We start from the raw sequence: 144179 nt of genomic DNA on the forward strand, positions 1-144179 counted from the left end.
GATACTCTGAACTAAAATGTTTTCTATTTGTATTTGTCCACATAATTCTTATTAAAGTACCATCTTCCCTCAATATTCATTTTATTCATCAATTTCTGCATTAGTGCAGAAATTTCATTAATTTCTGCATTATTACAGAAATACCTTGTGAAAGGCAGTATTCTAAGCACATGAAATTTCTCAGTCTCCTAACCTGCCTTTTCGCTTCACTTCAAAGTTTTGTCGATAGTGTCACTGCTTCCTCTAAATACCTGTTTTTACTTGTTTGTGCTTGGACCACTCACTGCTCTGCATCACTTTCAAACTCCTCTGACTTGTATAGTTAAGATATAGGATTGATTTAGTCCTCAAGAAACAAGCTTAATTTTACAGATTAGCTTGGAATTTTAGAAATAATTCCTTAACTGCACATTACATAAGGTACATAAATATTGGCTACTACTAGTCAGAATCCCTAAAACCACACAGGACTAAACAAGGTCCCTGAAGTTTTATTCAAATGATATTTCTTCCATTAAAAACCTTCCCTAAGCACAAGGTATGTACATGCACGCACGCACGCACACACACACATATAGAGTTAGCTTTGTTTTAAACTTTTCCTTTAGTCTTTTCAATCCAAATCAAAGAGATACATAATCTTGTTCTGCTAGTCCATTTCATCGTTACACCAGTTACAGCATATGAATCCTGCCTCAAGCTAGTGTTGACTTCATATGACTATTCAGTGTTTCTTGGTAGTACAATGGTCCCTGTCAGGTTTTTGTCACAGAAAAAATAAATCACTCCCTTATCATATTAGATTTTCAACTTGAGGTAAGCTGATACAATTAAACACATTAGAGGTTCTTTAAGCAGAAAAGTTCTTACTGAAATGCAGTAACCAAACAAGAAATATTTTATAGTCTTCACACTACATTACACTATAACTAAGTATGAGAAATAAGATTAATCTCATAATTAAAATAAAAAATTATAAAACTTCTGAAATAGAAATGAGTGGGATTATGTGATACTTCTTTCAGATATACCCCAGCAGGATGTCAATGCCAAGACCCTGAATTTTCTTGTTATTGGGAAAGGGAAGAAGGGCATGCTTCCCGTCCTCCCTACTTTGCTGACAATAGGTTTTCCCTTATTCACCCTATGCTTCTTGATATCACAAAAGTTAAAAATGCATTGATTATTTATTCACCCAATGCTTATAAATTCCCTGGAATTTTCATGTTTATCCAAAAAAGATATTGAGACATTTTTGTTCCTCTTTTATATTCAATCAGCCGACATAATGGCCAGGGTTTGCTTAATAATTTTTCAATATGTTGAGTGTATATTTACTTGTAAATCAGCTTAAAACACACACTCAAACAAGCAGTTAAACTCATTTGAGAACTGTCCAGTTAAAAAGTGTTTCATACAATTCCAATCACCTAAATAGAGAACAAAGTGAACCTAGAAAGAATTACGATATGAAACTTTGGTGCTTTCTATTTAATCTCTGTCTCCCGTTTGTATATACTTTCACAATCTCTACATGCTAAACTTTAGGATTTTTGACACTAAGTCTTACTTGTTATACCAATGAACTCATTTGTGATTATTTTTTTGGAAGGTACTTTATAAATTATCCAGATAACTGGTAAACTTGGGTCATTTTCCTTTAGAATGAACCATTCACATCATTCTATTTTCTACAATCTGATGGTATTTAATTACACATGCATGCACTGACAATACTATCATTGCTATTTTACTGATGAACTATCTGATTCTCAGATAAATTATGTATCATTTCAGAAGCCACATAGATAACTCTGGATTCAATAAAGGACTACATTTCTGACATAAACTCAATTTATTATAATCTTAACTCATATTCTTTTATTTGTTTAAATGTGTCTAGCCACAAAACTTATGGAAATTAATACCATATTAATAACTATAATTATTATTGAGATTTTATCACATTAAGACATTGCATGAAGTGATTTATATCTAATATCTGCAATTTATATATTTACCCCAGAATTATATTTTCCCAGATAAAAGAAACAATGCTGGGCATTCTTCAGAACAGCAACAATTGGTAAGAAGGAGAATTGATTGAATTCCAGTATCTGTAGTCTTTGTTCTATTTCACATTAATTTTCATTTCCTAGTGATTATCTTTTTATTTGCTGTAGAAAAGGGAAACATTTTTCAGTTCTACTGAAATAATCAAATTGAATTTCTATTAATGTGGTTCTTCTTTATGTTGCTATTTATAATTCAGTTCACATTTTCCCTATATAAATTTGATATCTTGCACAGAAGACAATTTTCTTGTAGGTTTGTGCATTTCCAGTTTTCTTGCCTTTTCCAATTGCTTTGTCTTTCCAATTTACTTTCTGCTCTTTCTATATTTCTCAGTCTAACTTTCACTGTGTTTGTTCTGTCCTTGCTCTCACCTCTGGTGTCCCCTTAATTCTCTCTGTTTTGCTTACATTTATAGGTTAAACATTTACACTTTTACATGAGTATTTCCTTTTTCAATGCGGACAACTTAATTTACTAAAATACATTACACCAAGCATACATGATATATAGGAACATAGTATGATCTAGATAGTGTGATCATATGTCTTAGGTTTCACATCAAAAACATACATCCAGCAAAGAGTGTTATTATAATTAGTAGTAACAGCAGTATCATAGGTACTGTCATTCTCAAATCCAAGATCCAGACTACTTTCTAGATATATAAGGGCTGAATGTGAACTAAAATGCAAAGATGACAAAATTGGGAGTGGGGTGAGGAGGTAGAGGACTGGCAAGGAAGGAAAAGAGACCTTAACCTGCAAGAAATCTGGGTACTAGTGTATTAATGAAGACTGCAAAAAAAATTGTTGTGAGGCAGCTAATGTCTGAATCACTTCTATTCAGTAGGCAAATTCCTCAAGGTTTCCAAATACATTACAGCTTATTCTGAATGCTGGACAAACTATTTATAACCATTGATCAAAGCTGACTTTGAGGGCGTCCTTCAAGTGCCCCTGAGAGCAATTTGACACAGGTGTGACTTCCTGCTTCCCTTGTATTTCTTACGGCTGCTAGAGAGCATCAATAATATGAATTCCATTTTAATTTTTCTGTAAGGGATCTTATTTATAGGGCAATTTCCAGTGCAGGGTCTTGTCTCTATGAAATGATTGCCAACTCAGGCAGCCATTAAAGTTTACTGCTTAGGCCTTCCTTCAAGGTACAATATGGATATTACATTCAAAAATAATTTGGACGATGGAGCAAGAGGAGTAAGTTAACTCTTTGCCAACATCCTGATGTAGACAAGGAAATTCTTGCCTTCTTGAATTGATGTGGTGCTTTTCTAAGGTAACATAAAATGCAGCACTAAAATGTACTTTTTTACAGCCTTTTCTTATAAATTAATGGCTTTCCAGTGAGCATTACCTCACAGACTTTTAGTTATTAATTGAAGGAAATGATCATTTTATTGCATTTCAGCATTCATGCCAGCACTGTAACCCTCCTCACACACTGCGATAAACCACAGAAGCTGTCACATCTTTATGTGTGTCTTCATGGGCAGGGGCATATTTCCACTCAGCATCCTGTCTCCACACTCCTACCCACAATTAAATAATGTCATTCTGGAGCTCTAGTCTATTTAGTAAAATATACAGTTCAGAATGAAACCTGCTCTTTGAAAGTTCAAATCTGCTCATCTAAAGCTTCAGGGAATATATTGCTATATTGAAATATTTCCTAAACATGATTTTACACTAAAAATCGCATGACTGCCTATGCATTCCTCATTTTCTCTCTCTCTCTGTTGCAAACATGTCATGCATGGAAATAAACTTAGAGTGGCCTAGGAATTCTAGTTTGCCTCGTTTCTAGATGCAGAAAGGACTTCTTAGACCACTCGGACTAGGAAGGGAAGAAACCTCATCGGAAAGTCAGTTTCATTGTTGAATAATAAGATGTTCCAATTCTTGTTTTATTAAACTGAATCCTTCCTTCCTGCCAACCTTGCATTCTGTGGAACTTGTTCTGACCTCTTGAGTTGCAGAGACTATATGAAATTTTCATTTTATATCAGAGTTCTAAAAAAAATATGCCTAGAATATGACGCCATCACCTCTTATTTATTCTGGTCCAGGTGTGTCATTTGTTCAAACGTCCCTCAAATGCATTCAGATTTCCCCCAGTATGTTTGTGCTCTTCTAGATATTTTATTTGGTCAAACATTTATTTTCAAATGCACTGTCCTTATTTTGGAAAGGTATAATCGATATTGTCAGGCCACACTTATTTCTGAAAATGTTATTGTCAGTTAACTTGCAGAAAATATTGTATTTATATAAAGACTCCATTTTACCTTTAAAATATTTTTTCTTCAACAGTGTATATTGAAGTTTAGCTTGAGATATCTCTAACCTTCAAATTTCTTGTGTTTGAACTCACCCTGTTAAATTAAATCTTGCCAGAGTTAAGATCTTTGTTCCACTTTGATGTCTATTTGACTATTCTTTAAACATAAAAAAGTTGGCCCTGGCCGGTTGGCTCAGTGGTAGAGCGTTGGCCTGGTGTGCGGAAGTCCTGGGTTCGATTCCGGCCAGGGCACACAGGAGAAGTGCCCATTTGCTTCTCCACCCCTCCCCCTCTCCTTCCTCTCTGTCTCTCTCTTCCCCTCCCGTAGCCAAGGCTCCATTGGAGCAAAGTTGGCCCGGGCGCTGGGGATGGCTCTGTGGCCTCTGCCCCAGGTGCTAGAGTGGCTCTGGTCGCGACAGAGACGTCCCGGATGGGCAGAGCATTGCCCCCTGGTGGGCGTGCCGGGTGGATACTGTTCGGGTGCATACGGGAGTCTGTCTGACTGCCTCTCCATTTCCAGCTTCAGAAAAATACAAAAAAATAATAATAAAATAAAAAAATAAACATAAAAAAGTTATCTTTACAAACCAGCTCAGAGTCACTCAAGATGCTAAAAATATGAGTACCCAAATAGTTCCTTTGTTTTTCAGTTTTCATGTGTCCATCTAAAATACAAGGTTGGTGTAGTACATTTAATTATGCCTATTAATAGAGCATGTGGAAGAAATACAAAGGACCTGAGAAACCAAAAGAGTAGTAGTGTGGGAAGCACAGAGTTGGTAGTAAATCAGGCAGAGAACAAGGCAGGGAGTAGGAATTTGTAGGCATGCTAGGAAGTTAGAAAGGTTTTCTTTTTGCAATGGAGAGTTTTAAATAAGTCAACAACTTGATGTTTTTTGAGCCTATGAAAGATCAGTCTGGCTACTGTGTAGTAGTTAATTTACAAGGTAGCAAGAAGGGAGGCATAGAGACCTGACAAAGGACTATTATCTGCAGTTCAGATATTGGTGGCTTGAAGGTTTGTAGTGGTATACCTAATAAGCTCTATATATTTGAAATAGATTTAGAGGACTCTCTAGTGAACTGGACATACAGCATAAGGGCAAGATGCATCACATGTAAGTCTAATATTTTGGGTCTAAGTGACTATATTATGATTTGTTTATTGATAATTATTTTTTAGGAAAGGTGGTATGTTAATAATCATATGATATAGATGATATTGTCATTGTTTTGGCTAAATGGCATTAACAACCATTCCATGTTTGGGTCTTAAGCAATGCAATGCATATTTGCCATCATAATATACACAAATGACAAATAATCAATTTCCCTGGCTAACTTACACCAATAGTATGGGCACACAACCAATGCTTTTTCAATAAGAATCAGGGACATATACCCACAATTTTAATTGAAGAGATTACCATCAAAAGACTTTGCAGTGATGGTAGATTATACCCTCTGGCATTGAGTTTGAGTTTCTTAAACAACAGAAGTAGCCTTTGCAGCAGCTGTCAGAATAATGGGCTGTTAACAGCACAGACAGTGGTATAAGCTGTAATACCTAGTATTCTGACAAGGTGGCCACAGTTTCCCTACTAACCCAGTTTTGTGCAGGGATCTGGGGCATAATCTCAGGTCATATATCTGTCTTCTAAGAATGATTCTCTAAGTATCACAACAATTTTGTGAGTCAACCAGTATCTTTTCTTATTATGCATCAATTTACTAGACACAATGTTAGTGCTTACAATTAAGAATGCTTACTAATACAAAAATTGGAATCAGAAGTAAAAGATCCTAAGACAACTGAAAGGAAACTGCAATTTATTATCTGCTTGTGTTGTCACTGAGGGCAAGGATAATCAGCTAGTACAGTAAAGGATAGCTCTGAGAAGAACACTAATGATTTCAACAGACACTTAGTGAACCTATAGATTGAACTGATGCTGCAATTAATAAATTTGCCAAATAAACACTTTTTAGGTTCTTCTAACCCTGTGGCTGCAACACATAGTAGAGATTTTAGTGAAGTCATGGGAAGTTCCCTATATATGTATGCAGGTAATACATATACACATGTGTATTATATATAGTTTACATATACATGTTCAGAATATAATTTCCCAACATTTTTTACATGAAAGGAGGTGAGATAGAGATACAGACTCCTGCATGTGCCCCAACCAGGATCCACCTAGCAACCTCACTCTGGGTTGATGCTAGGATCAAACGAGCTATCCTCAGCTCCCGGGCTGACACTCAAACCAGTCAAGCCCCTGGCTGTGAGAGGGGAAGAGAAAGAGAAGGGGTAGAAGGAGAGGAAGAGAAGCAAAAGGTCACTTCTCATGTGTACCCTGACCGGGGATTGAACCCAAGATGTTCTTAGGCTGGACCAATGCTCTATCCACTGAGCAAACCAGCCAGGGCTTCCCAACATATTTTGATATTTTAATTACTTTTTGAACTTTACTATTTAAGTAGCAATCTCTTCCCCAAATTATGCTTTACTAGGAATTTCAACATTTGAATTTTGTAGGAACACAATTCAGCTTATAATGTTATCCTAAAATTGCTATAGCCATTGAGTGGAGATGCTGTGTATTAAGAAATATTGCCATTTATGACAACATGAATGGATCTTGAGAACATTATACTGAATAAAATAAGTAAATCAGAAAAAGCTAAGAACTGTATGATTTCACACATAGGTGGGATATAAAACTGGGACTCTTGGAAATAGATAAAAATGAAATAGTTACCTGGGGGAGGGTGTTTGGGGGAGGGAAGTAATGAGGGACAAATATATGGTGATGAAAAATGATTGACATTGAGTGATGGGCACACAATGCAATGAAGAGTTCAAATGCTATAGGGATGTTCACCTGAAACCTATGTACTCTTATTGAACAATGTCATCCTATTAAATTTAATTTTAAAATAAAAAAGTAGATGAAATAAAAATCATTGAGAAAGAATGAAATTCTATTGGAACACAACTATATTTGGTTTATTGTCTGTGGTTGTTTCAGACTACCATGGAAGAGTTGAGTAATTGTGATAGATTCTCTATGGTTTGCAAAGCCTAAAATATTTACTGTCTGGCCCTATAGAGAAAAAAGTTTGCCAACCTTTGTCTAAGATTAATAAAATGATGACTCTAATATCTGAGATATGGATTAACAATTCTTATAAGCAACAATTAATGGGTTGATAGGGTAATCAGGACTTGCTGAAAATAATTTTAGGGACTATAAGACAAAAAGATTTGGGAAGGTGTTATGGCAATTATCCCCTAGAGTGGGTGTAAAGTATGAGTCTCATGAGATATCATAAGCTCACCAAAAGTCTTAACTGTGAAACAGGTTCCCAGTAATCAAGTAGACAAGATGAGTTGCCTTGTGGTTATCAGGCAGGCTCATTTTTAGTTGTCTAGCTCTTGTTCCGGAGTTGTTTCTTTGAATAGAAATTTATTCTTCTTATCAAAATTGACATAAAGTAAGTGTGATATAACCTTCCAGAACCAGCCTTCTTTTTGTATTCCTCGAGAAAAAAAAAAAAAAACAAACAAACCACAAAAACCTCTAACAACCCTGTAATAGCTATTATAAGTATTAGATTACATTGCATTTTTAGTATAGTTTGACAATACAAATTCATTTACAGTTTGCATTTGTTTTTTTGTAGCCAATGCTTCTTTCAGAACATTCTTTCTTTGAATTTAAAATTATTCAATCACTAATATTTTATAAAACCCAATATTGTATCAGACCAAAGAATTCACATCACAACAAAAGCAGAAGGCAGTGAGCTAATCATCATAGAATGTACTTGCATTACATAACTCAGAGGCAACTAGCATTCTAGAAAGCTGATCCTACTTGAGGCAAGAGAAAAGACCTTTTGAGTTTGGAGTTCCATCCATATCAATCTCTTTTATCAAGACATAACACATGGTATGACATTACTGTACAAGGCAACGTGGGAGATAACAAAAATAAAGAAATAGATTAGGTGTGTTGAAGAGATAGAACATTTAGAAAAATTGTGACTTTGTGTGTTTTTAAAATGTGAACTTTTCAAATGAGTATTTTTGAATAAGAGCAGCACAGGACAAAAGAGGCTGTGAATGGTTTTGGACTTCTTGAATGCTATATTTTCTTCACCCTTTCTCACTGCACATTTTTTGTCTTTCACGTTTCAATAAATTTTCATTATCATCATTACAATAACTAGTTATGAAATAAAAAACTTAATGGGGTTTATGTGATTAGCTCTTAACTTTAAATAATAATAAATATACTGACTGTTATGGTAAATTAGTACCTCTCTTTCTGAATAAATAGTATAATTATGTCACCTCCTAAAAGATATATACTATATTTAGATATTTTTATAAAATTTATCTTTCCCCTAGTTATAGCACAGAAATAAAAGTATGCAAAACATTTCTGTTGAGTGTTTTGGTTTAATGAATTAACTGTACTCTGGAAGAAATATATTATGTGTAGCAATTTTTAACTAGTTAGTCTATGTCAGAGAACGCTTATCTTTACTCTCCTAATGGTAATATAAAAAGGAAGAGAGTCATTTTGTTATACCAACACATAAAAATTGTATTATATAGCTGCTGGAAGTTGTTGACTGGGTAAGGTAAAGCACTTTTACTTTTTTCAAAACTCATGCTGCACCCTCTTTGAGAAATGAAATAGTATAAAATTGAATAGCATAATCACAACCTACAATGGAGGAAGCACTTAGCTCTTCAGAAGATCTTGTCATCTGCAAATTATTTCTAATGGTTCTCTACAGACTTTCTTTCAAAGTATGTGTACAACAAATTTGGATAATTTCTACTGCAAATACATACAATTTCTCAGAATCAGAATATGAAAATGTAGACCTGACTAGTGGAGGAGCAGTGGCTAGAATCTCAACTTGAGATGCTGAGGATCCAGGTTGGAAACCCCAAGTTCACAAGTTGAGCACAGGCTCATCCAGCTTGAATACAGGCTCACTAGCTTACATGTAGAGTCACCAGCTTAAGCACAGGATCGTCACTGACATGCTTCAAGGGTTGCTGGCTTGAACAAGTGGTCACTGGCTCAGCTGGAGCTCCTCAGTCAAGGCACATATGAGAAGCAATAAACGAATCACTAAAGTGTTGCAACTACATGCTTCTCATCTTTCTCCTTTCCTGTCTGCCTGTCTGTCTATCTCTCTCTCTCTGGCTAAACATATATGAAAAATTATAAGAGCAAACGCAAATTGCAGAAGAATCTTGGTCTTGAGGCACTACAAAATTTATTTGTTACATTTAGTTTGATTAAAAACTGAGCAAGATGTGGTAACATATACTAAAAATTATGAAGCAAAACTAAATCCTCACTTATGCAATTCCAGAGGACCCAGGGTGTACTCAAAGTCTGCATAATAATGCAAATACATTTTGGAAAAAGAAAAAGTGGTAAATGCAATGACTTTGGGATTGGGGTAAACAAAATATTTTTATGAATACAAAATTTTTAATCTCCTTAAAAGAACCAATATGGCTGGCTGGGTAAGACTGACAAGTATTAAAACCAGTGAATATGGAACATGGTTGGGGGAGGTAGAAGACAGTAAAGCAAGGATAAATGGTGATTGAAGGAAACATGTCTTGAGATGATGAACACACAATACAATATGCAGATGAGATATTATATAATTGTACATCTGCAACCTATAAAATTTTATTAACCAATGCATTGCCACCCCAGTAAATTCAATTAAAAAGAAACAATGGACGACCCCAATTTAATCAGCTTTTACACCTAAGTTTATGCCTATATGACAATAATATCTTTTAAGTATTAGGTGAGAATAAAGTTAAATAATAAATTTTATTTATATATTATTTGATATATGTAAATATATATTTTACATATGAGTATCTGTTTTGGCCATATAGTTCCTGAAAATAAACACTTTCATATATTTTTATTGAAAAAAATTTATGTATGTGCATATATAAATATAATTTTTAATTCAGTATTGTATTTAAATAAATATTTAAGCTCTTATTAAATTTCTTCAAAATTAAACACGTGTCAAGCATTCTTAAGTTAATCTGTTGGCAATCTCTGACATAGTTTTAAATTTCGGAATTAAAAAAATTCTTAATGCATCTCAATGATTTGTTACTCCTTCCAATCACAAGCAAGCATTGTTTTTTTGTTTATTGTTGTTTTTGTATTTTTCTGAAGTTAGAAGCAAGGAGGCAATCAGACAGACTCCTGCACTCACCTGACTGGGATCCACCTGGCATGCCCACTAGGGGGCGATGCTCTGCCCACCTGGGGCATTGCTCTGTTGCCACTGGAGCTATTCTAGCACCTGAAGTGGAGGCCATGGAGCCATCCTCAGCACTCAGGCCAACTTTGCTCCAATGGAGCGTTGGCTGCAGGCAGGGAAGAGTGAGACAGAGAGGAATGAGAGGGGTAAGGGTGGAGAAGCAGATGGGTGCTTCTGTGTGCCTGGACCTGGAATCAAACCTGAGACTTCCAGACGCCAGGCTGACACTCTACTGCTGAGCCTACCAGCAAGGGCCACACACATTGTTTTATCTCAAAACCTAAAAAAGTAAAAATAATCACAATAAGCAGGTTTCAACCCACTTTTTTTCCCCTGTCTTATCCCACTCTTTGACTTCCTCTTAAATCTAGAAAAAATTGTTTATATGTATATTTGCCATTTTCAAATCACTCCTTTCTTTTTTTAAGGCCTTTTGAACTTCAACATTCATCAATTACTACATCAGTGTCATTATCTGTGATGACCATGGCTTCCAATACTTTTTGCCTTTCCTCTTGAAACTCTTGTTTCCCAGAGAGTTCAATTATCTGCTACCTGAAATGGCTATTTTATGTTGTTTTTTTAAACTTTTACCCTACATCACTCCAACTCTCAGCTGATAATGTATCTTCTTGCACATATTTAAATGTATATATAAATACTTATTGGTGAATTTTGCAATCTACTTAAATAGTATCATGTTAATAGTTTCATATCTTAGCTTTTGCTCAATACTTTAGAATTTATATATATATTCATATAGACATTAAATCAACTTAATACTTTAAAAAATTTAATAATATGCATATGTCAGAATACTAAGAACTCATATTTCCTTAAATATTGTTTGGGCAAAAAAAAATCTATAAACTCACCACTGATGTTATCGAAGAACTGGCATAACATTACATCCTTGAGCTTCTCTATTTTTCATTTAGTCAATATGTAATATATTTTATCATTTTTCCTAAATTGTTATTAAGCTAGGTTATATAGTTTACTTTTTACATGATATAATTATAGTTTTGAAGGATTTGTCTGTTTTATTTTACTTTTAGTTTGTAATAATATGTACAATGCTGAAGATCCTTTTGAAGTGGAAGAGGATGATTGTAACTTGGAGAGCAGCCCATGTTACCTACCCCAAAGATCATTTCCAAAGTGTTGACTTCCTCTTATTTGCCATGGTCCCTTTTTCCCATTTCAGCAAAAGTTTAGACAGTATCTCATAGGTCTTCCAATCAGGAAGACCTGAGCCGGTAATTCAGCAGGTTAGAGTGTCCTCCTAATAGGCCAAGGTTGCGGGTTCAACCCCCTGTCAGGGCACATACAAGAATCAACCAATGAATACCTAAGTGGGACAAAAAATCAGTTGATCTTTCTTCTCTTTCTCCTCTTTTCTAACATCAATAAATAATTTTAAAAATAATATGTACAATAGATAAATTTTCTCTACAACACTCAAGTGCAAGAAGATTCACATTGGTATATTTTCAGAATTACATTGAATTAAATATATCTTTAGCAGCCTCTCAGAGATAGCACACCATCAAACTTAAGTAATTCTTTTCCTCAGGCTCTAAAATAAACCTGGTGCCAGTAATTAAGGATGAACATGTTAATAGATCATCTTTATTGTGATTTTACCTGTTCAAAACAAAGCAAAGCAAAACATGCAACTGCAATAACAAAACTACTTTTCAGTCTTTAAAAATATATCTAAAACATCTTTTATTTATAGCCTCAAGTGATCCATTCCAGTGTCTTAAGCCGTAGTCATACCAACCAAAATGGTCCTGGCCTCCACGCTCTGAAATCTCCAGGCTCAGGGCAGCTATTTTTAGACCTGCTAAATTAGTTAAGATTCCAAGCAAGACCCTGAAATGAGTCAAACATCCCGCATTAACTCCCTCAGGTAATCAATTCCAAGTTACTCTCTTTTGATTAATAGACTAATATGTGTGTCATAAAAATGGTAGTGTATGTGCATCATAAAAAGCTTAGCTGCATCTGTTCAAATCTCTTGTCTTGGGTTGCTTTTTAAATTTTTATTTCTTTGCTTTTTTGTTTGTGGCACTTCCTAATAGCTAGGAAGCTATTATGCTTTGATAAACCCAAACTAAATGCAGAAGTTAAAATTAGATTCTCTGCTAAATATCTCAACTGAGGTCCCAAACAATAGTCAGCTCCTGCCAGCCATGCAACTTAATTCTTATGGTTCAGGGGAGTTAGGGTCACTATATTTCAGCTACCATCTGACCAACCACATGAAAAACCTCAGTCAAGAACAATTTAGCTGAATTTGGTCAAGAAATTACACTCCTCTGTTTCTATTGTATGGCTTCTTTGTGAACTGTTACAAATATATGCCATGATTTATGGCTCCATTTATTCTGCCCTGTGTAAATGATCTTTTATTAAAATTTGTATAGCATAAATATTAATATAATCATTACAAGATTCAGAATACAGATAACAACTTTTAAGAATAAGACATATATTTTTAAAAATAACACGATGTAATGTGAATATAAATGGTCATATAAAACAAATGCTGAAATGAACATTTCTGTGTATTTTCAGCAGGACATTATTAGTACAGATGACAGCATAAGAGATGCATTTATTATTCTTTTGTTGTATTCAACTCAATGTATTTTAAAAATACTTTTGGCTTCAATTAAAATGCTTTGTATATATTTTCTACAGAGTGAAATATAAAATTGAATATATTAGTACATGATTCTAAATAATGCCTTTAAGATTATCAAGGTGAACCAAATATAAATTAATAAATAAAGAAGCAACATAATAATTAACTGTGAAAGAATGTAGTTATAACAATTTAAGCTGAAATAGATAAATTATAACATGTTAATTTCATTAATTTTAATTTGAAGAAAATATATTTGGGTTCTAAGTTCATTTACTTCTTTGTTTTTACTCAGAAGGAACTTATCTGATAATTTAAGACTTTGAATATTTCTACTATTTATCCTGGGTTCATGTACCTATTTAAAGATTGTCTGTAACCAGTTCACAAACACACAGTATCACTATCATAATTTACTGAAAAAGGTACTCTAAATAATTACAATTTTTAAGTACTAAGAGGAAGTAGCAGAAATAATGTTCTAGAATCTTCCAATGTTTGCTAATAGGCTTTACTGATCTTTCAGAAGTTCTTCCCACAGTAATGTATTGATTTTATTTAAGGCATTTGTCTTTAGTTTATTTAAATCTGTAGCTCATTGTAATTTAATTAAAGACACTGTCTTTAAAATTTTTGATCTTCTAGAAAGGATATATAAGAGGTAGATTTGATGCATAATATAAAAACTAGCTTTTTTGTGATTATGAATAATGTTTCAGTGAGGAATTTCATTTAACATTTTCATTTAAAAATAAGTGTTCCCTATTAACTTTGAAAAGTGGATTAAATTAAAATTAAATATTTCTTAATCATTATACATTTTATTACAACATTAATTAGATAGGCTCTCATAGTTCAAAACCAATAGATTTTAGAAATAAACCTAGAATATTCAGCTTAGTTTTTTTGTGACTTGTGTATAAATTCATCAAATTTTGCTTCCAAAGCACTGAAGTAGGCATGCCAGTTTCTGAGACTAAGCATACATTTTTTTTATTTGTTTATAATTAAAATCTAAAGTTTTTGTGAAAAAAAATTGCAATGTCACACTAAAAAGCAAACCAAGAGGGTATGATAACATGTTAAAAAATATGAGATGTTTATATAAAAAGAGGAATGCTGACCAGCTTATTTATTAATCAGGACAGTGTGTCCACCTATAAGAATAGGCAGTAGATATAAACAAAAGCAGTATCTTTTCTTGTCCAAACAGCTAAAGAGTAGCATTTGAAAGGGCTGGTTACTGCATTACAACATTAGTAAGGTAAGGTGTGGGGGAGAGAAAAGATACTGAGAGCCAAACTGTTTCTACTGATTTGACCAAAATTATCATTTTATTGTATGCTTCAACATCAGCACTGTTTAGGTTTCTCACATTAGCTATTTATAAAACTCAAGTTAGAAGTTTTAAAAATCTGATAATAGAGCTGGAGATCATTATACTTTGAAAAAGAAATTTTAATTGGTTAAAAATATATACATAATTAGAAGAAATTAATTTTTTTAAAAAGTTGAGATGGAAAAGTAATACCCATAATATATTCAACAGAATATCAGTATGTAGAACACATAAGAGTAACACCAACTATAAAGAAAAGTGTGCTTTTTAATTTGGTTAATATATACCTAGATATATTTTAGATATAAAAATATATTGAAAAAACAAAAAGAAAGCAAATACGTACATATTTGACTTAGTATTACAAAGCCTTTTCTCTGGTGAATATTCATTAAGACCTCTATATTATGTTCTAAAAATACATATATTTTTAATAACTTATTACCAGTATGCATATATAAATGATTTTTTTTTTTCAGGAGGAAGACTATTGTGTTTGATAATACATCAGGTGCTCTCTGAGCTACAAAAGGTAAAAGGAAATCCTCTTATTTCAAACTGGCAAAGGTAAGCAGTAAAACATTTTTTACAACAGCATTAACCACATACTCAGAAATAGATATGAGTTTAATACAAATGACATAGTCCCTAGTCATCTACGGCTACTTTTAGAACTTCACAAAGATAATTAATTTGTCTAAAATGCACTATTCTATGTGGTAGACTTCAGAACCTGTATGTACCCTTAGTACATCACAAAATACATTTTGATATTCCAAAGAAGCAGGACTACCAAGTATGCATTAAAACATCAATAATCTACAGCTATAAAGTTCAACTCTTGATAGCATTTACCTTTTTGGGGAGTCTCTCAGTCTCCAAAAGCTAAAAGCAGAGAATAGAAACAGTGTAACATACATACAGAAGTTCATGTTGTAAAAGCTATAAAGATTTTCAGCACAGCGAAAAGATGCCTCCTGCTCCTTCACAGGGCATATAAATTATGCTGGAATTATGTCAAGTATCTCTTGGTCTACTGTCTGGCTATCTTGTCATGTTCTGCTCTGTTGGTCAAATACTGAGTGGCTATGCTTCCAAACAGGATCTGCAGGGTTGCAGTCTTGTCAAAAGAGAATAAATCGACAGCAAACCTTGGAAATAGTCAAAGTAGGACTCTAGTTGTCTTTAAAGCTGTCCAGACCGATGACTCCCTCTTGACGTTTCAGTGGTTGATTCTGGTGTGGAAAGTAAACTTTGGTGGCTTAAATAGATAATCAGATGAAAATGTGATAATCCAGCAAAAACAAATCACCTTCACATACAGAACCTGATCATCCATACACTGTTGCTAGTAGAAGGATCAAGGGTTATTTCAGCTAGCTCCTCCTGAATTCTTTTAGCACTGCTGGGTGATTTAGCAGTGGTTTTGCTAGAGTTTGGTATTTTCCTTCCGCTGGTGGCAGGCTTTCTTTCTTCTTGTTCCTCAGACTCTGGAGTAGCTGGGTCTCTCTGGCCTGCATCTGAACTACCACTGCTGGTGCTGGGGTTTTCATCATTGTACCTTTGTCTATCATTGGCATCTTTTTTTTTAAAGACTTTATTCAATTTTTAGAGAGGGGAGAGAGAAAGAGATAGAGAAGGGGAGAGAAGCAGGAAGCATCAACTTCCATATGTGCCATGACCAGGCAAGCCCAGGGTTTCCAACGGCGACCTCAGTGTTCCAGGTCGATGCTTAATCCCATTGCACCACCACAGGTCAGGCTATTATTGGGCATCTTGATGAAGTTATTACTTTGAAAACTCAGCTGCTTGAATGTCCAGCTTGCGTACTGCTAGGGTGTGGACAATGATTTCTTAAGGACAGTACTCTTCTGTGTCAAACTTTCATGTGTCTACTACAAAATAAGTATTTAAGTATGCTCTTATTGTCTGTTTGATAAGACACATGGCATGCTGTTAGCTATGTGATATAGGTATAAGTTTCAAAATATGAATATTATAATAAAAATATTCATAGTATGTAACTTATTATAGCAAGGCCTACATAATCGTGATACACATAGAGACTAAGAAATTATATAAAATTTAATATTATTTAAAATTTTTGATATTTTAAAGATTATGAAAGGCTTACTAGGAATATACAAAATAGTATCAGGCACAAACTATCCAGTACCACTTTGAGATATATTTTAAAGGATAGAAATAGAAAGCCTATATATTAATACTTTATCCATATCCAGCTTTAGTCAGTTACTTTATAAGATATAGTTCATATGGTCACACTGCCAACCATCTAGGAATGAGATAAAAAAAAATGATCCAACTTAGTTATTATTGTGAAAGTTGAAAGAAATTTGATTTGGTGATAAAATTGGAATAAAATGCCATGCAATGGTAAGAACCAAAATTAGTTTCTAAGAATCAAGCATATTTAGGAAAACATGTGAAGAGAGAGTTTAACCTTGTTAAAACAAAAAAACATTTAAAACATGAGATGTAATGTAGAAAGATATTGGTAATTTCTATTTCAAAATGGTCTTGAGTCAATTTAGAAAGTTTACGTCTGGATTCTCATCTTTTACTAGCCAAACTAGAAATTGTTTATTTTTGACCTGTGCTATATTAGTGCCTATTTCATAAATTTAATCTATATTGCTGATAATTCATAGTTTTTCCATAAGCAATTGTTTAAAATTAACACTTTATTATACTCAAAATCAAAGAATAAATTGAGGATTAATTGAATAAATATAAATCATTATTTTCTAATATTATTGAATTTCTAATTATTTACTTGTTCAGTTTTAACCATATGAAATTTTTAAAAAAAGTTTTGAAACTATTTCAATTATTGTAATTTTCTAATTACATGATTTTAACATATTTTCACAAAATTTTAACAATATATATTATAAAATATTTGAGTTATGTAAACATTTATCATCACCAAGCTTCAAGAGATTTCTTATACTCATGACATAATGTTTAGTACTTAGTTGGATTTTTCCATTAGGTAAATATATTAAGAACTTAATCTTTTAGAATCATTTCTACTCCTTCCTAACATATGCAAATGTTAATTAAGGAGAAATCATTTATTGTTTTTTAGTTTCAATATTGCACTTTGTTTTGCACAATCTATAATACCATATAATTAAAGTAATGTTTGTGTGGCAGAAAATATAAATATATTAAAAAAAAAAATTTTTTTAGATTTTTTTAATTCATTTTAGAGGAGTGAGAGAGAGAAGGGGGGAGGAGCAGGAAGCATCAACTCCCATATGTGCCTTGACCAGGCAAGCCTAGGCTTTCAAACTGGCAATATCAGCATTCCAGGTCAACATTTTATCCACTGCACCACCACAGGTCAGGCAAGAAAATGTAAATATTAATAATATATTTTTACAGTCTTTAAAATTTCAATCATAAGTAGCATGGGGTGAAAAACATCTCAGTATGAGAGGATGAATTATTTTTGCTGGGTTGTGATTTGCTGAATCATTCTTGGTTGGCTTTTAAGAAGTTGTTAATGCGTTTGAAATATTATAATTCATAGATCCAATGATTGTTTTTAAAGGATTGTACTTTTGGGTTTCTATAGATATTTGACATTTTGCTCATGCATAAGCACTTTGGAAAATAAAATTATGTAGTTATATAAATTTACCCACAAACGTTACCACAGTTACTTTTAACATGGATTTCAACTTAAAATAATGAGATAATATATTTATATTACCATTAAGTTAAGTATTGAACTCAAGGTTAATTCCCTAAACTGATTTTTTAAAATCCAACATCTATGTTAAGTTTTGAGCCAAAACACAATTTATGGGAAATTTTAACATGAACATGAATAGAATTCATTTTTTGTTTTACTTAGTGTGAATATTTACATATTTCTCTAATGAAATTGTTTTGTAATTGTGTGTGCTTCTACAGATTCCTAGTAAATATTACTTATTATTAAAAATATTTGCAATCTTCCAAAATTTGAACAGTTCTGAAACCCAAAGCATATTTGTCTGTAAAGCTCACATAAAATATTTTGTCTCTATATTAAAATAAAAGAGCAGTTATACAGCAAATAGACTTTATATATTGCATTAGTTAATGCAATGCTTGAAATACTATAATTCATAGATCCAATGATTGTTTTTAAAGGATTATACTTTTGGGTTTCTATAGATATTTGACATTTTGCTCATGCATAAGCACTTTGGAAAATAAAATTATGTAGTTATATAAATTTATTTGTACAAATAACTTCTTAAATTTGATAATTTAAAGACAAGGACTTGATCTCTGTCGTCATAACTTAAGCAAAAACCCTAATGTTACAGCGTGCTACTGGAGTCTAGGATGGTTGCTATGGATTGGTCAACCCCCAGGTCTCATTATTATCAGCCGTTGCAATGGAATAGACTGTGTGAAGGAGAAAGGATTTCCAAAAGCTTTTTCCTATAAATAATATTGATCAATTTTATGTCTTTTATAGTTGAAAACTAACTTCATGGCCACTGTATATGTTAGAGGAAATAGGAATATAGTCTGTGATTGGACAGTCCCTTTTGAGAGATGAAAGGTTGAACAGAGACTAGACAAATACACAGAGAGAGAAATTAAGTTAGTGTTTGTCAGGGTCTTGAAGGGACGTGGGAGAGTGACATAAAATGGGTATGACCTTGTAATTGACTATATTAATATTTTTGTGGTCAGGAAAATATCCTGGAATTAGACAATGGTGATGGTTGTATAACCTGGCAAATACACTAAAAATCACTAACTACTAAGTTGTTTACTTTAAAAAGATGGACTTTATGATATGTGAATTATGTTGCAATAAACTGATATTCTTTTTAAAAGTGCTCTTAGAAAGTTTCTTGAAGAAAATTTATTATCTTATTTATTTCTTATTTTGCCAGTTAGTACATGAAATTTTATTAGGCATATAACAAACTATAAACATTTAAAAATTAGTGATTAAAATACCTCTAGAAAAGGGAATTTGTTGACCTTTTATATGACCTTTATATAGTGTTCAGTGTAGGTAGAATTTTTATGCCTGTGTACATCCTTATACAGTATATTTGTTTTTTATTCCTTCTGTATCATCAAGTTCATCGCTGTGATGATCTCAATTCCAAAGTTTTGAGCCATTGCAAGGTTTCATAAAAGTTTGCTACTCTCCATATGAATTATGTAATTTATTCCTGAGAAGCTCTATTTGACATAGATTGACTTATTATACGAGCATTTTAGATCAGCAAACTGTAGATTTGGGTTTTTAAGCAAGTTACCAAAGGTCAGCCAGAGAGTTTATAGGGGAGCCAGTACTTAACGGTGAATTTGATACCACAACATAAGTCCTGAAAATTCTTCCTATATTGCCTACAAAATAAGTTAAATAATACAGAACATGTGAGACATAATGGCACACAGAGACATCTCTGTAGACTACAAATTTTGCAATATTTAATTTTAAAGTTTTTCTTTTAATTTAAATGCATTCTTATTCTTCAGAAACATAATATTAGCTATCTTGCTAAGTTATCTTTTGCTCACTTATTAAATATATTTTCAGAAACAGTTATCAGCAAAAAAATTGTTCTTTTTATAAATACTGAACTGCTTAAACAGCATGTCTCCAAAATTTCAACCAATTTAAAATTACCAGTCCAATATAAGTTAAAGTTATAGACAAGTGTCTCTGAGTTACTGAAATAAATAATGGTTATTTCGTCTGGTTTTAATCAGCAGTGTCGGTGACAGTGTTAAAAATGCAACTTCTAATTCAGTCAAAAGTTATCATTAAAAACCTTGCAGGCAGCAAAAAGGAGAAAATGCAATTAAAGATTGCTAAAAATAGTTTTCAGAGGATATCTTTCTAATTCATTTCAATAAGACAAGGAAGGCACTGTACATTGGTTTTTGTCTTATTTTAGAAACAATTTATTGTAGAGAGCATAGTTTTAAGAAAAAAAGTCAAGAAATATGTGATCTCCTATGAATAACAAGTCAATTTCTCCTAAGTTCTTTTGGAATGTGGAATAATTTTCTTCTCCAATTTAATATTCAGCAAAGAGTTCTTTCTGAAATATGTAATACATACATATAATTCCCAGAAATACTAAAGTTTGGTGATTTTCTTGGCAACCAATGAAGGAAAGCAGTATTAGCTCCTCAACTCAAAAGAATTTTGCTCAAATATAGTCAAATTACCACAAACTGGGTGACTTGGAAAGATGCCATGACTCAGATTTAAGACATAAAGTAGTAAATTTGCTACACATGGGACTCAATTGCAATATCACCTGTGTATGACTAAGCATTTTTGCCTTCATTTTATTTTGTCAATCTTATTTTCATATTATTGCAATGTGGTTATTGACATGTCTGCATAAACCTGTTTAGATACCTTTCTGATTATTCCATAAATCAAACTCCTCAAACAGAAAGTTAGAATTTTAGGAGCAAATAACATAAAAGATTTTAAAGCTTTTAACAAAAACTGTGAAGTTGTTCTAAAACTTCCATACTGATTTGCATTCTGTTCTTCAGTGTATGTGAATTTCTGTTTCATCACAATACTGCTAAAATTTGGTGTGAATGTTAGCCACTTTGATAAATTCCTAACATCCTTTCTTATTCTTTTCATAGTTATACCTTTGAATTCTACAAGACTACGACTTTTGTTTGTATTTATTGTACAACTTCATTAATAGATTGGTACGAATTGTTTCTTTTCCTGTTTGTTTGGCTACTGACTATAATAGAAGGATATATGTGTTGGTATTAGAGAGTTATCAGTTCAAATCCCAACTCAATTATTAATAAATGTCCTTGAACATAATAACTCATGCCACTGGAGCTTTAATACCACATCAGATAATAGGATTGGTAAGGGCAAAAAAAAAAAAAAAAAAAAAAAGATACTAAACTCAATAAGAGGTACAAACTTAGATTTATAAAATAAATATGTCACCAGGATATAACGTGTGCATAGACAAAAAGTCAATAATATTGTAATAACTTTGTGTGGTGACAGATGGGTACTAGGCTTATGGTGGTGATCAACATCATAGAGTATATCAATGTTGAATCAATATATAGTAGACCAGAATCTAATATAATATAGTATGCAAAATATACTCTACTTAAAAAATTTTTAAATCACTAGAATATATCCAGGTAGTTATGGATGCTTCTTATAGTATAAAATAAAACAGTTTAAAGATGCAAATATGTTTGCCTTAATAAACAAGGGCTATTATTTACTTCTATAAATACTTAGCATTGGGAGATGAGAAGTGTTTTGCAAAAGAACTGGATAAAAAAAAACAAGAATGAGGGTTTAAAATGACTCTCCTACTCACAAATTCCCTTAAACTGATCTAAAGAGACAAATGAGAATCAGTTATGACAGAACAGTTCCAGAGACTCCTTATGTAACTGGGCATAAGTAGCATTGCTCTAGGAGGTTAGTGATGTGTGGGGAAGAGTGTAAGGCAAAATCTTTTCCATGACTTTGCATGGAACACAGCACGGCTCTAGGCTCAAACGATATTTGGGATCAATCAAAAATTCTAACCATTGCATAAATATTTGACTTTCATAATGGGTTGTAGCAATAAAAAAAATTATTCAATGTGTGGTAGGAAGAGACAGGGATGAATAGCTATGAAATGATGACCGTGGCTTACAGGGTACAGCTTTGACCTATGGAAATTCTCGAAAATAATCACAGAAGGGGGCAGAGACCTGCTCTTATGCTGTAGGAACTATTGAGCTAGCAGAAATTCAAGTTACAAAGATTTTTTTAAAAGAAATTATGTATTAAAAATTATTTATCCTTTCCTTTGTATGCTATTATACTTTCCACCTTCAAAGCTAAGAGAAATATTCAGTTATATTTTCTTTCAATGTATCTGTAGCTTTATTCATGTACATTCAATGTGTGACTTATCTAGAATTTAATTCATTAAAAGGAGGAAAGCAGTAAACTACAGTTGAAAAATCAGGAGGAATATGACTTCAAAAAGAACTCTCCAAGAATGATCTTTACTTTACTTGGACAGGACATCTCATGTCATCAGGAGGTGAATCAACATAAAATGACAGAATGATTAACAATGGGACCAAGCAGATATGTCAATGTCCTGGATTGGTGATATCTTGGAGAGACAGGTAAGCATCATATCTAAAAGATTATCCACAGTAGCTTCCTGTTTCTGATCCCGCCTATGTCCATTTTATTTATTTTTTTTTTTAATTTTTTTTTTTTAGTTTTTTTATTTATTCATTTTTTTTAGAGAGGAGAGGGAGAGACAGGGAGAGAGAGAGAGGGAGAGAGAGGAGAGACAGAGAGAGAGAGAAAGGGGGAGGAGCTGGAAGCATCAACTCCCATATGTGCCTTGACCAGGCAAGCCCAGGGTTTCGAACCAGCGACCTCAGCATTTCCATGTCGACGCTTTATCCACTGCGCCACCACAGGTCAGGCCCTATGTCCATTTTAGTCAAGACAACATGCTCTGCTCACCCAGCCAGTGAAACTACATCTGTAATTAATGTATCAAACAAAAGTTATTAATGAAACAGTTAGTATAAGCTGATATTTCTCTGTCAAGCCTTTTCCTCTCATAGTGTTTTTTATCTCACTTAATGACTATCTATGATTCCTTTTCTTCCTCTACGTTCTACATTCAATCACATCAGCAAATACTGTAGGTTCCATCTTCAAAGTATAACAGAATTTGAACATTCCTCACCACTTTGACCCCACCTTGTCCAGGCTACTATAATAACCTTTAATTCTGTCTCTTTCCTAGACCTTTACATAATTCCATTCTACTCAACAAAATTAGAGTGGTCCTTCCATAATGCAAGCCACATCAGTGTACTCCCCTGCTCTAACCCTCTAATGACTCCCTGTCTCACAGAGGATAAAATCTAAATTCTTTAAACCACCTAGGCATCCATCCAGGATCTGACCTGGGTCTTCATCTTTGATTCTTATACCAAGATGCTGGCCAAATTTTATCTTCTCAGTGAACCAACCCATCTTTTTCTATGTCATTCAAAACTGAATGCCCTTCTTTGGCCACAGACCCCCCACTCCTCCTGCTTGCTTCATTTTATTTCATACTGACTCTATTTAAGCCATTTCTCTCTGAATCATCTATCTGATTCTAACTGAACAAAATTGTATGGGCAAGAATTCTTTGTTCTGTGCTGCACTTCTGGTGTGTAGAACAATGTTTTGACATTAAATTAGATTCAATAAGTAGTTGTTAAATGAAAAATAATAATAACTCATACTTTCATAGCTGTTAATATAATCTAGGCCTTGTAAATTTTACAGGTGTTAACTCAAGTAAAATTAATGAATATTTTGAATCAGTGAATTAATGAATAAATATTTTTGTGCATTTTAAGATTTAATCAAATTGTAAGACCTCAGTATATGAAATTATATATCATCCTTCATGTTATAAATATGAATGAGACCTTGTTTCATTAATGTATAAACATATTATTTTAATTATTAGTCCAGATACAAGTACCTTGTTAGAACTATTCACTAGAGGAATGTTTTATTTCAATGTAAGTATATATTTCAAAGTAAATGAATGTGTAATATTATTATAACACATTTCCTTCTGACTCTATTACAAAAACAAACATTACAGTTACATGTTCATCATGACCCTTACTAGAGACACATAAAATTGAAGCAGTCACTGTCTGAACCACTAATGATCACCATGGCAGAGAGAAGGGGAAATTGGAGAAAGATATACTCTATCTTAAAGTTTAAGTCAGAACATGTCATAGATCATTGGATTCACATGCCATCATCAGAGCAAGTAATGTGGTCTCACCTGACCTCAGGCTGGTGAAGAAGTACCATCCTATCATGTTCCCAGAGGTAGAAGGGGCAGACTACTGTGCTCAATGCTAATAATTACAACAAAGGATATTTTCTAATCAAATAAAAAACTTTAACTTATTTATAATATTTTAAAAGATGAATTCATACCATCTCATTTTTACATAAACTTCACTTATTGAGTAATAATAATTATTGCAAAATAAGTTCCTATCACTTATTTTACTCAATCTATTAAATGTATTAGTTGTTTTAAATGAGTGTGGGAACCAAAAAAACTATCACATCAATAGTATATTATGTTTAAAGCATATGCCTCATTATTTTTAAGGGAAATAAGTAGTAAGTTCAAGAGCTGGAAGGATTTGTTCAGCTGTTATATATAAGGTTGATGATAGGTATGAAATATTATATATTATATATTAAAATGTGCACTCAAAATATCCAATTGTGTCATATTTACTGATTTTAGTATCATACTTCACAATTTTAGTTGACAGAGTTTATGGACTAACCACTCATTAATAACTAGTTTTGCTTGAACATTTAAAATATAATGCTTGGTTTTAAGTTTTATATAATATCCAAAATAATAATGATGTTTCTTTTGGAGATGAATTTTCTGAGTTATAATTCTGTCATTATGAGAAAGGCAAGAGAAGCTATTAGTGTCTTTTTTTAAACAGAAAACTTACTGTTATTTACAGTTGAAATTGTATTTAAAAATTTAATTTTTGACATATTGAGATTTACTATGTGTTGGTCAAATAAGTTTGTAAATATGAGATATATGTTTACTCATTAATAGTTTGCATTGGGTGTGGGGGACAGGCTGTAAGCAGGCAGGGTTGTTATAGCCTAAGGCTTAGTTTTAAGACTAAGCTTTTCCCCACACCCTTGACTATTGCATGATAAGGGGTGGTGCACTATTATGAGGAATCTCATTTATGCCTCAGATAAGTAACTTTGTATCAGAGACTTTTTTGTTTGTATATTAGATTAAAGGTTTTGATTTCTACACTATAAAATGGGGCAGAGGAGCCCATACAGGAGGAGAGCAGAGAAAGGCCATGTGGAGGAGAAGAGAAGCAGCCAAGATGGCGGAGTGCTGAAGGAGAAGCCAGTTTGTGCAGGGAGAAGGAGATGGGGAACAGAGGTGAATAAGGCTGGTGAGGTAGATACCTTTGATTCTAGGAAACTCGGATAAGTCAGTGGCTTTGGGAGCCCTGAATGGAAAGAGAAGTCTTTTCCCACTAAGTATTTCTTGCCCACTGGGTGCAAGCTAGGATAAAGATGATGGCCCACCAGTTCTTGGCACCGTTGTTTCATTTCTGTCTGTCCAAATCAAATGCAAACCTGCATGGGCCAGGTGGCTGTGATGATGGCCGCACCTTCTAGCTTTACAGTATATTAAAGTGTGTGATATTTTCTCTCTGATTCTTCATTTATTTACAAATGTCACCATGTTGATTAATTCTAAGAAGAAAATATATGGCATCTGATGAGACCCTATTTAAACAAATGATTATTCTAAAACATATAGTCATACACAGGGATATTTTATTAATCACACTTTCATTTTTAAATGGATGGAAAAATGTATAGAAATTATTTTCAAATTAACCTCTCATTCATCAAAACTAATCTAGGAAGTCACAATATACATTTATATGTATTTACCATAATTATTTCAGCTTCTTTTAGATAAATTCTTTTTTACTTTGTTTTGATTTTAAAAAGTATATTATATTATGTATTGGTGAATTTCTTATCCAACAACACTTATTGGTGTGTAAAAATATTACTTAATAAATGTTTCTTCAGTAACCTTTTTAACATTTATTCCAGCAGGCTTTTGATGCAATATGTAGAAAATAAAACAATTTATTCATTTGAAGTACCAAGGGCAATGAATGAAGAAATAAATGGTCAATGATTTACAATATAAATTGTATGTCGTGTTAAAAAGAGAAATACAAAATAGGAATAGTGTGAATGTGAGCTATTAGGACAGAGTCAGTACCCGACTTAGACCAGTGGGGATCAGGTAATGACAAGGAAGCAACAGATAAAATAATGTTTAAAGAATTGTAGGAAAACATTTTTGGAAAAGAAAAAAGTATGTGCAAATTAGTGAAGTTATGAGCAAGCATTGTTATTTTAATTTCTAATTTAAAAAGCTGAACCAGTTTAGAGGGAGCAGTGTGGAGAATCTATCCTTGGGAAATCCCTTTTGTTACCTAACCTTGATGGTATCTGTTCAACTCAAGAAGATTCCCCCTGGCTGGTTGGCTCAGTGGTAGAGCGGCGGCCTGGCGTGCGGAAGTCCCGGGTTTGATTCCCGGCCAGGGCACACAGGAGAGGCGCCTATCTGCTTCTTCACCCTCCCCTCCTTCCTCTCTGTCTTTCTCTTCCCCTCCCGCAGCCGAGGCTCCATTGGAGCAAAAGATGGCCTGGGCGCTGGGGATGGCTCCTTGGCCTCTGCCCCAGGTGCTAGAGTGGCTCTGGTCGCGACAGAGCGATGCCCCAGATGGGCAGAGCATCGCCCCCTGGTAGGCGTGCCAGGTGGATCCCGGTCGGGTGCATGCGGGAGTCTGTCTGACTGCCTCCCCGTTTCCAGCTTCAGAAAAATACAAAAAAAAAAAAAAAAAAAAAAAGAAGATTCCAAGGGCTGTATCTCTGGAGTACACAATAACTGGGAGAGTTCTGTGTGTAACAGGTTCCTGACTCACTTGAGGAAACCAGAGCTGTTTAGTATACCTAAGCTAAAATATTCAAATTCTCTTTTTACTGGAATTTATTTTTTATTTTTTATTTTTTATTTTTTTACGGAGACAGAGAAAGTCAGAGAGAGAGGGATAGACAGGGACTGACAGACAGGAATGGAGAGATGAGAAGCATCAATCACTAGTTTTTCATTGTGCATTGCGACACCTTAGTTGTTCATTGATTGTTTTCTCATACGTGCCCTGACTCATATGTGGCCTTCAGCAAACCGAGTAACTCCTTGCTCAAACCAGTGACCTTGGATCCAAGCTGGTGAGTTTTGCTCAAACCAGATGAGCCCACGCTCAAGCTGGAGACTTCAGGGTCTTGAACCTGGGTCCTCGGCATCCCAGTCCAACGCTCTATCCACTGCACCACCACCTGGTCAGGCTTTAATGGGAATTTGAAATTGGAAAATGCGAGTCAATCTCAGATCTTTCTTCTCATTCACATGAATTCAAAAAGAAAACAAAGTCTCATTATGAAAGAGCACATAATAGGAAACAAAGAAAGAAAAATAAGAAATATTCTAAGATCTAGAGATTTTTGGGTACCTAGTCACTATCTTTTCCTGAGACCCTGTGCAGGCTGGACCACTTTACTTATGATAGTTCATTTAAATGTAACCTAAAAGTTGTAACAAAGCACATGAAACAGAGAAATTAAAAAAGAAAAAAAAAAAAAAGAAAGCAAAGAAAAAGAAAAGAAATGAAAGGAAGAAAAAAAAATAGACCAGGGGAAATTTTAAGACATGTATTTAAACTAAGAAAAAAATCTTACTTTCTCTCAAAGTGTATATTGAGGTCTGGAAAAAGCATTATTCATTATTTTCAATTACGTCTACAAATTAATACAGTTAAGCACTCTGTATTCAGCCACCATGAAAGATTTATGATTTTTCCCAAGAGTTAATTTTATTTAATTCAAAGAGCTGACCTCCCTTAATTTATTTCCTGCATTTCATATCTTGAAATGTTAATTTAAAAAGTTAAACCACATTTAAACTATTGAGAGATAAAATAAATTACATGTGTAAGACAGAGTATAGGAAAAAAATAAAATGTAACAACCAAAAATTGTGAGTTTTCAACAATGGCCAATATCAGGATTTAAAAAAGAATGAACTGGTTTTAAATAGGATGTATTGAAGACATGGTGTAACACACTCTGCATACATATGTCTTCAATATTTTTAAAGTTTAATACAACAGGTAATTATAATATAAATAACTATACCTAATGATGTCTATATTAAATATCTTTAAATAAAATACAACTAGATATAAACCAAAGGAAACAAAAAACAAAATTCAAAACAGTAAAGTAAAGAAATGAAAGTCTCTTCAAAAATGCTATGCCACAATTTTAACATATTTCAATATCTGACTTAGTCCATTTTCCCAGCGGATTTCTTTATGTCATTCTTTTGCAGAATAAAGCAAAAGTATTTCAGTTTTCTCTAATTGGCATTGATGGATAGCAATTTCTCAGTATAATATTTTTTTCTACAAAATAACTCATTAACCCAACATGTTCAGGCTATTGATTTCTCTGAAGTTAGAAATATAAGTCATTTGAATTTTATTTTTAATTGTAGATCTAAAATTTATATTACAAGATGTTATGAGACTACATTAAATTTTATAAAAACTATTTAGGTATATTTCTAAAATGAATTCTCTGAAAACATTGTGTGTGTGTGTGTGTCAGATAGAGAGAGACAGAGAGAGTGACAGATAGGAACAGACAGATGAGAAGGGAGACAGATGAGAAACATCAATTCTTTGTTGCAGCACCTTAGTTATTCATTAATTGCTTTCTCACATGTGCCTTGACCAAGGGGCCCCGCTGAGCCAGTGACCCCTTGCTCAAGCCAGCGACCTTGGGCTTCAAGCCTGTGACCTTTAGGCTCAAACCAGTGACTATGGGGTCATGTCTATGATCCCACACTCAAACCAGCAACACCACGCTCAAGCTGGTGAGCTCGCACTCAAGATGGATAAGCCCGCAATTAAGCTGGCGACCTTAGGATTTTGAACCTTGGTTCTTTGTGTCCCAGTCTGACACTCTACCATTGTGCCACAGCCTGGTCAGGCTCTGTAAACATTGATCTGCTTTAAAATAGATAAAAGATTTACAACTCAGTTCTTTATTTTAATCTTATTTTGGCTTAAGTGTTCTCTATATCTTTTCATGGTGGATAGCTGATTTCTTTTTGTGCTATTAATATTGTATTGTCTCAATGTCTAAGAGTTTATTTATCTATTCACTTACCAAAGGACATCTTGGTTGCTTCAAAACTTTAACAATTATTAAAAAAAAAACTTCTGTAGTTATCCATTTGCAGATTTCTGCATAAACTTGAGTTTTAAATTTCTTTGGGTGAATACCAAATAACACTATTGCTGGATTGTATGGCACAGATATATTTAGTTTTGTAAGAAACTGCCAAACTGTCTTCCAAAATGTAGTATGAACTCTATCTATATAGACCTTGTTGAGAATTGAAAAGAATTGAATACTTTCTATATTATTGTATGAGGCCAACATTATCCTGATTCTACCACCTCCACAGTGTTATAATTAAACAAAACAATACATTAATACATATTATAAAAATAAAGGCAAAAACTATGAGTGCAAATTTATCAAGTCTAATCCAACAATAAAACATAAAACTTTATTATGACCAAGTATGGTTTTTCATGGAAATGCAAATAAAAAATTCTAAAAATATTTAAAAACTTTATGATTATTTCAATACACAGAAAACAGATTTGACAAATGTAATCATCCAGCAGTAATAAAATTTTAGCAAAATAGAAATAAAAGAAAATTGCAAGCCATATGCAACATCTACAAAAAATGTACACTTACAGACTACTCTTGATAAGACTGTAAATTGGTAAGAGCATATTGAAAAATAAGTTGGCAGTTTCTTAAAAATTTAAGTGGATCTCTATCATATGTTCCAAATATTTTACTCCTAGATATGATTTACTCAAAAGAAATAGAGATATATGTCTATAAAAAGATTTGTATGTAGGTGTTCAGAGCAGCTGTATTTCTCATAGGCAAAACTGAAAATAAACCAAATGGACAGTATGAGATAAATGGATAAATAAACTTTAAGTACCCATACAACAGACTACTATTAAGAATACAAAGAAATAGACTATTGATATGCTATAATATGGATCAAGTTCAGAATAACTTTGTTAAATAACACTGGGAAACACATTTTTTTTTCCATTTTCTGTTGCATGAGGTTTTAGAACTGTATCTATATATTTCTGCATTGCTGATTCCAAATCTGAAACCCTTTTTTGGGTGCATGCTGAAGTTTTTATGCAATTTTAATTTCTTTTTGTTACAGTTAATGGCATGCATTGGTTTTTAAATTGGAGTTCAAGGGCAACGACTCTTGGAATGAACATAACCACAAGGCAACTAATGTTTTACAAATATCACTTTTACATAATTGTAATTGTTTTTAAGTGTAAAAAATTATCTGATAAAAACACCCTCTTATCTTAAGATTGAATCATGGTTTCTTCTAGTAGGCGTAAATGTAAGAATAGTCCTGACATCTTCTGTTATATATGTGGCTGTTACATACTTCAACGTCAAAGGCACAATATTTCATCATTTGTGACACATGTATATATTGCCTATTTTCAAGTTCCCCTTGACGATCAAGACAAGAATTGGGCTCCTCATATTGTGTTTCATGATTGTGAGGAAATGCTTCGTGACTGGACAAAAGGAAAACGCAAAGGAATGCGTTTTGGTATTCCCATGGTTTGGTGTGAACCTAAGGACCACAGCAGTGACTGTTATTTCTGTCTGATCAATACAAAGGGCATCAGCAAGAAAAAATGGCATATGATCACATATTCTAATATTCCTTCAGCAATACAACCTATCCCACACTCTGAGACACTCCCGGTTCCAGTTTTCAATGGTTTTATTTATTCTAATGACAAAGAATGTGAACATGGTGATCAAGTGTATTTTGATAAGATGCATGAGGAAATGGTTGTAGAATCTGAAAGCTCTTCTTCTGATGCTAAGCAGTCATTAACCCTTCAGCAGTTTGCCAACCCGAATTGAATGACTTAGTAAGAGATTTGGGCCTATCAAAGAAAGCAGCTGTGTTATTAACCTCCAGGCTTCAAGAAAAGAATGTACTTCACTGGTCAGCTAAAGTATCCCATTTCTGGAAGCATGAACAATTTTTTGTTGGACTTTTTTTCTGAAGACAAACACTTTGTTTACTGTCATGATATCAGTCGTCCTCTCAGCCAGCTAGGTGTTACCACTTACGGTGCAACAGAATGGCAGCTATTTCTTGATAGCTCTAAATCGAGTCTGAAATGTGTTCTCCTACACAACGGTAATGTTAATGCAGCGGTTCCAATTGCTTATTCAACTCATCTGCGAGAAGTCTATACTGACATAAAAATTGTCCTCGACTTTCTGAAGTATGTGGAGAATAACTGGATTGTTTGTGTGGATCTTAAAATGGTAAATTTCATGCTAGGACAACAGAGAGGTTTCACGAAGTATCCTTGTTTTCTGTGTCTGTGGGACAGCCATGCTTGGGAGAAACACTGGATACAGAAGGAGTGGCTGAAACGTGAAACTCTGAAAGTAGGGATGCAAAATATTGTGAATGAAACTATAGTTAATCGAGACAGTATCATTTTCCCCCCATTCACATCAAACTTGGCTTAATGAAGCAGTTTGTTCAGGCTTTGAATAGAGAAAGTGAAGCTTTCAAGATATTATTTCTGCTTTTCCTGCCTTGTCTTCTGAGAAGATAAAAGCAAGTGTATTCGATGGACCTCAAATTCGAATCCTCATGTGTGAACAAGAATTTGCCAGGAAGATGAATAAGGAGGAGAAAGCAGCATGCCAGTCTTTTGTGGCAGTTGCAAAGAACTTCCTTGGCAACAAAAAAGCGAAAAACTATGAACTTCTGGTTCAAAGGATGCTGTTGGCTTTCTGCGACATTGGATGTAACATGAACATTAAGATTCTCTTACTGGCCCTGGCCGGTTGGCTCAGTGGTAGAACATTGGCCTGGCGTGCAGAAGCCCAGGGTTCAATTCCCGGCCAGGGCACACAGGAGAAGCACCCATTTGCTTCTCCACCCCTCCCCCTCTCCTTCTTCTCTGTCTCTCTCTTCCCCTCCCGCAGCCGAGGCTCCATTGGAGCAAAGATGGCCCGGGCGCTGGGGATGGCTCCTTGGCCTCTGCCCCAGGCACTGGAGTGGCTCTGGTCGCAACAGAGTGACGCCCCAGAGGGGCAGAGCATTGACCCCTGGTGGGCAGAGCGTCGCCCCCTGGTGGGCGTGCCAGGTGGATCCCGGTCGGGTGCATGCGGGAGTCTGACTGTCTCTCCTCGTTTCCAGCTTCAGAAAAATACAAAAAAAAAAGATTCACTTACTGAACAGTCACCTTGATAAGTTTCCCGAAAATCTTGGAGCTGTTAGTGATGAGCAGACTACTGCTGGAGCATCAAATGAGATTTTCCTCAACAAATACACACACGCAAGACCTACAAATGCAAATTTCTGCCTGAATAGAATTTAAATAAGTTTTGTGCAAATTTTATGATTAAAATAAGTGTTTTAATATGTTCTATTTTGAAATTGTAGACCAATTCTGGTGTAATTATGTCTTTTAGTGTATTAGTGTACTTACTGCATTATATAAATTATTACTTTTTCATAAAGATGATGTCCAAGAAGACATTCCACTTCATTATGTTAAACTAAATGTTGAAAATTTTACAATAAGATAAAAACCTAAAAACTTAAATTTCAAAAAAACTGTAGCTTACAGAGAAAAACTAATGTCAGATTTGAGATCAGCACACTCGAATTAGGTATGAACAAGTGTTTTTGTGGATGCAACAAAAATTTTGTTCCCCAGTGATAGAACTGGGGGGAAAAAAATCTATACATGCTATCAATATCTAATCATATGAAATTTAAGAAATTCTAAATGTAAGGCTGGGAAAGATGACAAAACTGCAATAAAAAATTATTTGGGCATGGTAGTTATGCTTACTTTCTTGACCATGGTTAGTTTCATAGGTATACACCTCTATCTGAAGTTATCAAACTGCACACAAAATATATGCACTTTTTTGTATGATGTTTATATTTACATAAGTATGTAAGCAATAAAAAAGTGTACTGTTGGTGGATAATATTAAACTTTCAAATGATAATTTTAGAAATAGTCTGATCTGAAAAATCTAGATGTTTTATGACAGAATGTTATTTGTAAGAAATATTTATCTCACCATTTTATAGTTTGTATTTTCTACTGAAGACCAGAGAACCTTCAAAGAAAGTACAAAGTTATATTTATAAAATGCAAATATATTTCAGACAGATATATAAAACCTATGGCTCACTTATTCTTTAATAATAGAATCAACAAATATCTCTTTTTTACCAAGCTAAGAAAAAAATAAAGACTTATTTCGATTGAATACTGTGGTCAATTATGTGGAAAAAAATATGGTTTAGAAAACTATTAAAGTAGAATGAACGATAGTTTAAAAGACTAGCAGAAAGAGTTATGATTATAATAGTAAAAATGGGTGGAAAGTAAAAGCTAAACTCAAAATGCATAAGCAAACACAATAATAAATAGCCTCATAATGAAAAAAAGTACACAAAATCAGATAGACACACAATGCCTCACCAATATATGCAAATAAAAACTAATAGAAAAATGTTTGTGTCCTCATTTGGTGTTCATTAGGATTCTAGAACTAAACACTTTTAATGCCAGATTTTGTTATCACAGCTGCAGGCATATGGATTATAACTGTAATTTTTTCCCTGTGAGCCACAAATATTTTCCTTTCCTGATGTCTAAACTGTTTGGCAAACAGCAAGTTTGCATTTAACTGAAATTTCAGGAGATCTAACATCTAATCACTGGACAGAAAAAAAAGATTATGTTTTAAACTATTAAAATCTCCTGATTTTTCTCTATGTAGCACTGCTTATATATTTCCTTTTAGTTTAGACAGAAATAATTTTAAAAATCAGTGCTAAAGCAAGAAAATACTTAAAGTTTAATTTATTCAACTAGAATATCAAAGTATATTGGTGTGTTTCTGTTATACTGAAGTATAATATAATTGGGACTATATCTCAGATCTAGGAACCATAACTCTCTTCTGTATCTATAGACTTTCTTGAATTCATTCCATCTCTCTCTCAGAAAAACCATACAGAATTTTTTTTATTTTATGTTCATGCTACCTCAGATTAGAAATTGTTTTTCACTTTACATATTTACCAGTCTGCATTTTAAATAACGTTTTAAACAGTGATGGGCAATTTTTACAGATGATTTAGTCGGGACACTTCTTAAAATATTATTTTAAAGTTTTTCTATGGACACAAGAACTTGCAAAACTGTTTCTTATCTTGGAAGACCTCTCCCGATCTATTGATATAAAAAATGTTGCAGTTTTAAACTTAAATACAGTGGCATTTTCTCTATGCATTATTTTTGCATTAAGCCCAGATTTTAAAAAAGATACTATTTCTTTGTGTTTTAATCCTATCCTAATTATCCTCATATTACAAAGACATGTATCTCTGACTCATTATGTCAGAAGCTCCTCCAGAGCAGGGTTTCCCAACATGGTGCGTAGGTTATATGATCAAGGAGAAAATTTTGATGAAAGAATCTGTGAATATATAAATGAATGGGTGAAGGAAGTTTCCTCAGGTCTTTTAGACTCCAGTATTTTTTTTCTAAAGGATATACCAATGTTGTTCTTAAGCGTTGCATTTACTTGGAACAGTTATTGTGAAAAATTGCATATCAAATATTTGGCTTTCAGTTTTACAAAATTAACACCAGAAAGAAAACTAATGCTTTGCTTAACAATTTTTTCCTCAGGTAAGATTGAGAGGAAATAATATAAGTTGCTTTAGATAAGTCAATGCTCTTAAGTTTATTGAAATGTATTAGTTTATTAAATTAAGATTCAAAGAACTGTATTATGAATATACCCAATGGACCAAAGGATAGAGTTTATTTTCTCCCCAATCCCAATTTAAAAATTTATATGTGTATACATGAATGCATGTGTGTATGCATATGTGTATGTGTCTATATATTATAAAATTATATGGTATACCATACATCATATTACATTACAGTGGTGACAGTGGGAACTCTTGTTTTGTTCCTAATCTTAGAGGAGAAATTGTTAAACTTTCACAATTGAGTATGATGTTAACTGCGGACTTTTCATATATTAACCATGTTGAGGTATATTCCTTCTATACCAAATTTGTTGAGACTGTTTATCATAAAATGATTTGAATTTGTCAAATGTTTTTCTGCACCTATTGAGGAAATGATCATATGATTTTTGCTTTTCAGTCTATTAAGGTACTGTATCACATTTATTGATTTGTATATTTAAACAGTCCTTAGATGCCAAGAATAAATCCCACTTGATCATTGTGTATAATTCTTTTAATGTTCTGTTGAATTTGGTTTTCTGATATTTCACTGAGAAATTTTTGCATCTATAATCAGAATATTAGAAATATTGGTCTTTAATTTTCTCTTCTTGTAATATTCTTATTTGATTTTTGTATCAGATTAATGCAGGTCTCATAAAATAAGTTTAAAAGTGTCACTCCCTCTTCAAGTTTGTAGAAGAGTCTGAGAAGGATCCGTGTTAATTCTTTTATAAATGTTTGGTAGAATTCACCATGGAAACCATATAATCTTGGGCCTTTCTTTCTTTTCTTTCTTTTTTTCTTTTCCTTCCTTCCTTCCTTCCTTCCTTCCTTCCTTCCTTCCTTCCTTCCTTCCTTCCTTCCTTCCTTCCTTCCTTCCTTCTTTCCTTCCTTCTTTCCTCCTTCCTTCCTTCTTCCTTTCTTTCTTTTTCTTTTTTGTTAGGAGAGTTTTAACAACTGATTCAGTCTGCTTACTTGTTATTGGAATATTCAGATATTTCATTTCTTTATGATACCTTAGCATCTTAAAAAATATGTAGTTAATAATTCTGCTATATTTTTCTGGTCTGGGCTTGGGAAATATCAGTGTATTGACTCAAATATCTGCGAACATTTGAAAGTTTTACTGGTGAATGGCTTCTTCTAGATCAGGGGTAGTCAACTCTTTTATACCTACTGCCCACTTTTGTATCTCTGTTAGTAGTAAAATTTTTTAATTGCCTACCGGTTCCATAGTAATGGTGATTTATAAAGTAGGGAAGTAACTTTACTTTATAAAATTTATAAAGCAGAGTTACAGCAAGTTAAAGCATATAATAACAATTACTTACTAAGTACTTTATGTCGGAGTTTTGCTAAATTTGGCAGAATAAATCTTTATAAAACAACTTACTATAGTTAAATCTATCTTTTTATTTATACTTTGGTTGCTTCGATACCGCCCACCATAAAAGCTGGAATGCCCACTAGTGGGCAGTAGGGACCAGGTTGACTACCACTGTTCTAGATGGACACTTTAACATGTTGGCAATGGCAGGCTTTCTACTGAAGTGATGGAGGTGACTGCAATGTATCACAGACCAATTTGGGGCTGTGTCACATGGCAATAAAACTGTAAGGCTTGAAAGCATAATGTGTAAGACCACTTGAATTGTATGCTCTGAACTGACATATTGACATTCATGCTATATTTTGTTGATCAAATCAACTAACAAGCCTGCCATGATGCAAATGGTGGGAAAATAGAAACCACAGTCGTCCCTCGCCATATCGTTGTTCACTTTTCATGGTCTTACTGTATCACGGATTTTTAAATTGTATATATCTAATTTTGTATTGTGGATTTTTTGCTATATTGCAGGATTTTGTAGTATATAGATATTTTTATTTATTTATTATTTTAATCATTTTTTGTGGTAAAATAAGTATTTTCTAGCCTAAATATTGAAAAGGTTTATAAGAGTGTGGAGAGAGATTATAAAACCTTAAAATAGATATGAATAATAAAATAAATATAAGGTCGCTACTTTGCAGATTTTTGCCTAGCGCAGGTGGTTCTGGCACCTAACCTCAGCGATAAACGAGGGACCACTTGTACTTCTTGATGGGAGGAGATGGAAAGTCTTCCTTTTAAAAATCTAATACATCGTACTTTTCTATTTTTATATTTCCTAATTCTCTTTATCAACTTTAATATTTGTTTTTGAACACTTTATTGTGACAAAACATTAAACAACCCTGTAACCTATTGAGACTCTAAATCATCTTTAAGCTCAACTCAGGACTCTGTTACAATTCCTGCCTTTGTTGTTAGTGAGAATCTCCTGCTGTCAGCACTGTGGTCCCAAGGAGCCCCATTAAGTTAAGCCAGTCATTATATGAAAGAGGAATATTTGACTTTATATGTGATTTTTTCAGACCTCTTTACTTTCAGTATCATGAAGGGGGTGTACTATGTTTATATCCTTTTGGAATAATATGAAAACAAGGAAGTTTCATAAGTTCAATTGTGTTTATTGTCTCTTATGTAAGTGCAAAAATGAAACAGACACTTTCTCCTGCTTCTAGGAATACCAGATGTTAAAATATAAGAACTAAAGCTTATAGTCTTATTTAACTCACTGGGGAAAGTACCTTTCTAACAAACATTTGTAATTTTTCTACATATACCAAGTATGAAATTGGCACCGCTCTCTGTCAAATAAATTTTATGTCACGTTGTTGTTGTTGGGTTTTGTTGTTGTCATTGTTGTGATTTGTTAGTGTCATTAATGTACATGTGTATTCAGAAGTTAAGGTCAAACTGTGTTTATCTAAGTCAACTCTTAACTATTAGGTCATTTCCCAAAGAGCTGTCTTCCCAGTTATATTTTTTAATAAATGCAAATTAAGTAATTATATAGTTAAATTTTGACTAAGCATTATTCATCTGAGAAATAGTGGCTTTATAATGCAAAGGAAGCAATTTTTCCACCTTTGGCACTTTGAAATAAACTCATTCTGATCTAAATTGATTGCTGTGGGATTATCCTGGAGTCATTAAAATATTGCTGTATTGACATTCACTAATGTCTTTAATTAGCAATTTCAAATTCCAGTGTTTGGCATTAAATATAAACAAGTATAATTTATTATATCCTTATACCTGTTTATTCAGTCATATTTCTTTATTCATTGAATATATTAAGCATTTATTTCATATGTTATGTGTTATATTTAAGTAGTCGTTTATAGTATATTCAGTTTAGCCTGTCTGCCCTTTTAAATAAAGACAATAGTTGATGCTGAACCTTTTTGAACCAGGATTAAAGTAAAAGATATATATTTGTTATGTTTATTACTTTCAAATAATTCAACAAAATATTGAATTTTTATAAATTTAAAAGATCCATTTGCATATAAAGCAAAGGTATCTCACTCTTCAGAAACTGGTATTTTTCAAAAGCCATATAGTTTTGTTGGGAGAGTTGAAAATATTTGAATTTGGAATCCATGTACACCTTGTAAGTGCACTCTCAACTAGCTTGGCACTTTCTATTTTTGGTAAATGCCATATTTATAGTGTTGCTTCTAAATTCCTTTAAAGAAAAATATTAGAGAAGAAGAAACTAGTCACAGAAGTAGTAGAGAAAACAGTGAATTGTTAGGAACAGACAGGAGAATATCACTGGGGAATAGGATAAGCATGACTTCTTCCACCACCTCCTCTTTGGAATTAGTCAGTAAATTAGAGACCACCTGCTTTGGAGTGTGTTGACTGTTTATCTCCCCATGATTGTCCTTCATAGTTGTTAACTTGGTCACATTCCCTCTATAAACTAGCTTCCTTGATATAAAACAGGCAAAGCAATATTAATCACATAGTTGTTGTAAGAAATAGACAAAATAGGGCCTGTATGGTGATATAGATAGGCACATGCTGTGTTCACATATTCTTTCCTTCCTCACATTCCATAGATGCTTTCCAGCAAGACTTGCAGAATGTTCTGAACCTCTGTAAAATATCAGAGTTTATCGATTCTTCCAAAATATGCTCATTACATAAATTCTTGAGTATTTTAGTATATGATTATAGGGAGCTTTCACAGTCTATCATATTATATATCATTCAACTATAAGTAAGTTGGTTGTGAATATTTTTAAATTTATTTCTTTATGAATGAATATAACCTGGAAACCATTACATTTTAAAAATAAAATGGGAGAAGTGAACAGTGCTGAAGTTGAGGTCTTCATAATCCTCAGGACTTCAGGTCCATTTTGCACAGGGGCCCTTCCTGTTCTGCTCCTTCTGCTTAGAGCATTCTTATTTAAGATATTGTCACCGCTGCCTCCTTCTTGTCGTCTATGGCTTCACTTTCCTGACAACACTATAGCTAAAGGCAAAATCTCTCAGCAGTCTCCTTTCATCCTATCATCTCCCATTCTAATTCTTAGCATTCATAAGAACAAGAAACTACTCTTTATGTCTATGTATGGATGATTAATAGCAGCCTCTCTTTAAAATATATAAATTCTAGGAGGCCAAAATTTTAATTTTATTTTCACCCCTATATCTTTTGTGCACAAAATAAAATTTGATATACAAGTTTGATAAATTAAAATGTATAATATATGTTAACCAATGAACAGGTGGGAGTTTTCTAGTCTTTCAACTTTTTACTTTTTTTGCATTCTCTCTGAGGTTTTATAGCCTATGAGCCATTCATGGTTTTATAGCCTATGAGTGTTAGATGGATCTGTGTACAATTCATTTTGAAACCTGAGTAGGCAATTGACTATAACTTATCTGTGCCCAATGAATAAAATACTCCTTTTCATTTGCAGTTCTTTCAGTGTTCCTCCATGATATATAAAGAGTTCAGTTCTAAACGAGGGCTAACAAGGAACAGCATCAGATATCGACCACTTCAACTGCAGTGAGGGCGGGGGAGAATATATGGTACTTTAAATTAAATTTTAATATATAAAAGAGAAATAACTTATTTATTTATGTATTTTTACTGATTTGAGAGAGGAAGAGGGAAGAGAGTGTGAGAGAGAGACATTTGTGGTTATACATATTTATTTGTGCATTCATCAGTTGCTTCTTGTATGTGCACTGACCAGGTGTGAAACCCACACCTTGGTGTATCAGGATGATACTCTAATCAACTGAGCTACCCAGCCAGGGAGGAAGAATATTTTAAAGTTCAGGAACTGAGGATCATACTTTTTAGAAAGTCAACTTCAATGTGCATGATAAAGCATCTATATTCAAACTTCATTTTTATGCCTGTAGCTTTGGATATTAAATGGATTGATACTTTTGAAAAGAAACTCCTATAGCTATTTTAGTTCTCTGTTCCATTACACTTCATCTTCTTTCTGCTTAGTTTTGAGCTCAAAATTTGATACAGGCTTTTCCTGTATGAATATTAGAGTATCTAATAATTATAGTTTAATAAAATGAAACTCAGGAGTGAGATTCATCAACTAGAAAAATGTAGGGTTTTTCATACAATTTAATAATATCAAATGGCTTCTATAATCATTTCCATATAAAGCATCAAAAATGGCTTAGCTGGGTTCATGCAGGTAGTTAAAAATGTGCTCAGACAGATTATATGGAAGTATGGTAATTTTACTTAAATTATATTTTATTATTCTTTTTGTATATACTAAAAATTAGATGAGCTATTTGACACTCAGCATTTAACTTTTTAGGGTGGGACATAGACACATTGAAACTGAGACCTAAAGGGGACATTTATGCAACATATACACACTAGACTTAAGAATGAATGGCAATACCTAATCTTGTGAAAAATAGTTGTTAATATTACAATTAGAGATCCTCTAGATAAACATATTAACAATATTCCATAAAATTTCACTAAGATAATTGTTATACTTGCACATATAAAGTATTATCAAGGTAAGTAGTGCTGAGCATATACAAAGTTTGAGATGTGAAAAATCAAAAGTGACTACTCTAATTGTAGCCTATAGTAGGGAAAATTGATTTTCTATTAACTTTATTATGCAGGGGATCTCAAATCAATGTTTTAAGAATATATACTAAGAACATGAGGAAAAAAAAAGATAGGTCCAGTTGAATTTAAATTATTTGATGTGATACAAGTAGAAAATGGAAACACACCAGAATTCCAGTTAATTAACTGAGTTTCCAGTGTTAGTTTTCCCATACACAATTTGACTTTGAGAAAGTAAAAGCAATTCCTGAGCCTCATTTTCTGACCCGTTAAGTGGCTAGTGTACTACTACTTTCATCTAAGCAGTAGAATAAGGATTGATACTCATGATTATAGATAAATGTTCTAAAGTGTAATTCAATATGTAGTTTTCATAAATTTACTGGAGGTCTTATTTATTGAAATTAGGTATCAAAAAGTAAATAAAAATTATAAATATTGGAAGTAAAATTAAAACTCATTGTTTGCCTACAACAGTTATGTAAATATAAAATTCACCAATCTATTAGCAATAATGAAAAAATATGTGAATTAAGGCTGATAAAAATAGAAAGTTAATAGACCAAAGTCTATTTCCCAGTCTTTCTAAACACTAGAAAAGAAGTGGAAGTGATTTTACATGCAATATAGAAGAAGAAAAAAGTATCAGTAAAATATTTAATGATGGATATAAAAAACAACTCTAGTAAAATATTAAAAAATATTTTAAATGTCAATAAATTTAGTTATATGACATTAATTGACTATAGCACTCAGTATTACAAAGATATCATTGCATTCCAAATTAAATTATAGATTAAATGGAATACCTCTCAAACTAAGAGCAAACTTTTTTGTGCAAAATGACAAGCTGATTCCATAATTTATATCAAACAACAAAATACTAAAAATAGCCAGGACAGTTTCAAATGACAAAGTTTGAGGATTCATACAATCAAAAAATGAATTCTTACTAGAATTTATAAGTAAAGTGGCAGAGAGTTATTATTCCAGTAGAGTATATATTATGTTAATGGAAGAGGTGTAAGACTACAAAATCTGCTGACCTTATGACATTTCCTGAAATCATACTATCAAATACTATAGAATAACTTTAAAAAATGCTAGATTTTCTTATGGCACACAATTTGGAAGTTTCTCCTAAAGATTATGTAAAATAATCTGCACAATATGAAAATTTACAACATGCATGTTGAGCTAACATGGTGAATTTGATTGTCAAATACAGCTTTTATAAATTGTAAATATTACCCATATTACTAATAATTTCAAGATTACAAGGTATCTAAAGATAATTGCTTTTTAAATATTCATGAATACATATCCATGGATGCACATGGAACAAAAGCCACAAGGTAAGAAATGATATACTATAGAAGAACTTTACTTGTCAATAGCTGGTTAACAAATTTCTTTCTGTGGAAGCTACTATGATTTTTATTTTTCATAGGTCCATCCAGGAAAATTCTATACACAAAGTATTTGTATGTGTGTATGAAGAAATCAAAGCAATTGATTTACGATTCACTCCTGATTCATTATAGAGTTTACTCCTGGGGAAAGAACGAAAACAGGAAGTGTGATCAATATCCATGTCAGCATATTGACCATTATCTACCAGAAAAGAAGATAATATATTAGTTGATAGGAAGATAGTCTAGATCTAGAAAATGCTTCTAGCATTATATCTTGCTGTCTGATTGCTGCTAATAAACAAACTTTTATTTTATAGATTTATGAGGAATACATTCTCACTGAATGTAAAGTAAGCTACCATCAACCTTTCTGGTTGTAAGAGCTAAAATGGTTTAAGACTTAATATTTCTGTTCATTTAACTGTGGGTAGGTATCCATCCCTAGTGAAAAAATATATTTTTACATATTGGTTAATATTTTATTTACCTGATTTTATCCTTGCTGGCTTTTTTATTGCAAGTATAATTATATGAAGCATTTTAATGTGTTTTTTGTTTGTTTTCACCCATTGGCATCTTCTATTTAAAATATCCTGATAATATTATGGAAGGTTCTTTATTAGCACTTTATATCTCAGGAGAGGACATTTAATACCATTAAGCATATCTCATATCCTCATTTCCTTTGAAGGTACATTTTTTGGAGGGAAACATTATTTGTAATTTTTTTTTTTATTCAGAGAGACAGATTCCTGCATGCACCCTGACAGAGATTCACCAGGCAAGCCCACTAGGGACATGATACTCTGCCCATTTAAGGCATTGTTCCATTGCTCAGCAATTGAGCTCTTATTAGTGCCTGAGATGGAGGCCATGGAGTCATCCTCAATGCCTGAGGCCAACTCACTCCAATCGAGTCATGTCTACAGTACGGGGAGGGTGGGTGGAGAAGCAGATGGGCACTTTTCCTGTGTGCCCTGATCAGAAATTGAACCTGGGACATCCACACACCAGACCAATGCTCTACCACTGAACAAACTGGCCAAGGTTTGCAAACTTTTTAAAATAAAAATTTCCTCCAAAGTGTATAACATATTGCTAGGACTGCAAGGCTATTGGAATTCTCTAGAGGAATAATATTTTAAAAAATATTCCTGAATAATACTGTCATGACTAAATGTAACCCCCTTTTCTTCTTTATTTATTTAGTTAGTTAGTTATTTTGTATTTTTCTAAAGTGAGAAGCAGGGAAGCAAAGAGAGACTCGGGCATGCACCCAACCGGGATCCACCTAGCATGCCCACTAAGGGGTGATTCTCTGCCCCATTGGGGCATTGCTCCATTGCAACCAGAGCCATTCTAGTGCCTGAAGCCCTGAAGCAGAGGCCAAGGAGACTTCTTCAGTGCCAAGGCCAACTTTGCTACAGTGGAGCCTTAGCTGCGGGAGAGAGAGAGAAAGTAGAGGGAAAGGAGTGGAGAAGCAGATGGGCACTTCTCCTGTGTACCCTGGCTGAGAATTGAACCCAGGACTTTCAAACACTAGGCCAACATTCTATCACTGAGCCAAGCAGCCAGGGCCTACCTCTTTTTTAAATTAATGTTTTAGTTGGCTATTATATCCAAATTAAAAAATGATCAAAGTATACTGAAAATAATGTTTGATCTATTCCACATCCAGTGTAGAAAATTTGCCCATGACTGAAAGCAGGGTGGGGAGGTAAAACAGGTATGTTTACAAACCCAAGAAAGACTATCTTTGAGAATTAGAAGTGCCAGTTACAAAGAAAAGTCTTACTATGTTGTAGATTGCCTATCACTAGGATATTTAATTTGAAGTAAGCCAGTTATAATTTAAACAGACTTTAGAATACCTTTTACTACCCTGGTAGGGATCAGTTAATATATCTTATAACTTTAATAGCACATAACTCAAGGTTGGTCTGCCTTGAGGAATACAACATGATTCAGAGAATCTCCAGTGTCTGGACATTGAAATATGCTTCTGTAAATCTGCCCTTTACAACTAGGTAGTGAACATTAGTGGGAGAGGCACTCATAGGAAACCAATTCTAAAAATCACCCTCTTATACACAGGTTTGTATAATCATCTGCATTTTTAACTCTAGAACAAATAGATTATGAATGTAAACTCTTCATAACTAGTCAAAGATGGGGTAAATAAAGCTTTTCTTTTCTTTCTTTTTTTTTTCTTTTCTTTTTTTGCAAAACACACTGCTAGAGTCAATAGTAGGCAGACTGTGAGGCCAGTAGCCATGATAAGAGCCATCTGGCCCATGCAGGTTCGTATTTGATTTGGGATGATGGTAATGAAACAAGGGAGCCAAGAACTGGTGGGCTATTTATTACCTTTAATCCTAGCTTGCACCCGGTGGGCGAGTAAATATAAACAGTGGGAAAACACTTCCTTTTCCATTTGGGGCTTCCAAAGCCACTGACTCATCCAAGTTTTCCTAGAATCAAAGGTTTCTACCTCACCAGCCTTATTCACCTCTCTTCCCCATCTCCTTCTCTTTGCACAAACTCTGCACAAACTGGCTTCTCTTTCAGCACTTCACTGTCTTGACTGCCTCTCCTCTGCAATGCTAATGGCAGGAACCAGGAGAGCAAGAACCCCAGTCTGCTTCATTTTATAGTGTAGAAATGAAAGCCTTTAAGCCAATTTACAAATAAGGAAGTCTCTGATACAATGCCATTTATCTGAGGCATAAATGGGATTCCTCATAAGAGTGCACCACCCCACATCATGCAACAGTCAAGGGTGTGGGGAAAAGCTTAGTTTTGAGAAGATTTTAGGATTAGAAAGATGTTGGAAAGACTTTAGGATTAAAAAGGTGGGAAAGGCTTAGTCTTAAAACTGAGCCTTAAGCTATGAGAACCTTGCCAGCTTACAGCCCGTCTCCCACACCCAATGCAAACTATAAGTGAGCAAACATATATATCATATTTATAAACTTATCTGACTAACACAGACCATGGCACAGATTTCTACCTTTAAAAATGTCTTGGAAAAGAATTGGTAACTCTACATCTAGCTCAAAACATCACCTTCATAACCTGTCATGACAACTGTCATTGACATGTGACTTGTCTTACTCTTCACTGACCAGATCAGCTGCATGGCTTTGTAAGATCTCTGGGAATTATAGGTGAGAAAATGGAAAGTCCATATGCTTTGCTACTGGATCACAAATATGATAAATAAAATGACTACTCAGCTGCCATTCTGAGACCATGCAAGAAGAAGGGCTTGAAACAAAACATTCTCACACACACACACCCACTGTAAAGTTGTAGTTAACCTGCTTGCTATTTTCTCTTACTGGCTTCTTGACTGTTGGTTAAATAAGTTTGTAAATATAATATATAGGTTTGCTCACTTATAGTTTGCATTGGGTGTGGAGGACAGGCTGTAGGCAGGCAAGGTAGTTATAAGTGACTTTGTATCTGAGACTTCCTTGTTTGTATATTGGATTAAAGGTTTTGATTTCTACACTATAAAATGGGGCAGATGGGGAGCTTGACCTCTCTCAGTTCCTGAGAATAGCAGTAGAGAGAAGAGCAGAGAAAGGGTACATGGAGGAGAGAAGTGGCAGCCAAGATGGCATGTGCTGAAGGAGAAGCCAGTTTGTGCAGAATTTGTGCAGAGAGGAGGAGATGGGGAACAGAAGTGACTAAGGCTAGTGAGCTAGAAACCTTTGATTCTAGGAAACTTGGATAAGTCAGTAGTTTTGTGAGCACTGAATGAGTGGCTTTTGGAGCCCAGTGTGTGTTTTTACATGCCTACCAGATACAAGCTAGGATTAATGCTAATGGCTCAACAGTTCTTGGCTTTGTTGTTTCTTTACTGACTCTCCGAATCCAATGCAAACCTGCATGTGCCAGGCAGCTGTGATGGTGGCTGTGGCAACTGGCTTTACATTTGGCATAGTCTATGGCAGGATTCAGAATTCGGTATGGAGCCACCACCAGCTTTGAGCGGTGGAGTAGAGGACTGGCTGCTGTTATGGTTCCCTATGGCTATCCTTTTGGGGACTGTAGGCTGGCTTTTACAGCCATGCATGAGGAAATCAAGAGCTCTGTGGAAGAGGCTGCCCAGGACCTGCAAACCGAGCAGTGGAAGGAGCTGGAGCAAATGTGGGAGAAAGAGATGCCGACCCTGGAGCTGGAGCAAGCACCGGAGAAGGAGGCCGAAGAGGTTTGTGAGATTCACTTGGAAATGGAGCAGCTGCTGAAGAAGGAATCACAGGTTCCTGAGTTGGAGATTGCCCTGGATGTTGTGGAGAGCCAGCAGTGGCAGGAGGCCAGGGCTGAGGCCGGAGTTGGGGCTGCAAGGCCTGCTGAGCAGAAGGCAGTGGTGGCCCAGGACTCAAGCCTGGCAGCAGAAGCTGGTGTTTTCAGTTCCTCTTTGGAGGATGAGGAGAATCAGTCTGGAGTTGCAATCCACAGTCTCCAGAAGGGGAGAGCCCAGCAGCAAGGAGTACCTACTACTACGCCCCTGGTAGGTCTGTGACTCAGGGACGGGTTGGCTGCCATCATACTCTCCAGAGCAGAGATGGAAATGCCGACTGCCATTACCATGTGCTCCTCTTTGGGACAGTGTAAGACCTGCCAGGATGGCAGGGATGAGGGGGGTGGCTGACACCCCATGTGCGTGGACTGATTTCCTGGACTACAACCGGAGTGGGCACTGACTCCTTTGTTGGATGGACTTACAGATTTTGGACAATGTGAAATACCCTGATGGAGGTGGGGGGTGACTTTGCTGGAAGCACTCCCTTGCCCCAGGAAGCTTTTCCCATGGCTAGAAAGAAGGAAGAGGACATTTTGCACTTTGGGCTAAGTGCTCAGAGACTGGTGAAGTGTACCTTTGTGATTGTTGAAACTGTATGATTTGTCATGTTGTAATTTGTGTAATGTGCCTAATTTCTTGCACAGGGATGCCGGTGATGTAGATTGTGGGTAGTAAAGTGAGCATAGGGGTGGATTATTGGGCAGATAAAATGTATTATGCTCACTTTGTTAAAGATGACACTGCCCACATGGAGGCCTTCACTCAGGTGATATTAATGTGTGTTGGGGGCAGGCTGTGGGCAAGCAGAATCCTTGTAGCCTGGGGCTTGGTTTTAGAACTAAGACTTTCCCACCCTTTTTGATGTGGGGTGGTACAATCCCATCATGCCTCAGATAAGTGACTTTGTATTAAAGACTTCCCTATTTTGTATATTGGATTAAAGCTTTTGATTTCTACACTATAAAATGAGGGCAGAATAGAAGCTTGCTCTCTCCTGGTTCCTGAGGTTAGCATTAGAGAGCAGAGAGCAGAGAAAGGCCATGCGAAGGAGGCCAAGGGAAGCAGCCAAGATGGTGGAGTATTGAGTGAGAAGCCAGTTTGTGCAGAGTTTGTGCAGGGAGAAGGAAGGAGATGGGGAACAGAGGTGAATAAGTCTGGTGAGCTAGAAACCTTTGAATCTAGGAAACTCGGATAAGTCAGTAGCTTTGTGAGCACTGAATGTGAGTGGATTTTGGAGCTCAGTGTGTGTTTTTTACTTGTCCGCTGGGTGCAAGCTAGAATTAAAGATGATGGCCCACCAGGTTTTGGCTCTGCTGTTTCTTTACCAACTGTCTGAATCCAATGTGAACCTGCATGGGCCAGGTGGCTGGGATAGTGGCCCTGGCTACTGGCCTTACAAGGACACTTTTAAAATGATAAAGGACATGCAAAATTCCACTTCACCATGACTGCAGTGAAAACAGGGGGGGGGGGGAGGCGAGAGAGGGGAATCTGTCAAAACCAGTGTTTTTAAAACTCAGGAAATTAAACTAAAGCTTGCAACAATCCAAACAGTGTTTATCTAAGAAAAAATGGTTAATCTTGAAAGAACAGCAATCTTTGTGCACTTTGAATTTGCCCTAATCCCATGCTCTTGTCTCTCAGATTCCTTGTAGCCTTGAAATGCAACAGCCTCAAAATGGTAATAGCTGTAAGAAAACAGCAAACTTACAGACACTGAAGGGGTCCAACAGGTCTGAATATCCAAAATAAAAAGGCCAAAGCTTCTGCCAGTAAATTGACATTATTTTACTTGTCTGGCAGCTCCCTTAAAAGCTTGATTCTCTGGGCTTTTCTATATTTGATGTGACACAGAGCTTGTTCTTTGCAAACAGCCCTGTCCTCAGGGCATTTTTCAAAACAAACAGTGGCAATTGTTTAACAACACAGATGCCTGAGGTGGTGATAGTTGTTGGGGCCAATAAAAGTCTGACCAAAAAAACATAAAAGGAAAAGATGAGAACTGAGATATTCATAGGAAACTTTGGAACCCTCTGATTTACCCTTTGAGTCAGAAACAAGATATACATATACTGAGCTGTGTACATGCCCAGGACACTGCATATGTCCCGGAAAGACCAAAGAGACTCTGAACTCTGGCTGACTTTAAGGCTGTAGGCAAAGAGAAAGGGAACACTATGGTGGGCTTGAAAACTGCCTGGCAGAGCATTGAAAACATGCACACAGACTCCATTGGCAAAGGCTAGATTTACTGGTTCAAAGAATGTAAGGGAATTCTTCAAGTGACCATTAAGTGAAGACAGCAAAGAGATCAGTGGCTTTCAAGCACAGATTTCACAGGACAAAGGCCAGAAAAGGTGCTAAATGAACAAGTGTTGTAAAGCCAGTAGGCACAGCCAACATCACAGCCACACGGCCCATGCAGGTTCGCATTGGATTCGGACAGATGGTAATGAAACAACGGAGTCAAGAACTGGTGGACTATTAGCTTTAATCCTAGCCTGCACCTGGCAGGCAAGTAAAAAGACACACTGGGCTCCAAAACCCACTCATTCAGTGCTCACAAAGCTACTGACTTATCCGAGTTTCCTAGAATCAAAGGTTTCTACCTCACCAGCCTTATTCACCTCTGTTACCCATTTTCTTCTCTCTGCACAATTCTGCACAAACTGGCTTTTCCCTCAGCACTCCACTAACTTAGCTGCTTCTCCTAGCCTCCTCCATGTGTTCTCTCTCTGCTCTCTAATGCTAATCTCAGGAACCAAGAAAGAGCAAGCTCCTGGACTGCCCGACTTTATAGTGTAGAAATCAAAACCTTTAATCTATTATACAAACAAGAAAGTCTCTGATACACAGTCACTTATCTGAGGCATGATGGGATTCCTCATGAGAGTGCACCACCCCACATCAAAAAGGGTGGGAAAAGCTTAGTCCCAAAACCAACCCCCAGGCTACAAGGATCCTGCCTGCCCACAGACCACCACCAACACAAATTAATATAATCATGCCTATCCGAAGCAATCTCATGGGCATCAGGCTTCCACGAGGGCAGCACCATCTTTAACAAAGTGAGCATAATATATTTTATCTGCCCAACAAGCATCAGTAATGATGACAACTAAAAGGGACCTCTGAGGATGAAGGTGGGGGAGAGCTGACTTCAAAAGTTGCCACATTTAAGATGTTGTTATGTAATTTGAAACCTGCAGAGAATTCTTATAAAAAATTATTTGAGCTAAACATAGGTGCCAAGGAACTGTAAAACTTTGTATTAGCAACACCATTTTAAGGAAGAAAAGTCAGGCTTCTTACTCTCTCTTTTCTGTAGAGAATGGAAAGAGAAGAATGCAGAAGCTTCCTGGCTTACAAGGACAACTGCGGCTCCTAGTCATAGTTCAGCCAATTCTTAGAATTCTCTGAAAGGGTGTATGGGGCCACTTGACACACAGAGCAAGGAAGATAGAATTTATCTAAAAACCTTAGAAAACAATGTTTACATACCTTGTAAAGCCAGTAGCCACGGCCACCATCACAGCCGCCTGGCCCATGCAGGTTCACATTAGATTCGGATAGACGGTAATGAAACAACGGAGCCAAGAACTGGTGGGCTATTAGCTTTAATCCTAGCTTGCACCCGGCAGGCAAGTAAAAACACAGAGTGGGCTCCAAAAGCCACTCATTCAGTACTCACAAAGCTACTGACTTATCCAAGTTTCCTAGATTCAAAGGTTTCTATCTCACTAGCCTTATCCACCTCTATTCCCCATCTCCTTCTCTCTGCACAAATTGCACAAACTGGCTTCTCCTTCAGCATTCCACAATCTTGGCTGCCTCTCCTCTCTTGCACATGGCCTTTCTCTGCTCTCCTCCCTGCTCTCTGCTCTAATGCTAATCTCAAGAACCGAAGCAAGCAAGCTCCTGGTCTGCCCCTTTTATAGTGTAGGAATACAAATCTTTAATCCAATATACAAACAAGGAAGTCTCTGATACAAAGTCACTTAGGGTGAGAAAGGCTTAATCATAAAACTAAGCCTTAGGGCAGGGGTCCCCAAACTACAGCCCACGGGCCATATGCGGCCCCCTGAGGCCATTTATCCGCCCCCCGCTGCACTTCCGGAAGGGGCACCTCTTTCATGGGTGGTCAGTGAGAGAGCACAGGATGCATCCTGTGTGCTGTATGTGGTGGCGCCACAAAGCGCAGTGATGCGGGACGCACGCGTCAGGGCTCCAGAAGCTCGTCATATCACTTGTTATGGCTAGCATTGACAAATATGGAACCAGACACTGACCATCTCATTAGCCAAAAGCAGGCCCATAGTTCCCATTGAAATACTGGTCAGTTTGTTGATTTAAATTTACCTGTTATTTATTTTAAATATTGTATTTGTTCCTGTTTTGTTTTTTTACTTTAAAATAAGATATGTGCAGTGTGCTTAGGGATTTGTTCATAGTTTTTTTATAGTCCGGCCCTCCAACGGTCTGAGGGACAGTGAACTGGCCCCCTGTGTAAAAAGTTTGGGGACCCCTGCCTTAGGGTATAATAACCCTGCCTGCTTACAGCCTGTCCCCCACACCTAATGCAAACTATAAGTGAGCAAACCATATATATCGTATTTACAAATTTATTTGACCAACAACCTTAATCAAGAATTCCTATACTCGGACTCACCTTAAAGTCATGAGAGTAACATTATACCTCTAGACCAGTGGTTCTCAAAGTGTACGCCGGGGCACACTGGTCCACCCTAGAAGATTTTCAGGGGCGCCCTGTGGTTTTCCAGAGAAATATGTGCCTATTGGAGACTAAAAACCAACAGGGTTTTTGGAGTGTAGATTTTTGGGGGACAGAGGTGTGGGGAATTGGCTGTAAGCTGACAGTCTGCCCAACCCCCCACCTCACTTGCCTGATTAGGTTGCAAAAGGTTGTTAAGCTGTGGTGCTGGATTGTTTACACTAATCCCTATGTTCCCTGGAAAGACTGGAGGCAAGTTTCTTCTATCCTTTGTTTGGTGTAAAGTTAAGATGATATGTATGGTGGGGGTTTCCTACACTTGGTAAAATTCATGGGCTGCCTTGGAAACATGATCAAAGATTTCATTGATTTGCTAATGACCCACTTTGTCCTATAAATAAAGCAAGATGCGGTTTTTGGGCACACTTTGTTCTTGCCAGCATCAATTACAGGGCCCTCCTGACCCCGTATTTTCTAAATTCTGCATATTTTCTTAATTCCTCACTGTTCCCACTCGGGACCTACAATTACTAGCTGTGCTAGTTCATGGTATGTGCCCAGATATAAAAATATAGTTACTCTATTTAAAGCCAGTAGCCACAGCCACCATCACACCAGCCTTATTCACCTTTATTCTCCATCTCCTTCTCTCTGCACAAACTCTGCACAAACTGGCTTCTCCTTCAGCACTCCGCCATCTTGGCTGCTTCACCTCTCCTTCACATGGCCTTTCTCTGCTCTGCTCTCTCTGTTATCTCCTCTAATGCTAATCTCAGGAACTGAGAGAGTAAGCTCCCGGTCTGCCCCACTTTATAGTGTAGAAATCAGAACATTTAATCCAATATACAAACAAGGAAGTCTCTGAGGCAAAGTCACTTATCTGAAGTATAATGGGATTCTTCATGAAAGTGCACCACCCCACATCATGCAATCAGTCAAGAGTGTGGGGAAAAGCTTAGTCTTAAAACTAAGCCTTAGGCTATAACCACCCTGCTTGCTTACAGCCTGTCCCCCACACCCAATGCAAACTATAAGCGAGCAAACATATATCGTATTTAAAAACTTATTTGACCACACGCTCTTTTTGTTAACAAATCATTATATTTATTATTAACACATCATTATATTATTTTAGATAAATACACTTAAATTAAATGGATAGATTTCTCAAAAGGAAGCATGATATTGAAGAATCAGATTCTAGAAGTGAGCAAAAGTTAAGTGTAAATAAAATAGAATTTGAAGGCTGATGGCAGAATTTAATTTATAGCATTTTTCATCACTTAACACTGAACAATATGGTTGGATTAGAAACCCATTCATGAAAGCTTCAAGTGATTTTGGTTTAACGTTAACAGAATGAGAAGAACTGGCAGCTATATCCACTGATCATGAATTGATGATTAAACATAAGGAATTGTCTCTTGAAGCCTTTTGGATTTCTATAAAAGAATATGTGGCAATATCTTAAAAAGCTTTGAACATTTTACTAGAATTTTCAACATCCTCTTTATGTGAATTAGGATTTTCTACCTTCAACACAATTAAGAGTAAAAAAGAGAAGAATTCTTCAATGTATTGATGAGGAAATGAGAGTTTGCCTTTCAAATATATGTCCAAACATTGAAGAAATTGCTAGGACACATCAAATTCATGTTTCTCATAAACACAAGAATGAAAAAACTTAACACATTTGTGCTGGGACCTGCCAAATTTACTAAATCTTACTAATAATGTATCTATATATATAAAAAATAACTTTTGTCATTTTTTATATTTTTAACCACTCTTTTTTATGAATACTAAAAAGCATAACTCAAAAAAATGTAACATAAAAATGATTTTTAATTTCAGAATAAATTTTGTCAAATTTATTTTGTTTAATTATCATAAAAGCATGCTTAGACTTTATATATTTTCTTTAATATTTGACTTAATTATTATAACATATTTCTCAGAAATTTGTATATAGTGCACTTACAATTTTTTGTAAGATTTTAAAGGCGCCTCCACTTCAAAAAAGTTTGAGAACCACTGCTCTAGACAAAGTGATCATGAGCCCCTCCTTACCCACCCCAACCGGGTATGTGATTTGGTCTATAAAATCAGCCACAGAATTGTAGGAACTTTCTACATGATATGGGATTGTGCCCTGTGTAGCTAGCCAGCTAATTAATAAACCTCAAAAATTCATCTCAACATGGTGTCTCTATGTAACCAGCAGATTAAAGTACTGTACTTTACAACAATAGGATATACATACTTGGAAGTAATTTATATAAAGTTCTTCCTTCAGATCTATCAATACTTGCTTAATATATTTAAGTGTTCTGATGTTAAATACATATATATTTATAATATGTTAGATACATATAATTTATAGCTGCATGTTGAATTGACCATTAATTATATTGTTATATAATAACTTTCTTTGTGTCTACAACAACTTTTGACCTAAAATCTATTTTGTATAAGTATAGTCACCCGTACTTTCTCTTATTATCAGTTGCATGGAATATCTCTTTCATTCCTTCACTTTCAGCCTTCGTGTGTACTTAAATACAAAGTCAATCATTTGTAGGCAGCATATAACTGAATATTTAAAAAAAAATACTGAATATATTGGGGTGACATTGATTAATAAAATTAGACAGGTTTTTGGTGTGCAATTCTACAATATATCATCTGTATAGTGCATTGTTGATAACCACCTCAAGTCAAGTCTCCATCCCCGTCTATCACCATTTATCCTCCCTGCACCCTCCTCCACCTCCCGGCACCCTCCTCCACCTCCCCACACCCTCCTCCACCTCCCGGCACCCTCCTCCACCTCCCTGCCTCCCCGCACCCTCCTCCACCTCCCCACACCCTCCTCCACCTCCCGGCACCCTCCTCCACCTCCCCGCACCCCTCTTTCACTCATGCAGCCCAGGAGGATTTTTAAAAACTCATTCAGCTACTCTATGTATGCCTTTTAATTAGGAGTTTAATTCATTTTATTTAAGGTAATTTTTTATAAGTTGGAAATTTTTATTGACATTGTGTTAATAGTTTTGTCTGTTTTGTTTTTTTTTTTTTTCATTTTTCCGAAGCTGGAAACGGGGAGGCAGTCAGACAGACTCCCGCATGCGCCCGACCGGGATCCACCCGGCATGCCCACCAGGGGGCGATGTTCTGCCCTTCTGGGCATCGCTCAGTTGCATCCAGAGCCATTCTAGTGCCTGAGGCAGAGGCCACAGAGCCATCCCCAGCGCCTGGGCCATCTTTGCTCCAATGGAGCCTCGGCTGCAGGAGGGGAAGAGAGAGACAGAAAGGAAGGAGAGGGGGAGAGGTGGAGAAGCAGATGGGCGCTTCTCCTGTGTGCCCTGGCCAGGAATCGAACCTGGGACTCCTGCACGCCAGGCTGATGCTCTACCACTGAGCCAACTGGCCAGGGCCTAGTTTTGTCTGTTTTATGGTCCTCTTTGCCTCTTGCTCTTCTTTGTTATTTGACTTTTTTTTTTTGGAGCAATTTGCTGTTTCTTTCTATCTTTTGTGTATCTATTATATATATATATATATATATATATATATATATATATATATATATATATTTTTTTTTTTTTTCTTTGTGGTTACCTCAATGCTTACATAAAATTATCTGAGTTATAACATCTATTTTAAATTGATAAACTGAATTACACACAAAACTCAAAACTTTTACCTCTAGCATTTTGTGTTCTTATAAGTCAGAATTTAATTCTTTTGTATTAACACGTTTTTATTTTTAAACTTTTATATTAGTGTTAAAATTAATTTATGCATCAACATTACACTGTTACATTGTTCTGTATTTGTCTATATATTTACCATTACCTGTAAGAATTATGCTTTCAGGTTGCTGTTTTGTATGTTTACATTTAAATTTGATGATGGATTCCCTTAAGCATTTCTTTTTTTTTTTAATTTATTTATTAAATTTAATGCAGTGACATTGATAAATCAGGGTACATATGTTGAGAGAAAACATCTCTAGATTATTTTGACATTTGATTGTGCTGTATACCCCTCCCCCAAAGTTAAATTGTCTTCTGTCAACTTCTATCTGGTTTTCTTTGTGCCCCTCCCCTCCCCCAACCCCTCTCTCATTCTTCACCTCCTCCCCCTCCCCCATCCGCACCCCTGTTGCCATCACATTCTTGTTCATGTCTCTGAGTCTCATTTTTATGTCCCTTCTATGTATGGATTCATATAGTTCTTAGTTTTTTTTCTGATTTACTTATTTCACTCCGTATAATGTTATCAAGGTCCATCCATGTTATTGTAAATGATCCGATGTCATCATTTCTTATGGCTGAGTAGTACTCCATAGTATATATGTACCAAAGCTTTTTAATCCACTCATCCTCTGATGGACACTTGGGTTGTTTCCAGATCTTCGCTATTATGAACATTGCTGCCACAAACATGGGGGTGCATTTCTCCTTTTCGAGCCGTTCTATGGTGTCCTTGGGGTATATTCCTAAAAGTGGGATAGTTGGGTCAAAAGGCAGTTTGATTTTCAGTTTTTTTGTTTGTTTGTTTGTTTTAGTAATTTTTTTATTTTATTTATTCATTTTAGAGAGAGGAGAGGGAGAGACAGAGAGAGAGAGAGAGAGAGAGAGAGAGAGAGAGAAGGGGTGGGAGGAGCTGGAAGCATCAACTCCCATATGTGCCTTGACCAGGCAAGCCCAGGGTTTCAAACCGGTGACCTCAGCATTTCCAGGTCAACGCTTAATCCACTGCGCCACCACAGGTCAGGCTGATTTTCAGTTTTTTAAGGAATCTCCATACTGTTTTCCACAGAGGCTGCACCAGTCTGCATTCCCACCAGTAGTGCAGGAGGGTTCCCTTTTCTCCACATCCTCGCCAGCACTTATTCTGTGTTGTTTTGTTGATGAGAGCCATTCTGACCTTAAGCATTTCTTATAAGGCAAGTCAGTTTTTGTTTTTCTGAGAAAGGTTTTATTCTGTATTAATTTTTAAAGAATAGTTTTGCTGGTAGAGTCTTCTTGGTTGGCAGTGCTTCTCCTCTTCCCACTCTACTCTCTATCCCCTTACCCTATCATTCCACTCTCTCCTGGCCTGCGAGGTTTCTGCTCAGAAATCCTCTAACAGTCCTATGGTGGTACACAGCACTGGCCCCTGTTCCTGAGGTCACAGTGGTGACTTCAGTTTCAGGTTTGGCATAGCACTGGCTCAGGCTTCAGCAGGGCTCAACAGTGTGGACTGCAGGCACGCACCTCTGTCTACTGGTGTCAATGTCACCAGTAGGAGCCCTTGATGGCAAAACTGTGGGTATCCACTTGCTCTTCTTTTTACGTGTAGGGGAAAATCATCATCAAGGGGTTCCATCCTGGTGCCAACCTGTTTCAGCCTGAGGGGTCAGGTGACTCAGATTAAATGCTTCCTAAACATTTCTCTGCAGCCATTCTTATTTATTGTGCTCCACCAGGTTTCTGAAGCTTCTTAATAGTATGCCAGAGCTCTCTCTATTCACTCATGAGTAATTGTTAAATCATAGTGTTTATGTGGGCTCAATATCATCCTTTAGAAAACTGCAAATATCCAAAACGAACTATTACTTCACATCAGCTAGGATGGCTAGAACCAAAAAGGAAGAGTGAGCTTTGGTAATGGTGTCTTCCCTTGATATAGTGCTGATGGGAATATAAAATGGTGGTGCAGTCACTTGGGAAAACAATTTGACTATCCCTCAAAAAATTCAACATTTCTATAGTATGATTTTGCAATCCTATTCTTAGTTATTTACTTATGGTAAATAAAAACATATGTCTACACAAAATTTGTGTAAAAATGTTGATAGCAGCATTATTAATAACCCAAAGTGTAAACAACCCAAATATCACTAAGTGGATTATAGAAATGTGGTATATTCATGTAATAAAATACAACCCAGCAATAAAAGGAATAAAGTTCAGATATCTTCTACAAGCTAGATAAACTTTGACAAAATTATACTACATGATTAAGACAAAAAAAAAACCTCACAAATTTTATGAATTTATTTACATGAAGTGTCAAAATAAGTAATTCCTGGAGACAGAAATGTTATTGTTTGCCTGGGTCTAGGGGGAGAAGGGATGTGAAGGTTCTACTCATGGGCATGGAACTTCTCCTGTCCTGTGATGAAATATTCTGCAGTTCAGTAGTGGTGCTGGTCACAAAACACCATGAATATATGTATTAGAAGCTATTTGTTAGTATATATTAGAAAGAAATAGGTTTTGCTTTGTGACTTGTATCTTAATAAACTTTTATAAAGTGCCTGACCTGTGGTGGCGCAGTGGATAAAAGCATCAACCTGGAATGCTGAGGTTGCCGATTCAAAACCCTGGGCTTGCCCAGTCAAGGCACATATGGGAGTTGAAGCTTCCTGCCTCTCTCTCTCTCTCTCTCTCTCTCTCTTCTCTAAAATGAATAAATAAATAAAAATAATTAAAAAAATAAATTTACAAAATAAATAAATAAATAAATAAAATAAACTTTTATAAAGCAAAAACGGAACCCAGAGTTAGAACTATGTCTGGATAGACAAAAATCTGAACTAAAATTTGAAAGAGCAATTTCCAACGACAAATTCTTTATTTACAACTTAAATTGAATTGAGGAGCTATACCTCATAAAATTCTAACCTGGCCCTGGCCGGTTGGCTCAGTGGTAGAGCGTCGGCCTGGCGTGCAGAAGTCCCGAGTTTGATTCCCGGCCAGGGCACACAGGAGAAGCGCCCATCTGCTTCTCCACCCCTCCCCCTCTTCTTCCTCTCTGTCTCTTTCTTCCCCTCCCGCAGCTGAGGCTCCATTGGAGCAAAGATGGCCTGGGTGCTGGGGATGGCTCCTTGGCCTCTGCCCCAGGCGCTAGAGTGGCTCTGCTCCTGGCAGGGCAATGCCCGGGAGGGGCAGAGCATCGCCCCCTGGTGGGCAGAGCGTCGCCCCCTGGTGGGCGTGCCGGGGTGGATCCCGGTGGGGGGCATGCGGGAGTCTGTCTGACTGTCTCTCCCCGTTTCCAGCTTAAAAAAAAAAATTCTAACCTGGAAGAAACTTTTCTCTGTTCATAACACATTTTATAAATATAGACTGTTTCAAATTACTATAGCCAGAACAGCAGTGAATTCCTGCAACTGACAAAAATATAGTTCTTTCTATACATGACCATCAGATAATGTCATGCCTTTGTGATAATTTACTATGTTTCTGTGGTAAATGTTTAAACTATCATATAAACCTTGGTTTCAGTCTTCAAGGAGAAATACTCATTTTTCATTAGGCAGCATACACATGTGTTCAAAAAACATAGTAAGATGATTGTTGGCGTAAGTCTAACTGTTAAATTTATAAAGCTTAAAGATAGGCAGCATTTTCCACACACCAAACATTTTCATTTGATCATGAAATAGATGATTTTTTAGTTGGTTCAACCCTTTTCTTGTACAGAAGCAGTAAATAGGCATCTCAAGCTTAGCAACACTGTGCATTTTTAAATTAGTTATTTTATATGAATCCTTTTGTGCTTTTTGAGACTATTCAGCAAATGATTATTGTTGCATTTTCTAGATATTTTCTCTCCCTTTAAGTTTTACTTATACAGTATTTTCTTTGAAGTAAGAAAAGTTTAGTGTCTGCTTATATTGAAGGTGAAAAAAACACCTGCTTTCAAGTATAGCAAAGTAACTGCACATACTTGATCTACAAATTTTCTGCAATAAAATGTTTACTAATAATTTATTTTCTATAAAACCCAGTTTATTTTGATAAAAATGAGTTTGACTTTATATCTTAATGTTATAATTTCTTTCATTTTTTATGAAATATATACATACATGTTTTGTTTTGTTTTTGTTTGTTTGTTTTTTTTTTTTTAATAAATTTTTATTAATGGTAATGGGATGACATTAATAAATCAGGGTACATATATTCAAAGAAAACATGTCTAGATTATTTTGTCATCAAATTATGTTGCAAACCCCTCACCCAAAGTCAGATTGTCCTCCGTCACCCTCTATCTAGTTCTCTGTGCCCCTCCCCCTCCCCCTAACTCTCCCTCCCTCCCTCCCATGTCCTCCCTCCCCCCCACCCTTGGTAACCACCACACTCTTGTCCATGTCTCTTAGTCTCATTTTTATGTTCCACCAATGTATGGAATCATGTAGTTCTTGTTTTTTTCTGATTTGCTTATTTCACTCCTTATAATGTTATCAAGATCCCACCATTTTGCTGTAAATGATCTGATGTCATCATTTCTTATGGCTGAGTAGTATTCCATAGTGTATATGTGCCACATCTTCTTTATCCAGTCTTCTATTGAAGGGCTTTTTGGTTGTTTCCATGTCTTGGCCACTGTGAACAGTGCTGCAATGAACATGGGGCTACATGTGTCTTCATGTATCAATGTTTCTGAGGTTTTGGGGTATATACCCAGTAGAGGGATTGCTGGGTCATAAGGTAGTTCTATTTGCAGTTTTTTGAGGAACCACCATACTTTCCTCCATAATGGTTGTACTACTTTACAGTCCCACCAACAGTGAATGAGGGTTCCTTTTTCTCCACAGCCTCTCCAACATTTGCTATTACCCGTCTTGTTGATAATAGCTAATCTAACAGGGGTGAGGTGGTATCTCATTGTAGTTTTGATTTGCATTTCTCTAATAACTAATGAAGCTGAGCATCTTTTCATATATCTGTTGGCCATTTGTATCTCTTCCTGGGAGAAGTGTCTGTTCATGTCCTCTTCCCATTTTTTTATTGGATTGCTTGTTTGTTTGTTGTTGAGTTTTATGAGTTCTTTGTAAATTTTGGATATTAGGCCCTTATCTGAGCTGTCGTTTGAAAATATCAGTTCCCATATAGTTGGCTGTCTGTTTATTTTGATATCAGTTTCTCTTGCTGAGCAAAAACTTTTAATTCTGATGTAGTCCCATTCATTTATCTTTGCCTTCACTTCTCTTGCCATTGGAGTCAAGTTCATAAAATGTTCTTTAAAACCCAGGTCCATGATTTTAGTACCTATGTCTTCTTCTATGTACTTTATTGTTTCAGGTCTTATATTTAGGTCTTTGATCCATTTTGAATTAATTTTAGTACACGGGGACAGGCTGTAGTCGAGTTTCATTCTTTTGCATGTGGCTTTCCAGTTTTCCCAACACCATTTGTTGAAGAGGCTTTCTCTTCTCCATTGTGTGTTGTTGGCCCCTTTATCAAAGATTATTTGACCATATATATGTGGTTTTATTTCTGGGCTTTCTATTCTGTTCCATTGGTCTGAGTGTCTATTTTTCTGCCAATACCATGCTGTTTTAATTATCGTGGCCCTATAATATAGTTTAAAGTCAGGTATTGTAATGCCCCCAGCTTCATTCTTTTTCCTTAGGATTGTTTTGGCCATTCGGGGTTTTTTATAGTTCCATATAAATCTGATGATTTTTTGTTCCATTTCTTTAAAAAATCTCATAGGGATTTTGATGGGAATTGCATTAAATTTGTATATTGCTTTGGGTAATATGGCCATTTTGATTATATTTATTCTTCCTATCCAAGAACAAGGAATATTTTTCCATCTCATTGTATCTTTTTCAATTTCCCTTAACAATGCTTTGTAATTTTCATTATATAGGTCCTTTACGTTCTTTGTTATGTTTATTCCTAGGTATTTTATTTTTTTGTTGCAATCGTGAAGGGGATTATTTTTTTGAGTTCGTTTTCTAATATTTCATTGTTGGCATATAGAAAGGCTATGGACTTTTGTATGTTAATTTTGTATCCTGCGACCTTACTGTATTGGTTTATTGTTTCTAATAATCTTTTTGTGGAGTCCTTCGGGTTTTCGATGTATAGGATCATATTATACATACATGTTTTAAATCATAAAGTCACTCTCTCAGAATAACCTTTTATTTTGTTATTTTTATTCATTGTATTTTGGCAGAATGATCTCTATTCATTCCAGTGAAAGAACCCAACTCTCTTTTCCTGTATTGTCAATATTTACTCTTATATCCTCTCATATTTACATACTTGGGGTTTTTAGAAAGGAATGTTAATTCAAAAGTAAGAGTGTGTTATCTCTGATTACTAAGAAGCTTTTAAAAATGACTATTATATTTACCTATGAGTATTTTCTTCTATTCTTTTGTTTAGGAGGGAATGCCATTCTCCGATTTTTATTTATCACAAGGACAGATTATCAGTTTATGTTTGCACTCTGGCCGCAACATTTACTTCTCTCCACCACAGTTAGGTGGGTTGGCTTCTTGGGAGTGACTGACAATGTTAGCAGTTCTAAACTGAAAACAATTCATGTCTTGAGATAGAAATTTTGGTACCTCTCTGCTTTCACCCTTTCCTCCTTCATTGATCCATTTGAAGGGATTGGCTTGGGCTAGTGTATCCTCTTTAGGTTCAACATTTTTCTTGGGTGAACTGCTACAAGATCTGGACTCTGGGCAATTTAGTTCAAGAGCGAGTACACCTGGTCAGGTGTCACACCAGCTGCAGTGTACCACATAGTTTTCTTATTAATTATGTTTGTTTTCCTTGTGCCTCATCTCCTCACTCTGTTGTTGTTTCTTAATTTAATCAGAAAACTTAATAGGGAAAATGTGTTTTCTTTATTAGGCTTTTTCAAAACAGGCAAGTTCCCTTAGCTAACATTTACATATAACCTGGTGGTGGTGCAGTGGATAGAGCGTTGGACTGGGATGCTGAGGACCCAGGTTCGAGACCCCGAGGTCGCCAGCTTGAGCGCGGGCTCATCTGGTTTGAGCAAAAGCTCCCCAGCTTGGACCCAAGATCGCTGGCTCGAGCAAGGGGTTATTTGGTCTGCTGAAGGCCCACAGTCAAGGCACATATGAGAAAGCAATCAATGAACAACTAAGATGTTGCAACAAAAAACTGATGATTGATGCTTCTCATCTCTCTCCATTCCTCTCTGTCTGTCCCTGTCTATCCCTCTCTCTGTCTCTGTAAAAAAACAAAACAAACAAACAAAAAACCCATTTATATATAAATGTATTTAAGCAGTAGCTCTCCTAAGCTATAATATACCCATGAAGTTCTGAATTGCTAATACATTTTAGCTTTTTTTTGCTGACTCGCTTTGTCTATTTATGAGTCATACCACTTGGATATAGCTTCTTTTTCTGGTCCTCAGTTCAACTTATATACTATATATTTGATCAGTGAATGTATACATTTTAAATAATGAATGAATAGATGGATGCACATCAACTGAATCTGTTCACATTCCAACTTCTATAAAGAACTTAAAGATTCCTTTCTACTCCCAGGGAAAGAGTTTTATGTATCTTCAGTAAGGTCAATGTCAAGCTCACAGTTGGTTCACATAGTTCTAGGAGGAGAAATATGTAGCTTCAAAAAGTTTTGAAAGCTTATAGAAACTGTGGCATATTGGGAGATCTATTGGACTTTTTAAAATTAAATTCTTTACTTTGTCTTTATTTTTCCAAATCATTTCATTGGTGTCATCTTATTGTGTGTCTGTGCAATGTTTGTGTGTGTGTGCTTATGCATGTGTGTATATGTGTATTCATGCCCTCTTGCAGTTAATACTATAAAATGTGTCTGAGATCACTATTATTTGGGAAGGACTCCACCCAGGAAGTCTCAGGAGGTAGCGTGGGCAACCTGTTAAACATTTTCTTTCCTTTGTTGTGTTCTTTGGACTCATCTTCAATGCATTTATTGTTCTACTAAGACGATACAGAGAAGCAAAGTCAGACCTCTGACCTAGAACATGGGGCAAGAAAGCCACTTTCCTGCTTTTCTCTAATCCACTTAATTTTGCATCATCCAGATAAAAGAATTTTAATACTCACATGCAACCCAACCTAAATCATCAAAGTCAGGGTTACTCATAAGAATGCAAGAATAAAAATTTACTACTAATAATATCTTGGAATTCTGTTAAAAAAAATTAGCTGCCTGACCAGGCGTTGCGCAGTGGATAGAGCATCGGACTGGGATGCGGAAGGACTCAGGTTCGAGACCCCGAGGTCGCCAGCTTGAGCGCGGCTCATCTGGCTTAAACAATAACAACAACAAAAAGCTCACCAACCAACTTGGACTCAAGGACACTGGCTTGAGCAAGGAGTTACTCAGTCTGTTGAAGGCCCGTGATCAAGGCACATATGAGAAAGCAATCAATGAACAACTAAGGTGTTGCAATGAAAAACTGATAATTGATGCTTCTCGTCTCTTTCCGTTCCTGTCTGTCCCTATCTATCCCTCTCTCTGATTCTCTCTCTGTCCCTGTAAAAATAAATAAATAATAAATAAAAATTATAAAAAACCCACAAAACTTAGCTGAGTTGTCAAATTCAAAGGAAGTACACAGGTTTAAAATACTAGGTTCAAGATTTCTACATATGATATTTAAGATAGATGTAATTTATCAGAAAATAAATCACTGTTATTAACCTTAATATTTCATTAGCTTGAATAAATAGCTTTAGAAAATGTCAGGATCTCTAAAACCTTTGAGATGATTCTCCTCAGTTCTCATAAAACATAAATGTTTAAACATTAATAGCAAGTTTATTTTTTAGTTTATGGTACTACATTAAGATTATTTTCATTCCAGTAGCTCTGACATTAGTTTTCTGCTCCAAAATAAATGGACTAAAACAACACCATGTCATTAATAACTTTGCCCTAGGAAAAACAAACAAACAAAACACACACACACACACACACACACACACACACACAATCCTTATTGAGAAGGGAAAACAAGGGAGTGAAGGTGCCCATTGTTTTCTGCAAATATGTGCTGTTTGAAAAGCAGCACTGCATAACCTGACCTGTGGTGGCACAGTGGATAAAGCATTGACCTGGAGTGCTGAGGTCACTGATTTGAAACCATGGGCTTGCTCAGTCGAGGCTCATATGGGAAGCCACTACAATGAGTTGATGCTTCCCACACCTCCCCCACCCCTCATTCTTTTTCTCCTCTCTCTAAAATCAATAAAAAATCTTTAAAAAAGAAAGATAAAACAATTTATAAATTTAAAAAGCACTGCATGGATTTAATTTCTCACCAGTTCAAAATTGAATACAACATGCTGCCTAGAGATATAGAGGTAGGGAAAATGCAGGGTCATACTTAGCCTTTGGACAAAGTTGAGAGAAAACTTCAGGGGATGATATGGTTAGAGTATAGAGTAGAGGAATACTAGAATCCCCAAAATCTAGTGAGGTTAGAAGGATATGTGATTTAAGCAAAGTTGTGGCTACTAAGTCCATCATTTGGACTGGACCTTTCCAAGGACCTAGATGGGATACTAGCAAAGTGATCACATAATCATATGTATATAAAGCTTTTGCAAAGTTAATGTACTTTGTAATTATTTTATGTACTTTTCCTTTAATTATATAAGCTCTAGGTTCATAGATGACTTAGACAAGATCTCTAGCTGCATCTCCCTTCCCTGCATTATTGTGCATCAAAATCTTAACTGAAAGCAAACTCTCCTTCACTGATGCATATTATATCAAATATATCATATATGTGTGCATGTGACTGTGTGTGTGTGTGAAATAATAGGTAAAAGTGAGTAAATATGGAAGAAGAGATAAATAATGAGCTGGAAGATCAAATAGGAAATGTCATGTAGAAGTTATTGGTAAGCTGTACTGATTGTTCATCTTATGGTAAAATGACAAGAAATAGAGAATATTGAAAATACATCTTTTAGAAGTCTCACAGTTGAAAAATATTTTAAATAGTCTAATATCTTAATTAATTGAGTTAAACTGTAAGTTGACATGCTGAAAATTCACAATAAATTTCAAAAAAACAACAAAAGTATCAATAACAAAATGATTCTGCATTATTGATGTTAAAATTAAAACTATTAAAAACAAAAAGGGTAAGGTTTCAGAAAAATAAAAAAAAAGAACTACAAAGCAGCCAGATTGAGATTAATATAAAAAATTTAAGAAAACTATTTAATATGCCATTAGCTACAATATCTAACTTCTTGACAATATACCATAATATCATACAATATACAGTTATCTTGATTATTACCAAGCTATTAGAATGCAATAAGTTTACCTATAATTTGCATACTGGTTAGCCACATTTAATATGGTAGTAGCCTGATCAGTTGGTGGTGCAGTGGATAGAGCATTGAACTGAGACACAGAGGACCCAGGTTCAAGACCCCAAGGTTGCCGGCTTGAGCGTGGGCTCATCTGGTTTGAGCACAGCTCACCAGCAAGCCCAAGGTCCCTGGCTTCAGCAAGGGATTACTCTGGCTGCTGTAGCCCTGTGGTCAAGGCACATATGATAAAGCAATCAATGAACAACAAAGGTGCTCAATGAAGAATTGATGTTTTTCATCTCTCTCCCTTCCTATCTGTCTTTCCCTGTCTGTCCCTCTCTCTGTCTCTGTCTCCATCACAAAAATAAACAAACAAACAAAGAAACAAACAAATAAATAAATAAGATAGTAAATAAATGTCATTCTCTGTTTTCAGATACATAGTGATGCTAAAATTACTCTGGGAAAAAGTATTCAGACAAAAAAAAACAACAACAAAAAATCAATGAGATATACTCTATCTACCAATTGGGAATGGTTGAATAACAAGCCACATTAAAAGTTAGCAGTGTTAAACAACCATTATTTCTTATGATGCCATTAGTTACCTTGATAGTTCTGTTGATATGAGAAAGATTTAGCTGATACCGTTTTTCATAATAAAGATCTACTGAGATTCTTCTCTGTTTTTTCAGTGATCTTCCAAGGTACTAACACTGGCTTACAATAGGGACAAGGCTCCAACAAGAATAGCAGAAAAAAACTGCAAGGCTTTTGAAGCATAAACTGTTTGATTCTGAAGTCAGTCCAGCATCAAAAGGTAGAAAAAAAAAAGACTCTAGGCTTTGTTTAGAGGAAGTGAAAAGTCACATCGCAAAGAGAGTGAATGTATGAGAGATGGAGGCTTGCTGTCATTTTTGTAATCAGTCAACAACATATGGTAAGCAAGTGTAACTAAAGACAGTAAATTAAAATTGTCTTCTTATAACTGTTGTGTGCTGATTCTAGGACTACCTTCTGTACCTACAGAGAAAGCATTTCTGTAGAATCATTTTCAGATATTTAAAATAGCCCTTATTTTTCACCACTCTTTCTCTTATCCATGTTAAGCCAATTCTCAAATGTTTACAGACCTTTAGCAATATTGATTTTAGAATGTTGACGCTCTAAAGGAGTTATATATATATGCATGCTACCAGTGAACTCTGAAATGTGCTGATACTCCATAGGTTACAACCTTCATCATTTTAATATACAAACTCATAGATATTTGAGAATCCTAGTGGTAATTAGTAAATTTTTACATTTACAAATTGTTCTAACAACCAATTCTTGTATTTTTAAAATAACACTTATGGAGATATAATTTCTATATCATAAGATTTCTCCTTAAAGTTAATTCAGTGGTTATGAAAACATGCACAGAGTTATGAAAACATCACAAGTATCTAATTTTAGAAAAGTTTCATCACTACATAAAGAAATCAGCACTCGTTTATCATCCTCCCTGCCCCCTCTTCTGGGAACTATTAATATACTTTCTATCTTTATGGATGTGTTTGGTCTGAGCCTCTCATATAAACAGAATCACACAATATGTGGTTTATCATGTCTTTCTTCTTTTACTTAGCATATTTTCAATGTTCATCCATGTTGTACCATGGATCAGCATTTAATCCTTGTATTGCTAAATAATATTCAACTGTATGAATATAATCATTTCAATGTTCAATTTTATTTATTTGACATATGCTTATACCTGTGAAACTACCATCACAATCAAGAAGGTAAACTAATCCAGTTTACAATCCAAACTTTCCTTTTGTCCTTCATTAATCCCTCTTTTCTATCCTTTCCCAGTCAACCCCATCAACCCAGGCTATCACAGATCTGCTTTCTAACACTAGCAATCATTTTTGTGCTTCTAGAATATTATCTACTGTTTTTGTTTTTTAGTTCAACATAATTATTTTGAGGCTCATTCATATCATATTAACATTTTATTCATTTTTTATTGCTTAATAGTATTCCAACTGTTGCATGTACAATAGTTCATCAATGCACCTATTGATAAACATTTAGATAACTCATGGTTTTTGAGATATTATAACGAAAACATTTATGTACAATTCCTCACCAGATATATGTGTTGTTTTCTCTTATGTATATAAGAGAATAACCAGATGTGGAATAGATGAATCATGTAATGTTTATATTTTTTAAACAAACTTTTAATTTTGAGTTAATTATAGATACACATGTAGTTGAAAGCAATAATACCCAGAGGTCTTATATGCCCATTACCTAGTTAGTCCCAATGGTATCATCAGAAACAGGAGATTATCAGTATAGTCAAGATACAGAACATCTCATTTACTACAAATATCTCTTGTTTTGTCCTTTTATAGACACTCACTTTCCATCTGTGACTCTGGAAACCACTAATTTATATTCATTGATATATATAATTTTAAATTTTTTGAGGAACTGTAAAACTATTTTGTTATGAATAAAATTTTTTTTCCTATCTATACATTTTACATTCATACTAGCAGTATTCAAAAATTTTAGTTCCTTAACATTCTTAATGACATTGGTATGGGCAGTAATTTTAATTTTAGGTATATAATGTTTTCTTATTGTGGTTTTAACTATAGAATCATTCAAACATTTTATAAGTTTATTATTAACTTATTGTTTAACTGCCAAACTATTTTGCATAGCATCTCTTTAATTTTAAATTTTGACCTGCAATTTGTAAGAGTTCCATTTTCTTCATATCCTTGCTGGCAAAAGGTATGGTTGCTGTCATCTGTCTTTTTAATATAAACCCCCTATTGAATGTGAGGTAGTGTGGTACATCGTTGTAGCCTTAATTTATATTTCTCCAATGAGTAATAATCTTGAACAATTTCTAATATGCTTAATAATCATTCCTAGGTCTTTTTAGTGAAATGTCTATTCAAATATATTGCCAAAATTTTAATAGTATTATTTGTTATTGATTTATTAAGAGTTACTTACATATTCTGGATTCAAGTCTTTAAGAGATATATGATTTGTAAATATTTCCATCCAATCCATGGCTTGTCTTTGCATTTGATTACTAGTGTCTTTTGAAGCACAAAAGTTTTTAATTTTGATGAGGTCCAAATCTCCAAATCATTTTTCTTTATTTTATGGACTATGATTTGGTGTAATACCTGAGAAAATTTTCATAATGAAAGTCATATGGTGATGGTTGAAATACATAAATTCACTAAACTCATTGTATTGTTCAGTCACTTTAGGTGAATTTTGCTAAACAAAATGGATTTGTTAAAAAATTTATATCTAAAAGACAAATACTGATTTTAATTTTCTAAACCGATATATATCTCATATCAATAACCACAGTCCTGGTTTATTATCCTTCTCCTTATTTGTCCTTCTGTAACTGAATACATCTTCCTAAAACTTCGCTGTTACAATTCTAGGTTTAAGAGTACAAAAGTAAAACAAATGTGCATCACCTGTAAATAAAATGGATAAGCATTTTGTGGTATATACACACAGAGGAATACTACTCAGCATTAGAAAAGGTGCAGACAACTAATACATATGCCAATCAATAAAAATAGGATAGACAGGATCCAAAGGTAATTGACTAAGAAAAAGAAAACCAGATTTAAAAAGTCACCTACTGTATGTGACATTCTGAATAAAAGAAACTTATAGAGAAAAAATAAAAGCAGTGTTTATCACAGACTGGGAGAGGGGAAGGGAATTGACTACATAGGAATAAAAATATCTTTTAGTGGTGCTGACAATATTCTTATCTTTATTGCAGTGGTGGTTCTGTGTATGTCCATGTGTAGAACTACCCAGTATAAAAGGCAAAATTTACTGTATGTAAATAATACTTCAGTAAAGTTAATTAATTTTTAAATAAAATTTGTAAATAGCAAGAATAAACATGTAGAACATAATTTTTTAATGTTACCATTACCATAACATCACAAAATATCATGACCTACAAATAAAGTGATACTGTATAACTTCTGCAAAAAACAAAAACTATGAAATATTATTGACATGTACTGAATATATCATAAAAATGAAGATTTATATGATGCTCACATTTTTGAAAATTTAGTATTTAGAGATTTCAATCTTTATCATATTGATTGTCAAAATTTCATTAGATATATTTTTCATAACTAAATGAATGAATTCTAAAAGGTGATAAAGTACCAAGGAACTGTAAAACTTAGTATTAATAACACCATTTTAAAGAGGTAAATTCAGGCTTCTTACCCCCTTCTTTCTGCAGAGAATGGAAAGAGAAGAATGTAGGAGTTTCCTGGCTTACAAGGACAACTGAATCTCCTAGTCATAGTTCAGTTAATACCTAGAATTCTCTGAAAGGTGTATGGGACCACTTGCCACACAGAGCAGATAAGATAGAATTTATCTAAAAACCTTAGAAAACAATATTTATATACCTTAATCAGGAATTCCTATACTCGGACTCATCTTAAAGTCATGAGAGTTAACATATACCTCTAGACCAGTGTTTCTCTAAGTGTGTGCCAGTGCACACTGGTGTGCCCTAGAAAAATCTCCAGGTGTGCCCTACGGCATACCAGAGAAAAATGTGCCTGTTAGGGAACAAAAAACCAACAGGGATTTTGGAGTTTAGATTTTTAGGGGACAGAGGTGTGGGGAATTGGCTGTAAGCTGACAGTCTGCCCAAACCCCACCTCACTTGCCTGATTAGGTTGCAAAAGGCTATTAACCTGTGGTGCTGGATTGTTTACACTACCCCCATGTTCCCCAGAAAGACTGGAGGCAAGTTTCTTCTATCCTTTGTTTAGTGTAAAGTTAAGATGATATGTATGGTGGGGATTTTCTATACTCAACACAATTAAGAGTAAAAAGAAAGAAATTCTTCAATGTATAGATGAAGAAATGAGAGTTTGCCTTTCAAATATATGCCCAAACATTGAAGAAATTGCTAGGACACATCAGTCTCATGTTTCTCATAAACACAAGAATGAAAAAACTTAACACATTTATGCCGGGACCTGCTGAATTTAGTAAATCTTACTAAGAACATATGTATATATATAACTTTTTGGTCATTTTTTTTATTTTTTAACTCTTCTTTTTTACAAATTCTAAAAAGCGTAACTCAAAAATGTAACATAAAATGTTTTTTTAATTTCAGAATAAATTTAATTTTGTCATATTTATTTTGTTTAATTACCATAAAAGCACGCTTGGACTTTATATTTTTTCTTTAATATTTGATTTAATTATTATAACATATTTCTCAGAACTTTGTATATAGTGTGCCTACAATTATTTGTAGGATTTTAAATGTGCCCCAACTCCAAAAACGTTCAAGAACTACTGCTCTAGACAAAGGGATCACAAGCCCCTCCTTACCCACCCCAACCTCTATGTGATTTGGTCTATAAAATCAATCACAGAATTGTAGGGACTTTCTACATGATTTGGAATTGTGTCTCGTGTAGCTAGCCAGCTAATTAATAAACTCCTCAAAAAATTTATTTGGACTTGGTGTCTCTATGTAACCCGCAGATTTAAGTACACTGCTTTACAACATTTGGGGGCTCGTCCAGGATTCCAGTGTTCCGTGTTACCGGGTAGAGACACCTGGACCTACTGGCCTCTCTGGAACGTTGCCTGACCTCGCTGGATCTCTAGAAGTGGCGCCCCTGAGATGTTCCAGGGCTCCAGTTTTCCTGTGGATCTTGGACAACTTCTCGGCAAACACCCCTGGCCCCTAAAATTTGACGGTTGGGCAGAGAAATTGAGGAGTGTAAATTCTGACCACCAGAGGTAAAGCAAATCTTTCGCTTTACTGAATTCTAGCTTTCTGTCTGTTTTAAATTCTAGCTTTTCTGTTTGTGACTAGTCAATTTGAAACTACCTATTTCAGTGGAGGGTCGGATGTGATCAAACTCACACAATAGACTCTCTAAGCCGAGACATTGGTGGAGAGTTAGGTTCTGCCTCAAGGTTTTCTGGGACACATTTGTTTGTGCTCTCAGGAAAGACAATTAGTGGGGACATCTGTTTGTGCTCTTGGAAGACATTAGTGGGGACTGAGTAAGTCCTGCCTTGGACTTCCAGGACACATCTGTTTGTGCTCTCAGGAAAGACAATTAGTGGGGACTGAGTTACTCAGTCCTGCCTTGGACTTCCAGGGACACCTTTGTGCTGTCTGTTCATGTCGAGATCTCATTCTTTGCTTTTATTTTTTCTATCTGAAAACCCCTGAGTGATTGGTGTGTGAGTGGGGATCTCTGGTGCCTGCACCTGAGTTTCCAGTTTGTGGCTCCACAGTGAATAACTACGGAGTCCAAGTAGGCTCCAACCTGTGGTTCCGTGGTGATCCTCATATGGCTTAGGGTGGCATCAGATACTCTCTGATCCCAGCTGGGGATTTATATGGACCCACCAATGCTAAGAGGTGACGTGGCCAGGTGAGTACCTGAGAGGCTCCTGGTGGGGCACCCCCTTCACTTGTCTGTTGAACTGTGCCTAAAAGTCAAGTGTAAATGTAAATAATAAATTGTCTGTTTTGTAGATTCTCTTTGTCAGGAAAATCTATGCTGTAATTTCAATTGGAATTTTCTGGCTTAAAACTGCAGGCCAAAAGAGAAGGGAAATTTGTAAACTCCTGTAAAGCCAGTAGCCATGGCCACCATCACAGCCACCTGGCCAATGCAGGCTCGCATTTGATTTGGACAGAAAGTAATGAAACAATGGAGCCAATAACTGGTGGGCCATTAGCTTTAATCCTAGCTTGCAACCGGTGGGCAAGAAATACACACAGTGGGAAAACACTTCCCTTCCATTCAGGGCTCCCAAAGCCACTGACTTATCCGAGTTTCCTAGAATCGAAGGTTTCTAACCTCACCAGTCTCATTCACCTCTGTTTTCCATCTCCTTCTCTACACAAACTCTGCACAAACTGACTTCTTCTTCAACATTCCACCATCTTGACTGCTTCTCCTGGCCTCCTCCATGTGGCCTTTCTCTACTCTCTCCTCTAATGCTAATCTCAGGAACCGAGAGAGAGCAAGCTCCCTGTCTGCCCCACTTTATAGTGTAGATTAAAAACCTTTAATCAAATATACAAACAAGGAAGTCTCTGATACAAAGTCACTTATCAGAGGCATAATAGGATTCCTCATGAGAGTGCACCACCCTACATCAAAAAGGGTGGGAAAGGCTTCGTCTTAAAACCAAGCCCCAGGCTACAAGGATCCTGCCTGCCCACAGCCCGCCCCCAACACACATTAATATAATCAAACCCATCCCAAGCAATCACCTGAGCAACAGGCTTCCACGTGGGCAGTGCCATCTTTAACAAAGTGAGCATAATATATTTTATCTGCCCAACAATCCACCCCTAGGCTCACTGTATTGCCCACAATCTATACCACCAGCATCCTGTGCAAGGAAATTAGGCACATTACACAAATTACAACATGACAAATTATACAATTTTAACAATTACAAAGATGCATTTCACCAGTCTCTGAGCACTTTGCCAAAAGTGCAATATGTCCTCAGCCTTCTTTCTAGCTATGGGAAAAGCTTCCTGGGGCAGGGAAAGGGCCTCTAGCAAAGCCGCTCCCCACCCCCATCAGGGTATTTCACATTGTCCAAAATCCGTAAGTCCATCCATCAAAGGAGCCAGTGCCCACTCTGGTCATAGTCCAGAAATCAGTCCACACACAGGGGGCCTCAGCCACCCCCCTCATCCCTGCTATCCTGGCAGGTCTTACACTGTCCGAAGGAGGAGCACATGGCAATGGCAGTCAGCATTTTCATCTCTGCTCCAGAGAGCATGATGGCATTCACCCCTATGTCCCCAAATCACAGACCTACCAGAGGCATAGAAGGTAACCCTTGTTGCTCGTCTCTCACCTTCTGGAGACTGCAAATCACAACTCCTGCCTGATTCTTCTCATCCTCCAAAGAGGAACTGAAAACACCAGCTCCCGCTGCTGGGCTCGAGCCCCAGGCTGCCGCCACCTTCTGCTCCACAGGCCTTGCAACTCTGGCCATGGCCTCAGTCCTGGCCTCCTGCCAATGCTGGCTCTCCACAACATCCAGGGCAATCTGCAACTCACAAACCTGTGATTCCTCCTCCAGCAGCTGCTCCGTTTCCAGGTGAATCTCAAGAACCTGGTTGGCCTCCTCCAGTGCTTGCTTTAGCTCCAGGGTCAGCATCTCTTTCTCCCACGTTTGCTCCAGCTCCTTCCACTGCTCAGTTTGCAGGTCCCAGGCAGCCTCTTTCACAGAGCTCTCGGTTTCCTCACGCATGGCTGTAAAAGTCAGCCAGCCTACGGCCCCCAAAAGAACAGCCATGGGAAACCATAACACCAGCCAGTCCTCTACCCCACCACTCAAAGGTGGTGGTGGCTCCATACTGATCTGTATCGAATCCTGCCACAGACTACGCCAAATGTAAAGCCACAGTCACCATCACAGCCCCAAAAGGGAAGTGTTTTCCCACTGTGTGTATTTCTCACCCGCCGGATGCAAGCTAGGATTAAAGGTAATGGCCCACCAGTTCTTGGCTCCATTGTTTCATTACCATCTGTCCGAATCAAATACAAACCTGCACAGGCCAGGAGGCTGTGATGGTGACCATGGCTACTGGCCTTACATACACTGTGTAAATGTTTAGCTTTTTAGCATTTCTGAAGCAGTTAAAGTGGTGAGGTCCAGTCTGCTCATGAGCACGTAGACTGTGGAAGCAGTATTGTTCAACATTTGGTGACTAATATTACTATTGATTAGTTTAATGGTAGAATTCTCAACATAATAGGTGAAAGGAAGAAAATAAATGACTAATTGTGGTAGTAGAAAACATTTAAGTTTTGTGCCCTGATTAAAAGGGCTATAAAGGATGTGAACAGAAATCTGTTTCTCCTGAGCTTTTAGACATTACTTATTAGGGTGCATAAAGTTACAGCATAAATAAGGCATGTTTTCTTAGAATGTAAAATGGATTTATAATTAAGTAGAGTATAAGATTTATTTTATGAAGTATTGGTCAGTTGGTGCTTTTAACTAGATTTTTAGAATTTGAAGCATGGATGCAATAGAAAATAGTTTAAATCTTTTTTTCCCCAAGTGACCTATAGAATTAGAGAGCTCAGAATCCCCCTTCTTGGGGAAGCCTCGAGCCCTAATAGGACTGTTAGAATCTGTACTGTATATTTGCTGCCCCACTTAGGACAACCAAGACCACCTCAGGAAAGTGTTTCTGATTGCCTGGCCTAAGCAGGACCCTAATAAGTGAGGAAATTTTGGACACTTCCCACCAGTTTCTGTTAGCCAGGATTGGGGAAGATACTAAGAAAAAGAACAATAAATTTGTCTAAGGTGTCAGAAGTTATTCAGGATCCTCAGAAGACCCTGCAGCTTTCTTAGACTATGGAAAGCTTACAGAGTCTATGCACCTCTAGACCTAGAAGTACCAGAAGATACTAAGACAGTCAACTTAGCCTTTTCATAGTATTCAGCTCTAGAAATTATAAAGAAAATGTATTGTGTTTTTAAAGAGATAGAAACATCAGCTGCTAAAAACAAAGAAAAAACTAAGCATTTTTTAAAATTGCTCCTCCCTCACTCAAATAACTCTGTTTGGCCCTTAAGATGGCTGGTTAGCATCTTAACCCTAAGATGCTTCAGGATAAGATTCCTGAAGGCAGGAACAACCTAAGGCAGGCACAGTTGAAGAGGGCTCATCAGGAGAAGGCTTAAGAACTAACAAAGGTGAGGCTCAAACCCTCACCCCAACAATGCAGGAGCCTGCTCCCCTGAAATAGTGCCCATCATCCACTGTCCAGAGCACCAAAAGAGGGGGACTCCATAGAAACTCAAGAAAAACCAAGCAGCTGATGATACTACCAATAAGGTTGCCCTAAAACTGGGGGGGGGGGGGGGTTAGGATATTTTAGTAACTTTACTGGAACCCTTGTTACCAAAGGTTTTTTGCAACCAATTAGAAAGTGATTTTACCAGCAGGAAAGGGATGACTAAGAATAAGAAGTAATAATTAGAAAAGTCTGACTTAGAATCTAATAAAGAAGGCATAATGTCCAAGTGTTTAGTCTGCGTCTAAATAAATACTAAGCAAAGTAAAAAAATTATAAAGAGAAACAGGGAGAAAGGAACTTTTCCAGGTAAACATTTAGAAATAGATTTTACTAAAATAATTGACATCTTTCTAGGATAGGTAGAAGCTTTCCCTACTAGAAATGAGACCACAGTAACAGTTGTTAAGAAATTGCTATATGAAATTATTCTCTGATTTAGCTTGCCCATTAATATTGGGTCTAATGATGGGCCTGCATTTGTATTCAAGATCTCACAGGTAATAGGAATGGCACTCAATATTAATTGGAAATTACATTGTGCCTACAGGCTCAAAAGTTCAGGGCAGGTAGAATGCCTAAATTGGATCTTAAAGGAAACTTTAATCAAATTTGTTTTTGAAACTGGTGAACAGTGGCCCACCTTACTCCCCTTAGCCCTCCTTAGGGTAAGGTGCACCCCCTACAGGGAAGGATTCACTCCTTTTGAAATAATGTTTGGGAGACCCCCTCCCTTATTACCAAAACTCAGAGAAAAAAATAAAAGCTGAGTTAAGTAACCACTCCTTCCTTAAGTACGTACAGGGTCTACAGATTACTCAACAGGCTGTCCAAATGACTGTCCAAGAGGTGCTTCCAGCACTGCCAGGAGATTTGATACATCCCTTCCAGGCTGGGGAATCAGTCAGGATAAAGAAGTGCACCACCCAAGGACTGACTCCCACATGGACGGGTCCACACACTGTGATCTTGACCACTCCCACTGCTGCCGAGGTAGAAGGCACACCTGTCTGGGCCCACCACAGCCAGTTGAAGACTGCAGTCCCAGCAGAGACACCCTCATGGACAGCAGAGTCTGACCCCGTCAACCCTTGTAAGTTGGCCCTGAGAAGAATGGCATGCCCTGTTCTAGTCACAAACCAGAAGCTGGCTGGTCTGCATATGCCTGATGCCTGAGGAGACTCACCAAGGAACTCCTTTTAATTAGACTTTGGGGAGGGAGGGAAACAGAGGTCAAAGGAAAGCCAGAACAAGTTGTCTTAAATTTGATGCATGTACTGCTATGAGTCATACAGAAGGGAGATATGAAAAATATATATGTGCTTATAGCTACCCTTATAAAGTAACCTATAAATATTAACTACTTAGAGGGAGGACACCTCCAAAAGGAAGTATACTTTAAAGAAAAATTACTTATTGCCAACTTGGTTGTCACTAAAGGCTAAGATTTTTAAAATTAAGAGTTCTGACTAGAAAGGAACTGTATGGTTTGGATAAAAAAAGGTATAAGGTGTAGAAATACTTTTGAAAGAAAAAGGAAGAAAGTACGTTGTTATGAAAGCCACTTATTTCTGAATAGATAAGAAAGTTAAGGGTTTATGTAAGTTGCAGAAGGTTTGTACAGGTGGTAAGAAATTAATCAGTAGCATTTGTTTCTTCAGTAGACTGTATTACTGTTAATGAAAACATCAAGTCTACCTTGATGTAATATATGAATGAAAGCATCACCCTTTCTGTTGCATATTATAGGCTGATGTTCCTACTTACAGGATCTGCAGATCACTGATCCTAGCCTTAACTTCAGGCTCCTGCCTACTCAACATCCTCATGCACCTCGTTAAAATGAGTCAAGGATTTGACCCATGATATAAAACCAAGGAGGAATGTGATAAGATACCAAAGAACTGTAAAACTTAACATTAGCAATGCCATTTTAAAGAGGAAAAGTCAGGCTTCTTACTTCCTCCTTTCTGTGGAGAAAGAAAAGAGAATGCAGGAGCTTCCTGGCTTACAAGTACAACTGGGTCATCTAGTCATAATTTAGCTAATTCCTAGAATTCTCTGAAAGGGTGTTTGGGGCCACTTGCCGTACAGAGCAAAGAAAATAGAATTTATCTAAAAACCTTAGAAAACAATGTTTATGTACCTTAATCAAGAATTCCTATACTGGGACTCATCCTAAAGTCATGAGAGTGACGTATACCTAGACAAAGGGATCATGAGCCGCTCCTTACCCACCCCAACCAATATGTGATTTGGTCTATAAAATCAGCCACAAAATTGTAGGAACTTTCTACATGATTTGGGATTGTGCCCCATGTAGCTAGCTGACTAATTAATAAGCTCCTCAAAAATTCATCTGGACTTGGTGTCTCTATGCAACCCGTGGATTAAGGTGCAGTACTTTACAACAAAATACATGTGAAAAATCAAAGAATAACCAATATACTCTATAAAAAGAATAGCAAAGAATAACTTATCAACTAATAAGATTTATAAATATACAAAATATTTTAATGTATGATATTAAAGAAAGAATAGACCAAAGAAATTAAATTATGATTAAAACAGACTCATATATTGATATATATATTATATATAAAAGTATGGTTATAAGAAAGAGAATACTGCAGAGAAATAGGGAAAGAATTTTATTTTCCAAATAAATGTGTTCAGACAGTGAACATACACATACAAAACAATTAATTATGTACAAATGTATAATTATATTAGTCCTGGCCACATAGCTCGGTTCTAGCATCAATCAATGATCCTCTCTCTTTCTTCTGCTGTCTCTAAAATCAATAAATTAGAATTGAAAGAACCTTTGACTTAAAAAAATATAATTAGGCCCTGGCCGGTTGGCTCAGTAGTAGAGCATCAGCCTGGTGTATATATGTCCCAGGTTTGATTCCCAGTCGGGCCACACAGAAGCAGCATCCATCTGCTTCTCCACCCCTCCCCCTCTCACTTCTCTCACTCTCTCTCTCTCTCTCTCTCTCTCTCTCTCTCTTCCCCTCCTGCTGTCATGGCACAATTAGAGCAAGTTGGCCCCAGGTGCTGAGAATGTCTCCATGGCCTCCACTTTAGGAACTAAGAAGAGCTCAGTTGCTGAGCAATGCAACAATGCCCCAGATGGGTAGAGCATCACCCCCTAGTGAGCTTGCCGAGTGGATCCCCACTGAGGCATATATGAAAGTCTGTCTCATTGCCTCCCCACTTCTCACTGAATAAAACACACACACATACACACACTTTCTAATCTCAATATCTATAAAAGAAAAAAATAGGATAAAATATATATTTTTGATGTTTAGGTAGTAAATATTTTTTAATAGTAAAAAGTCCCGCAATGAATACAAATGACTACATTAAAGTTGAAAACAATTGTTTATCAAAACATAGCAATGTTAATTAAAAAAATAAGCCACAGATCAAGTTTATAAATAAAAAAGGCCGTGAAAGAGACAGAGACAGAAAGAAATTCCTACAAATTAATAAGAAATAAGATTAACAATCCAATTAAAAATAGGCAAGAGAATCGCATGTACAATTTTATAAGAGAAGGAATCCAATTGGCCACTAAATATATGGAAAGAGTTCAACTTCATTATTTACAAAGGGAAGGCAAATTCACATTAATAAGTTTTCCACTTTTTGCTTTGATAGAGTAGCTTATATTAAATTAACCCTCCCACTGAAAATAATTAGGAAAGTTCAATTAGACACCAAAAGAAATAAACAAATAAACGAAGATGTAGCTATTGGAAAATAGCAAAGACAACAAGGATTTTTAGGAGGCAAGAGAAAGAAGAGAGTTAAATTAGCTTAACTCTACATTAACAATCACTTCATCACCTATTGTATTTGCCAATTCCAATTTTAGGATTTATTAGCCAAATAAAGAACACAGGCTATGCTTGTCTGGATCTGTACCCCACAAATTTTTATGTGGAAGCTCTAACTTCCAATGTAATAGTATTTGGAGGTGGGACCTTAGAAAGGTAATTGAGTTTATATGAGGCCATGAGGGTGTGACCTGCATGATGGGATTAGTATTCTTTATCTCTCATGTGAGGACACAGTGAAAAGACAGCCATCTCAAAGCCAGAAAAAGGGCCTTTATCAAGAATTCAACAATGTTGGCATGCTGATACTGAAATTCCCAGCACCAGAATGGGGAAAATAAATGTCTATTGTTTAACCCATTCAGATTGTGTTATTTTGTTATAACAGCCAAGCAGGTTACAATAGAGGCTTAGATTTTGTAACAGTGTATTTGGAAGAAAAGTGAAGAACAGGAATTCAGAATTATAAGAAAGTTAAGACTTGATAGGGTAGGATCCCAGCAAAAAGGGCACGAAAGTTGAATTGTAACACTGAACTCTAGATATTTGGGCACAAAAAATCTTTGTATCTTAAAATATTACAGAGTATAAGATGCACGGCATAAGACCCTCAGCATTCTTATTACAGTAAAAATAATGAAGGGCATTTAAATTTTTCATTTCATCAGTCTCAAGTATACCATAAATAATTTCTAGTTTAGATACAATCTATAGTGAAGCAAAATTATGCATACCTATAATGATGCTTGATACACAATAAATGTTACAGAGCACAGCTGAAATGATGGCATTTCCAATAAACGATCATGTCTTTTTTTGATAGCTACATGGTGAAATAAATGGATATTATACCCCTACCCATTCAATGTATAGAAATCAGTGACAGTGGGCTCTAGGTATGAACCAGATATAGCACACAATCTTGTAGGACTTCATATTGTAAAATGTCTTCAAGAAGTATAAGTACACACACACACACACACACACACACAATAATCTACATATTTTGGACCAGAAAAGTCTTTGTCGTGGTTGGGCTACCCAGGTATTGTAGTATGCTCAGCAGTATTCATGGTCTGTCCCCACTTGATGCCACTAATACCCCAACAGTTCCAATAACCAAAAAAGACTCCAGTCATTGCCAGATATCCCCAAGGTGACAAATCCATTCCCAGATGAGAAGAATTGAGTAAAGTTACATTAAAATTAGTAATTAATATTTATTAAAGGCACCATAAAGTGAGCAAATGAACAATTAATAAGACACATTATTCTTAACATACATAACTGATAAAGTCTTTTATCTAATATATATTTTAAAATAAATAAGAAATTGACAACACAACAACAAAAAAGGACTAGAAGAGACTTCATAGAAGGTAAATCTAGATATACATTGAAAAATCGAAAGAGTTATCAAATAAAATACCACAATGTGATATCACCTGTAAAGCCAGAAACCAAGGCCACCATTACAGCCGCCTGGCCTATGAAGGTTCGCATTGCATTCGGACAGTCGGCAAAGAAACAACGAAGCCAAAAACTGGTGGGCCATAGTCTTTAATCCTAGCTTGCACCCGGCGGGCAAGTAAAAACACACACTGGGCTCTAAAACCCACTCACATTCAGTGCTCACAAAGCTACTGACTTATCCGAGTTTCCTAGAATCAAAGGTTTCTAGCTCACCAGCCTTATTCTCCTCAGTTCCCCATCTCCTTCCTTCTCTCTACACAAACTCTATACAAACTGGCCTCTCACTCAAAACTCCGCCACCTTGGCTGCTTCTCCTGGCCTACTCCACGTGGCCTCCTTCTGCTCTCTGCTCTGCTCTCTCCTCTAATATTAATCTCAGGAACCAAGAGAGTAAGCTCCTATTCTGCCTCTATTATATAGTGTAGAAATCCAAACCTTTAATCCAATATACAAAATAGGGAAGTCTCTAATACAAAGTCACTTCTCTGAGGCATGATTGGATTGTACCACCCCACATCAAGAAGGGTGGGAAAGGCTTAATCCCAAAACCAAGCCCCAGGCTACAACAATTCTGCCTACCCACAGCCTGCCCCCAACACACATTAATATCACCTGGGCGACGGCCTCCTCGTGGGCAGTGCCATCTTTAACAAAGTGAGCATAATACATTTTATCTGCCCAACATTGCCCCAAACACCAAAATATCTAAGATGTGCTAGACTTTCCATGTCAAAAATTGCTGAGAACATTTAGTTGGTGGAGTCTTGTTAGCTAACTGTTATTCACTAACATTAACTAGATGTTCTGAATTATTCCATTTATAAGAAGTTAAAAAAAAAAACCCAAACAGATGATACCATAGTGTTGTGTTAGGGAATACAAGTGTGTATAAAATTCAAGTAATGGATTACTGCAAACTTCAGGTCAGTAGTAAACTTTGGAATGAAGGGAAGAGGTGGTGAATGGGCAGGGGAATTTACCAGAATCTTATGCACTAGCAAGATCTATTTCCTGACCTGAGTATTAGTTGTATAGGTGTTAGCTTGTGATATGTTGTGCTGTACAGGTTTTGTTCAATCTTTGTATTTATATAACATTTCAAAGACAAAAAGGTAAAAGTAAAAGAAATGTTTTCTCTTATCCAAAGGTAATTACTGTCAACAGATTCTGAGTTATCTTTCCAGACACCCTCCATACAGATACTTGCATACATATATATGTATTTTTACAATAACATAACACTGTCTTGCATTTTGTTCTTTTTCACTTAATATGACTTAGTGAGGATTTTGTATTGGCATATACATAAGTTTATCAGACTTTTCAAAAGAACTGTGTATTCCATTGTATATAAATGTAATTCACAAAATAACGTATTATAATTGTCTGCAACACTAGGACATAAAATTAAGTTTTGGTACATTCATATTACAATATGTACACTATATGCAGATTAAAATCAATATGTTATTTCCTCTCAAGGGCATTGTTCATAAACTTGGAAAATAGACAGTAAAAATTATGAAGCAAAAAGGTACATATTTTTTTAAATCTTCACTTTCCAGACAAACAAGATACTACTTTCCAGACTGTCAGGACAATTCAAATAAAAGGCCAGGAAATTTTAACTGAGTGTAATAAATCAAAGAGCTTGTTCGTAACTTTGATCAAGGAGAGACTGCTGAAAATTCAGCTGTTTTTTTCTGTCTTTCTCTATATCAGGGTTCCCCAAACTATGGCCCACGGGCCGCATGTGACCCCCTGAGGCCATTTATCTGCCCCCCCCCCCCGCCGCACTTCCAGAAGGGGCACCTCTTTCACTGGTGGTCAGTGAGAGGAGCATAGCTCCCATTGAAATACTGGTCAGTTTTTTTATTTAAATTTACTTGTTCTTTATTTTAAATATTGTATTTGTTCCCATTTTTTTTTTACTTTAAAATAAGATATGTGCAGTATGCATAGGGATTTGTTCATAGTTTTTTTTTTATAGTACAGCCCTCCAATGGTCTGAGGGACAGTGAACTGGCCCCCTGTGTAAAAAGTTTGGGGACCCCTGCTCTATATGTTGCAAACAAACAAACAAAATAATAATTAAACTTTCATATTTATTTAGTAAATTTATAAAAATTATGGCTAGAACCTAAGTAATTAATATTTTTAGAATTATTTATTATATATCTTTTGGAAAATATTTCATATTTATTTAGTAAATTTATAAAAATCATGGTTATGACCTAATTAATATTTTTAGAACTAAGTATTATATCTCTTTTGGAAAATATTATTTTGCAAATTTGATTTAACCAACTAGGAATTATGCACAGTCTAAAAATATTAGATTTTCTAAAGATTCATCTTAGAAACATATGTCTTTGTTGCTGGATATGGACCTGCAACAAGGTGAGTCTGTTGGACCGATCTGGAAATAGGTTTTTGCAAAGTTATGAGAAAAGAATTCCCACAGACTCACATTTAGGAAGACTTGAGGGACAATGGCAAGAGTTATTGGAGGGGAACACAGGACATACGTGCCCGTGAAGAGGTTGCCAAACTGCCTCAGCAGTGGATAGGTGGCTCAGCTTCCTCTCGCTGTGGAGGAAGGCCAGCAGTCAGGCCTCTGGGGCCGCAGGCCCACACTTGTCCTCATCAAGCCCAGGAGGAGGGCCAGGACCTAGAGCTGCCGTGCCATCAGCATCTGCAGCTTCTGCAGTCTAGTTAAGACTCTGTGCCACTCTGGCCCACTTTCCCACTTCCAGCGCTGTGCTTCACCTGTTTGCCTGCTAAAGGGAGAGAGAGCAAACTTAGGGACTTTGTTAGGTTTTGATGATATCTCCTTGGGTTTGGGAAGTGGTGAGTTTTCTTTCAAACTAAAAACAATCTTCTTATTTCTTCAGGGGTTTGTGCTAGGCTCAAGCCCCTACCCAGACCCTTTCCTGAATTTTCTGGGGTTCTGTTGGGCAAATAAGTCTGTAAAATTTTTTAAATTTGATTTTTCTCACTTTTATTGTTAAAGATGGCTGCTGCCCATGTGGGGTGGATAATTATTGATACCTTCCTGCTTGGGAAGGAGCTTGGTTATGCTATTGTGTGCTGGAGGATGGGTCTGTGTGGGCCCAGGTAGTTTTTAAAAAGTTTTTGAATAAAGAGGAGCTGGGAGGCCATGTTGTTGCAGAGAAGGCAGGCAGCCAAGATGGCGGGTGCTGAAGGGGATCAGAGATGAGGGGCTTTGTGAGCTCCACTGAGCTAGTGGGGCCTTTGATTCTAGGAAAACCGGGAGGAAGTCAGTGGCTTTGGGAGCCCCAAAGGGAAAGGGAAGTGTTTTCCCACTGTGTGTATTTCTCGCCCACTGGTTGCAAGGCTAGAATAAAATATGGATCACCATTTCTTGGCTCTGTTGTTTCTCTATCGTCTATCCGAATCTAATGAGAACTGCACCTGCCTGGCAGCAGTTGTGATGGCCGTGACTACTGGCTCTGCAAGTTCCCTCTGCCTTTATCCTATCTGATCCTTTTTTAAGAATCTCCTAGGCTCAACTCTTTCCCTTTTGGTCCCCATTTTGACTCCTACTGTGGATGCCTCAAAGTTCTGTTTCTTTATCTGGCTTCTACTGCACATGAGCCCAGTAAAGGAATTTCTCCCTGCCCCCTCTCACCTTAACCCTCAAATCTGGGTAATTTCAGTTGTTTCCAGGGAGATTGGAAAACTGTTTTTTCTGCCTCCTGGGATGTTACCTTCAGAGGGACAATTTGGGTTATTCCCTGGAGTGTTTGAAACTGTAGCTTCCAGAATTAATCAGGAGGGCCAGTTTCACTCCCTTCCCTTTTATTAATACCTAACTAGCTACCTATGCTAATTTTAGCCTTCCTACATAGAATGCATTCAATTTTATTTTGGCAATCTTGAATCTCAATCTATATGATGTTTATACACCTCTTAATAGCCACTTACAATGCTAAAAAATGATGAAACATTAGGTTACATTTATTACCTAAAATGTTTCTAACCACCTCATTGTAGGACATGTTTATTGTGTTACAAAATCCTGGGGGATAATTGGATAATGATAATAATCCCCAAATAGTCCTCCTGATAGAGAGTTGAAATTCAGCATTTTGTTTTCTCCTGCTAAGGACATTCACAACAACTTTAAAAAATTTCTCTCCTAATTGCAAAGTCCTAATTACTGATGCTCTACCACCAATATTACTAAATATGTTTTTGCTAATGGGGCTGCTACTACTATTCCCCAAAGAACTAGTAAATATTAAACAATACCTAAGGCTGTCTACAATGTCAGTTCCTGATCTCTGCAATGCTAGCATTCCTACCAAGAAAATTTGCTCTCAGTATTTACATCATTACTTCCCAAGGGGTGGTATTTCCCTGTTGATGTTGCATACTAATACAAATTGCAAGGATATAGATGATTTTGAGGAGGGTAGAGAACACAAGTTGTCATAAATATCAATGTTTTCACAGGCAAGTTTATTTATATTTTTATTACCATTGCCACAGCCTGTTAATTTTTATTTTTTTAAATATTTTTATTTTGCTGCAAACCCATTTTAGTTAGAAATCATTTCAATACAAGACATACAATAAACTCACATGCCTAAGCAAAAGAGAATTCATTGGTCATGCACATGTATGATGAAATATATATTGAAACTATGGGGGAGGACAAGGATACAGAGTCTATCAATAAGAAACTAAAGCCCAAGTCATCAGGCCTTTCTCTTTGCCTCAGGTTTTAAATTTTCTATTAGTTGTTGCCTCCTTATTTTTTAATACGGTCATATTTTGTGTAGTGGATTATACCTGATATTTAAGGAAGTATTATGCTGATACTTCCTTAAATGTGTATATTTAGGCTATTTTTATGTCCCAAGTCAAAATTTTAAAAAATGTTCTCATTGGCACACTTGACCCAACTTCCCATCTCTGCCCTAGTAAATTAGTGCTAAGTTGAATCAAGTGTGTCAGATTTTTGTTTTTGTTTTTGTTTTGTTTTGCTGAACAAATAATTCCATAGTATATAAACCTAGTTCCTAGGTATGAGCACATAGGGATAATATAAATGACAGAAATTAGGATGAAATCTAAATTATTTCTTCTCTGTTGTAAGGCCAGGAGCTGCCATCGTGACCATTCACATGCAGGTTCCCATTGGATTCAGGCAGACGATAAAGAAATGGCGGAGTCAGAGGATGGGGGGCCATCCTATTTATTGGTGTCTCACCAAGACAGGCAAACCACAAAAGAAGACAAGGGAAAAGCAGAAAACCAGCTCTTCCCATGAAGGGCAAGGGATCAGGGGAGCCCCTGCAATTATGATAGCAGGAACTGTGTGTCTGAGCTCCTGGTCTGTCCCACTTTATAGTGTAGAAAACCAAAATCCCTTAATCCAATATACAAACAAGGAAGTCTCCGATACAAAGTCAATTATCCAAGGCATAATTGGATTCCTCATGAGAGTGCACCACCCAGATCATACAATCAGTCAAGGGTGTGGGGAAAAGCTTAGTCCCAAAACCAAACCTCAGGCTACAACAACCTGGCCTGCTTATAGCCTGTCCCCCACACCCAATATAAATCACAAGCGAGCAAACATATATATCATGTTTACAAACTTATTTGACCAACATCTGTGATACTATCACATTCTTTAAACTGAAGGTTACCCTTATTATGGACTATTTCCTAGCAGATTTTTTAGGTATTCAAAAAATAAACTTTATGACCTCTTATATATTTGATCTTTAGATAAGCACATTCATATACACATCTTAGGATAAATATAACTTATGAACATGTTAAATGTAAACTATGTCAATATCTACAGTTGGCATTTGTTTTATTAATGTCTAACATATTTTATTGTAATTTTTCATTTTGTTCTTTTCTCTCTTTCATTATACATCTTCTTTTAACAGAATAGCTTCCATATGAAAAGATTTACTCCTATCAGCTTATGGTTTAACAATCTGTATTTCTGTTCTAGACTGTAGAACAGGGGCCGCCACCATTGTGGTCATTCACCTGCAGAAATTTGGGCAGATGGTAAAGAAACAGTGGAGTTGGAGGATGGTGGGCCATGGGAAAAAAACCCTGCTTTTCCCATGGAGGGCAAGGGATCAGGGAGAAGAGAAAAAAAGAAATCCTCTTGTACCTCTCAGTGGTGAGGACAGAATCTCTCTTCCAGTAAACATTAGCAAGACAATGGCCCTTCCCAATCAGGAAGGCAACCTGCAGTCTCACAGACCACTATATCTGGCATTGCCCAGCCCCCAATGCAAACTATAAGCAAACAAACAAATATATCATAATTACAAACTCATTTGGCCAACATATACCTATACTTAATTCATTATTTTCAGCATAGATATATTCAGTTCTTACCTGCTGTAAATCTCCAAATGAATGACCTGATTTAATAAGGTAAAACCAAAACATTTAGCCATATAACCATGCCAATTAGGGGAACATCTATATCCTAGAACCAGGTTGACCATTGAAATATTAAGTCACAACTTAAGAAAAAGGAAATCTCTGAAGATTTACTTCCTTTTCAAGCTTTGTCTTGTTCCATCTTCTCTACAGACATGGGTATGTTATTTTTCTTTATCAAAGAAAATAAATTATTTAAAGGATTTTCAAAAACTGATCTATCCTTTTGAAATCATAGTACATATTCCAATTGATTATTCCCAATGAGCATAGAAAGCAGAGATGTGTAATTCAACTGTCTTTTCTTCTGTTGGTCAAATAAGTTTGTAAATATAATATTGTTGGGCAGATAAAATATATTATGTTCACTTTGTTAAAGATGGCGCTGCCCACATGGAAGCCCATCACCCAGGTGGTATTAATGTGTGTTGGAGGCGGGTTGTGGGCAGGCAGGATCCTTGTAGCCTGGGGCTTGGTTTTAGGACTAAGCCTTTCTCACCCTTTTTGATGTGGGGTGGTGTAATCCTATCATGCCTCAGATAAGTAACTTTGTATTAGAGACTTCCCTATTTTGTATATTGGATTAAAAGTTTTGATTTCTACACTATAAAATGGGGGCAGAACGGGAGCTTGCTCTCTCAGTTCCTGAGATTAGCATTAGAGAGGAAAGAGCAGAGAGGAGAGCAGAGAGAGGCCACGTGGAAGTGGAAGAGGCCAGGAGAAGCAGCCAAGATGGTGGAATGTTGAGTGAGAAGCTAGCTTGTGCAGAGTTTGTGCAGGAAGACAGAAGGAGATGGGGAATAAGTCTGCTGAGCTAGAAACCTTTGATTCTAGGAAACTCGGTTAAGTCGGTAGCTTTGTAAGCACTGAATGAGTGGGTTTTGGAGCCTAGTGTGTGTTTTACTTGCCCCCAGGATGCAAGCTAGGAATAAAGATGATGGCCTATCAGTTTTTGGCTCTGTTGTTTCTTTACCGACTGTCCGATTCCAATGCAAAACTACATGTGAATGGCCACAATGGTGGCTCCTGGTCTTGCAGATATATATGTTTGCTCACTTATAGTTTGCATTGGGTGTAGAGGACAGGCTGTAAGCAGGCAGGGTCATTACAGCCTAAGGCTTAGTTTTAAGACTAAACCTTTCCCACCCTAAGTAACTTTGTATAGAGACTTCCTTGTTTGTATATTGGATTAAAGGTTTTGATTTCTACACTATAAAATGGGGCAGAGGAGCCATGCTGGGGGAAAGCAGAGAAAGGCCATGTGGAATAGAGAAGCAGCCAAGATGGAAGAGTGCTGAGAAGAAGCCAGTTTGTGCAGAGTGTTTGCAGAGAGAAGGAGATGAATAAGGCTGGTGAGCTAGAAACCTTTGATTCTAGGAATCTTGGAAAAGAAAAGTCAGTGGCTTTGGGAGCCCTAACTGGAAAGAGAAGTATTTTCCCACTGTGTGTATTTCTTGCCCGCCAGGTGCAAGCTAGGATTAAAACTAATGGCCTACTAGTTCTTGGCTCCATTGTTTCATTATTGTCTGTCTGAATCAAATGCGAACCTGTATGGCCCAGGTGGCTGTGATGGTGGCTGTGGCTACTGGCTTTACATCTTGCATTGGTTCATATACTTCCAGTCTCTCTATATGTATAGGAGATGTAACACCCTCTAAAAAGCAGTTTGGGCCCTGGCCGGTTGGCTCAGCGGTAGAGCGTCAGCCTGGTGTGCAGGGGACCTGGGTTCGATTCCCGGCCAGGGCACATAGGAGAAGCGCCCATTTGCTTCTCCACCCACCCTTCTTCTTCTCTGTCTCTCTCTTCCCCTCCCGCAGCCAAGGCTCCATTGGAGCAAAGATGGCCCGGACGCTGGGGATGGCTCCTTGGCCTCTGCCCCAGGCACTAGAGTGGCTCTGGTCGTGGCAGAGCGACGCCCCAGAGGGGCAGAGCGACGCCCCAGAGGGGCAGAGCATCGCCCCTGGTGGGCGTGCCGGGTGGATCCCGGTCGGGCGCATGAGAGAGTCTGTCAAACTGTCTCTCCCCATTTCCAGCTTCAGAAAAATACAAAAAATAAAAAATAAATAATAAATAAATAAATAAAAAAAAAGCAGTTTGATGACAGCTTATTCTTCTCTTTAACAAATCTATTTTAATTCAGATAGTCATGATAATTTTAGTTTCTGGTGGTAATTTTAGCATTGTTGCAGAAAGTGTAATATTTCGAAGTCATATAATAACTGGATAATGGGAAGAGGTTCAGAAGACAGAGAAGAAATATAATATTCAAGCCCAAATTAATTGCTTAGTAAAAGGATTTACAATAAAGTCAAGGAAATCTTAGAGAAAATAGATCTCAATGATAAAGAGATGGGGGAAAGATAAGTTAAGAAATTAAGGTGATTAACATGGCAAGTGCAAATAACAACAAAGAATAGGGCTAGGGACAGATAAGAATGTGTAGAGTCTGTCAAAGGGGGTGGGGTTTGGGTTGCTGGTAAAAAAGTTAAAAGGTCTAGGCAAAGAAAAAATACCTATAGATACAGACAGCTGTGGTAATTGCAGGAGGGAAAGAGGTGGAAGGAGGATAGAGAGGCATAGATAGTGATGAAGGGAGACTTGAATTGGGGTGGTGAATACACAGTGCAATATACAGATGGTTTGTATTGTAGAGTTGTACACCTGAAACTGATAGGGGGGAAATCAAGAGTTAAAATTTCAGCTTGCGTAATGCTGTCTTTGCTTATATGGTCAGCAGGCTTAATGGTAGAGACTTTGTTCCAGGAGCTGGAATGCCTGAGCAGGACTGCACAATTTAACTAGATCTGCTAGTAGTCCACTTTTGTGATAAGAGATCTGCCAGCATCCACCTTTGTGCCTCAGGGGACTGCAAGTAGTTCACTTTTTTGCCCCTGGGTCACAAGCAAAGTCTTTGTGCTCAAAAGACCCAACAACACCCACTGACTATGATCCAATTAACTTTGGCTATGATCTGATGAAAGCTCCCTTGAAATTACAAATCCCTTATCTACCCTTTTCTTTCCCTTGTAAAAAGGTTTTCTCAGGATAGAGGGTTAAGATGTCTTGGCTGTGGGAACATAATCGCCTTCTCCTCATATGGTTGGCCATCTGAATAAAGAACCCATAATTATTCAATCCCTGTCTCTACTTATCTGGCTGAAGTGGTGACAGGCAGCACAAATGCCTATATTTCTGGTTTCAAAGGGTCTATAATTTTATTAACTAAAGTTACCCCAATGAATTTAATTTAAAAAATTAAAAAGAAAATAATTAAGTAAATTTCTCCAGAAATTAAGGATACATATTTCTAGATTGAAAGTTTGAAACAATTTTTCAAAAGTTTAGCATACTAAATGAAGACAAACCAAAATACAGTAAGGTTTGCAAGAATACAAAGCAGAGAAATCTATACTTAGATACCTATGTGTTGCAAAATGAAGAATAAGTTATGAAAAGGAGAATAACTCAAGAAATTTGCTTACTATTATTTCTTTTTAAATAAACTATTGAATAATGTACTTCAGTAAAAAAAAAAAGAAAAAGAAAAAAAAAAAAAAAAGATACTCTAATCCAGTGGCTCTAAAACTGTAATTCCTAGACCAGTATCCTCAACATTAAATTGGAACATTTTAAAAATAAAAATTCCTGCCTGACCAGGCAGTGACCCAGTGGAGAGAGTGCCATCCTGAGATGCAGAGGAACAGGTTTGAAACTCTGGGGTCACCAGCTTGAGCATGGGCTCATTAAGCTTGAACAAAGTGTTGCTGGCTTGGGTGTGGGATCATAGACATGATCCCATGGTGACTGACTTGAGCCCAAAGGTCACTGGCTTGAAGCCCAAGGTCACTGGCTAGAGCAAGGGATCACTGGCTTGACTGTAGCCCCCTGATCGAGGCACATATGAGAAAGCAATTAATGAATGTATGGTCAGTAGCCACGACCACCATCACAGCCGCCTGGCCCATGCAGGTTCGCATTTGATTCAGACAGACAGTAATGAAATACGGGAGCCAATAACTGGTGGGCCATTACCTTTAATCTTAGCTCATACCTGGCAGGTGAGAAATATACACAGTGGGAAAACTCTTCCCTTTTCATTCAGGGCTCCCGAAGCCACTATTCATCCCAGTATTCCTAGAATCAAAGGTTTCTAGCTCACCAGCCTTATTCACCTCTGTTCCCCATGTTGGGCAGATAAAATATATTATGCTCACTTTGTTAAAGATGGTACTGCCCACATGAGGCCGTTGCCCAGGTGATATTAATGTGTGTTGAGAATCCTTGTAGCCTGGTGCTTGGTTTTGGGATTAGGCCTTTCCCACCCTTTTTGATGTGGGGTGGTACAATCCAATCATGCCTCAGAGAAGTGACTTTGTATTAGAGACTTCCCTATTTTGTATATTGGATTAGAGATTGTGAAGCTACAATATAAAATGGGGGCAGAACGAGAGTTTGTGCTCTTGGTTCCTGAGATTATCATTAGAAGAGAGAGCAGAGGAGAGCAGAGAAAGGCCACGTGGAGGAGGCCAGGAGAAGCAGCCAAGATGGCGGAGTGCTGAGTGAGATGCCAGTTTGTGTAGAGTTTGTATCTGGGATAAGGAAGGAGATGGGAAACTGAGGAGAATAAGGCTGGTGAGCTAGAAACCTTTGATTCTAGGAAACTCGGATAAGTCAGTGGCTTTGTGAGCACTGAATGTGAGTGGGTTTTGGAGCCCAGTGTGTGTTTTTACTTGCCTGCCGGGTGCAAGCTAGAATTAAAGACTATGGCCCACCAGTTTTTGGCTTTGTTGTTTCTTTACCGACTGTCCGAATCCAATGCGAACCTGCATGGGCCGGGCTGCTGTGATAGTGGCTCTGGCCGTGGCTCCTGGCTTTACACCCCATCTCCTTCTCTCTGCACAAACTCTGTACAAATTGGCTTCTCCTTTAGTACTCTGCCATTTTGGCTGCCTCTCCCCTGCAAACTAATTTCAGCAACCAAGAGAGAGCCCCTAGTCTCCTTTATTTTATAGTGTAGAAATTAAAACCTTTAAGCCAATTTACAAATAAGGAAGTCTCTGATACAAAGCCACTTATCTGAGGCATAAATGGGATTCCTCATAAGAGTGCACCACCCCACATCAAACAACAATCAAGAGTGTGGGGAAAGGCTTAGTGTTGAGAAGATCTTAGTATTAAAAGGGTGGGAAAGGCTTAGTCTTAAAACTAAGCCTTAGGCTATATGGATCCTGCCTGCTTATAGCCTGTTCCCCACACCCAATGCAAACTATAAGTGAGCAAACATATATATCATATTTACAAACTTATTTGAGCTACAATGAACAACTAAGGATCCCCAATGAAGAATTGATGCTTCTCATCTCTCTCTCTCTTCTTGTCTATCTGTCCCTATCTGTCTCTCTGGCAAAAAAATAAATTTAAAAAAAAAATCCTGGGCCATACCCTACACATAATGAATCAGAAATTTACGGGTTTAGGCCCAACATTATAGCTTATAAAAAGCCACAGATGACTTCTGATTTCTAGTCTAGCATATAATGAGAAAAGAATTGTCATCCCATCCTGACAAAAGAAAAAAAGCTAAACAAACTTAAAATCAGCCATTCTTCTTACATCTAACAGAAAATTGAAATCACAGTGCAAACAGCTGTGCCCCAAAATGGAGAAATATAAATATAGAGAGACTCATGGTAGCCCAGAAACTTAAATCTCAGCTGCAATCAGTAATGAGGGAGAAAAACAAACTACAATTGAGAAATTATTGGAGTTTCTATATGAACTAGTTTGCAGAGTTAAAAACTCCAAAGTTAACCAGAATGAGGGGGTAAAATAAACAAAATTTTGGGGATTTTTCTTCAACCTTCACTGCAGAACTTGGCGGATTGGAGAAAAGTCCCCATATGGTTCCAGCAGGGGAAGGAAGTGAAAAGAAAGTAAAGTTCCCATTTTGAAATATGCTAATGGAATTCTAGTCTTAAGAAGCCTTGTCTAGCCCTGGCCGGTTAGCTCAGCGGTAGAGCGTCGGCCTGGCATGCGGGGGACCTGGGGTTCGATTCCCGGCCAGGGCACATAGGAGAAGCGTCCATTTGCTTCTCCACCCCCACCCCCTCCTTCCTCTCTGTCTCTCTCTTCCCCTCCCGCAGCCAAGGCTCCATTGGAGCAAAGATGGCCCGGGCGCTGGGGATGGCTCCTTGGCCTCTGCCCCAGGTGCTAGAGTGGCTCTGGTCGCGGCAGAGCGATGCCCCGGAGGAGTAGAGCATCGCCCCCTGGTGGGCAGAGCGTTGCCTCTGGTGGGTGTGCCGGGTGGATCCCGGTCGGGCGCATGAGGGAGTCTGTCTGACTGTCTCTCCCCGTTTCCAGCTTCAGAAAAATAAAAATAAAAATAAATAATAAAAAAAGAAGCCTTGTCTATAAAGAACACTATTTTATTATCGCCTAAGCAATGTGGGGGAAGAAAAATACCTAATTCTGGCTCACTATAGGTTTCCTCCTGGCAGAAGGAAATACCAACCTCCTTCTCTAGCCTTCCTCTCTCACCTCAAAAAAAGGAGGGAAAACTGAGAAGCATCTGTTCAGGTTATAACCCAGGGCATAGGCACAATAAAAGTCCGAGACCCAATAATAGGACTATAGCATGCTTCCCACCCCATACCTAACAACCACATCAACAGGGCTACTGTATAATAACAACAAGTACAACTGAAAGAACTGCACATCTTAGACCCCATTTAAAAGAAGCCTTTGGGAAAATCCAAAGATAAAACAATAAGGGAAATAAAACAAGGACACAGGTGTTAGCCTCTGACACCTACAGAAATATTGAAATTTTCTCAAAAAGAATAAAAATGATAGACAGAAACTCAAGGCTACACAGACAAAGGAAGAGTATTGCAGAATAAATAAATGAAGTTGTAAAGCAGTGACCATGGCTACCATCACAGTGCCTGGCCCATGCATGTTCGCATTGGATTCGGACAGTCGGTAAAGAAACAAAGGAGCTAAAAACTGGTGGGCCATCATCTTTAATCCTAGCTTGCACCCGGCGGGCAAGTAAAAACACACACTGGGCTCCAAAACCCACTCACATTCAGTGCTCACAAAGCTATTGACTTATCCGAGTTTCCTAGAATCAAAGGTTTCTACCTGACCAGACTTATTCACCTCTGTTCCCCATCTCCTTCCTTCTCCCTGCACAAACTCTGCACAAACTGGCTTCTCACTCAACACTCGCCATTTTGGCTGCTTCTCCTGGCCTCCTCCATGTGGCCTTTCTCTGCTCTCCTCTCTAATAATAATCTCAGGAATCAAGAGAGCAAACTCCTGTTCTGCCCCCATTTTATAGTGTAAAAATCAAAACCTTTAATCCAATATACAAAATAGGAAAGTCTCTAATACAAAGTCACATATCTGAATCATGATTGGATTGTACCACCCCATATCAAAAAGGATGGGAAAGGCTTAGTCCTAAAACCAAGCCCCAGGCTACAAGGATTCTGCCTGCCCACAGCCTGCACCCAACACACATTAATATCACCTGGGTGATGAGCCTCTACGTGGGCAGTGCCATCTTTAACAAAATGAGCATAATATATTTTATCTGCCCAACAGAAGTCAAGATACAATCTTTTATTTTTTTAATTTTTTAATTGAACTAAAAGAAAATAGTTTGTTCAGAATAATCATAGAAGTTATGTATTCAGGGATTTTAGGTTATGGGTAAGTGAGCAATGAATTGTATCACTGTGTAAATCACAGGAGAGGCAATAGGTGAATTCTCTGTTGTAAGAAACTTGAACCTCCCATCAAGTTATATAGTGTTATTTGCAAGTGTACATGGATTAATTGACAAGGCATATTGTATACTCAAGGATAACCACTAAAAGAAAGTTTTAAAAAATCAAGAAAAAGATATAATTTATATAATAGAAAAATAGAATTATATAAAATGCTTATGTAAAATAAGAGAAAGCAGAAAAAACGTGGAAAAAAAATAACAGAAACAAGAAGCACTGTAACATAGTAGATATTCCAATCTTATCAATAGTAACTTAAATATCAATGATATATATGTATCAATTAAAGGATAGAGAGAGACTGTAGTGTTAACAAAAAATAAGATCCAACTACATGTTGTCAGCAAGAAGCCCACTTTAAACATAGATACACAGATAGATTAAACTAAAGGCCAGAGAAGGATACACCAACTCAATACTAATCAAAAGAAAGATGGAAGAGTTAATTTCTGACAAAGTGACTTAAAAGCAAGGAAAGGTATCAGAGATAAAGGGGAGTATTACATAACAACAAAGGCCTCATTCTCAAAAAGGACATAGCAAATCTTAATGTACAAGTGCCTAACAACAGTGTCAAAATATGTGAGACAAAAATTAAGAACCACAAGGAAATATACGTGAGTCCACTATTACAGTTAGAAACTTCAAAAGTGCTCTATTGGTAGTTAAAATATCCAGCAAGCAGATAAATCAGTCAAATCATAGTTGAACTGAAGGGTATTATCAATTAACTGGATTAATTAACATTTAGAGAATACTTCATCCAACTACATATTCTTTGCAAGCTCATATGGAAAATTTACCAAGATAGACCACATTCTTTGCCATAAAATACACCTTAAATTTAAAAGAATAGAAGTCTTAGTAAGTGTGCTCTCAGACCTCAAAGGAATTAAACTAAAAATCAATAACAGAAAAAATAGCTGAAAACTTCCAAAATATTTGCAGATTAAACTACACATTTCTAAATAACACATGGGCTGAAGAAGAAATCTCAAGATAAATTTTAAAATACTTCAAACCAAATGAAAATAAAAATATAACCTTCCTAATTTGTGGGATGCAGTAAATTTATAGTATTGAATGAATGAAAATATTAAAAAGAAGAACTCTAAAATTAATAACCTAAACTTCCACTTTCTAGAAAAAAAAGAAGAGCAAATTAAAATCAACTAAGCATAAGGAAAGAAATAAAAATCCCTGAAACCAAAAGTTGGTTCTTGAACATGATGTAAACTACTAAGCCTGCAGCCATATAAATTAAGAAGAGAGAAGATGCAAATGACTAATATCAGAAGTGAAAAGGGGATCCATTCTACTGGTGCCATAGATATTAAATAGATAATAAAAGAATATTATGAACAATGCTGTGTCTCCTAATTTGATGACCTAGATTAAATGGAGTATTCTTTGAAAGACACTATTAGCCAAAACTGACACCAGGAGAAATAGATAAATTGAATAGGCCTCACTATATTAAATAACTTTTTAAAAGATTTTATTTATTAATTTTACAGGAAAGGAGAGTGAGAAGTATCAACTCATAGTTGCATCACTTTAGTTATTCATTGACTGCTTGCTGTATGTGCCTTGATTAGGCAAAGCCAGGATTTCAATCTATAACCTTCCAAAGCTAAAAGCACTAGTTCCAAATTAATTCACCCTATGAATGTATGCATGCAAGTATATTTGTGAGTATATATATATATGTAAAGTGCTTTGTAAAAAGTACCACTGTTCTTTTTTTTCATTATTTTTATTTGGGGGACAACATAATGTTTTGGGAAAGTCTTTGGAATCAAAGACCAGGCCTCCCAAACTGATTTTAGCACTCCCAATTTGTGATTGTGAGTAATTTAGATTACATGAGTTCATATCATCCTGTATTAGATGAAAGTAAAACTAGTTCCCCACTAGTTGGGCTATTTCTGGATCCATCTCGACCTATCATTCAATCTGTTTTGGAATCTGATATTCTCTAAACTGATGGATTACGTTTTGTCAAGTTCTCAAGCTCATTCGCCATTGAAGTATTCAGAGGATTTATATCATTCCTGTTTTTCTGAGAATTCTTGGAAATATAAATGAGCATTCTCAAATGATTTCTTCAAATGGCAAATTATTTATAGTGGGTCACCAGATATTAGGGCTTAATCCATTCTATTTAACTTAATAAATTTCCTGGATATACCAGAATGCTATCTTTCACAGTAGTGGCTAAAACTGCATGGCTAACTCCACAGTAAAAAAATAATACCTTTGACATAATTTATATTTTAGATATCTGGGGAAAATATGTATTTGTGTTGAAGACAAATTGATTTCCTTTTTTAGTGATAAGTGGCTTGAATCAATCTGACTAGCTGAACCCTGAAAGGGAAATTTCATTATTATGTGTTGTTTTCACCTATAAACTAAATGTTTCTAAAACTAAGTTTTGAAAACAAAGCCTCAGGAGAAAATATAACTTAATGGATTTTCAGATATTTTTGCTTTCTTTTTATTGTTTTAGCTTTTAGAAGTGAATCAAAAATTGAATAAGAAATGGCCAACTATCTTTATTTAAATTTATAAACATTTATGTTTAAAAATTTGATTTTGGTTTTAAACAGCTTAAGGAAGCTGTCATTTATAATAACAAAGTTGCCACTCAATGTCCTAAATAGCATCACACCATATAACTTAGAAAATAAAATAACGTTAAAAGTCATCTGGAGGCAATAAACCATGGCCTTGCCACTGCTATTTTTTAAGGCTTGATTTTTATCATTTACATGTAGCTATTGTAAATTAACTGGTTTTAGTATCAAATTGCTATCCTGACATCAGCCTCATCAAATTTTTCATTTTGAATAGTTATTCTTGTCTGTGTCCTCAGTTCTTAGAACATGATGAATAGTAGATATTAAATAAATTTAGATTGAATACGATTTTTTTACATCTTGCCCTGATCTCTAAATCTTGTTTTAAAAAACTTATTTTATTCATTTCCAATTCTCTTTGTAGTGGTATTTATTTAAAACAACAACACTAACAAAATAATGAAATTTGTACCTCAAATGATATGTTCCATTCTGTTCTAAGACTAGATTGTCTTGGAGATAAAGAAGCCTTAATGCTTTTATATAACATGCCTTTGAGAAATCTCGAGATTTGTTCAAAAATGATATATTTCATTTTTTGTGCATATAATTTTATCATTCCATGGAGCCTAGATAGAGTTACTCAAGTTCCCAGTTATTTCACATGGGTCTAATTCCATTCCATTCTTGGCCTGTGTCAATTAATTTTCTTTTCTCAGATAATAAATTTACACTCTATTCCTCTTTTGAGCAGTTAGACATTTTCAGTATGGAATATTCCATTAAAATGAAGTGACGAATTGCCCTGGAGCACACAAATTTTCAAAGACTGTTTGGTCTGATAATAGAGTTTAGTCTTAGTAGTTTCTTTCCAAAAGTAAAACACATACACAAAAGACATTATTTCTTTTCTGCATTCACAAGCTATATATAATTTAAAGTGATGTCATTGTTCCACAAATATAGCTAGGTTTCAAAATGATTGATTAAATTCTGTTTAAAATTTTGCACAGAAGTATGGTGTATAAGCACATTTTATATTCCTGTGTGCGAGAGCTAGTTTTCTAAATCATACACCATTGTCATGAGCATGTTCATCTTCTATACAGAACACACCGAGTAAAAAGAAGATCAAGTTTGCACATTTGGGATATAAATTTTTGAGATTACTGCAGTTGGGACTATATATCTCTCTTGTACTAGAGACTCTAAATCTTGGTATTTTTGCCAGTTTTGTGCTATTAAGATTTATGCTACTCTACACTTTGATTATATTCAGCAGCTAAGTGTTATTTATCCTTTATCATGACTTTTTCTGCAATTGTTTTTAAAACATCAATAAGGTTTTAAGCATAATTATAGTAAAATTCTGTCTCATAATAACCCAGAATGAGAAAAATCACAGATAGAACTTCACACACATATACACCCATTTTTCAAACATATAGTTAGGCAGCATTTTGTAATAGTGACTAACTTGACTAACTTCAACTTGCCATTTGGAAATTGAATTTGATGCTAATTCTCACAAGAATACTTACAAATTACATACTTATATTTACAGATGTTACAAGTTATTTAACCATTTAGTGTATTAGATTCCTTTTAATTTCTAATTGTCACAGTAGAAATATCTGTCCTTTCTCCTATAAAAAGTGGTTATTATACCAAAAGTATGTAAAGTTTATAAAAGCAATTAGTACATTTAGAAGTTTTCTAATATTTTTATTATTATATCCCTACTAGCCCACTTTATATTAAGTATGATTTTTATAGAAAATTGTTTAAAATGATATTACACAAATGATAGAACTTTTGATGTCCATTTATAATATAATGGCTAAAAACCATATAGAACAAAATGTAATGCACTGTAACATATGGGAGTCCTCTCTAATAGAGCTGTGTACAGTAACTTGTAGTATGATGCTGGTGTTTTCATTTTTCTTTTATTTTTCAGTTTCTTCATTTGTAAATTGAAACTGTTGGTCAATGAGATTTCTGGGTTTTTTTCTAGCTTGTATCTTGATATTAAATTTAATTAAGAAATATGTAGAGTTGAGTATACCATAGATTAGATTTAAGCTTAAGACTGAAATCTAATCATCTTTTTAAATGATGAAAATAATTGGGTGAAACTGAAAAAATGTAGAGTCTAATGAAGGAAAAGCTGCATAGCATTAGGAAAAGAGCTAAGGACAGTAGCTGTCAAATGGATAAAGGCTTAAAACAACATAGTAATGTTTAAGAATCCTCAAAATAATACTATAAAACTATTACATTCACTGCCATGATGTTTGATAAATATAATTGGCAGTTTGGAAAATTTCCCTAACCTAAATTCGAGACCTTCTTTCAGGTCAACAAAACCATAATTTGTAAAACTTTTTTGTTAAGATTTTATTGATTGATTTTAGAGATAGAAAAAAACAAAAAGAAAAGTGGGAGGGAGGAGAGGAAAGCATCAATTTGTATGTTCCTTGACCAGGCAAGCCCAGGGTTTTGAACTGGGGACCTCAGCATTCCAGGTCAACTCCCTATCCACTATGCCACCACAGGTCAAGCCTGAAAATCATTTTAAAGACGTATAGCAAAATATTTTCAACAAGTTATTTATCATTTATTAATTCATAATCCATGTTTCAGAGATCTCACAGTGAATTCTGAAGGTCTATAAGGTAGTCTCTTGATTCAAAGAACTAATATTACTCTCAATGAGCAAGGATAGGGAAGGCCCGTTAAAGGAATCACTTTAACAACCTATGGTGACACAGTACTTGTGAAAAAACAATACTGAATTTACATTAGAATTTATTTTTCTCAAAGTGCAAAACTTGAATTTTGAAAAATATTAGGTAAAATCCAAAAGAATTTTGTGCTCCATATTTCATAAGAAATAAAAGCCTGATAATATGAGTTATGTTTGATAACAAGAATCCACTCCATAAACAATCGTACACAGTTCTACATCCTGTGTACATGTTATTTTTGACCTTTATTTCTATCATCATTCCATCTTTTTATGACTAAGAAGCATGGACAATGTGAACATCAGAGCACACACTTGCTGCCAAGTGTCTCCAGAGAGAATCTGGGGCAGCTGGAGACACACAGGGTGCTGCTTCACTAGGAAACAGTCTAGAAATCTACGGAGACCTGGAATAAAACATACACACACACACACACCCTGCATTAAGTGATACATTTTTTTTTTTAAACAGGGACAGAGAGAGAGTCAGAGAGAGGGATAGATAGGGACAGACAGTCAGAAACAGAGAGAGATGAGAAGCATCAATCATCAGTTTTTTGTTGCGACACCTTAGTTGTTCATTGATTGCTTTCTCATTTGTGCCTTGACCGTGGGCCTTCAGCAGACCGAGTAACCCCTTGCTCAAGCCAGCAACCTTGGGTCCAAGCTGGTGAGCTTTTTTCTCAAGCCAGATGAACCCGCGCTCAAGGTGGTGACCTCGGGGACTCAAACCTGGGTCCTCTGCATCCCAGTCCGACGCTCTATCCACTGTGCCACCACCTGGTTAGGCAAGTGATACAGTTTTTGTAGATGCTGAGCAGGTCTCAAATTTAATTAAGTCATGGACTATTTTCATAAAGTTTTAAGTAAGCAATGAGTGGTTCTTGGCAATTTATTCTTTTTTCGTGATGAGAACTATTTTCTTGGAAATAGCTATTCCCAAGAATGGCTCATTATCTTTTGAAAGATGTGGCAACCAACAAAACAGTTCATTTTATTGTTGGACAATGGCTATAAAAAATAAATTAGGAAAAATAAATTGCCAAACAATACCCCCAGGAAAAGCAGATATTAATAATTTCAGACATACAAAGAGGTTTCAAAAGTTTTCAGATTTGCATTCCAAACATCTTAGGAAATAAAAAAAGCTACAGTACATGAAATACATAGATTTTTAAAAGTAAGTTCAGCAAATATTTTTTAACACCTACTATCTGTGGGATGTTATATTAAATCTTATAACCTATGCTGTGTGCCCATCTTAACAATTCTTAGTCTTCCTGGGCTCCATCACTCAGTTTCTCCTGCTGTCACTCTTCTACTGGGTTTGGCTAGTGGGGAAAACGAGAGAGAGATTGAGGTATTTCATTCACATCTTTTCCCACATCAAGGCCACCAATTTATTATTTGCTGCATTCTTCTACAAATATTCCTTCCTTCCTTCTGCCCTCCTCAACGCCTTTCATCTTAAAGTTCCTCACGCACTTTCCTTGCCTTGTCTTCTCAGGTCAGAGAAGCCTGCTTTTTTTGCTCCCTGCTGGGTGTCTCATTGTTATTTTTCTGTCTGTCCCCTTAATCCTGCCCACACCTCTGTAAAAAGTCTAGCCATTTAATTCCCCTCATGAGCCAAGGTAATTCTATTTTATTTTCGTTACCATACTGTAATAAATACAACATAATTCAAAAATATTTGTAAAGAGTATAATTGGGCAAATTACATCTAATATTAAGAATTTGTTGAAGAAATAGCAAAATTTTATAAAATGTGAGATGGAGTGTTGCTAGTTGTGAAGGGACACATATCAGCTGGGCCTCGTGACCTGGACTGGATTTTAGTAGGTTATTAAAATTAGATTTTTTATTAGATTGGGTTGGTTGGTTCCTGTTACTGGAAAACAACATGTGTATGACTTTGGTATATCCCTAAAGCTTGCCCTGTCCTGAAGCATTCAATTCTTGGGAAACTTCCCCAAGTGCCTGAGATTTATGAGCTTGAAGAAGACTATGCATCCTTGCAAATGTCATCTACTGAGACACTTTACATGGAGAGTGTCTCTCCTCTTCTTCCCTCCATGGCTCAGAACAGCCATGATCCTTCCACCAGTCCCAGCATAATACTACTCACATCTGGAGAGAACAGTATTATGAAGGAGGAGAAAGCCTAGGTCAAGAAACAAGAGCCATCTTCTCACAGACACAGCTCTGTGTACTCCATGAGAGATTTCAGAGATAGAAATGTCTCAGTGTTCAGCAGCTGCCAAAACTTTCCAACATCCTGAACTTTAGCTACTAACAGGTTAAGACCTGTGTCCAAAAGCAGAGAAAGAAATGCAAGAGTGGGCAGAAATGCAAATGGCCAAAGAATAGGAACCGTGTGACTCATAGCAGCTCAGCAACCACAGAGGATCGGGGCCTCTCTTCCTATCATCTATGCCTGGTGAACACTTCTGGACACCTTTCAGTGTGGAGCAGCCAGGCCCGCAGTAACCTAACTTGGAGCAACTGTTGCTGGCACAGCCAATCTTGGAACTACCATTCCTAGAATAGTCAGGTCTGGTGCCCCCAAGCTTGGAATGACCAGGCTTGGAACAACGAGGTCTGGGACAATCAGTTCTATAGTTATGGAGAGGAATTCCTATGACTTCAGATCCAGTTCCAGCAAAATCCTGGCAGTGATTTGGAGGCCATCTTGGAAACTGCTGGGACAAGCTATGATATAATACAGCACCCCTAAATATTACTGTAGTACAAAGCAAACGATGGGTTTATTCCTCGCTTACTCCATGAGCATACAACCTGACTCCATGAACATAGTCATGAACTCACAATGAGACGATAACTTTATTATTCAATCTCAATTTGGGCAGTGCTTATGTTACATCTCCTAGGGTTTTTCTATGTATCTCTGCCCCAATATACTGCTTCTCATTATGGCTATTGTGTCAATTTGGAGAGATGAGGATGAGGGTGGGGTACAACTAGATTCTGCTTACAGAGTTTTCTATAGCCTTTCTGCAATGGACAAATGATAAAAGATGTCTCTGGATGTAGATATTTAGATATAAGACTATTTTGGATAACTATAGGATTTAGACTCTTAACCTCAAGAATAGAAAGTAAAAGTACAAAGATGTGTGACATTATTCATATTTTCTGGGACTGGAAGACTTGTTAAAATCTTCAATTTGGGAGAATGGTTAAGCAATAATATGCTTCACTGATTTCCTTTGCACCTTCTGCTGTTTTATTGCAACCCCTACTTTTTTAATATTCAAGATATTTTGTATTTTGCTGTATCATGATAATAACACCAGTTTGGCTGGTTGGTTTATAGTTTAAATACAAATGCATAAACAAGTATTGTACTCTTAAAAAAGTTATATTAACTTCTTTAGGATGCCACAGATCCCTTGTGCTCCTCCTTGATGTAATGTCTACGCCTACATTGGTGATAATATTTTTCTTGCAATTCTTTAGAATTTCATAAGTTTTTATACAGAAATATGGTTTAGTTTTGTTTGGTATTGGACTTTATATTTTTAAGATTATTTTGGTTGACCTATCTTATTGAGTGAGCAGTCTTCTGTTACACGCTTTATTGCTAAGAACTATGTGTTCTCCCCAAATTTTGTCATTATTATAAATTCTGTTATGGGTATTATTATACATGTATTGAGATGGATGTATAGCTTGGAGTGAAATGCTTGCTTAGAGAGCATGCACATCTTTAGTTTTGTGACTGTTAAAGCAATTGTATTGGTTCATATAGAGGATATTTCATGTCATCATCAATATGTTAATGTTTGCCTAACTATAAAAATATGGTAATTCATACTTTTTTGGCTCAGTACAGTTCTGTGTCTTTGAAAAGATGCAAGAGACTTATGGAGTGCACTGTGAGATAAATATTCACCATTAGGTCTAACTCAAGTGTGATTCAAATATAAATTAAATAAATAAGGAAAATATTTTTGCTTCATACAGAAAGATATCAAAATGAATACATGTGAACTGTAAAGAAAAAAGGCAATTAAAAAGAGATTAAGTTAATAAATGTCCATTTTTATTAATAGAAAAAAGCTGAAGCATTCCCCTAAATTATATATGTATATTATTCCTTAGAATGTACTTTTTTACATACAATAGCTGAATATTTTACAATCTATAATTCAAATATTTTAATTTTAAATGAAACAGCTTATTATTTATAGTTATTATTTCACTTTATAATATACCTCATTCTTATGCCATGTGTCTGGAGGTATGAGGATATGTACATGTGCCTGATGGTTTTAAAATGAATTGACTTTTAATTAAATAATGTAAAGAGTTTCCTTGGCACTACCCATATAGATTCTTACTTTCATGCATTAAACAAGCCACATTAGTTTGCATCTATTGCAGAGAAAATAACTGTTGTAGCCAGTGCTAAGAGGATGGACTCATATTCCAAGAGCATCCTCATTCTCTGGCTTTTGACACCCTGCCCTTGTCTGCAGAATCCAACTGCCAGTTCACCCCCACCCCATCCTTCCACCCCCAGGACCTACCCTGCCTTGCTAGAAAGTCCTTCTACACAGACAGCAGCAGTGCCTGGTCACGTTTAGGAGCTGCGCTCTTTGCTCACACAGGCACCTGGAGAGGTGATGCTCACAGTGGTCAGCAAACCACAGCTCGTGAGACACATGTGGCTCTTTGGCCCCTTGAGTGTGGCTCTGCCACAAAATACCACGTGCGGGTGCGCAGGTACACGCAGGGGTGTCGGTGGATGGGGCGATGGGAGATGTGGTGCAGGCGGGCCAGGAATACGCAGGGTGGTGGAGGCTCACGGGGTTCATGCATGAGTTGAGGGAGCCAGGCAGTCAGCAGTCTCATGTGCAGTGGTTAGTGCTAGTCGCGTCCGCAAATCGCGCGGGTGACTAAAGTATCTACTCGAAGCATAAAGTTACCTGTATTTTCCCAACCAGCTGCAAATCCTACAGGTATTTTTGTCATCAATTTAAGAATTATAATTATTTTGTGTTGGTGGCTTTATTATTATAAAATGAAACATTTTTTTAGGTGCCCTGTCTGACATAGCTACAAAAAAGAAGCAAAGAAAAACGGAAGATGAAAACCGTGAATTTAAAGTTGAATGGACCAAGACTTTTGTGTTTATTCAAAACTTAAATGGCCTTCCGACCTGTCTTATTTGTCAGAAAAAAATTGACGCATAACAAGAAATCAAATTTGGAGAGATACTTTACAACTAAACACATGTCATTTAGTACTAAATATCCTGTCGGGGAGGCAAGGAAGAAAGCAGTTGAGGAACTTCAGAAGAGTCAAGAAAAATCAAATTCTGTATTTAATTACTGGATGCAATCTTTCAACAATGTTAATATTGCAAGTTTTGTGGTTCGTCAAGAAATTGCTAAGAGAGAAAACCTTATACAGAAGGCAAGTACATAAAAAGTTGTTTTATAAATGTATCCAAAGAGCTATTTCGGGATTTTAAAAACAAAGCCGATATTCTAAAAAAAATTAAAGAGTTACCATTGTCTGCTAAAACAGTGAAAGATAGAACAGTCAAAATGTCTTCAAATATAACCAACCAGCAAGTCGAAGATCTTAAATTGGTTTCAGCTTTATCAATAGCATTTGATGAGTCTTGTGACATAAATGAATGATACAGTGCAAGTTTCACTTTTTGTATGATTTATTTCATCTACAGGTCCTAAAGAAGAACTTTTAGGATTATTGCCACTCAAAGGTCAAACATGTGGAGAGGATATAGCAAAAGCTGTAATTGAGTACATGGAAAAACATCATATTCCACTCAATAAAATTGTCTCAATTTCAACAGATGGGGTGAAAAGTATGACTGGCGTAAGAAATGGGTTTGCTACTGTTTTGAAAGAAAAAATTAATCCCGAGATACTTACTTACCATTGCATCATTCATAAAGAAGCGCTTTGTGTGCATTTTCAGAAGAAATTTGCAAAGTTATGGAATTGGTGATTAAGATTATCAACTCCATTATAGCTAAAGCTCTTAATCATCACCAATTTAAAGAATTTTTAGTTGAAATGGAGAGTGAGTATATAGAACTTCTACTGCATAACAAGGCACATTGGTTATCAAGAGGAAGTGTTTTGATATGTTTTACCTCCTTATTAACAGAAATTAAAGCATTTCTCCTTGAGAAGGGTGTTCACTATCCAGAACTAACAAACTATCAGTGAATACAAAATTTTTATTTCATGGTAGATGTTACATCTCATTTAAGTCAGCTTAATCGTAAACTACAGGGGAAAGGAAACACAATTTTTCCGATGTTAGAAGAAGTTACTTCATTCAAAAACAAATTATCTCTTGCCCTGGCCGGTTGGCTCAGTGGTAGAGCGTCGGCCTGGCGTGCGGGGGACCCTGGTTCGATTCCCGGTCAGGGCACATAGGAGAAGCGCCCATTTGCTTCTCCACCCCCACTCCCGCCTTCCTCTCTGTGTCTCTCTTCCCCTCCCGCAGCCAAGGCTCCATTGGAGCAAAGATGGCCTGGGCGCTGGGGATGGCTCCTTGGCCTCTGCCCCAGGAGCTAGAGTGACTCTGGTCATGGCAGAGCGATGCCCCGAAGGGGCAAAGCATCGCCCCCTGGTGGGCAGAGCGTTGCCCCTGGTGGGCGTGCCGGGTGGATCCCGGTGGGGCGCATGCGGGAGTCTGTCTGACTGTCTCTCCCCGTTTCCAGCTTCAGAAAAATACAAAAAAACCCCCAAAACAAACAAACAAACAAACAAACAAAAAACAAATTATCTCTTTTCGCTCAAAATTTTGAAAGAGAAACTTTGATTCACCTTCCAAGCCTGTTGAAACATCGCCAAGAAAATAATTCTGATATTGACATTTGCTATTTCAAAAAAACACTTTTAAATATGAGGGAAGCTTTTCTCAACCGGTTTCAGGAATTCAGAAACAGCAAAGCGACCGTTAGCCTTTGTAAACAAACAAAACAAAAAACCTCTTGATGCTACTGTAACAGAATTAAATTTTTCTCCCTTTAATATTGACATTTCAACTTTGAAATGGAATTGCTGGATTTAAAAAACAAAGAATTGTGGAGCTGGAAATTTGAACTTCTTTGTGCTGATATAGAAATATTGGAGAAAAACAAATGTGAACTTAGTTCACAGCACAAGTGATCTGCTTTGAAAGACCTGGAGAAGGAAGATATGTTGATTTTTAACACCCGGAATAGTATTCTTGACTCATATAGTTAGCTGAAAAAATGAGCGTTTGCTGTTCTTTCCTTATTCAGGTCTACATATTTATGTAAACAATCATTTTCAAGCATGAACCTTATCAAGAGTAAACTGAAAAATCGTCTTATTGATGAGAACCTGGAATCGTGGCTAAAGTTAAAAACAACAACATACAAACCTGACTTACCCAAACTTTCCAAGGAGATGCAAGGTCATTGTTCACATTAGTGTTTGTCAGTCATTGTATGATTTAATTTTATGGATACCTTACAATTTAATTTTAGCAATAATATCATTATTAAGTATGCTATCAAGTTTTATTCAACGTACATATAGTTTAACTAAGACTTAAAACTTTAAGTAAAGTTTATTAAGTTAATTTTAGGGAGCATTGTGGAGTGAAAGAAGATGTAGTGTCGAGGATTGAGAAAGGTATGTTGAGATGGTTTGGACATATAGAAAGGATGAATGAAAGGAGGTAGACAAAACAAGTATACAAGACGAGTGTGGATGGGAGCGTTGGAAGGGGTAGACCTCAGCGAACATACCTCAATCAGATTGAGGACATATTTAGCAAAGGCCAGCTTAGGAGTACCCTAATTAAGTTAATAACAATGGACCTATCTATATAGTTTAAGTTTAAAAAATTCGGCTCTCAGAAGAAATTTCAGTCGTTGTACTGTTGATATTTGGCTCTGTTGACTAATGGGTTTGCCAACCACTGTTCTACGGGATAATTTATCTGATTATTTGTGGGAGCTGCTGAATTGCCATTTCCAGTATCAGTCATGGTCACACCAAGAACAGATTCCAAGTTTTTATATATATATATATATATATATATATATATATATTTACTCAATTTTCAAATAACCATTAATTGAGTACCATGTACCATATCCCTGACCTTATGCTAGACCTGGGACTATATCCTTGACCTTTATTCTACTGTCAGGATTGTAATTAGACAGTAAATAATTTGAAAAATCAGTAAAATGTGTATTATATGATATCAGGGCAGTGATAATTGTTTCATAGTGAAATCAGGTTGCAATGACATGGAAATATTGATTAGTTGAACAGGAAGGCGCTGGAGAGAACAACATTCCTGTAGCAGAAAGAGTTAAATCTAGCTTCCCACCAATGGAGCATCAAGAAAAAAGCCTGTGTCAGAGGAAACAAGAGGGCGCTGCAGAGCAGACTAGTCAAGGCTGAGGTGGTACGAGGCAAGGCAGTGAGGGAGTGTGGGGCAGATTAGATCTATGGCATTTATTAAAGTGTGATGGGAAGTACTTGGGAGAAATGAGACTCTCATGATCTAAATTCTTATGTAAAAGATGATTTTGGCCTGATCAGGAGGTGGTGCAGTGGATAGAGCATCGCACTGGGATGTGGAGGACCCAGGTTCGAGACCTCGAGGTTGCCAGATTGAGCGCGGAATCATCTGGTTTGAGCAAAGCTCACCAGCTTGGATCCAAGGTCACTGGGCTAAGCAAGGGGTTACTCAGTCTGCTGTAGCCCCCCCCCCCCAGTCAAGGCACATATGAGAAAGGACTCAATGAAGAACTAAGGTATCCCAATGGAAAACTAATGATTGATGCTTCTCATCTCTCTCCATTTCTGTCTGTCTGTCCCTATCTATCCCTCTCTCTGACTCTCTCTCTGTCACTGTAAAATAAATAAATAAATAAATGACATTCCATTTTTAAAAAAAAGATGATTTTGGCTGCTTTTGGGAGAAAAAATAGGATGAATAATGGCAGCAGACAGATGTATGAAGAAGGTGTTTTACTAATTTCTGAAAGAAATGATAGATTTGCCATTTTTTTGAAGCTGAAGTGGAATAGATTTTTAATAGACTGGATGGTGTATATAAAGAACTGGTGAAGACTCCATGTTTTGGAACCTTAGAAAATGGGTTAATGATGGCACAAATTACTGAGTGGGAAATTGCTGGAACAGAGCAGAATTGGGAGGATACAGATCAATATTTCTGTTTTATATGTTAAGTTTGACATGCCTATTTGACATTCAAGGCAGGAGGAAATGAGTTCAATTTTCAGAGGAGAAATAACAGCTAGAAAAAGGTTTTTGGGAGTCATGTGCCCATGTCTTAGTTTTGAGGGAGGATTTTATGAACTACTGAATAGAGTGTAAATCAGTACAATAATTATAAAGAAAAAAAAGAAGTGCATATGCTATGTTAGTCTGGAATCACCTTCTCCATCTCACCAAGAACCCAGCCTGTGTAATTCATTTGGGAATGTAATCATGGACAAGGAATGAGGAACAGGATGGGTGTACCAGGGGAAGAGAGAGTCAAATCTAGAACACATTATCAAGTTAGGGAGTTAGATATTCTAGAACCATTCACTAAAGTGAAACAAAGAGGAAAATGTGTTTCCATTAGCTCTAGGAGTTCCATTATTCAAGAGGTGCCCCATGGATATTATCTGACCAATTTGCAAGATAATGGTACATATGTTAGTATCAGATAAAATTCTTCCAGCAATCTACATAGACGTCCCAAGTCTTACCAGGGACTAAGAACAGATTGTATCAGTTTTTAGAGAGGTGAACAAAATTTACACAAAACTTGTATCCAAGGCCATGTCTAAAACAAGAGGTGAGTCTGGAAGAATATGCAGTGGTATAAGAGGAATACAATTTATGTGTAGATGTTGAAATTACACTCCTAAGTATATATCTACAATGGACTGCATTCTATCCCCCCCATCATTTATGTCTTAAAACCAAAAGTTCCCAAATGTTGGTACTAGAAAGTGGGGTTTTTTGGGGGTTAATAAGGTCATGAGGAAGGAGCCCTCCTGAAAGGAATTAATGCCTTTATGAAAGAGATTCCAGAGATCTTTCTGCTCTGAGCTACATGAGGGTACAAGGAGAAGTTGGCAGATTGTAACTTGGATAAAGGTTCTCACCAAAACTCAACCATACTATCACCCTGATCTCAGAGTGGCAGACTGTGGAACTGTGAGAAAGAAATCTTTGTTGTTTGTAAGACACCCAGTCTGTGGTACTTTGTTAGAGCTGCTCAAACTAACCAGTACAATATCCTAGAGAAGTTTTGACACATATATAACAGAATTCATCTCCATAACAGCTATTTCTTTTAATTGCACAGGAATATATTATTACCAAATTTAGAGTCATTGTTTCTCTATGTGTAAAGAAAGTGATTTGAATATGTTCACAGGGAACTTCAACTGAATTGATACTGTTTTATTTCTAGCTGAGCAGTGATATTGTAATATGTGAGGCATTTAAAAAATATATATCTTTTATATGTATAGAAAATGAGAAAATAAATAGCCATAAGAATGGAACCTATATATATCTGATATGTAGACTACTATAGAAATAAATGCTGTTAGACTATTAGGTCTTAGCTCTGATGTTTGAGATATTCCTCTAATGTCATGTAGTGATTCCTGGACTGTTTTGCCTTGGTGCTTAAAAATAAATAAGACTTTCAAACTTGTTTCTTTGATTATTTTATTTATTTATAAAGGGGAAATTATTAGACAAAATTAAAATGATGGAGAACAAATGTATGGCAAAATTCAAGAAAAAGGGTTTGTTTTCTTAGATAACACATACATCCATAGATTAGTTTTAGGAGAATCATCTTCTAGAGATGGGACCATGTCTACAAGTTGGTGGATCTCTAGTTATACACAGTATAAAAAAATTAGCTCACACCAGGGGCCCTAAGTAGCTCATTTATGCATCACTGAGTGAACTTATCTAAAATGGGCACTGAAATAGGGTATGTGAATAACACCTATCTATTCACATTTTACTGATAATGTTCTCAGCAGCAAGCCATTAGGCTAACAATAAAGAGACTAGACATGGGCCATGCTTTTATATAATCTAGTAGAGAGGAGGTGATTTAAATAACCCAATTTTATTTTAAATAAATAAGTACTCAGATTGTGGTAAGTACTAGAAACACAGAAACAGGAAAGTGTAATAGGAAATAATGAGTTGAAGGGGAAAGAAACTAACTCAAATAAGGGTTTCTCTGAGAAGCAATATTTAAACAGAGACTAAAATAAATAAAGGGTAGATTAAGTGTTTCAGGCTATGAAAACAGCATCTGCAAAGGTCTTAAGCAGGGAAGGCCTTAGAAAATTATAAATTCAACCTGTGTTACTGGGCAAAATGAACCCCAGGTGACATGGGCTGGGGCTAATATAGACAGAGAAGCAGGGGTCAGATTCACATAGCCATAATTATCAAAGTAAAAACTGTGCATTATGGGTATGCAACATAATTGAACGACAAGATAACCTGGACATGTTATCTTTGAATATATGTATCCTGATTTACTGATGTCACCCCATTAAAAATAAATAAATAAAATTTTAAAAAAACTGTGCATTTTGCCTTTGGGCTAAAATAAGATCATATTTATTTATTTTTGTTTTGGTTCAATGCATTATTCTGACTTTAATCCATAATATATTGGAGAGATCATAGTAGAAGTAAAAAGATATGGAAAGAAATCATTGCAGAAACTCAACCTTAAAAAAAATTTTTTTTTAATAAATTTTTTTTTAATAAATTTTTTTTTAGCATTTAGTACTAACTTTTCTTTCATTAAGAAAAGTTAGTACTAAATGCTATTAAGTCCTCAGAAGCAAGATGAAGGCAAGAGATGAGCTCTCCATTGCACAGAGATTTTATTTCTTGAGTTAGAATAGTGTGAAGATATCTTCCAGGTTTCCCTCCATTTATTCCCATCTATTTTATGAGCATTATTAAAGCTCCATATTTATTATTTCTTGCAAAAATCTTTAATTTTTAAAAAAATTAATAGAAATAATTTATTGACTGTCTGACAATGTGATAAACACTGTTTACACATTATCTCAATATCATTTTTGGTGGAACTGAGAGGTAGATACTATTTCCAATGAACAATGAGGAAACTGGGAATTGAGAGTAAGAACAATAGGTTTAGATAGCATAATTATAAATAATGAAGATAGTATACAAGTCCTAATGCCCGTGACTCAAAGTTTATGCTTTAAAAAAAAAACACCACCATATATTCTGTCTCTTTAATTTTTGAATTCACCCATTCCTTAAACAATTATTAATTGTCAGGCAGTGGTCTAGGCTTCTGAGATACAGCACCAAAAATGTTCATAGAAATCTCTGTCCTAGTGAAACTAAATATCCTCATGAAGATACAATGTAATAAGCAAAAGTGAAAAATGTATGGTGTGTTGAAAGGTAGTAAATGTTATGGTAAAAAGTCAAGCTTGGCAAGTGTCTATAGGGTACAGGGGGTTTGAACATTTTAATAAAATGGCCCTAGAGAGCCTTACAGAGAAGATGGCATTTGATGAAGAACATAAAAGATTCAGGAGATACCAAATCTATTGTCAATTCCAGTAATCATGAAGAGTCTGCTGCAACTAAAATGGAGTGAAGAAATGACACAGGAGGAGGGAAAAAGTTCAAGGAAAAATTGGAAAGTCCATATGATGGAGAATCTAAAAGCATTTGTACACACTTTGCCTTTTTAATAATAAGATAAATGAGAATTAATTGGAAAGTTTTATTCAAAAGAGGGTCATAATCTGATTTCTGTTTTAAAGTGATGGTTTTTTTTTTCTTTTATACTTAGAGGTTAGGAGGCAGAGAGACACACTCCCTTAGCATTGTAGTAAGTTTAGGTTCTGTGCCCAGATGTGGGTTCACTCCCACACGTGCCCAGACTGGGCTTCACCTGGGAATCCCCGTACAGGGTGATGCTCTGCCTATCTGTGGCTACTGCTCCATTACTTCACAACCAAGCTATTTTAGCACCTGAAGTGAGGCCATAGAGCCATCCTAAGTGCCCGAGACCTATTTGCTCAAATCAAAACATGGCTGTGGGGGGAGGGGAGAAGGAGAAGGGGGAGGGTGGAGAAGCAGATGGTTGTTCTTCTGTGTGCCCTGACTGGGAATTGAACCCGGGATGTCCATATACCAGGCTGATCCTCTACTGCTGAGCCCAGGGCCTGAAGTGCTATTTTGAGAATATGCTGAATGATGCTTGATGCAGTATAGCAAACACCTGTTTGTGGACAATTGCAATAATTCAGACGATAAACTATGGCAGCTAGTATTAAAATGCTAGTATGATAATAGCAAAAAGTGGTTCAATCTTACTGTAATTTGAAGATATAATCAATTGGAGGTAATGATAAACAGGTTCTGAGGAGTGATGCTCATGGAGTCTGAGGACTCCATGTTTTGGGTTTAAGCAATCTCATTGGCTCAATATTTAAAATTGTCATAATTTTAAATAATAGAGGAACATGATGAATATAATAATAGTTAAAATAAGGCTAAAGGAAAAAAATAGTTTGCATTCTGTAACTATAGCTCCTTTGCATTGTTGTAAAATGGCATTTGAACAGAGAAAACAATATATGGGTTTGGGGCATATTATCCACTATCCAATCTCTTTGACAGATTTACTGACTAAATGCGATAGGGCACTGGAGTGGAAAGAGAAAAAGAAAGAAATTCTGGAAGCCAAGATCTTAGATTTATTCCCTCCACAAAAAGGAGAGATAATATTTATAAAGTGAAAAAATGTGCCAAATGTTTTACTTGCATTATCTCATTCTCCCACAAAATCTTACAAAGTCGACATTGTTTTCATTTGTATATGTAAGAAAAATTATGGCACTGAGAGTATCGCATTTTTCATGAGACAGTCACTATGTGCACTGTAGAAACCTGGAACAAGCTATTTAAAATGACTGGGATTAAGTTTTCTGATTTTTTATATTGTGAGTACATGACTAGATAAAATTAGAATGGAAATATTTCTCTTATGCTTAGAATGTATGTGATTCCAAAATGTGAATTGACCCCAAATATCTTTATTTTTTCAGTGGGCATAGAAAGTTTAATAGATATCTGTTATAATGTTACAACAAAGTCTCAGTTTTCCCTAAAATTGAAAGGGACTACTACTCTCAGAGTATTTCTAATGAATATACAGAGGGAAAGTATTTTGGCTCATTTAATTTTGTAATATCTCTCACTTGTACGTAATTAAAATTCCTTTTTTGCCCATAGGAATAGTGAGGTAGGTATGCATTAATTCATGTCATAGTACAAGAACAGGCAGCAATAAAACACTGGCATTTTCCAAATTGCCAGTATAAAGAATTGTCAGAAGAACATGCGTATTATCTTCAAATTCTCCAAGGGGTTAACCTTTATGTTATCTGTTAAATTTGAATTATGTATTAGCTTCTCATATTTCCATATATAAAACTTTGTACCTTGGTCCTGTTCCCCAGGATGACCTTGATGCAATCAGAGATAATAGTGTTCTTTACGAAAGACATTAATCAATAACTTTATAATGTGAAGACTATGAATATTTAATAGCTTGAGCTTGAATAATTCAAATTTTGTATCACTAAGAAATAAAGTTAGTTGACTGACTAAGATTCCTTTTTCCTCCATATTTCTATTATATTTACTACATCTTATTTGAGAAGGGCATGAAGTTATATATGTTGATTACATAATGCATCTTTTGCTCGTTTTTTGTGTATACATAATTTGCATTTATTTTTAGTTCCAAACAAGAGTTCATATAGAAAGAAGTAGCCTAAATTCATTAAAAAATACTCTATTAAAAATATGCCTTACATTTTTAATAGGTGAAAGCATCATAACTTTCAAAATAAAAATATAGAAATATAAATGCCTAATAGAATTATACTGAAGTCTTAAAAGGGGGAAAATAAACCATAAAAATTGCAGATAAGATTGAAATCATATGTATAACTCATCTGAAAAAAGGCTATTTGGAATTTCATTAAAATAGAATATCAATATGAAATATGTAGGAAACTTATTAACAAATAGTAATATATGTATATATACATCTACTATATGTATACATATATTCATCTAAACCATTTATAGCCATTGTATACTAAAAAAATTTTTTATAAGCTTCAGGATTAGTTAATTCTGTTTTTATTTTTTTTGTTTTTTGTTTTTTTATTTTAACAGAAGCAAATTACATTTGCCTATGGTAGAAAGTAAATGTCAGCTATAGAGCTGATTTATATAAAATCACAAAAAAATACTATTCCCTTAATTAATGTTCCAAGTTTTTGGTAAAATACTAATTAAATCATGGATCTGAATGTGTTGTAGGAATATGAATATACAAATAAGAATCATAGTTCACTAAAATATTTTATTTGTATATAAATATTGACTGTGTTTGTGAAGATACTCTGAGTGTGTGAATTACATATAGAGAGCCAATTGTGCATGCATCCACTAATTCTTTAAGCTCAGGTAGCTAGAAACATATGTAAGAAGATATATATAATTTCTGAAATAGATACATATCAGTAGTTATTTTTCAAAAAAAGTGAAAATTACCTCTAATTTACTTTATTCTGAGTTATTCTTTTGCCATCTGAAATTGTAAGTTTGTATAAAGCTTACTTATTTTTTCTTTCTCCCTACTAGATTATATATTCTTCAGAACAGAGTTCTTTTTTATGTTAGTAGGCTCATATACCTTTATTGGACTTGGCTTTGACAGAGACCAAATAGAATAGCATTGTTGTATATGCAGGTATTTGTTGCAATTAAAATAATATTGCAGCCATGGCAGGTTGGCTCAGCGGTAGAGCGTCGGCCTGGCATGTGGGGGACCCGGGTTCGATTCCTGGCCAGGGCACACAGGAGAAGCGCCCATTTGCTTCTCCACCCCCAACCCCTCCTTCCTCTCTGTCTCTCTCTTCCCCTCCCGCAGCCAAGGCTCCATTGGAGCAAGGATGGCCCGGGCGCTGGGGATGGCTCCTTGGCCTCTGCCCCAGGCGCTAGAGTGGCTCTGGTCGCGGCAGAGCGATGCCCCGGAGGGGCAGAGCATCGCCCCCTGGTGGGCAGAGCGTTGCCCCTGGTGGGCGTGCCGGGTGGATCCTGGTCGGGCGCATGCGGGAGTCTGTCTGACTGTCTCTCCCCATTTCCAGCTTCAGAAAAATACATTAATAATACTACTACTAATAATAATATTGCATATCTTAGTTTTGGGCAAAGGGAACTTGCAAATAACAGAAAATTACCAGGCCCTCTTAATAGATGCTGGAAATGTAAATAAATGAGATGAAAATAAAAATAAGAGAAGACATTTGGAATATAGATGTTAAAAATTAAATTAAAGAAAAAAAATTAAAATAAGCAGGAAAAGCACTGGATATAGAATCACTGTGGTTCCCAGGAACATGATTTCAGATGTTCACTCCATATTTTGCAGTAATGTGTCTCTCCAGTAAGCTCCCAGAGGTTACAAAGTGCATTTCCTGGTTCAGAATGTCCTAAGCAGTTTCTCTTGTGGTACTAGGAAGATTGGGGTGGGGGGTGAGAAGAAAGAGAGTGTATATTTGTCTGCATGTGTGTATACTCGTGAAACAGAACAGTACAGAAAAAGTTCCATCTTCTTCACTTATGTCTACTTCTATTATTGAAGAGTGAAACCAGACCAAAAAATAGATTATCTGTTTTGTTTGTTTCCTTATTTTATATTATGTGGAAAGTTGAAGCTGAAGAAGTAAATTAGCAGATTTATCTGGGTAGGAGGACACATGCTACTCTCTACAATGTTACCTTTATAAAGTGGAAGAGGAAATCAAATACAGGGCTTCCAATAAACATAATCAATAAAGACAAATATGACCCTTTGTAATAAAAAATAATCTATGCACCTGGGGATTTATCTTGTTGCAGGCTTTAGAAACTGGCTATGGTTTTTGAATCATAATGTGTATAAAGGAATTTTCAAGCCATCTCCATACGGCCTAAAATTATTTTATTTATTATAAGAGAAATGACTAAGACAAGTCATGTAGTAAAAACAGATTTATTGTCTCTGCTGTTCACCTGTGTTATTTCTCCATATATTACCATTGATAATATATTATCCATTCTTCACAGCAATGGCTTTGCCTTTGTAAAATTAAATATCTCATTGTCCTTCTACGTCCATTTTGCATTATAATATTTCTGAGCAGACTTTTATAGTTCTTTCAAAGAATTATAGCAGGTCTTTAAATAAAAAAAGTTAAAGCAAATATCTTAGACTCAGTCACAAATCCTCTTTTATTTTTAATTGGAATTTTTAAGTAAGATATTCTATTTTTAAGAAGAAAAATATGTGATGTCTCTATGGTATTATCTGAAGCTCATTTTGTCTTGAATGAATGCAAGACTAGACTAGAAACAGTCTAAAATAGACATTGTGACAAAACCAATGAAAGCAAAGCTAAGAAAAAAATTACATCTTTTTTATTCTATTAGTTTAATCTATACTATGCTATAATTATATATTAATCACTTTCAAAGCTCTGATACTTTCTTTGAGAAAACTTTCAATTGTATTGTGAAATTATTTAAAAATGTAACATCCACATACATTTGAATGAAATTGTTGGGTCATAGGTATCACCAATAGATAATGCCAACTTTCCATTTTTACTACCACATTCTTTTTTCATCAGTAATACATGACTTGTCAGCTCTATTAATTTTAGTCACCTGGTGGGTATGGTTAGGTTGTTTTTCTCATGGTGACTATGACTTCTCTTTCCCTCATGATTAATGGGAACCTTTTCATACATTTTCTGGCAATTGGATATCCTTTTCTTTTAAGGGAACTCATGAAGCATCTTGTCCACTTCTTATAGAATTTTCTGTACTGCTTACTGATTTCTAGAGCTTTACAGTGTGTCCGTAAAGTCATGGTGCACTTTTGACTGGTCACAGGAAAGCAACAAAAGACGATAAAAATGTGAAGTCTGCACCAAATAAAAGGAAAACCCTCCCAGTTTCTGTAGAATGAGGTGGCAGCATGTGCACATGCGCAGATGATGATGTAACACCATGTATACAGCGGAGCAGCCCACAGCCATGCCAGTCGAGATGTGGATGGTACAGAGAAAAGCTCAGTGTGTTCTGTGGCTCACTAAATTCAAATCCATGACCAAAGTGCAATGTGAATATCTGTGCGTTTATAATGAAGCGCCACCACATAGGAATAACATTACTCGGTGGGATAAGTAGTTGAAGGAAACCGGCAGTTTGGTGGAGAAACCCCGTTCTGGTAGGCCATCAGTCAGTGATGAGTCTGTAGAGGCTTTATGGGATAGCTACCTAAGGAGCCCTAAAAAATCTGTGTGTGAGCCCACATTGAACTGCACTGAATAGGTATGAAACTGGGGGAGTTTTCCTTTTATTTGATGCAGATTTTACATTTCTATCGTCCTTTGTTGCTTTCTTGTGACCAAAGTGCACCATGACTTTATGGACACACTGTATGTATTCTTCTTGGTATAAACCTTTGTCAGTTATATGCTTTGCAAATATTGTTTCTCAGTTTGTGACTTGAATGTTTAAGACAGCTATAGATAGGTATCTATAGCTATATTATGTGCATGTTTGTGTTAACTAATTGACACAATACCATTTATTGAACAGACCAGTCTTTTCCTACTGTTATTTATCACATTTCCATATGTGTGAGTCTGTTTCTGTACCATTGATTTCTCTATTCTGTAACATTGATTTCTGTACTTATCCTCAATCTAAACAAATCTTTCTGATTTATTTTCTAATAAAGTGATAGGTATTAGATTCATCCACCAAAATTTTAATTATTTTAAATTATTGCCTTTGCATTATTTATCTTTTATATTTTAATATATATTTTATAATAGCCACAAAAAGAATCCAATTGTCAATTTGTTTGTGATTGAACTAAATGTCTAAAACAATCTGAACAAATTTACACATAATAACATTGAATCATTAATTGCAGGAATATGATATTGTTCTCCATTTATTTAGATCTTTTCAAGTATATATCAATAAGTTTTAAAATCTTTAGTGCAGAGGACTTATATATTAATATAAATATATTCTTTGCTTCTTGATTTCACTGTCAATGATATCTTTCCTTATGATTTGTTTCTAGTAGTATACAGCAGTGATCCCCAACATTTTTTGGGCCACGGACTGGTTTAATGTCAGAAAATATTTTCATGGACCAGCTTTTAGGGTGGGATGGATAAATGTATCAAGTGACCGAGATAAGCGTCAAGAGTGAGTCTTAGATGGATGTAACAGAGGGAATTTGGTCATTTTTTAAAAATAAAACATCGTTCAGACTTAAATATAAATAAAACAGAAATAATGTAAGTTATTTATTCTTTCTCTGTAGACCGATACCAAATGGCCCGCGGACCGGTACCGGTCTGTGGCCTGGGGGTTGGGGACCACTGATATATAGTATACTATATAGATACTCAATTGATTTTTGCACACCAGCTTATGTTCAGAAATACTGGTAAGTCTACTTTATAAATCTAATGGTATATCAGTAGCTAATCTTAAATTTTATCAATCATATATGTTCATAATTATATATATTTTTTGCTTACATTTTATTTTTTACCTATTTTACTGCCCATATATTCTAAACACAGTCTACTAGAGAAAATGGTAACATGGTTTCCTTGTCTATTCCTTTGTTTAAAGAAAAAATATATATAATTTTAAATTGGTATGATTCTTTTCCCCTGGATTTGTAAATATCTTTTATCAGGTTGTAGAAATTCTTTTCCTTTACGAGTTATTTTTTATTAAGATTGGTAAATAAAGTTAATGTAATGTTTCATTGGTGTTTAATTTTATGATCACAAGTTTTCTTCTGATATAGTCATCACTGTGAAATTATATTGGTAAAGTTTTGAATTTCAAAGCAGTCCTTCATTTTTGGGCTAAATCCAATATGTTCATGATAACTTTTCATTCATATATATTGTTCAAAATATTAAATTTAGGATTTAGTCATACCTGTTTATAAGAGAGATTGACCTGAGGTTAGCAAGTGTTTCTTCTTCTTTTTCTTTGATTGTGGCAGAGTTTATATAAGATTAATGTTCATTTTTCTTGAAAATTTCAAATTATTCACCAGAGAAAGACATTGATCTTCTAATGGGAGGTTATTTTATCAGATATTAAATATTTTTTTTTTTTTTAATTTTATTTTATAATTTTATTTTTTTAATGGGGTGACATCAATAAATCAGGATACATATATTCAAAGATAACAAGTCCAGGTTATCTTGTCGTTCAATTATGTTGCATACCCACTACCCAAAGTCAGATTGTCCTCTGTCACCTTCTATCTTGTTTCCTTTGTGCCCCTCCCACCCCCTATCCCTCTCCCATTCCCCCCTCCCCCCCGTAACCACCACACTCTTATCAATGTCTCTTAGTTTCACTATTATGTCCCACCTACGTATGGAATAATACAGTTCCTGTTTTTTTCTGATTTACTTATTTCGCTTCGTATCATGTTATCAAGATCCCACCATTTTGCTGTAAATGTTCCGATGTCATCATTTCTTATGGCTGAGTAGTATTCCATAGTGTATATGTGCCACATCTTCTTTATCCAGTCATCTATTGATGGGCTTTTTGGTTGTTTCCATGTCCTGGCCACTGTGAACAATGCTGCAATAAACATGGGGCTGCATGTGTCTTTACGTATCAATGTTTCTGAGTTTTGGGGATATATACCCAGTAGAGGGATTCCTGGGTCATAAGGTAGTTCTATTTTCAGTTTTTTGAGGAACCACCATACTTTCTTCCATAATGGTTGTACTATTTTACATTCCCACCAACAGTGTATGAGGGTTCCTTTTTCTCCACAGCCTCTCCAACATTTGCTATTACCTGACTTGCTAATAACAGCTAATTGAACAGGTGTGAGGTGGTATCTCATTGCCGTTTTGATTTGCAATTCTCTAATAGCTAAAGAAGATGAGCATCTTTTCATATATCTGTTGGCCATTTGTATTTCTTCCTGGGAGAAGTGTCTATTCATATCCTCTTCCCATTTTTTTATTGGATTGTTTGTTTGTTTGTTGTTGAGTTTTATGAGTTCTTTGTATATTTTGGATATTAGGCCCTTATCTGAGCTGTTGTTTGAAAATATCATTTCCCATTTAGTTGGCTTTCTGTTTATTTTGTTATCAGTTTCCCTTGCTGAGCAAAAACTTCTTAGTCTGATGTAGTCCCATTCATTAATTTTTGCCTTCACTTCTCTTGCCATTGGAGTCAAATTCACAAAATGCTCTTTAAAACCCAGGTCCATGAGTTGAGTACCTATGTCTTCTTCTATGTACTTAATTGTTTCAGGTCTTATGTTTAGATCTTTGATCCATTTTGAGTTAATTTTTATACAGGGGGAGAGACTGTAGTCCAGTTTCATTCTTTTGCATGTGGCTTTCCAGTTTTCCCAGCACCATTTATTGAAGAGGCTTTCTTTTCTCCATTGTGTGTTGTTGGCCCCTTTATCAAAAATTATTTGACTATATATATGTGGTTTTATTTCTGGACTTTCTATTCTGTTCCATTGGTCTGAGTGTCTATTTTTCTGCCAATACCATGCTGTTTTGATTGTCGTGGCCCTATAATAGAGTTTGAAGTCAGGTATTGTTATGCCCCCAGCTTCATTCTTTTTCTTTAGGATTGCTTTGGCTATTCGGGGTTTTTTATAGTTCCATATAAATCTGATGATTTTTTACTCTATTTCTTTAAAAAATGTCATTGGAATTTTGATGGGAATTGCATTAAATTTGTATATTGCTTTGGGTAATATAGCCATCTTGATTATATTTATTCTTCCTAGCCAAGAACAAGGTATATTCTTCATTCTCATTATATCTTTTTCGATTTCCCTTAACAATGGTTTATAGTTTTCATTATATAAGTTCTTTACATTCTTTGTTATGTTTATTCCTAAGTATTTTATTTTTTTTGTTGCAATCGTGAAGGGGATTATTCTTTTGAGTTCCTTCTCAGTTGTTTCATTGTTGGCATATAGAAAGGCTATTGACTTCTGTATGTTAATTTTGTATCCTGCGACCTTACTGTATTGGCTTATTGTTTCTAGTAGTCTTTTTGTGGATTCTTTGGGGTTTTCGATGTATAGGATCATATCATCTGCAAAAAGTGATACCTTTACTTCGTCTTTTCCGATATGGATGCCTTTTATTTCTTTGTCTTGTCTGATTGCTCTGGCTAGAACCTCTAGTACCACATTAAATAAGAGTGGAGAGAGTGGACAACCCTGTCTTGTTCCTGATTTAAGGGGGAAAGCCTTCAGTTTAGTGCCATTTAATATGATGTTAGCTGATGGTTTATCATATATGGCCTTTATCATGTTGAGATATTTTCCTTCTATACCAATTTTGTTGAGAGTCTTAAACATAAAATTGTGTTCTATTTTATCGAAAGCCTTTTCTGCGTCTATTGATAAGATCATGTGGTTTTTGTTCTTTGTTTTGTTGATATGGTGTATTACATTAACCGTTTTACGTATGTTGAACCATCCTTGAGATTCTGGGATGAATCCCACTTGATCATGATGTATTATTTTTTTAATATGTTGTTGTATTCGATTTGCTAGTATTTTGTTTAGTATTTTAGCATCTGTATTCATTAGAGATATTGGTCTGTAGTTTTCTTTTTTTTTGCCATCCTTGCCTGGTTTTGGTATGAGGGTTATGTTGGCCTCATAAAATGTGTTTGGAAGTATTGCTTCTTCTTCAATTTTTTGGAAGACTTTGAGTAGAATAGGAACCAAGTCTTCTTTGAATGTTTGATAAAATTCGCTGGTATAGCCGTCAGGGCCTGGACTTTTATTTTTGGGGAGGTTTTTAATGGTTTTTTCTATTTCTTCTCTACTGATAGGTCTGTTTAGGCTTTCTGCTTCTTCTTGACTCAGTCTAGGAAGGTTGTATTTTTCTAGGAATTTATCCATTTCTTCTAGGTTGTTGAATTTAGTGGCATAAAGTTTTTCATAGTATTCTACAATAATTCTTTGTATATCTACGGTGTCCGTGGTGATTTCTCCTCTTTCATTTTGGATTTTGTTTATATGAGTTCTTTCTCTTTTTTCCTTGGTAAGTCTTGCCAAGGGTTTGTCAATTTTGTTGATCTTTTCAAAGAACCAGCTCCTTGTTCTATTAATTTTTTCTATAGTTTTTCTGTTCTCTAATTCATTTATTTCTGCTCTGATTTTTATTATCTCCTTTCTTCGGCTGGTTTTGGGTTGTCTTTGTTCTTCTTTTTCTAGTTCCTTAAGGTGGGAAGTTAAGTGGTTCACTTGGGCTCTCTCTTGTTTGTTCATATATGCCTGAAGCGATATGAACTTCCCTCTTATCACTGCTTTTGCTGCATCCCATAGATTCTGATATGTCGTATTGTCATTTTCATTAGTCTGTATATATCTTTTGATCTCTGCACTTATTTCTTCTTTGACCCATTCATTTTTTAAAAGTATGTTGTTTAGTTTCCACATTTTTGTGGGATTTTTTTCCTCTTTTTTGCAGTTGAATTCTAGTTTCAAGGCTTTATGATCAGAAAATATGCTTGGTACAACTTCAATTTTTCTGAATTTGCTGATGTTGTTTTTGTGGCCCAACATATGGTCAATTCTTGAGAATGATCCATGTACACTGGAGAAAAATGTATACTCAGTCACTTTGGGATGAAATGTTCTGTAGATGTCTATCATATCCAGGTGCTCTAGTGTTTTGTTTAAGGCCACTATGTCTTTGTTGATTCTGTTTGGATGACCGATCTAGAGCCGTCAGCGGTGTATTGAGGTCTCCAAGTATGATTGTATTTTTGTCAGTTTTTGTTTTAAGATCAATAAGTAGCTGTCTTATATATTTTGGTGCTCCTTGGTTTGGTGCATATATATTAAGAATTGTTATGTCTTCTTGATTCAGTGTCCCCTTAGCCATTATGAAATGGCCATTTTTGTCTCTAAGTACTTTTCCTGTCTTGTAGTCAGCATTATCCGATATGAGTATTGCTACACCTGCTTTTTTTTGGATGTTATTTGCTTGGAGTATTGTTTTCCAGCCTTTCACTTTGAATTTGTTTTTATCCTTGTTACTTAGATGAGTTTCCTGTAGGCAGCATACAGTTGGATTTTCTTTTTTAATCCATTCTGCTACTCTGTGCCTTTTTATTGGTGAGTTTAATCCATTTACATTTAGTGTAATTATTGATACTTGTGAGTTCCCTATTGCCATTTTATATCTTGCTTTCTGTTAGTTTTGTGTCTTGTTTGATCCTTCTCTTTCGTTTTTCTATCTTTTGTTTTTATTTGGTTGTATTCCATACATCTTTCCTCTGTTGCTATCTTTTTTATCTCATGTGCTTCTGTGGTGGTTTTTTCAATGGTGGTTACCTTTGAGTAATGAAAAGGGTCCCTACCCTGTTCATTGTAGCGAACTATTTTGTGAGTACTTTTGCACTCCATCGTCCTTTGCTACTGTTAATCTCCGTCTTCTCCCCCTCTTTCTTTTTGTTGTTGTCACAGTTTAAATTTGGTTTTATTGTGTTCTTCTTGGAGCTTTTACTTGTGGCTCTGTTTTTTTTTGTTCTTTGTATCTGATTGGAGAACCCCCTTTAGTAATTCCTGGAGTGGGGGTTTTCTGATGATAAATTCCCTCATCTTTTCTGTATCTGTGAATGTTTTTATTTCTCCTTCGTATTTGAAGGATAGCTTTGATGGGTATAGTATTCGTGGCTGAAAGTTCCTCTCTTTCAGGACTTTAAATATTGGGGTCCACTCTCTTCTAGCTTGTAGAGTTTCTGCTGAGAAATCTGATGATAATCTAATGGGCCTTCCTTTATATGTTGTATTCTTCTTTTCCCTGGCTGCCTTGAGAACTTTTTCTTTGCTGTTGGTTTGTGTCAATTTCATTATGATATGCCTTGGAGTAGGTTTGTTGGGGTTAAGAAAACTTGGAGTTCTGTTTGCTTCTTGAACTTGAGGCTTTATTTCTTTCCACAGGCTTGGGAAGTTCTCATCAATTATTTGTTTAAGTATGTTCTCCATTCCATTTTCTCTCTCTTCTCCCTCTGATATACCTATTATTCTTATGTTATTCTTTTTGATGGAGTCAGATAATTCTTGTAGGGCTATCTAATTTTTTTTAATTTTTGAGTCTCTTTCTTCTTCTCTCTGTTGTGCCTCAAGTTGCTTGTCTTCTATTTCACTAATCCTCTCTTCTATCTGACCTGTTCTATTAGCTAAGCTTGTTACTTCATTTTTCAGCTCGTGAATTGAGTTTTTCATCTCTGTTTGATTTGTTTTTATAGTTTCAATTTCCTTGGACATATATTCTTTGTGTTCATGGAGTTGTTTTCTGAGCTCCCTATATTGCCTTTCTGTGTTTTCTTGTATATCTCGGAGGATTTTTAGGATTTCTATCTTGAATTCTCTGTCATTTAGCTCCAAGGTTTCCAATATATTAAATTTTTTCTCCATAGATTTTTCCTCATCTAGCTGTGTTACCTCTCTTTCTTTTGTATCCATGATATTCAATTTTCTCTTCCTTAATGGCATCTGAGGGTGGTTTTGTTGATAGTATTAATGAGATTTAATAAAGAATAAAAAGTTTAAAAAAATAAAAAAATAACAAATCGAAAAGAGTTGTTTTTTTTTAAAAAAAATTAATAATGAAATAAAGAAAAATAAAATAAAATAAAAATTTTTTAAAAAAGGAAATTATTCCCCCCCTCTTTTTTTCCTCTCCTCTCCTCTCCCCTCTTTCTTGAGAAAATCTTGTGGTGGACTGTGAGTTATAACAAACAATGCCTGTGATGGAGGGCCTGAATTGGGGAAAAGTAATAAAGGGGCAAAAAAGAGAGAAAGAAAAAAAAAAAAAAAGGAAAAAAAAAAAAAGAAAAAAGAAAAAAAAAAGAGCATATGGACCCACAAAAAGCAAATAAGGAAAAAATTTGGGTCAAGAATAAAATGATTTGCTTTTAGGTGTTGGTTTTCTAAGAGTTATGATGAGAGGAATAAGAGGAAAATGGAAAAATGGGGGGACAAATTAAAAACTTACTATTGTATTTAGTGGAACAAGAACTAGATAATATGGAGAGCCAGGGATGGGAGCACTGCTAGTGAGTTAAAAAGGTGAAGTAAAAACCCCCCAAAATGCCACAAACATAGGTTTGAGTCCCAGATAAGATAATTTGTTTGTTATTGAGGTTTGAATGAGAGGAGATGTAAAGGAGAAAGGAAGAAACTAATATAGAGGGAGAAAAGAAAGAGAGAGAGAGAAAAAAAGAGGGAACCACTAAAAGAAGAAAAAAGAAAGGAGAGAGAGAGAGAGAGAGTTAAGGGTTTTGGAGTGCAACCCTCATAGAGAGAAAGGAAGAGAAGAGAAATGATAATGGGAGATGTAACACTTATGGGTAGTGTAGTTCAGGGAGAGGAGAGAGTAAGACCGGTAGAGAGTTAATCGGCCAAATTGGAGGAGGAAAAAAAAGTCTCAAGAATGAAGATAAGAGAAACAAACGAACAAATATAATAAAATGGGATAGGTTATAAAGTCTGCAGATTATTCTTGATTTTGAGAGGTTATCTTCTTGCTTTTTCTTTTCTCTCCCTCTTCCTGGTCGGTGACTCTGTACCCCGGGTTCTGCCCCTTTGGCACGCTCAGGTAGAGGTTTGCAGTTGATAAGTCTCTATGGCAATGTCATGTATTGTGCTTTATTCTCGTTGGGAGTCGAGGCTCATTAGCATTTATAGGCTCCGACAGTGAGAGAGTCCGTGTTCCTGGAGCCTTTCTCCTAGTCTTTCCTTCCTCAATTAGTAGCCTGATAGTCCAGGTATGGGGTTGCTGCTGCCTCTGCCTGGATAGTAAGAGGCTCAAATTGCTGGCAACTCCCCACTCTATTTCCACTCAGCACAGGGCTCTGGGTAAGGCTCAGTCAGTCAGAGCTGCTAGCATAATCAGGCGGGCTTTCCGCCCACTCGAAGACCTCTGGCTCTGCCACTCTATCCGGTAACACAAGCGGGCGCCCACTTCCGGGGCGCTTGGAGGAAACTCTCACTCACTGTCTGCAACCAGGATATCCGGCCAGCAGTCTCACGCTCTGAGTGAAACCCCCAACCGCAGGGAAAAGTTGCAGCGTTGGAATTGAGTCTCGCTCCGTCCCCGTGTGCGGCTTTTGCAAGGCGCTGGGGCGGCCCGAGATTCCGCTTTGGCCCACACAAAGGCCCCTGACTCTGCCCCTCTGTGCGATAACACGGGCGCGCACTGCCGAGGCACTCGGAGGAATCGCTCACTCCTTATCTGCGCGCGCAAACCAGGATATGAGGCCGGCCGCGCTTCCCTCTGAGTGAAACAGCCTCCAGCACGGAAAATCTCCACCGTTGGGATTAGTTCTCACTCCCTCCCGTGCATGGCTTTCCCAGGGCGCTGGGGCTGCCCAGAGACTCTGCCCTCAGCCCACAGAAAGGCCTCTGACCCTGCCTCTCCGTGGGGCAACACGGGTACCCACTTCCGCGGCTTAGGAAGAAATCTCTCTTCCACTAACTGCGCACCGACCAGGAGACCGGGTAAAATGGCCGCTCCGCTTGTCTTTCTTTGTTTGGGTTTGGCGCGAGTGTTAGCTTGTATTGCCCGGGTTGCCACAGGATCAGATTTTCCTCGGCTTGGATCTCTGAGCCACAGCCTGGTTCGGCCGTTTTTGCTGCGGCGGCCTGGATCTATTCACCCCCTTTGCCCGCCTCAGTTTCTATATTCACAGTTACCAGAAAAAGCCGCCCTGTTTAGGTTAGTGAGGAAGGCGGAGCATTTCTTACTCCCTATTTCCTTCGGGGTTTGGTTATATATTTAGCCAATTTTTCACTCAATCATACCTTTGGGTGTATTGCGAAGAATCTGGAAGCTCCAAGTATAGGTTTTTCTGTTTCTGGTTGAAGATCTTGTTGAGTTTTGGGGGAGATTTATCGGTATCGCTTCCTACTCCGCCATTACTCTGACGTCATCCCGAAGTTACTAGATATTAAATTTTTTTTCAGTGGATATAGTATTATGTGAAACCTTTTTTTTTAAATTACTTTTAATCAGTGGTATGTATGGCTTTGTTAAAGGATTTTTCTCAACTTTTGTAATACCTATTTCAAAATCTGCTTATCTTGTTGTATATTTGTTTAAATCTGAATGTGACAGAATTGAAATAGCAATAATGTAGATCTATACCCAATGCTAATTCTAGAAAATCCTTCTTAATCCAATTCCTTTAAAATGCTCCACAATTCATTTCACTTATTCCCAGGCCATTGTGTTTATTTCTGTCTCATCATTTAGGAATTATTTGATGCATATAAAAATGTATACAGGCCCTGGCTGGTTGGCTCAGTGGTAGAGCATCGGCCTGGTGTGCAGGAGTCCCGGGTTTGATTCCTGGCCAGGGCACACAGGAGGAGCGCCCATCTGCTTCTCCACCTCTCCCCCTCTCCTTCCTCTCTGTCTCTCTCTTCCCCTCCCGCAGCCAAGGCTCCATTGGAGCAAGGTTGGCCTGGGTGCTGAGGATGGCTCTGTGGCCTCTGCCTCAGATGCTAGAATGGTTGTGGCAGAGTGAAGCCCCAGATGGGCGGAACATCGCCCCCTGGTGGGCATGTGGGGTGGATCCCAGTCGGGCGCATGCGGGAGTCTGTCTGACTGCCTCCCTATTTCCAGCTTCAGAAAAACACAAAAAGGAAAAAACAAAACAAAAAAAATGTATACATAGCCTTATTGTATGGTGAGCATTAATTCAGGGTTATCATGGCAGATCACTAACAATTTATAGGTATTTTGAAATATGTTTTTGACTCCTGCTTTTACTTGCACAAAATAAAAGTAAAATAATATGTCTTTAGAAGAGAAATGTGAAATATTATTTAACATAAATTTTGGGGTAAGTTCAAGTGATGGTACAGGTTCTTTGCATATCAGAAAATATGAGACAAAAGATGTCATCTATACCACTTGAGGTTAACATTAAAGAAAAATCCTATGACATAGTAACAGAAATATTAACAAAAATGGAGTTGAAGTGTGTATACATTGGTTCCAAAGATTCTAATATTCCCCATAATATCAATAATTAGATAAGAACAATATCATTATTTCTCCAACACTAAAATAGTAATTAAAATTTAAATATAGTAATGTGAAGAATCCAGGTCCCATTGACTGGCTACTGAAGGGTCCATTGCATGAGGTCTTACCAAATGAGCCAAAGTGCTGCCTTATACCCACTCTAAACCTGCAAGAGCAACTTCTATCGAGATTATTAGTCATAGGTATTTGCTATTGCCAGCTATTTTTATTTTGGTCAATCATGTGATTATAGAGAAGCACAGCATTATCACTCAGATATGATACAATATAAAACCAGAATGAAAATTCAGAGACTGTATTCAGAATATGGAAAAAACAGTCTATTTGTAATTTTAAGGTACCTATAAAACACACTCAGCTCTCACAAACGTAGGGGTTTCATCAGTGTATGTCCTTGCCCTGTTTCATGACAGTTCAGTTACTGTTTAGCCTTCAGTTCATATGAGGTTGGATTTTTTTTTTAGTAGTATCAGGTAGTTAAATGTGCTGACCAGTGTTACTTCATTTTTTTTTTCTCTCCTGAAGCTCACGACAATGGAATTATTTCTGCAGAGTCTATACAAAGTCACAAACAAAGTCACTAGACTGGAGCTTGTCACCCAATAATAGACTCTGTCATTTATGAGTTCTCACTTTATGGCACATAGAAATGCTTTCACCTGAACCATTAATGAGCAACCGGTGTCCTCAGGATAAATCTGCCACTGTGTTCTGCATACAATGACAGTTCATCTGACGGGGAGAGTCCCAGTGAGAAGAGAGCAGCTTCCATCCCGTCCCCCTCTGCCTAAGTATATGCATGCCTGGGTAGGATGAAACTGCTTTCTTACAATGTTATTTATTGGAAGCTGTATCTCCACTGCATTTTTTCACTAACAATTTAACAATTCCTCTTACAATGTACTTGCCGCAGTGAACAAAACACTTGTCTTCTGTGGAAACTGCTATCAGTAAAAGAGGGTTAATTTCCTTCATGCTGATTCTAGATATGAGTATCTACAAGCCAGGCATTCTCCTGGCACTTTTGCCCTCATTGGTTCATTTAGTCTTGGGCAGATTTAGAGGATGGATATCATTATCTCTTTTTTAAAAATGCGCTGGTCACAAACCTAGTATGTAAGAAAGTATACCTAGTAACTATTCAACTCTGATTTTTCCTAATTCCAAATTCTCTGCTGTATATAACTTAGATGTACAACTAAATTATGATAAAATAACATATTCATAAGTCAGCTTAATACCTCAAAAGCCCATTTGTTCTCTGTTGACTCCATTCACCCAAAGTCGTACCATTTATTCTGAATTATGTATTATTAAATCTCTTCCTTTTAAAATCTACAGCATATATATGCATACAGGCATAGTTCGTTTTTGTAAATATATAAATAAATTATGTACTTTGGGGGGCTTGCTTTTCTCAGTCATTTTATGCTTTTGAGATTTATCCTATTTGAGATTTATCCTATTTATCCTAATTTCTATGCCATTGTTGATGGGCATTTGGGTGGTTTCCAGTATCTTACTATTATGAACAAGGCTACTTGGAAAATTCTGACTTTATGTCTGTAGAAGCACATGTATAAGATTTTTTTTTTTTTTTTTTTTTTTGTGGCAGAGGCAGAGAGAGTCAGAGAGAGGGACAGGCAGGAAGGAGAGAGATGAGAAGCATCAATTTTTTGTTGCAGCTCCTTAGTTGTTCATTGAATGATTTCTCATATGTGTCTTGACCAGGGGGCTACAGCAGACCAAGTGACCCTTGTTCGAGCCAGCGACCTTGGGCTCAAGCTGGTGAGCCTTGCTCAAACCCGATGAGCCCGCGCTCAAGCTGGCGACCTCAGCATCTTGAACCGGGGTCCTCTGTGTCCTAGTCTGATGCTCTTTCCACTGCTCCAATGCCTGGTCAGGCCACATGTACAAGATTGTCTCTAGAGTATGTAGTAATTGGTGGGAATGCTGGGTCATAAAATAAGCACGTGTCAGCATATTAAGGACAGCCAAATATTTTCCAAAGTGGCTGCATCAATTTGCAATAAAAAAAGCAGTTGCTCAGCAGTTACTGAAGGTGTCCCTTGCTCTATATCTTCCCCAATAATTTGTGTACCTCAGAATGTTTACCAAACTGGTCATGAGGTTTGATTCACCTTTCTCTGCTCTTGAACATCCATTTTTTATTAATACATCATTTTTTTTTGTAAAATCCCTGTTCATATATTTTATCAATTTCAAATATTGTTAGTGGTCTTTTTTTTTTTTAATTGATACATATGCATGAACACACACATGGACATACACACATTCACTTTCTCACTCAGGTACCGTGAAAATTCCTCTGGATACTAATTCTTAGTGAGGTATTTGTGAAAAATGTCTTCCAATTTGAATTATCATTTTATTCATGGTGTCTATCGATGAACAGAATTTCTTAAATTTACTCAGTTCATCTAGAATTACTTTGTTTCCTATAATTTGTGGATCTTGTTTAAGACATCCTTCTCTAAGACCATAAATTTATTCTATTATTTTAAAAAAATATATAAATTTTATTTTCATACTTAAGTCAAAGATAAATTTTCATTTATGTTGTGAATAAAGTATTCACCTCCTTTTCATATAATCATAACTATTTTTACCCACCCATTTATTTGTCCATCTTATCCTCAGGAATGCCTAAGCAGTGTCATAAATTTAATAACCACAGGCACATGAGTATAATTCTGTTCAGACTGAAACTTTGATTATATAAAATATATACATCAGATTGGAGTGTACAGTCACATTTGCAATCTTTAGTGTGTTTATAAAAATATCAATTTTGTAGGCCTTCTTTAATATCTTAAGTTTTACTTTTCCAAGAAAGACCATTTTATTAGATTAGAAAAAAAGATACTTTTGGCCCTGGCTGATTGGCTCAGCAGTAGAGCGCTGACCTGGTATATTGAAGTGCTGGGTTCGATTCCTGGTCAGGGCACACAGGAGAAGCAACCCTCAGCTTCTCCACTCCCGTTTCCCCTCCTTCAGTCATGGCTCGAATGAGCAAGTTGGCCCCAGGCACTGAGGATGGCTCCATGGCCTCATCTCAGGTGCTAAAATATCTCAGTTGCTGAGCAACAAGTCAGTGGCCCCAGATGGGCAGAGCAAGCAGCCCCAGACAGGGGTTTCTGGGTAGTTCCCAGTTAGGGCGCATGTGGGAGTCTGTCTCTCTGCCTCTTTGCTCTCACTTGATTAAAAAAAATAATCTAAAGTGCTGAGATATTTAAAATTACTCAACCTGATAAATATAATAAAAAATTGTCTGGAAAATTAATATTTATATGACCCCAGTTCACATTTAAAACAAAAAATATAACTAGTTATAAACTTTGTTCTCCTCTTGTGAATAATTTCATGAATAAAATGTTCATCATTCTAAAGATAGATATAAAATTCTAATAAAAATTAAAGGTTTTATTCAAAATGGTGAACGTTCTGTTGCTATTGTAGATAAAAGATACTATTATATAACTGTATTTTAGAGTGGCAATGTATCTCAAGGCCTACCCTTATTTCTCTAAGATATTATGACAAAAAGGGGATACTTATGAATTAGCCTTTAATTGCAAATCAATAGACTTTGATGGAGGATAGATTAACCTCTTCAAAGCATTCTTTCCAGCCTTAGAAACTCATTATGGTGGCAGAAAGTATAATATTTACTAATAGGAAGTGTTATGTTTATTATAAATTATGTCATTTCTCCCAAATTTAAGAGTAATAGATATTGCATTAATATACAGAGGTGGGCAAAGGTAGGTTTACAGTTGCAATACAAATAAATAGTACAATAATTAATAAATAATAATACAAGAATAAACATACCTACAATTGTAAACTTACCTTTGCCCACCCCTATATATAACTTTCTTTTTTAAGATGCTTTTATATTATGCACATTGTAGTACAATTTTGAATCCCTTTTGAAGAAGAAAAAGGCATATGATTTCATTTCTGTAAAGTACAATTTTATCAGTAAACTTGCAGGAAAAAATTACTGAATGATAATGAATAATATGTTGTGATATATTTATGAATTCAGGAAATCATTTGATTCAGGAAAATATGAATGTCCTGAAATTTAAAAAATGTTAGAATAGTGATGAGTTAGTAGAATAGTAGAGATTGAATCTCTTTTAAATGGTGGTAAGAGCGATTTCCAATAACTCCTCCACTATGTATTCCTGCCATAGTATAGAAGAAAGGTGTAACAAGGACAAGAAGGAGAAAGATGACTGTCCTTTTTGACCTAGAGAAATTAATAGAGAAAGAGATTGAAGATATAGAGACCAATTCTCGTATTCCTGCTACCTCAAAACCAGACCAGAAGGTAGGATCTGGGGTTTTAGAGCAGCCTTGAATGAATGAAGAAGCTGGGAGCTGTTTGATCAGGAGTCTGAATAACAGCATCCTGGAGCATAGATTTGGAGTAGAGAGCTGATGTGATTGGCAATGGGAAAGAATAGCCAGATGAACTTGAAGCAACCACTTGAGCATTATTGCAACCACTTGACCTGTACATTATTTAGTGGATCTAGCATTTTCTTTATTTCCTGCATGGAGACAAAATACCAGGAGCACCGATAAATGGTGGAGGTTAAAACACTCTGGACCGAACAGTTTCTCTGGATTGAAACTTTAACATAATGAATGACAAATATTGGTGATAGTACAGCACTCCATAAACCAGATGGGACTAATTAGAGTTGAAAGACATCCAATCAAGAGCAGAACAGCACAGATCCCTGTCTGTAAGCAGGGAGAAATCAGTCGTTGCAGCTGGGATCTGAGGAGTCCTGCTTTCTACATAAACCACTGAGCCTCAATCCCACTTACACTTGGAACAGTGTATGAAAGTAAAGTTAAAGGCTGAGTATTGATATAGAGAACACTTATCTAGTCTGAATAACAAGACAATTTCATTGAGCTAAATCTGTCACTGTGAAAGACAGAATCATGGTTGCCCAAGAATATCCATGGTCCAATTCACAGAACAGGTGAAAATGATACAGATAAATTAAAGTTACAGATGAATTAAGGTTACTAATCATGTGACCTTATTAAAATAGGGAGATTGTTGAATGATGCAGGTGTGCAGAATGTAATCACAAGTGTCCTTACGAGTGCAAATGTGAGGCAGAGGTCAGAGCAATGTGAACTAAGAAGGTCCCGACCCACTGTAGTCTCCTCTTTAGAGCCTCTGAAAAAGATCACAGCCCTGCCAATATCCTGGTTTTAGCCCAGGAAAAAATCCAACCTATAGAACGGTAAGAAAATAAATGTGTGCGATTTTAATCTTACTAGGTGTGTGGAAATTAGTTCCAGCAGCAAAAGAAAACTAATACAATGAGATTAAATAAAAATTTTACTTCATGCTTTTTTTTTTTTTTTTTTTTGCTTCTATTTCCCTGAATTCAATGGTGGAAAGTTATGGTAACAAGTCAACTCAATTATACAGTAGTAGAAAGAAATACCATGTGAAAATATCTGCCACTCCGTCAGGGAGCTTTCAAAAATGGAAAGAAGGGCACATTTCTTTAATGTTTTCTGATAAATCATTTTCAAGTACCTAATGTAACAAGTTTTTTTGTTACAACTTTTAAAAATATGTTTTTAGTCTGTCCTCTTCAAAGTCTACTCACCAAATCTACTACTCCTACTATCTTTACCTTCAGGCTTTTTTCTGTTAAGGCTGGAGATCAATTTTTTATTGATCTTTCTTATATCCAATCAGTTTCTAAAACTCATTTCTGATACTGAACAAACTGGATTCTCTTCCAAGTGTTTTGGCACTTATATGTATTTTTAACCTTTGTAATGTGTTTATTGTTTACCCAGCCTTTAAATGTAAAACCTTGGGAATATTCTTGACTGGTAACGTTCTTCTTCCATGCCCATCTAGTCTCCAGGCCTCGTGAGTCTGGTGTTGTTTCCCCCCGTCACCTTTGCCACAATCTTAAATTATTCTTATTTCTTATCTAGACTATTGCAATAACCTGTTAGTTGATCTCTGTTATTTTATTTCCCATACAGACATTTTCATGCTCCTAGTAGGCTTCCCTTTCAAAATCCTATTTTCGATATTAATTATTTGGATGTTGTAATTATATTTCTGCCTACTGACTCCAAGCCACTATCAGTCCTCTACCAATTACAGGATTGTGATCTACTCATGCTATATTCATTGTCACAGCGTGATGTCTAATAGAGCTTGGAAAACTTCGTATGCCAAAAATGTGTAAATAAATAAAAGCCAAAATAGCTGAAGCCAGCAGTGTTCACAATAATAGATCAGAGAGATAATACAAACTTGGCCAGTAGTCCACTGCAAAGGTAAATTAGAGGAATCCTTGCCTCTTCATCTCCTGTAACTGAAATTGCTTTTATCACCATCAGTCTTATTGGTGATTACATCCAAGGATTTTTGACAAATTCAAATTTGACCTATGCATTAAAGCAATGATTTTTAACATTTTTTCATCTCATGGCGCACACAAATTAATTACTAAAACTCTGCGGCACACCAAAATATATATAATATTTTTTGCTGATCTGACAAAAACATAGGTATAATTTTGATTGATTCACACTGGACGACTATTGTGTTGGTTGTTATTTTATTTTTTTTTAGTTGACAGTCTAAGGTAAAAGAGGTCAGTGTCCCTGACTAAATATTCAAGTATTGCGCGTTTTACAAATACTTGGGCACACTGATTGAATATTGCTGCATTAAAGGACTGATATAATTAGAGGCTGTTGTTAATAACCTAAGAATAAGGAAATTAAAGTTAGTATTAAGAGAATACATGCTTTGTCCAATGACCTCTCTATAGCTTTCTATTATTTAATGGATAATTTTTTAGCAATTTTATTGAAAGCATTCAGTTCACCTAATCTGTGAATACAGACACTGATAATGGCCTACTGATCATAAAATAAAATTATTGACATTCTTAAACTGATGTTAACTCCCTTAGAAGGCTTTTCCCTGTGGGAGGTACAAATAGGGAAAGGGAAGCAAAGCAGCTCACCATTTGTTTCTGCTCTTCACCATTGTTCTCTAACTGATTACTCTCAACGGGTAATTTTGTTTTCTTCTCCAAAGTTCACTTCTTTTTTTCCACTTGCTGTTATTGCTGTGTGCTTCATGTTTGATTAGTGTAATTTCTAAAAATTATGGCACACTGTCTTACGTGGAAACTAGTCAGTCTGGCCCTCTTCCAAACGTAAAATGGGTCCCCATTTTTTTCCCCCTCATTTCTTGATGAGACCAGAAGAATAAGACAATCGTAAAATGGTTGGCTTCTTGTTATAAAACTCTTTCCTTTTATAAACCACCGTGTTCCAAGAAGTGTTATCCTATCTCTCTTATTACTTTATTAAGCACCAACATTAATATGAAGTAGTGGTAAAACACACGTGCTTGTGATAAAAGAACTGAAGTGTGCAGTGGGAATGTAAGCATTCTAGGTCACTCTGCGCATGCTCCCTGAAAAAGGGAAATGAGCAATGTGCTTCTACTTGGGCAATTTTCAGACTCCACACTTGTGTGAGGTGACTGTGAAAAAAACAGAAAAGCCATTTCTATCTATGCGTACGTTAAATGCTGTTGTTTACCAGTGAAATAAGTGAATGTGGCGTGAAATAGACATTTTTTAAGGTTTTATCCGTTGGATAAAGCTTAGCGCGATTTCGTTTCCATGGAAAAAGCTAATAAAGCAGTGAAATCAAAGGAACGTGGTTTTGAAATTCCAGGTTTTTCTCATCTGTTATGGTAACCCTGCGGCTGCCTAATTCAGCTCTGGTTGTGGTTTTTAGAAACGACTTATTGCTGTTGCTCTCTTACCCTTAGAAAAGTATTATATATTGATTGAGAAGTAAAATAAAATAAAAGAACATTCTTTTAGTCCTATTATGAGCTAACCCCTCTCCAATGTTAGGCCATTCAATGATGAAGATGTGGAAACTTTCAAATGTTAATATCACCTGTCTCCAAACTTCAGAAACAACATAATTGGTCTTCAAGACTTGCCTTCTAAGCTACAAATCAGTGATCTTTCACTATATAAAGTGATGCATTAGTTTCCTTGCAGTGCCATAACCAAGCATGCATTGAAAACGAGGTGGCTTAAACAAAAGAGGTTTTTCTGTTGCAGTCCTGGGGTCTAGAAAACCATGATTAAAGTTTCAGCAGAACTGTTTCCTTCTATAGACAGGGAGACTCTATTTCATGCCTGTTTCCTAGCTTCTGGTAGTTTGTTGGGAATCTGTCACCTTTCTTGGCTTCTGCTGCATAACTTGGGTCTCTACCTTTATCTTCACAAGGTGTTCTCCCTGTAGGTGTATCTTTCTGGCCAAAATTTTCCTTTTGAAAGATTCTAGTTATATTGAATTAGGGCTGTTAATTAAAAATTGCACCAGACAAGTTGCACAGGCAAAGGTTTTATTCAAGATTATTGCAAGAGTGGTCAACTACTGTAGTATACTAGGAGGGGGATTGAATGCAACTCTGCTGAAACAATGGAAAGATAATTTTTAGACTTTCAGATGAGCTGGTGAACAAGTACTGGAGGATGTTGTGTATGTGTATGTGTGTGTGTGGGGGGAGTTGGCTACTATGATCAGTCCATCTGTGTTTGCTAACTGGTGGTCATTTCAGTCAGGCCCCAACCTTCTCAAGGAGACTAGGAGATACAGGTCCTTAACTCTCTTTCTTTCTTTTTTGGAGAGAGGCAGGGAAAGAGAGAGAAACAGGAACATCAAGTTGTTCCTGCATGTGCCTTAACCAGGGAATTGAACCAGCAACCTCTGTGCTCCAGGGCCACGCTTCAACCAACCAACCTATCTGACCAGAGCTTAATATTTATTAATTTTTAGAAAAACAGGGGAGTAGGAAAGGAAGCATTTGTTGTTCCACTTAGTTGTTCATTCATTGGCTGCTTCCTGTGTGTGCCCTGACTGGGGATCGAACCTGCTACCTTGTTGTTCCAGGATGAAGCTCTTAACCTACCGAGCTAACCAGCCAGTACCATCTATATCTTTCTTGATTACATTTGAAAGGATGGCTCTCAGGTCTTAGAGAAAGACATTCCTGTGTTGTAAAACTGGCAAAAGGCTGGGAGATGTACATATCAAAGGGGCAGAAAAATAATTCACAGTTGCAAGTTTCTAAAGTAAATGCTCTATAAAAAGGGAGATCAAGGAGCCCAGAGTTATTAGGAAGATGCCTGTTTAAAGTTTAGTCAAGCTAAGGAGAACTGTTAAGGCCTCATAGTCAGAACCCACCCTAATGACATCATTTTAACTTCATTCCCTACATAAAGACCTTATTTTCAGAAATGCTCACATTTTCAGATACTAGAATACTGAGGTTAGAATGTCAATATACTTTTGGAGTTGTGGATACAATGAACTCAAGTACATGTATAAATACTAACGACTAAACAAGAAGCTAAATATTCCATGAAATTTTTGATTTTTGAAATAATGTGGTTACAGTTTATTAGCTTCAAATTCAGTTTTGTAACAGAGAAGTAAATTTAATTGTCAAATTTAGAAGGAATTTCTGATTTCCTCTGATGTATTCAAGTAAAAGTTTTATGAAAGGAGTAATAACTGGACAATAATGGCAAGTGAGTAAAATGTTTCTCCATTAATATTGAGATGACAAAAATAAACTGTAAAAGACAATTTATGAAAAACATAAAATGTTGGGTTTATTATTATATTAATATGAGTACATCCTTATAAAATAAATTTAGCCAAATAATTTTTTAAGATGAAAAATGTAAGCAGAAATTAGGGGATATTTCAAAATGAATATGAAGCGATAAATTATCCTCTAATTTTTGTGAGTAGTATATAATTAGTATTTTACATACTTGTATAATTATGATTATCAAGATCATGTAAATTATTTATTTTATGTATTTTTAGTTTTTAGTTTTTATTCAGTGAGAGGAGGGGAGACAGAGTCAGACTGCCACATGCACCTGACTGGGATCCACCCGGCAAGCCCACTAGGGGGAAATGCTCTGCCCATGGGACATTGCCCTGTTGCTCAGCAACCGAGCTTTTCTTAGCGCCTGAGGAGGAGGCCAGGGAGCCATCCTCAGTGCCTGAGGCCAACTCGCTCCCATTGAGCCATGGCTACAGGAGCAGGGACAGAGAGAGAGAAAGAGAGAGAAGCAAGAGGGAGAGGGATGAAGAAGCAGATGGGTGCTTTTTCTGTGTGCTCTGACCAGAATCAAATTGGGACATCCACACACTAGGCCAATGCTCTACATCTGAGCCAACCAGCTAGGGCCCTAAATTATTTCTTAGGTATCAGATTTCCAAGCTCTTCCCTTTGAAAAACTATGTGTATAACAACTGTGAATTATGTTAATCATATACCATATGATTACCAGGAAATTTTGGACAACATAATATTGAAAGCTATTAAAAAAAAAAAAAAAACAAGAACAAATGCAAAAGAAACTTATAATTTTTATATGGTAAGAAAATGAAGCAATATTGAGAGGATTGTAATTCTGCAAAAATAACTTGAATTTGTTTATAACAAATATTAAGGCTAGCTGGGAAGTTTGAGAAACAGCTATGTCATGAAAGAAGAAAATATGAGATTTCTTAATGAATGATGGACTTTGGAACTGAGTTAGTAGTATAATTTCTGACTATTTCCTTCCATCCAATGTATGTTCTGAGCACTTAGAGCATATTGACCTCTAAAACCCAATATTGTCATCTTTTCCCATCAGTGGTCTTCTGCAGTGCTTGGTAGGTAATTTAGGAACTGGCAGCTTTTCCAGATGTAGAAACACAAGGTATGAGCAATCACTATCATATGTTTGTGCATATAATTCTAGTTTAATTGATATCATAATTACTGTAGGACTAATATATTTCTGGACTTATTTTGGAATGTGTATGTAGAGTGCAAACCTATCTGAAGTTGAGTTCATTCCATGGGCCCATAGACTTGAGCTGAGTTCATGGTCTCTAATTTGGAAACAATATGAGTGTTGGGGAGAACAAAGAAATTTATTCTCTACTCTTCTAGTTTCTTCTGGCTGGCTGGTTTAAGAGTTAAATTAACACATGACAAATTAACAGGAAAAAAAACAAATTTAATTTCATACTTACAGAGGCTGCATAAGAACATAAGGCCTGCAGACAGGCAATCAAGGCAGATGTCATTCTGGGTTAAGGAGAAGTGGGGAGGGGTCTAGGACTTTGAAGTGGAGCAAACAATTTACAGAAAGATAAAGAAGCAAATGTTTGGTAAATAAACATTTGTTGTGCTATGCAGAAACAGGGAACAGAGGGATGTGAACTAATAGATATTGCTAAGCTCCCCCAGTAACAACACTGAGCTCATATTTTTTGCAATTATATCTGGTGATAATTCTTTTCCTGGACCAAGCCCTCAATTTAAAGTCTTTTAGGCATTTAAGGGGGAAGTAAAAGCTCTTCAAGAGTCTTCTGGACCTCAGTTGTCATCAGCTTAAAATAATCTTTATGTCAAAGTGGCACAATCTGAGGAGACTCGTTCTGAACCTCTAAATGAGATACTCTCTTAAAATTGATAATTCCAGTATTCCTTGGAGGCTAGTTTTGCTGTAGTGGTAAAAAGATGTTGATAGACATATGGAGATGAGTTGAAAACTAGAAATAAATTATTTTGTACCCCTCTGTAACCTCAGGAAGTTAATCATATTTTATTTTCCTGGATGTTCACAGCAGAAAATAATAGCATTGAAGACACAAATTAAGTTATATGCATGGCATTTTAAAAAATAATAAATGTATTTACCATTAAAATGAACATTTTGTAGTGAAATTCATGAACTATTAAAATATTGAAATGAATATTAAAGAAAAATTATCTTAGTGAAGGAGCTTATAAAGTCATGTAGCATAAACACACTAGAAACAAATACACTATTTTTCATGATCTCCACACACTTAAATTCAAAATTTTGCTTAACATACTGAACTCTTAAACATGTATTCTATTAATATTTATAATACCTTTGTCACCCCTTCTCATGTTTATGCTAAAAGTTGTTAGAAATTTTATCAAATGTATGGCTTTAGATAACTGATTCTCCATTAATAAAAATAGCAAATTTTTCTGAATGCTTATTATGTAAAAGGCATGATTCTGACACCTTTCCCAGTAACTTAACTCTTACTGTTTTATATGGATTCTTATTAATGATAAAACTGACACATGGAGACTTTGAATGTCTTTTTTAAGGTCAAACTTCTAGTTAATATCAAATACCAGGCTCACCTCCAGGTAATCTAACCATTTGTTATGGCAAGAATTCTTCCACATTGCTCACAATGATGTTTCCGAGTATAACACACTCACATACAGACATCATACAGATTTTGGAAACACAACCTACCTAATTTCAGGCAAATAGAGCACCACAGGTCATCTTAATCTTGATGATTCTTAATATTAAGTCACCTCATTATGGGCTATGACAAAACAACACATCTTAGAATGTAGTTACAAGCTCCTACATGCAGCTCTGTAGTTGTCCCTCAAAAAAGAATAGTGTATATGATGGTGTAATAGAAGTAAATGAAGGAGAGAGTATTATAGAGTTAATCCAACATCATCTGGAAGTGGTATTTAAAATACTATATATTGTTTGCCACACAGGATACATTCTTATTGTCCCTGAAAGGGCATTCCCACTCTATATGGAATTCATCAGTGAGGCTGACTGTTACACTCTGGCTTTTTTTTTTCTTCTAGATTTAACCAAAGCAGATCATCAGACAGCTTTTGGAGGGAATGACACTGGTAAATCTGGATATTTATCTCCTTGACTCAGTTCCTATGGGGGCACAGTTACAAGCCAATTACTGCCCAGATCCAAAGGACAGATTATGTTAGCCAGTTGTTCTGATGCAGTTTATCAGTGTGTGCCAGTCCTGGCTCCCTTATGTGTTTCCTGAGAGCTAGTGGTGTAAACAGAGCCCTGCTTTTATTAGCTCCAAGCACCGCATTAGCCTTTGTACTTTCTATACCCTGGCTATATCTCTTCAAGTCTCCTTCTATGAAACTCCCTCAATTTGCAAAATTTGTATGTGTCATCTATTTCCTGCAGGGACCCTGAATGATACTCATACTATAATGGAAAATAACTGAATTATGAAATCAATTTCATTTTTTGAGCCATATTTTTAAAGCATTCTGGTCTAATATTATTTAAAACTGCACTTTTATTTATTACAATGTGTAATAGATCAAATCATTTTCAGTGAATAGCCACTCTTATTCCCCATTATAAAAATACTCTTATGAGAAGAACATACCTCTGTGAATAATGTATAGACCACCTTTTGGGCTTGACTATGTAATAAGATTCAGCTAATGAAGTATCAGCAGATGTGATGAAAGCAGAGCTTTTAAATATTTCTGTAAGTTGACCTATTGTCCTGTGCTTCTGTTTTTATGGTGCTAAGTAAATGTCTTGGGTAGCTGCTACTCCCAGGAGAATGAAGAGACATGTGGAGCATACCTAGACCCAATTCACAGGGTCTGGAAAGAGTTATATAAAGAAAGACATGTGATGGGGTTAGCATAGTGACTTTAAAGTACTAGTAAAGACTTACTACTGATTTGGAGATGTAATTCTATAAATATATTTTTACTTAATTTTTCACCTATTAGCTTGAGATGAAAGGCAACTTCAAAGTCATATTTAAATCTTCCTAAAATTCCACAAGGATAATCTATAATTATTATTTTTAATGAATTGCAAAGTCAGTATACTTCACAATATATTATGATTATTGCCTATGCCCTGAGGATGTCAATGGTAAATGCATATTAATTTCCTAATGAACTCACGCATTCCACTGCTGTTCAAGCTGAAACAAATAACTAATTAGAAAAAGGAGGGTGGCATACTCATATCTTACCTTAAATATCTGAGGTCATTTGAATACTATCTATAATAGTATGTATCAAATTTCACAATGTTATGTGTTTCCTCCTATTTGGTTTAGCAATTTAAAACATTTCTCTGTAGGCATTTCCTAAGTGTATGTCTAATGCTATGCTACATTTTTCATCTTTAAAGTATACTAGAAAATGGTCTCTGCTTTCTAGAAAGATCCAATCTATTTTG

At 36.1% G+C, this 144179-nt stretch overlaps 2 pseudogenes; one reads left to right on the top strand and one right to left on the bottom strand.

Moving 5' to 3' along the window:
• Nucleotides 1-15711: 15711 nt before the first annotated feature.
• Nucleotides 15712-73991, bottom strand: LOC136319519 (ubiquitin-conjugating enzyme E2 E3 pseudogene; annotated as a pseudogene).
• A 2654-nt stretch (nt 73992-76645) lies between these two features.
• LOC136319520 (homeobox protein NANOG-like) lies at nt 76646-103534 on the top strand (annotated as a pseudogene).
• Nucleotides 103535-144179: the final 40645 nt, after the last annotated feature.

This window comes from Saccopteryx bilineata, chromosome 1 (genome assembly GCF_036850765.1).
Source record: "Saccopteryx bilineata isolate mSacBil1 chromosome 1, mSacBil1_pri_phased_curated, whole genome shotgun sequence".
Classification (NCBI taxonomy): Eukaryota; Metazoa; Chordata; class Mammalia; order Chiroptera; family Emballonuridae; genus Saccopteryx; species Saccopteryx bilineata.